The following is a 144,179-nucleotide window of genomic DNA, read 5'->3' as shown; positions in this document are numbered from 1 at the left end:
TTCCTATTGTTCCAATGCAAAGCACTTGGCTTCTCTTTAATGCTAATTCTTTCAGCCGTCATGCTCTCCTTGGTTCCAAATTTATAGGTTCTTCCTTTGTGACTAAGCCTCATAATTTTCATATCTTTAGGCTTTACTTTTTGCTCCTGATTCTCATTATAAATCTTGCCAAAAGCAGCCTGTGGTACCCATTTTTTCAGCCTGTAATTGAAATTTTCTCTACCAGATTAGTTACTCCATCACCTTTAATTCACCCTAACACAAAGTCTTAGGACATGGACAAAACATAGACAAATTATTTGCCAGAATGAAACATGGATGGCCTCTGGTCCAGTATTTAAACCAGTCCTTGTTTCCAACTGAAATTTCATGAGCCTGGCCTTTAGTGTTGGTATTCCTGTCAGCATTCTAGTTTTCTGAGCTTCCACCATTAAGCTCTTCTCACCTCATTCTAAGCCTTCTCTGGCCAGTATCTCAAGACCTTTCTAAATTCCTCCAATTAAACAGTTCCAAAGTTTTCTTCACCACTGGTCAGGTACAGTCATATAAACAACCCCACTCTCAGTGCCAGTTTTCTGTATTAGTCACATTGCTGAGCAAATACCCTAAACCTACAAGTTAAAAGAATATAGGCTTATTTTGGCTCACAGTTTTCAGAGGATTCCTTCTATGGTTGGCTCTAATGCAGAAATAACACAGCAGAAGGGGACAGGGGAAAAAAGCTGCTTTCCCTCACGGCATCCAGAAAGCAGAGAGAACAGAAAGGACCCAAGAACAAGAATACTCCTTCCAAGTCACACTCCCAGTGACCCAATTCCAGTAGACTCCACCTCCTAATAGCTCATTTAGCTCTGAAACTCATCAACAGATGAATCCACTGATGAGTATCCCCTGATCCAATCACCTTTCAAATACATGAGACCTTTGAAGAACAATTTAGTTCTAAAACATAACACCTATTCTGAGAAATAATGGAATATTTTGAGTTTCCTTGTGAGACCATTTTATTTTTTTAATGAGACCATGCCCCGAAACAAAAAACTGACATAATTTTACTTATTTTATAAACAGGATTTATTGATGAAAAATTCAGAAATTATACTATATGCCTGACACTTCTTTCAAGTTTTAAGTACAGGGCCGGGGATTTAGCTCAGTGGTTTCGCTGCCTGCTGCGCAAGTGCAAGGACCAGAGTTCGATCCCCGGTACCAAAAAAAAAAAAATATAGAGAGTTTAAATACAATAGCACTCAGAATTTACATGGTGTAGCAGTAGGACATGTCTAGTTGTATCTAAGCAAACAACATAGTCAATATTGATAGTCAAACAGTAGATAGTCACTCACATATCCCTGTTGGAGTTCTTTCTACAAATATCATAATGAGATCATTCACAATATTGAACTACTTTAATCATCACATATTATATTCAAAGAAGGAGAAATTAATTCATCAAATATATATTGCATGTCCAACATGTGACCTATATATTTTATATGCGTACATAAATGTATATGTACACATATATGTTATGTATTTCCGTTGATAGATACAGCAGTGAATAAGAAAGAGAAATATTTCTCCTGTAGTTTTAGTCTAGTATAAATGGAGAAATTAATAAATACACAAATAAATCATGTACTGCCTGTCAGAGAATATTGAGTGGTTTGAAAAAAGTATACAATGAAATGTGAAGGGGCAGGAAGTGCCAGGAATGGGAGAGAGTGGTTGATTGGGAAAGAATGTGAGGGAGGGTTCTGGGGCAGTAACTCAAACTTGGTAGTGGTATGACTGTTGATTTCAGAAATCTGGAGGAAGAGCACTCCCAAGGGCAGAGCAGAGCAAGGCCAAAGGCCTAAAGAAGACACTGTGCTTGCTGTGTTTGGGGGATTGTTAGGAAGTAAGTATGATAATAATTGGCTGAGTCAGTGTAAAGAACAGCATCAATGGAGCTGTGGGGAATGGAGAGGCCCCAACTTGGAATGAGGCCCCAATTTGTCCATACTGAAATCATCACAGGTCATCATATGGGCAGTGTTGGAAATAATGGCTGAGCTAGGAGTTAAACTCTGTAAGAAATGAATAGAGTAACCCAGAGCTTGGTAGATGAGAGCAACAAAATCCTTAAAGATTCTGATAACGTGACATTCAAAGGAAAGGATTTTTATGGGGGAGAGAGGGAATGTGATCTGAAATGAGCAGTTTCTGGCAGAGCGGAGAAGACTTGGATGGAGAGATCAGGAGAGAAAAAAAGCTAGGTCTAGTGAAAGAAGTGGGAAGCAAACAGTTCTCACTGATAGGGATGCAAAGTGAGAGTATCCTTAGAGGTACAACAAGATTCAGATAGGGCAGCAAATGAATGGAGGAAGTCAAAGTTAAAGGTAATGGTTTTTGTTGACAATGAACAGTGAACCAGTTAAAAATACTCCTAATCTCAAACCAAAGGACTTTCTTTTTTTTTTTTTTTTCTCAGTACTGGGGATCTAACTCAGGACCTCACGCTTGCCAGGCAGGTGGTAGAACCACTGAGCTAAATCTCTGGCCCTAATACTCAGTGATTTTTTGAATTCAAGAAGGATGTTTTGTGGTTTGACCTCCAAGGTTGTATATTTGAATCCCATGCAAAAAAAATCATTTATCATATGCATCCATATTTAGAGGTAGACACACAAATGATGTCAGGTTTTCATAACTCAGCTGAATGTAAAACACATTGAAGTTTGGCTTTGCTTCGATTATAGAAATAATTGTAAACATCCTTTTAAATTTAACTTTGCTTTTCAGAACAGAGGCTATGAGCATGCATAAAAGCAACAGTTTATCAAACTGCCTGAAGGGAAAGATGTAAAAATGCCAATCAAAAATATTTATCGGTGAGCACAGGGAATGGGGAAAGAATAAGAACCAAGATACATCATGTACAGGTACAAGCACTCAATGATAAATGTAAATGTATTGTTTATGTACAATGTACCAACAAAATAATTTAAGCAAAGAAACAAAAAACAAAAAACAAAAAAATGAAAATATTTATCTGGACAGGCCAAGAAATACTACTAAGAGGAATTTCCATAATTTCTACTCAATTTTCCTAAATTCCAGGAAGTTAAATTAGGAGAAATGGGGAAACTTTAAAACTACTTCATTTCTGGAACAGAAGAGACTTCTAGTCTGCTCACCTCACTTCAGGGAGAAATAAATCATTCATATTTGGAAAACCCCTAATTACCTAAGAATTACTCTTTAGTAAAATCATAGGCTATCAGGAAAATGAATATATATCTTGTTTTTCTCTCTCAGGATTTAGAGAATAATACATGGAGGTAAAAAAATCTACTCAAGAAGAATTAAGTATAAACAAACAAAAATGAACAGAGGCGGTTTTCATTTGAACCTCTCATTAGGCTTGCTTGATAGAAAATATTCTAACCCTGAGGAGTATGTAGTTAATATTTTTTGAGTCCATGATGAACAAATCTGTTTCCCCAAAGAAAAATTTCAACTTTCAAAAGTAGTACACATAAAAAATAGCATTCTTATGGTCTAGGGCCAACACCACTTTCAAATAAACAGCTTGCTAATACTTTAAAGCAGTTTGCATCTTTACTATAGTTACTCTTGAAATTACAAAAAAAGGTTATAGGGCAAATATATTAATACTTTGGAATATTTCTAATAAATATTTTTTATTGTTATCACTGTATTAAAATACCTTCCACAGAGAAGTGACTCTTTAAATCTCTCTCCTTTTTTTCTAAACTACCCCAAAATATCCTTTGACCTTCGACTATGTTTTTTTTAAATTTATATACAAATTGGTACATTTTAGGTATACAATACATTTACATTCATCATTGAGTGTTTGTACCTGAACATGATGTATCTTAGTTCTTATTTTTTCCCCATTACCTGTGCGCCCTTCACCCCCACCACCCTTCCCTATTTACATAGACCTTGTTTCTATTTTTTTTCTTTCACATAATTTTTCCTTTTCTTTCTTCCCTTCCCCCTTCCCCTCCCACCACCCCTCCACCTTTCCTGTTTCAAATTATCAATTATTCATTTTAATCATTTTGATCCTTATTTACACTTTCAGTTTCTCACACTAGAGATACTATTCGGTATTTACACATGTGTCCTATTTATTTCACTTAAGAGTATGGCCTCAATATGCATCCATTTAGCTATAAATGACTCTAGTTTCTCATTCTTTATGGGTGAGTAGTACTCCATTTTATTAAAAAAAAACACATCTTCTTTATTCAATTTCCAGTTGATGGGCACTTGGGCTGTTTCCAAACCTTAGCTATTACAAACTGTGCTGCTCTAAACATAGGTGCACATATATAGCTGCGGTATGATTCTTTTAATTCTTTGGGGAAGATACCCAGTAGGGGAATAGCTTGGTCAAATGGGACCTCTAGTCCTAGTTCTTTGAGGTATCTCCATACGGATTTCCCACCAGTCTACATTCCCACCAACAATAGAGAAGGGTTCCTTTCTCTCCACATCCCCGCCAGCATTTGTTATTGGTTGATTTCTTGATAGCAGCCATTCTTTGTGGAGTGAGGTGGAATCTCAGTGTTGTTTTCATCTGCATCTCTTGAATGACCAGTGATGTTGAACATTTTTTCATATATTTATTTGACTATGTTTATCTATATATTTTTTTCTCCATTGTCATTATTTTATCCTCTGACAGGGTGAAACTTCTCTTTCCATAAAAGTTTCGGTAATTTCTTGGCAAGCCCTAATCTTTTTAGATGAAGTGGGAGGAAATTGGACAGTGAAAACTCTACCTTTTATGCCTTAGTCCTGGCCAAATATGTTGCAGTGGAAGCTGAGTGGAAATGGGTGAGAAACAAATATTTTCTTCAGGATTTTCAAATTTAAAAATATATGCCAAAATATTTTTGCATCCAACATGTAAAATCAGAATTTTGTTGAAGTTTTTAGTTTAAATCTGCACACAAATGAAAACTCTTTGTGGCTCTTATAGTATACATGTATTAACTCCTTATCTACAGTCAGTGTTCTTTTTCTTTTGCTCTATGGATCTTGGGGATTTTCTGTCACCCCTGTGAAAGAGAGAAAGATACTCAGGAAGATTGTAACACTGAGCTTCATACGGGGTGGAGGAAAAGGGTAAACGACCATTTTCTAGAGAGTCCTTAAAGTGAAGCAGAACACAAATTCTCTAATTAGCGGAAGCAGACTCAAGGCAAAGCAGGCAGCCTTCTGTTTACCTCAGAACTAGAAGAGAGACCAGCTGGCTATGCCTCAAAGATAGCAAATGCTATTTATTGCTGTGTGAAAGAACCTTGCCAGTTTAAGTGTATGGGCGGGGAAGGGGGTGCGGGGAGAAATTTCTCATTGGCAATTTTTTCACCCTCTGAAGAAAATGCGTTTGCTATAGGAAACTGGAAGCCAACTTAACTGTAAAATGTCTCTTTCCTTCTTTTTCTAGAAGATGAACGTAATAGTACTTGGCCTACCAGCCTCTTGACTTTGTTGGAGGATCACAATGGATGATTTTTATGTATGCATTAGCATAAGTATAGAATTCTATTTACATTATGCAACTGTAAAAATAATTCTGTATGAATGATGATGATTATTATTGTCAATTTATAAACCTAGTTTTCTTGAATTATGATTAAAAGGAGAAGGGCTTGACTCCTGGATCATCATGGAGAATGTGGTACAAATTAGAAAATAATTGTATATTAAAAAGTCATTTGCAAATCACTTGGATGCAGCACCAGCTTTGAGAATTCTATGCTATTGTGTGCATATATATAATATATACATATATGTATTTTTAATTACCCAGTTTTGTTATTTGCATTTGTGACGAAAGAAGTAACATAAAAAATTAAAAACCAATGAGGTGTTCAAAATATGAAAAAAAGGAAAAAAAACTACTGATTCCATATGACAAAATATTTCAATCACATAAGTTATAGCATAGCAAAATGCAGGTTGAGAAATCATTAGTAACAAGCTTTTTTAGATGTAAAGGAATTAGAAAACAAAGAAAATCATCCTAACATAAATGAAGCATTTTTAGGATACACAAAAATTTTGTTTCTAAGAAAAGAATTTACTTTGTAAACCAAAAAGTGTTGGTGTTGGTGGATATCGCCAATAACTTTTCTATACCAGGCTTTCTCAGATGGATGAGATCTCAGTACTAGTTGCTCCTGAGATTTGGAGTGGGAAAAATCTTCACTGCACTTTGGAGATACAGAGGTCTCCTAGTCATTATAACAAAAACAATTGCCAAATTTTCCAACAGATGCCATCATCGATTGGCCCCTGGTGAACTGTATCCCACCTTTCCCGGGAGCCACTTCATTGTGCACACTATGATTCAGAGTCCCAAGGAAGTTAATCCATTCTCCAAAAGTAATTGTAAGGGAGACCTAGGAAATACTTTTCCATTTGGTTCTTTACCATGTCCTTATGCTGCCTCTCCTCCGAGTCCTCTTAAGGCTCAGTTGAAACAACTCTGGAAAGCTGCATCCAAATATCTAATGGAAATTATCTCTCTAGGGTGAAAATGAGGAGGAATGTCATTTTTCCATATTCTTGTGAATTCTTTGAATTGTTCACATTATGCACACCTAGGATTTACAATTTCTTCAAAAAAATATTTGTCTTTTCTTTCGCTATTTCTAAAACACTTTAGAGGAGACTACATTCTAATATTCTGTGAAGTATTTTTTAAATTAATTTTATTGGTACATTTAAGGTATACACTATAATGACATTCGTCATTGGAAATTTACACCTTTACATAATCTCTCTTGGTTCATTTTCTTTTTTTTTTACTGATAAATACTATGCAATGCTTTAATTAACTGTGGCAGATACAAAAGTCATGCATTAACAAATTATATATAAAAAAGTAACCACATTAATTTTTTTAGCTATTTAAATTAACAAAATGTAACAGTAGTGGTTTTTACTTTTTAAATGAGGTATTATTACACTGTAAACAAAACAGCATAAATAAATAAAAGTAATGTGCTATTCAGTGATAAATGGTTATAAATTTCAACTAAATAACAACAGACAACAAAAACTCTTCAGTTATTGATGGACTTTGTCATTTAAAATTTGGCTTGCTTGTTCCCCTGGCCTCCCTTCAACCCCTCCATCCCTCCCTATTTACAAAGACTTTGTTTCCATTTTTTCATTTTCTCATACTAATTCCATTCCCTTCTTTCCTTTCCCCTACTATTTTTCATTATTATAGATTGAAAAAAAAGTCATGTTAAATGCTGTTGAGGGTTATTACTGTTATATGATAGTAACTCACATATTCACTCTTCATTCCTTTTACAGAGTAAAAATTTTAAATAAGCAATTTTCTTTCTTCTAGTTTTCTCATTCTCACTGTTTCTTTATTTCTCTCCTTCCATCTTACCCTGTAATACTGATGAAGTATTTCCACTTTTCACATTTTGATGCACATATACTGGAAAATAGCAAAGTCACGGTAGGATAAAATAGATTGGATCATTGAAAACACAAATGGCAAAGTACATATTTTTCTAAGTCTGGTATTTACAAATGCGAACGTTTAATAAGGGCAGAAGGCTGACAAGATCAAGTCATTTCCAATATCAACAAATACAATATCTATTTTGAAAATTGATAGTTTCATTTTCCAACAGAAGACTGCCAATTTCCTGTACTAAATTAAAACTTTCCTCTTAAGTGGGGTACAGTCTACATTCTTTGAAACATTATTATTTTGTTTCAATATTTTTTTCATCCCATACCAATTCAGATGAGAATTAAATTGAAATAAAAAGAGATTCCTTGTACTACCAAGTCGCTTCCTCCCAGAGTGGACCGACTTTTCTCTTCCTCTTCCTTTGAGTCCACATTTGTTGGGATTTAGCATCCTGTTTGAATCTACTATTGTCACAGAAACATGTGTTCCTAATTGACCTTTTGTTTTTTAAGGGGAAAGATTGCCACCCACTGCGCGGCCCCACTGGTGGCTATTCCCAGAGCACTGTGCTTTCCAGCTTCAGCACCCCATCCTCAGGAAAGCAGCCTCTACCAGGCCTGTTGGCAGGGCCAGCAGAGGCCGGACACCAGCTGCACTAAGGCTGGAGCTTCATGAACCTTTTCCTATTAGGCCACATCCTGTCTGTCTGAAGAGTGAAGGAATTTTGGGGGGTCAAATAAAGAGCAGTCTTATGCAATATAACCCCTAGGGTTAATCTTTTGAAAATAACAGCAGGCAGGCCTCCTGAGGTGACCAGCAGGGAGTCAATCTCTTCAAAAGGACATGGATGAAAATATACTACATATTATAGGTTAGAACACTTAAAGGGAGGAAAATCCTAATGCTTATAAGTTCTGCAGACTAGAAATGGAGTTAGATCCAGAAAGCACTTTGGATCTAGATACTGAGAATCTAGACCAAATAACAGAAGCACTGCAGCAAGTAGGTCCTCAGTTTTTATGGTCACTTCAAATAATATTCTCTCTCTCCCTCTCTCCCTCTCTCCCTCTCTCCCTCTCTCCCTCTCTCCCTCTCTCCCTCTCTCCCTCTCTCTCTGCCTATGTAATGCAGGAGCCACTCCTATGAATGAGGGAGCCCTGCCTGGATATCTGTCTGTATACCTGACATCTCAACTTAAATATTAGGCTGGACACGGAACTCCTAATTTCCCCAGACTATTTTCTTCTCCATATCTTTTGCCATTTAAGGAAATGGAAGCCACATACACACAAAGTTGATTAGGCCCCAAATTTTGTGGCCTTAAAGACATTTACCCACCTGGCAGCGTCTTCACATCCTATTTGCTGCACAGAAACTACCAGGTTGTCTATGAAGCTAACCTCCAAAATACTTCTGGAAATACTTTTCTTCTTGGCTCCTTGCAGCCCCTCCCAGTCCAAACCATTGCCATCTCCCTCTGGTTTCACAGCAGAAGCCTCTGCTACCTCCCCCGCTCCCGTGTGTTTTGCTACCATCTTCCATTCTCCACACAGCAACCACAGTGTTCTTTTACAAACCCAAGCAGACTATTTCTTTACCAGCCTTCAGTGTCTTTCAAATATTCTCAGGATTAAACTCCACACTTTCATCATGCCCTATAAGCTCCTGCACTGTGTGAGCCCAACCTAGCTCTCTGCATTCCCTCATACCTTACTTTACTTGACCCAATGTACTCTTCATTCTCTTCTGGGAAACATCTCACACTATTTCCAGATCAGAGCTTTCTAGGTGTGCTGCTCTTCCACTTGAGCTATTCCTTTCCACATTCATTTGCAAGACATGTGACTTAGCTTAATTCAGGTCTATGCTCTAACAGCACCTGTTTGGAACAACGTTTTCTGACAACCTTCTTTCCAATAAAGACAAAATTAATTGCATCAACTGAAACATTAAAAACAATGAATTCATTCCCAGGTTCTGTTGTATCACCTAGCCCTGAGTTCTTTGTAATGTTATTGCAATCTAAGCTTTTCTTATTTATTATCTATTTATCGACTGCCTCATCCTGCTAAAAGTTAGGAACTTTGTGATTAAAATATTGCATGGCAACATAGTGGGAACATCAGGTTATCAGATAAATAAATACTTCTAAAACTCTAGTATCATAAGAAAACTCAGCTATTTTATCTCTGGGTTTGGCTGATGTCACCTTTATACAGTTTATTTTCCATTCTTACCTGCTAATCTCTCCATTTTTTCTAGAATTAAACCAATACAATTTAGAGTTAAGAAAAAGGGGGGAAAGTGGGTTAATCCATGGCAGCTAGTTTTGTGATCTAGAATTCTAGGTCATCATTCCCCAAAAGATTCTACTTAAGATTGGATTTGTTCCTTTAAAGACTTGGAAATGTTTTTTCCTCCCTGGTTTTGTGTAGAAGAGGGAATAAACATGCTCAGATGAAGTGCAAACTTCAGTGCATACAAGCATAGATTAGAGACCCACACTCTGAAAGCTTTCTCTGGGAAAATGCACACAAATCATCCAGAGTACACCATGAGTTTAGTTAGCTCCTGGGAGGGCTGGCCATAGAATCTTCACATTGATAATTCAGTGTATTTTTCATAGCTCCTTGAACTCAAAGAAATAAAATGTTATATTATTGTTATTACAATGTAAAATCATTACATCGTTAGCACTGAATAGTTCCATTTCAGCTATTGTTACGACACATTTTTACCAAAAAATCAAGAATCACTTTTATGCTTACATTTTTAATTCTTCTTCTATAACAAGTGATAGAAAACTTTCCATAATTGTATCTTGTTTTTTCACAATAAATTAAATAGCAACATATTTTCCTTTTTATCACTAGAGCAATACTTATGTCAATCAAACTAGTTTTGTTTTATTTATGTTTCTAAGAATATTTTTACACTCTACATTGTCCCAGGTATTTTCTCTTGTTCCTTTTTAATTTTAGTGATTCCCTAAAGCCTTTACATGTATAGGTTATTTGTTCATTCCTTTATATCACAATATAGATTAGTTGATTTTAAGAGTCATTAATCTAACCCATTTAGAAACCACAGATATGTTAATGGGATTCCTTCTGAGTGCCTCTTTCTAAGGGAATTCTCATTCTTGCTACTGAATTTTATTTATATATTAGCTATTGACTTTAACATCAGTTCTTTAAATTCCTAGCAGTTCCAAAGTGAAGTGTCAAAGTATATATGTGGCGGAAAGAAGAGCCAGGGACTAAAGCTACCTTCTATCCTAAAAGATCATCTTGGTCTGTTTACAATCTTGCAGGAATATTTAATACTATTCATTTTGAAGAAATCATTTTTTTACCCCTCAAAAGTTGGAAATTGTCAGCTGACCTATGACTTGTGAAGTTCTCGATAATCCAAGCCAAGGAATAGGCTGAGGCAGGCTAGCACACTTGTTATTACCCAAGCATATTGAATATAAAGTACTTTTTCACAATTCCCAGAGTTCTCAGGATTTGACCCCCAGGGCTCAGAATTGTGGAAGAAACTTATGTCCTCCCATGTGTGTGTTTGGGATCTCTCTGTATACATATAGATAGAAAATACTAATATATTATAGATAGAAAATACTATTTGACAGCTGGATTTAAAGTAGACCATGTTCATTGCTATTCAATTACAGTCAACAGAAACAAATATATATGTCCTTTACACTTTTTACTTCTTGTTTTCTTTTAATTATATTTTACCATAAATCTATCATTCTCCAGTGAGAATCTCCACTTCCTTCCCTCCAGCCCTGCCTTATCAAAGACCATACTCATCCTTCCAGACTTAATCTGAAAATTTATCACTCCCATGAATCCTCCTATGATTCCATAAATTGGAAATAATTGTTACTTCCTTTGTACCTCATGTCCTGTCCTTTGATTTAGTGCTAAAATCATGTCAGTTTACAGTTCCCAATAAGCAGTCCTGTGTCTTACATTTTAAAAATTCTTATTCCCACCCTTTTCTTTAGCATACAAATTTCTTACACTGAGGACATATTGATTAAATTACAGTTTTGAATTTGTTAGAAAAATGAAAGGGAAGATTCATAATTTTAGGGATTATCAACAACCCAGGCTATCTTAAGGAAAATGCAATTTATTAAATCCTATTTAGGACTGCGCTTACAAGCCATGCCACCAGAAACTGTCTCTAAGGTGATGTCAGAGAAGCGGTGCCATAAAGCTTCTTTTGTAACCCCCAGTGAACACTGACATATCTGTGTACTGGGAAAACTATAGATGCTGGAATTGGGACAGGCGTATGGAACTTCAGCCATTGCTTCTTCTGGAACTTGATTTAGTTCCAATCTCTACTGTACTCTTGCCAGTCCTGATTTTATGAATTAAAAACCTTTGAGTCAAAGTCTTGTGTTCTGCTAAAGAAATTTCTTAGCACAAGTTGTGTCCTAGCTGCAAGAGAGGCTGGAAAAATAAATGTTTTGTTTCCATGGAAGTCAGGCTCTGCCTCAACCAAGACTCACCAGGTGGAGAAGTGACTAAAATAAGATCCTTTGGAGGCTGCAGGTACAAAATAAATGTTATTTTATGTGTTTTTAGTCTATATTTCAAAATTTATATTCATTTATGTGTCTAAATCCTTGTTTTCTTAATTCTAAGGAAAGCAAATGTCTTTAATTCCTGTTTGTCTTAATATGTATGATTTGGTTATTTTTAGCCTTATCAAAGTCTTCTAACAAGTTTAGTGGAAATTCACTCCCAAATGCAATCAGTTACATAAATAAAAGTGTCTTCTTGTTAATTTATTTTATACATGCTTCTTTAACCAGATCTGTAGGATTTATTTGGTTAGTCCCTGTTTCTATCAAAATTGCTTACTATAAATTAATTAAAATAATAACTGGTATTCATGATATAGGCATAATCTTATTCATACTGCAAATCCCTTTCCTATACTTGTACTCTAGCTCAAAGTTTAAATCTGTTACTTCTTTTCCCGTGAAGTTTTTCAGGGATTTTGTCCTGATATAATCCTATCTGGACTTATTGTTTCATTACTGAAAATGTGCAATAGAAGCCTATTTATGTTACCCATTAGGCAGAAAAACCCTAAACTTTTTGTACTAATATAGCCTCTGTAATAAATCCATGCTCTTCTGTCATTTGAAGCGTACATAAAACCTTCTTTGGAAGCTTACATAAATATTCTGTGGGCCATGGTTTGCACATTGGTCCTCATAATTATAATCCTATACATTTCCTTTACTAAATGTAATGAGTTCATTATAATATATTATATAGAAACCTTGAATATAGTGGAATTAAATTTACTTTCATAAACATTTGTGAGATACAATATGAACCAAGCTATTCAGGGTGCTAGAAATAGAAGACAGATAAGACAAAGTGTCTACCTTCAAAAAAGTCATGAGAAAACAAGGGATAAATATAGTGAACAAAAATTGCAATGTTATGTGAAAAGGAAAAGACTGGAAGTTGGCTAAAGATGCAGTGATAACACAGTGAGGTAGGGAAAGACAGATGGCAAATACATACCTTTGAGTGGATGATGTTTGTCTGGGTTTTGAAAAGTGCATAGGAGTTTTCTAAGATTGAAAAGGAACAGAAAAGATGAGTTGTTCAGAAGAAATAACATGCACAAAAAGTCTAAGAGTTTTAAGCAGTAAAAAACTTAGGAGAATTTTAAGCAGCTTACTTAAAAAGCTGGGTGTGGCTGGACAAGAATGCATGAACAAAACAAGAAGGTTCTTGTATGCCTTCAAAGATATTTAGCTGTAATTTAGCTCTAATCCTGCAGGTGATGGAAAGCTGCTGGGGAATTTTTACTGGAAAAGTGACAAGATCAGACTTATACTTTGCATTAATAGAGAAATCCATCTTGACAGCAGGTGAAGGAAAGGATGTAGGAAGATAAGTTGGGAAGGGAGATGATCAGTTGAATAAGAAACTATTGCAGTATAACATTCAAGAGATAATAAAAACCTAGTAATGAACTGAAGACAGTTAATGAAGAATAGATATTGATTTGATTCTCAAGTTCCTTCCTGTGAGACTCTGTGCCTCCAACCAAGACAAGAAATGAAATATAAAAGTTCAATGATAAATGAGAACACATAACTTCTAGTGAGATATTTTACCTCAAATACCTAGTAGAAAGTAGGCTCTAGAGATTAGGCACTTTGCAGAAATATGTAAAGTATATCTACAAGTTGAAAGTTATTGGCATGTAATGTAGGTTGTAGGTTTCCTGAGGGAAAAGGCATGGTCTGAAAAAAACCTGAATTCAAGAGTTTTAATATTTCCAGCACATAAATCAGACATATAAGAAGAGAACCAAATGAAAATGTCATTGAAACCAAGAACATTGGAAAGATAATTTAAAAAACCATATGTACTAATGAGGTCAAGTCCTTTAGATTCAACTTGCAGAGCATTTATTATCTTTGCCAATGCTGCTTCTGTGATACTACATGATTGAATGAGGCAAGTAAATTTTTTTTTTCCCCAAAGTGCTAGCTAGAAAGTCTATTAGAGAAATTGATCAAAGGTAAAGATTAAGAATATGGCTATCTAAAAGGGAAGGTTCTGTATAAAATAAGAGCTCTAAAGGGAAATTAATAAAAATAAACTAAGATCTAGAGATGAGGCAAAAAGAAAAGATGGGGGTTTTAGATTCAGGCAAGATATGGGAAACTTCCCCTTTAGTGTCTTGAGAGGAAAGTAAAAAGATTCTTGTGGATAGTGGTACTATTTCAGTTGTTGAGTGTTCAGTCTTTTATTCCCGAATGGTTTACTTTTCTGTTTTAGGAGAAACAGAAAAGTGTGCAACTCATGGATTGGATGGAACTTTAAGTGCATAGTATAGATTTGAATTATCTATTAGGAAAAATTAGAAGGTTATCAAAGAGAAGTAGAGAATTCTTTTCAGATTAATTATAATTTTTTTCTGTCTCTATGTTTCCCTGTATCTTTGTATTACAAAAGCAATAGTGTACTTGTCCCTTGTTTATCATTTTATTTCCTTCTTTATTCTTTATTTTCTATTTTCCTCTCCAGACTGTTTGCAATTTTTAGGATTTCCTGTTTTCATTCTTCAAAATTCCTTGACAACTGATGTTTATCAAGGCCCTGAATCTGGACAAAGGAGAGTATCTGTGGTTGAGAATAGGCAGATTACAGATGTACACTTCCGATTTTGTTCTTACAATTTTTCTTCTACTACATCTGCATGGGCTGTCCCTACATTGATTACCCAATCCTCTGCTATTTTATCCCTTTTCTAAATTCCTTTTTAAAATACTACTTTAAGGTCAAGAGTGATAGAACATAAACTTTCAACTCTTTCCTTATGCATGGCTATCATAATGGGATTGTATTGGTTTCAGACAGATTTAGATGAGACAGCCATGCAACTGAGAGCAAGGACCCCATGCTGGCTTCCTTCACAATAGAAAAATGGCATGCAGAAATTCTGAGCCTCATTTGCAATTACCATTACTCCTAGGGAAAGACTTTCTTCCTCAATCAAATCATGTTTCTGAACTTCAGTCTGCTTAGACCCATCCAAACAAATCACTTGGATCCAGAAACTGGGCTTCACTCAGTTTGGCTCAGGCTTGAGTTTCTGAACATGTCACTGACTTGGTGAGGATAAAACTAAGGATGAGTGGTTGTGAGGGTGAAGGAAGTAGACCCTATGCAATGGACATGGGATATGGTGGATCCTGGGGAATGAATGAGATTTCTGCAGGCCTGCGCTAAGTGGTGTTTATGCTGTTTTCGGGAAAGAATCCACTTGCAGACAGAAGATCTAACTACAGTCAATGAATAGATGCAAAAGTGACAAATCCCATAGTATCCCACCATATTTAGACAGAATGGAATCAGAAAGCCATCCAAGAAATTCCCCTCTTACCCCTTGACACAGTAGAAGACATAGAAATGAACTTGAGCAGCACTGGAGAGGGAAAACTCCATCCCCTCCCTGATGCATTCTGAAGTGCTCCCAGTGAGGCACAGTGCCACTGGGCCCCTGAGCCTCCAGAAGTCCATTTGCAAAGCTCTGGATTTGCCCGTGGCCAGTGTGAGTGGCAGATTGTAGACAGTTAGGGCCCTCCAGCCTCCTCACTACAAGGAGCAGCGGCGTTTTAGTCAATTGGTTGGAACTAATGTAGCCACCAGCCAACCCACCCATGTTCCCAGCTATGACCATGGAGGAGCAGAGCTCAGCCTCCCACAAGCTCTAACAGGTCTCCTTTATCTAAGCTGAGGCAGAGGAGTACCCTGGTCTAATTTAGATGCAAATTTAAATACCATGACAAAGAAAACTATTAGACTAGGTATTTTCTTATTCTCTTTTTTAAAGCAGTATTTCTTTTTGAAAGAGCTGCCAAGGTATATGAGTGCATGCAAGAGCTTAAGAGTGTGAGTTTTTCTTTCACTTCTGTAGTATCTACCATGTCACGTGACACATGTTTTCCCACACGAAGTGTTATTTCACAGGGTTTGCTAAATGCGAGTCTTTGTGTCTTGTCTCATGTTCCATTTAAAATATTGACCTCTAATAATACCAGAGGCTCAGGCTCCTCAAGAATGAGCATTTATGTTACATCACCCCCCAAAAATCACTGCACCCACCTAGACGACAGCTACGATGGAGAGGGAGTTTAGCAGAGGCAGTGAAGGGAGGGAAATTCCCAAGATCACTGTGGCAACTGATGCTAGGATTTGTTTCACAGACTCTTAACCCACAGAAAGAGGGACCCAGGAGCACCATGGAGGAACTGTTGTCCAAATACACGTGGAGAGAAGATTTGGGGGATGTGAGGGGTAATCTTGGGCAGCTCGCAAGGCAGTGCTATAATAATTAAAGGCTTCAACTGCTGCCCTTCTGTGAACTGTCATGATGACTGCACTAAAGCCACACCCTACCAGGACTATGCCAGTGCTAACGAACCTCTGCCATAGAGCAGGCCAGACCACAGGTCATTTCTGTTCTATGCAGGTTCCTGTGATGGAGAATCTTTGTCTTGGGGCAGGGCTGGGATATTCTTCGATCTGTTCTTTAGCCAGAGGCACTCTCTACCATTTCTCCTTTCTCAGGCATCAGGCCCAATTCACCCACCCCATCCTTCTCTCTTTACTCTGTATCATTCACAGTTAAAGAATTATTTCACTTCTTATTCTGTCTTGCATCTTCTACCTGGCAGACTTGAACTGATGCAAAAAGCAAGTCTAAAATTTGTAGTAACCCATAGATCGAGTGGAAATTGTACTAATTTTGTAGGAAAGTTAAAAGCAATCTTATTCCAGTCTTATGATTTTGCATGGCTAATTCCTTAATCTCTCTCAAAATATGTCATAGAATAACCAGGTGCTATCCCACAGGCATGAACCTAAGCTCAGTAAGTAAATAGACTTAGTTACACAATGAATCCTTCAGTTAATAATCTTTCTGCAGAAAACAGTGCCACATGAAAAAAGATTTCATTCAGAAATCTTTTGCAGGCTTTTGGTGGGTAAAAGTTAGATTTAGGAAATTAAATTCTTAAGCAAAATCCTCCTTTAATTTCCCCTTAAACCAGCCTTTGTGTAGTTGTGCCAAGGCATAAACTTGAATATTTATATATTCACCAAAAATTGTCTCTCAAGTTTAAAAATTTCAACTCCTTAAAAAGAATATATTTAGATCTTTAAATTCAGCATTAGTCAAATTTTCTTGTCTTTTTTGAGTAATTTATTAAAATGGATATCAGGAGTCAGAGACATGAATATGATTTATATCTACTTGTTATTAATAAAACGTTTAAGACCTAGTTTAGGAAATTAATTTTCATTTAAATTATTGAACATTGCAACTGTTTGTAATGCTGAGACATTCAGAGTATACTTCTGATGAAACATTAAAGAGTTAATCATGGCATTTAAACTTGCTCCAGAGAAACCTGCAGTAAGAAAAATGAAACTTGATTGTAAACAGGGAATTTGAATCTTAATCCCGGTTCCACCACAAGCAAGCTATGCTCATTTTAGCAGGTTTACGCCTCTCTCTGATTTAGTTTTCTTATCTGTAAAATGTGAAGACACAGCTCACAGCAGTGATTTTTATACTGATGCCAAATTACTAACATCAACCTAACTGAGAGATTGTTATAAATGTAAAATTGGTGTGTACCCCAACTTTACTGAATCAGAAATTCTGATGGTGAAGCTGAACAATCTGTATATTAACAAGTGTTCTGGGGGACTCAAGTTCTCACTAAAATTTGAGACTCATTGGAGCAGATAATTTCCAATACCCACCCTGCATCCCAAATATTTTTATTTTATAGTGCCTTTCTCTGAAGTGTTTCTGTGGCACTGAATGTCCATTACATACTTCCTGTTAGAATTATTTTTGATATATCTTCTCCATCTTTGACTAGATGTTCCCCTTATAGAAGAGTATTTCATCTTACTTTATATCCTGGAAATGTTTAGCCTACAGCCACGAAAAGCTTTTCTAAGTGGAATTCTTCACCAATTTTAATCTTCACCAGGAAAAGTTAGTCAACAGTTATTTAACTAAAACTTAAGCTGGCCCCAGGGTATGAGTGAGAAAATAAAGGCAGGGAAAAGAGAGACATCACTGTAAAGTGAAGTTATGGAGCTTAAGCTCACATAGATAGCAGGTGTGGGGAAAACTGTTCAAAATTGATTAATTGCAGCAGCCATTCCCCCTGCAGAATCTTCAGCTTGAAAAGATCCTCCTTGGAAAAGGGTCTGCAATATGTTAGAAATGCTAAGTACAAGAATGTAAGGTGCAAGCATAGTATGCCCTGAGGCCTTGCATACAGAATGTAAAGACTGAGTAAAATGCTGCAATATCTGTCGAAGAGAATATGGGGAAGGCAGTGTTGCTTAAGCTTTTCAAGAAAGAATTCTGAAGAAGAGGACCACATTACAGAATATAAAGAGCTGAATGTATTGACTTTCAGAAAAATTACTTTAGTTAGGTGAATCGAAAGACAGAAGTAATTAGACATCCTGGTGATTCCGCATGACTGTGAGTGTATTCTATTGGTAAAATTGAAGTCAATGTAGCATTGTGTCCACAACCGATTGGACACCGTGATGACCCAGAGGCAAGAGGATAGTTGATGCTCTTATGTGAACTTGCTCCTTCTTGCTTAATGACTGTTCAAAGGGATTACACTTTTTAATGATTTATGGAAGAATAATGTGATTTTTTACAATGAAGTACTGAGTATAGTACGTTATCTTAACACTCAGTGCTGCGCATCCTCTTAACCCTTTCGAACACCTCAGTCATTTTTGAAGGCTGTAAGAAGTCTCTCCCCTGCTCTTCACCTCCGTGGTGAACGTGTCTTAGTTCTGCCTCCAATCTCGTCCCTTCCAGGATTTGATGCTTCCTCTTTCACACCCCTCAACCGGAGAGAAGAGCTGTCAGAAAGCAGCATTCGAGCTACAACTCTTCATCTACAGAGGAGAATTCGTCTTCCTTTCTGGTCATGATGCTCTAGCCTAGTGCAGAAGGAATGATCCCAACAACTATGTCCAGCAAGAGATTTTAGTGTTAGAGCTTTGCTCTTTGCAATCACTCCTCCATCCTCATCCATTCCGAGGCCCTAGAGTCCTCCGGAACGCGGAAGCAGATACTAGGAGACCTGGTGTTGCTGAAGTCTTCGCAGTCAAGGTTAATACAGGACGTGGGGCTTAATTCTCATGTCTTTTATTGTAAATAAATTTTCTTCTGCAAAGTGTAGCCTGAGACAGGTTTTTTTGGGGTTTTTTGTTTGTTTGTTTTAAATCTATATATCGTAAAGTGAAATAATGAAAATGATTACTTGAAAATATTGTACATTTCTTATAGATTTACATGCAACGATTATCCTTATTTACAATTTCCTCAGATAAAATGAAAGCATATTGGAAGTAAGATTTATAAAAATTTTCAGTAACTAATACCTCTCTCTCTCTCTCTCTCTCTCTCTCTGTTGCATAGGAAATTTTGAACCCAGTGACTCTGCACTGAGCTAGAGCTCAAGTCCTCGGTAACTTATTTCTTTATTTTATTTTATTTTATTTTTTTATTTTGTCAAAGGTCATGCTAGTTTGCAAAATTGTCCAGGTTGTGCTCTAACTTGCAATCATCCTACATCAACTTCCTGGCAAGCCAAGATAACAGACATGTTACACTGGTTTACAATGGACTTCACAAAACAGTTCCTTAGTGTCTTAAAAAAATAAATATATGATCCAGCAGTTCCATTTCTAGTTATTTATCTATGAGATATAATAATATATGTTCAAAAATATACATAGTAACTTTTTTCATAATAGCTAATCACTGGAAACAACCTAAATATCCAATATCAGGTGAATGTTATCCACAAAATATGGAACATCTTTACAATAGAATACTGCTAACCAATGAAAAGGAACAAACTACTAATAAGTTAAACAATATAACTGAACATCAAAAGCAACATACTGTGTGAAGAAAGCCAAACCCAATAGATCATATAGCATCTTATTCCATTTACTAGGAAATTCTAGACAAAATAAAATTAAAGACACAGAAAGTAGACTGGTGTATGATTGGATATGGGTACAGGAGTAGATATTGACTGCAAACAAACACATAAAAAAGTTTTGACAGAAGTTATTACAAAATTCAATGTTGGTGATGGCTGTACAAACATCAATTTATTGAGACATATCAAACTGTACTGTAAAATGATGACACTGATGCCAGGCAAAAATATGTCACAATAAGCTGCTAAAATATGGAAAGTAAAATGGACCTTACACATTAACTAGTTATGCCTTTATTTTCAAAATGAAAAAGATATTCAAGAATTTTAAGTCACTTGCTCAGTGACACAATCCTATTTTCAAAACATGCTGTAGAATGCAGTTCTAGTCTCAGTTAAGTGCTATTTCCAACAATGGTCAAGAACACCAGCTTCAGAATCAAGGATATCTGAAATTCAAATCTCAACCATAGAGTTAGGGGAAAGTTATTCACATAGTCCATTTTAAAAATTCTCTTCTTAAGTAACACAACAGTGACTTTACTGATAGGTTTTTAGTTATTAAATAATGATTATAAAGTCATGGGCAATTGTACAGAGGTAAATTAGTGATCACCAGTGCTATTAAAGTACCAGTCAGTATAGAGCTGCAACATATAGAGGTGGTAATAGTGATTTTGCTTTAAAATCATATCTAATAGAAAAAAACAGACTCACAAAAATTATGTTTACCTGTTTAATTTTTGGTGCTTGAAATTTTATTAAATATCTTGGAAATGAGAATGAGACCCTCCATCTAAAAAGTAATTATACAAGCATGAATCTATCTACTAATTCATCAATGATCTATTCAAGAAACATTTCTTGAATGTTGTGTGCTAGTCTATGTGCTAAGCACTGGCGATCTATACAGGAATAAAACATGATGAATTCTTTAAGTTTAGATTTTGAGTAAAAGTGTATGTGTGAATTCCTATGCTATCTATGAGAAATTTTTAAAATAACTTTTGCTTTGAATAGACAGTTTTTTAAAGATATAAAAGTGGCTAACACGTATAAAATCTATGGAGAAATGTAATTAAAAACTACAATGAGATAGTACTACATAACTATCTCGGTGGGTGTTACTTTAAAAAATTCCAAAAACACAATGCAAAAAACATTGGCAAGGATGTAAAGAAATTGGAATCCTTGTACACTGTGGATAGCCATGCCAATGATACAGCCATATGGCAAACGATATTTCTCAGAAAATTCAAAAGAAATTTATCATATATTTCAGCAATCTCATTTCTGAGCACTTATTCAAAGGAACTGAAATCAGGATTTTTAAGGGATATTATCACTAACCTGTTCATTGCAGCCCTATTCATGATAGCTGAGCTGTGGAAAGGAAGGTGCAGATAAGTGGATAAAGAAAATGTGGTATGCATGTATTATGAAATATTATTCTGCCTTAAAAATAAAGAAAACCTGCAATGCACAGCAATGTGGATAAACCCTGGGGTCATAACCTTGGGTTACACGACATAAACCAGTTACAGAAAGACAAATACTACGTGATTCCACTTATGTGAGTTATTTGATGTAATAAAATTCAAGGAACTAAAATGTAGGTTAGTGGTTGTCAGGGGTAGAAAGAGGAGAAATGGACTGCTGCTAATCAACAGCATAATAGTTAAGCAAGATGAATATGTTCTAGATATCTGCTATACAACGTGGTACCTACAGTCAACAATAATAGCTTACACACTTAAAAATTTGCTAAGTGAAGAAATGTTAGGTCTTCTCACCACAATCAAATAAGATGAATGAAGTAAAAAAAAAAGCCTTAGTACACATGATCCATGTAGCATATCTCTTGTCCATTTGTATTAAATTGTCTCATCCTAAATAGTGTTGACTGCAATATAATAATAACTGTAAAGTTAAATACTTCCTTGAGTGATGAGAAAATCTGTCTACATGGAATTGAAGTTTGCTCAACTCATTTAAAAGAAATCTTGTAACATGGTATCCATCTGAATAGACTGAAAAAGATGAGAACATAAGATTCCACATGAACAAAAATCAGAATCACAAAATGCTCTGTGCTCAGAACAGTTTAGATTTGGTAATCAAAACTCTCCCAGATGTTCCAGATAGCTCTGGGGCAATCATGTAAAAAATAAGGATATGAAGCAATGAGAAAAGTACATGTCCTGGGGATTGGTTCCTTTATAACAAAACTATCGAAATCACCCACGAACCGAAGACATTTACCATGTCTTAGAAAACCTGAAACTTAGTGCTTTGTTTCTAGAAATTCACAAAACTGCAGGCCTTTCCTATTAGCTTTTAATTTGTAATGTCAGATTGTCACTTGCCATAAATAGAGCTAAGAGAAATCAAAAGAGAAAACAATGTCAGAACACAGCAGTGATGCAAATTGGCAGCTAGGATAGCGATTATACCTGAAGTCATCGTGACAAATGTGGCAAAATGCAGGCATGTAAGTAAGGCTGTCTAAAAGAGCAAAATTTATTTTCACTTTAAAATAAACAGAATATTTTGCGGGTTTTGGCCATAAACATCAGGAACTAATTTCTTACATAAGCCATTTCTATTATCTTCTCCAAAATTGAGGTCATACACAAGGGAGATGGGGCGGGCTTTTTATTCCACACACGCCCTGGGCTGGCTGACTATAACATATAAGTAAATCTGTTACCCTATTAATTATACGGGCTGAAAATGATTCTTGTTCATATCCATCAGAGGCATATAACTTTATAATAAGTAAAAGTAGAGATTACTTTAAAATATTTTGGAGAATTTTGTAAAAAAAAAAAAAGAGCACAGTTGGGATAGAGTTGGCTGCCAGCTGTAGAGCTGTTTTTAATTAAAACTTTGTTCAACATGCTTACTACAGAGTTTTCTTATTTTCCTGTTATATAAAGATAGACTGATGCAGCAATTATTGAACCCTGGACACATTATAAAACTTTCTTCTGAGACCACTTAGCCAACAAAATCAGCTGTAATTCATTAGATAGTAACACTATCAGGAAGAACATTCCCTACATTTTCCCTTAGTAATAGGTCTTTGGTGGCTGGGAAACTTGAAAGCTCAAAATAAGGGGATAAAAAGCTTTCTCATTTTAAATTTTATAGGAATCTTTGTTATAAAATGATAGAAGACCAATGATGAGCTTATTAAAGAGAATATAAAATTTAAATAAATAAGGTTCCATTGACAACATTTTTAGTTATGGCTTTGTTATATGCCCAAGTGAAATTATTACTCAAACTTTGAACAAAAAGTGAGGTCAAGTTTCTCTACTAAGGAGCATCATGTAATTTTCACATATACTGTGTATGTTATAAAATTAGACAGAAATTAAGAAGAATTACCCAGAAATTAAACATTTCTTTCCCTGTCAAAATTAGCTTTGTATTTTATTGCAAAATTGTGCAAGAGATTTCATAAGTAGATATATACAATGTATCAGATTTCTATTATTTGGCCACAGTAGTTTCCAAAAAGAATATCTGCAATGGTGAAAGAAGAAATTTTAAGATTGTGTTCCACCAAGTTTTATATTGATGAAGTAATTACAATATGTGAATAATCTTCATAATATGACAAATATGTGAATAATCTTCATAATATGACAAAATCACAATTATATTTAGAAAATTCAACAACTCCACTTCGAAACTAATATAACTTCAAGACAAAAAATAATCAAAGACACAGAAGACTTGAACAACTTAAACTATAGTGATATAATTGCCATTTACAGAAAATCCCACCCAGCAACAGTTAAGTTGGATTTTTTTAAGAACTCACACAACATTCTCTAAGATACACTAAACTCTGAGACATGAAACAAACTTCAAAACTTGAAAATAATTTATCACATATAAAGCATATTCTCTAATCATAATGGAATTAAACTAAAATTAAAACAGACAAATGAACATAGATGCAAAAATCCTTAATAATATAATGGCAAACAGAATGCAGAAGATCATCAAGAAGATCATACACCCTGATCAAGTGGGATTCATCCCAGGGATCCAGGGATGGTTCAATATACGAAAACCAATCAATCTAATACACTATATCAATAGAGCCAAGGACAAAAACCATATGATTATCTCCATAGATGCAGAAAAACCATTTGACAAAATCCAACATGCATTTATGATAAAAACCCTACAAAAAATTGGAATAGATGGTCTCTACCTCAAACTGATAGAAGTCATCTATGAAAAACCAACAGCCAATATCATACTAAATGGTCAAAAACTGAAACCCTTCACCTAAAATCAGGAACAAGACAAGGATGTCCACTATCACCATTCTTGTTCAATACAGTTCTGGAAACATTAGCCACAGCAATTAGACAAGAGAAAGAAATAAAAGGAGTAAAGATAGGTAATGAAGAAGTCAAATTGTCATTATTTGCAGATGACATGATACTCTATATAGAAGACCCCAAGAACTCCACCAAAAGTCTTCTAGACTTAATAACCAAATTCAGTCAAGTAGCTGGTTACAAGGCCAACACACAAAAATCAATAGCTTTCCTCTACACCAATGACAGACTCACTGAGAGAGAAATAGGGAAAATAATTCCTTTCACAATAGCATCCAAAAAACTGAAATACCTAGAAATCAACCTAATGAAAGAAATCAAAGACCTCTTCTCTGAAAACTATGGCACTCTGAAAAGAGAGATTGAAGATGATATCAGAAAATGGACAGACAACCTCTGCTCTTGGGTAGGAAGGATTAATATAGTGAAAATGGCCATACTTCCAAAACTGCTATATAGATTTAATGCAATTCCAATTGAGATTCCAGCAGCATACTTCATGGACCTTGAGAAAACAACCCAAAAATTCATTTGGAACAAGAAGAGACCCAGAATAGCAAAAGCAATTCTATGTAACAGAGACATGGCAGGGGGTATCACAATCCCCAACCTGCAACTATACTACAAAGCTACTGTGATAAAAACAGCATGGTACTGGCAAAGAAACAGACCTGAGGACCAGTGCAACAGATTAGAAGATGCAGAAACAACGCCAGACACACTCAGCCATCTCATCTTCGACAAAGGAGCCAAACACCCTCACTGGAGGAAAGATAGCCTCTTTAATAAATGGTGCTGGAAAAATTGGGCTTCAACTTGCCAAAGATTAAAACTACACCTATATCTCTCACCATGCACTAAACTAAAATCAAAATGGATTAAAGCTCTAAATATGAAAATAGAAACTCCTAACCAGTTCGAACAGAGGTCAGGTAGAACCCTTGAAGACATCGGTGTAGGAAAAGATTTTGTGAACAAAACCTCAGTTGCCTGTGAACTAGCACAAACAATCAACAACTGGGATCTTTTCTTATTAAAAGGCTTCTGCACAGCAAGAGAAACCACCAGCAGTGTGAAGAGACAACCCACAATCTGGGAAAAAGTCTTCACCTGCTCTTCCTCAGACAAAGGTCTACTATCTCGAATCTATAAAGAACTTAAAAAGATCAGACCTCCCAAATTTAAAAACCCAGTCCAAAAATGGGCATCTGAAATGAACAGACATTTCTCAGACAAAGAAGTAGAAATAGCAAATAAATACATGAAAAAATGTTCAGTATCACTGGTCATTCGAGAGATGCAAATAAAAACAACACTGAGATTCCACTTCATTCCAGAAAGAATGGCTGCTATCATGAAATCAACCAATAACAAATGCTGGCGGGGCTGTGGGGAAAGAGGAACCCTGCTCCACTGCTGGTGGGAGTGTAGACTGGTGCAAGCACTGTGGACATCAGTATGGAGATACCTCAAAGAACTAGGACTAGAAGTCCCATTTGACCCTGCTATTCCACTGCTGGGGATCTTCCCCAAAGAATTAAAAGAATCATACCACAGTGATATATGTGCACCCATGTTCATAGCAACACAGTTTGTAATAGCTAAAACTTGGAAACAGCCCAAATGCCCATCAACTGGAGACTGCATAAAGAAAATGTGTGGGTTTTTTTATAAAATGGAGTACTACTCACCCATAAAAAATGAGAAATTAGAGACATTTATAGCTAAGTGGATGCACATTGAGGGAATACTCTTAAGTGAAATAAATAGGACACACATGTGTAAATACCAAATAGTTTCTCTGATGTGAGAAACTGAAAGTGTAAATAAGGACTAAAATGTATAATAGGTAATGTGAAATAGGAAGAAAAGGGGCAAAGGGGAAGGAAGTGGGAGGGCTAGGGGAAAGGATAGAAGGGAATGGGATTAGTATGAGAAAATGGAAAAATAGGAACAAAATCTTTGTAAATAGGGAGGACTGGAGTGGTTGAAGGGAGGGCTGGGCAAGGGTGAAAAATAAGAACCAAGAGAGACTATGTAAAGGTGCAAATTTCCAATTATGAATGTCATTATATTGTATCCCTAAAATGTGCCAATGATTAGAATGAATAATCGATAATGTAAAATAGGAAGAAAAGGTCCAAAGGGGTAGGAGTAGTGGGAGGGGCAGGGGAAAGGAAAGAAGGGAAAGGAAAAATGATGAGAAATGGAAAAAACGGAAATAATTTTTTTTAAATAGGGAAGGGTGGAGGGCATGAAGGGAGGGCTAGGAATGGGGAAAAAATAAGAACCAAGATGCATCATGTAAAGGTACAAGTTCCCAATGAGAAATGTAATTGTGTTGTATACCTACAATGTACCAATAAAAGAATTTAATTAAAAAAAAAACAGCAGGAAAATCTCTATACATTTAAATATTAAATGATGAACATAAATAATTCATGATTCAAAGAGGGAGTCTTGGAGGAAATAAAAATGTGTTGAAATGTATGGAAATAAAAGTACAGCACACTGAAATATGTGGAATACAAATCAAGCACTCTTGAGAGGGAAATTTAGAACACAAAAAGCTTATGTTTAAGAAAACAGACAAAATTACTCAAATCAATAACCTAACTTGTAAACTCAAACAATTAAAAAAGCAAGAGTGAAACATGCAAAGAAATGACAAAAAGTAGAACAATAGGGACAAGAACAGAAATTAAGGTAATTGAAAAACAGAAAATACTGGAGAAAAGCAATAAAATGAATACTAGTTCTTTGAAAAAATTATAAAATTAATAAACATTCAGCAGGAGTGATGGAAATAAAAATACAGGAGTTACAATGGACAAATTCTAGAAATGAAAAAATATCTAAGTATGATTCCTCCAGCCTTTCAAAAATAAGAAAGTTATATTGTGAATAGTTTATGCTTGCAAAATTAACATGGATTAAAGGGTCAGTTAATTGAAGTCTATAAACTATAAAAACTCAGTGAAAGTTTATAAGCCATTTGATTAGTCCTATATCTATTAAATGGAATCCTTATTTAAAAGGCTCCAAAAAGGAAAACTCTTTACACATAGATTCATTGGACAATTCTACCAAACTTTTGAGGAAGAAACAATACCAGTTTCACACAATCTCAGAAGAAGAAAAGAGAGAAAATTTCTCAATTCATTTTATAAATGCAAAATAACATTGATACCAAAACAAAGGATACAAAATGAGAAAATTGCACACTTTTATCTCCCATGAGTGCACAAAAGTCCCAAGCAAAATAAATCCACTAATGTATAAAATGAACTAAATAAGAGGGCCAAACAAGAATTATTTAAAGTTACAAAAGGTTGTTTCAAAATTCAAATATCAATCAGCACAATATACCATACAAGTAGGTTGAGGGAAAAATTGTATAGTTAAATCAACTGAAGCAAAATCATTTGAAAGAATCCAACACCCAGTCTAGATAAAAATTCTCAGGAAATTACGATCAGGGAAGAGTCACTTCATGTTGACAAACATCATTAACGGAAGAAAGCTGAAAGTCATCTTTTTAAAACCTAGAATGACAAGGATGCCTACTTTCAATTTCATTCAATGTTGTGCTACAGATCATAACCAGAGAAATCAAATAAGAAAAAGAAATAAAACATACCAAATTGTAAAATAAGTAGAATCATCACTGTTTGCTTGTGATATAATGTTGCATATAGAGAACCATAAGGGCTCTATTATAAAAACAAAACACTAAAGCTAAATAAAACTAGAAAAGTCGAAGGATACAAAATCAATATACAAAAATCAGTAGTAGTGGTATATGCCAATAGTGAATTATATGAAACAAGTATCAAGAAAACAATCCCATTGACAATAGCTACAAAAATCAAAATATGTTGAAATAAATGTAAACAATGCATTACAAGACCATGATCATGAAAATAACAAAAATGACAGAAATTGAAGAGAACACACATAGAAAAATATCATTTATCTTGTATTCATCTATTAGAAAGATTGATATTATTAAAATGTTCATAAAGCCTAAAATAATCTCTACACATTCAATATAATCTTTATCAAAATACCAAAGACATTTTTCAACAAACTAGAAAACACATCGCAAAATTTATATGGAGCCACAATAATCCCCAAATAAACCAAGGCCATCTTGAGTACCAGTAACAAAGTAGGAGGAATTGCACTGTCAGACTTTAAAATGTAAAGATATGGTAATGAAAACAGCATGATGTTGACATAAAAACACATATAGGTCAATGAATAGAACAGAATTCCTTGAAGTATGCTCTTGCATCTCTTGCCAACTGATTTTTGACAAATTTGTTAGTATACATTGGAGAAATGACTCAAAGTGGATTAGACTTAAATATTAAATTTGAAACTATGAGACCACTAGAAGATAATATAAAGAGAATGCTTCAGAACATTGGGCCGAGCAAAGATTTCTTTGGAGAAGACCCTGAAAGCACAAGAAACATAAACCATAAATAGACAAATGGGATTACTTCAAACTAAAAAGTTTCTGTAAACAATTCAGTCAACAGGAACAGACAACACACCAAATGGAAAAAAATATTTTCAAACCATACACCTGATAAGCCATCAATATATAGAGCATACATAAGAACCATTAAAAGTTCAACAGCAGAAAGCCAAATACCCCATTTGAAAATGGGTAATCAACTTTTATAGTCATTTCTCAAAAGGACAAATTTTGGACAAATTATCAGCAAGTAAAGGTATATGAAAAATATTCAACATCATTAATCATCAGGGAAATGCAAATTCAAATGACAATGGCATATTATTTTACTTCAGTTAGAATGGCTATTATAAAAAAGAAAATAAATGCTGGGGAGCAAGTAGAGAAAGAGAAACTTTTATATATTTTTGGGGGGGAATATAAATTAGTACAGCCATTATGAAAAATGGTATGGTTGTCCCTGTAAAAGCTAAACACAAAACTATCATGTGGCCAAGCTATCCCACTATTGGGTAGATACTCAAATGAAATAAAACCAGTGAGTTAAAGAGACATCTCCATTCATATGTTCATTGCGGCAATATTCACAACAGCCAAGATATAGAATGAATCTAGACTTTCGTAGACAGTGAATGGATAGAGGAAATGTTTTGCATATTCCATGTAGAAAGTTGATTTCAGAAAAGTTGAGAATAAAAGGATAGTTACCAGGGATTGGAGGTGACAGAGGGGAGGGACCAGTGGGGAAAGTTGAGTAATGATTACCAAGACACAGTTAGAAAGAAACAAGATGGTTTGAAGTGCTCTTGTAAAGTATAGAAATTAGCTAACAACAATGTACTGTGAATTTTTAAAAGCTAGGCGTTTGAAAGTGTTTATCATAAAGAAAAGATAAGTATTTGATAACATAGGTGTGTTTCATCTGATTTGAACACTATAGAATGTGTACATGTATAAAACATCACATATTTTTTTTCCCTTTAAGTTTATTGGTACATTTTAGGTATAAAATACAGTTACATTCATCATTGGGATCTTGTACCATTACATGACTATCTTGGTTCTTATTTTTTCCCCATTACCCTGCTCTTACTTCACCCCCTCCACCCTTCACTATTTGCAAAGACTTTGTTTCCATTTTTTTCCTTTGCTCATATTTTTTCTTTTCCCTTTTCTCCTTTCTCCTACCCCTCCCACTTCCCTTGCTCCTTTAGAACTTTCTTCCTGTTACACAATATAAATTATACATTTTTTAAATTACAATATCAATATGTAGGAGACATTACCACAGATTTTATAGAATTTAAAAGGATATAGAAAGCATATTGCAAAAATCTTTTTGAAATAAACTTGACAACTAAGAAGTACCTTGGAAGACAAATTAATGAAACTAACTCTGGAGGAAATATAAAATTTGAATAACACCTATAAAAGAAAGCATATTCCTAGCTTGAAAACCTACCTATATGACAACAGCAGGCTCATATACATTTTAACTGATAAATTATATCAAAAATTAAAGCAGAAAAAGGAAGGAAAACTTCTCCCCTCATTTTAGGAACTCAACATTGTGCTAATCCTAAAACTGGATAAAGATAATAGAAGAAAAAGTATGAGCATACATCGAAATTTGTTTAACAAAACAAACTATTAGAAGTCAGATCTGGCAGTATGTAGAAAGTGGTTTTATTATAGGGATGGCAGTGTTGGTTCAGCATTGGAAGATCCACCCTCAAAAGTCATCATTTTAACAGAAGAAAGGAAAAAGCCATATGATCCTGTCACTAGTTGGAGAAAAAGTATTGGACTAAATTCCACAGCTGTTCATGGTAAAAGCTATCAGGAGACTAGAAGTAGAACAGAAGCTTCTCAACAGATTAAAGACATGTACTCCATACTTCCAGTGAGAACACATTATATGAATGGAGAAGATACAATGCTTTCTCCTTAAGGTGGGGAACAAGGGCAGACATGCTTACTCTTTATCTGTCCATTAAACTTTGAAACCTAGGCCCAACCAAAATAGTCTGGCAATAAAATGATACAATTAGGATAGGATTGGCAAGTTAGAAGCAAAATCTTTCTATGTAGATGAAATGATCATCTACAGAGAAAATACTAAGAAATCTCCAGGAGCCTCTCGAACTTGTATTTGAATTTAGCAGGATGAGAAAACACAAGGTATGTATAAAAATTCAGGTCTATGTATACTTGGTATAAATGAAGAATTCGATAATGAAATTTAAAAGTTAGGTGGGAGTACAAAGGACCTAGAAAAGTTAAAAAACAAAAAACAGCAAACAGAAAGCAAACAAACAAAAAACAGTGTTGGAAGACATTTAGTAACTAATTTTAAGACTTCTTCTAAGACTACAGTAATAAAGGCAGTGTTGGTGTAAGGAAAGACATGTAGATCATTTGAAGAAAACAGAGAATCTAGAAATAGAACCACACATATATGGTCCAATGAGTTTTGAAAGATTATTTAACATTAGCATTTTATAGAATATAAACTCAATTCAAGAGCCAAGGAAGAGATAGTGTTTTCAGCAAATGGCACTAGAACACCTGGTATCCTTATATAAAAAATTAACCTCAACCCTTTATTTCCATACATGAAAATAACTTGAAAGGATCTGTGAACCTAAATATGAAAACCTAAAAGTATAAAACATTAAGAAGAAATTATAAGGGGAAATGTTTATGAATTTAGGGTAGACAAGAACTTGCTAGGATACAAAAAACATGATGTATGAAAGAAAAAAATTGATGAATGAGATTCCATCAAAATTTAGAACTTTAAATGACATCATTAAAATGAAAAGTAGTCCTTAAACAGACCATATTTACAAGGCATGTAACCTATGACCAGAATATATAAAGAACTCTTACAGCTCATTAATAGACAACCCAATCAAAAAGTAGACATAAGAAGATGATAAATAGCCAGTACAGCACAAAGAAAGGTGCATAACTCTAGAATCAGAAAAATACTAATCAGCACAATAACAAGATTGAATTATATACTCATTAGGGAGATGAAGTTAAAAGTTTTAAAAGCCTTGTCATGACTTTTTCTTTTTGTTGGATTCTCCCCCTTTTCATTTAATTTGTCATGCCAATGGATTCATTCTGCTGGGTTTCCTGGGGTTGTGATCCTCATTGTCTTTTCCTAGGGTATTGACTAAAATTTTTTGGAGTGCCAGTTTGGTATTCATGAAGTTCCTGAGGTGCTCTTTATCATGAAAGTATCTTATTTCTCCATCAATTTTGAAAGATAGTTTTACAGGGTACATCAATCTGAGTTGGAGCCTGTTTTCCTTTAGGGCTTGAAATACATCACTCCAAGCTCTTCTTGCCTTGAGGGTTTGCATTGAGAAGTCTGCTGTGATTCTGATGGGCTTTCCTTTGTATGTGATTTGTTTCTTTTCTCCCACTGCTCGTGGAATTTTGTTCTTCTGTTGGATTTCTGGAATCCTAACTATTATATAGCTATGTGTAGATTTTTTTTTTATTAAGGCTAGCTGGAGTCCTATATGCCTCACTTATCTGTATGTCAAGTTCTTTTCCCCTCCTTGAGAAGTTTTCTGCCATCACTTCTGTGAACAGTTTTTTAATGTCATCTGCACTCTCTCCTCTTTCTTCATTGACTCCAATCAGTCTTATGTTATTCTTCTTTGCATTGTCTAGCAGCTGCTGGATTGATTTCTCATGTTCCCTGACAATTTTAAAGCAATTTTTCTTTTCCTGATCACTAATTGCAATCTTATCTTCTATATCTGAAATTCTATCCTCACATTGGTTTATTCTGCTGCACAGACTTTCAATGGAGTTTTTAATCTCCTGAAAATCTGTTTGCATCTGTTTTATGGATTCCATTTGTTTCCTATGCTGGGATTCCATCATGTTCCTCAGCTCCTCTATTTTTTTATCTGTGTCCTCTCTAGATTTATTAATCATGTCTTGCACCATTAGCACAATCTTTCTGTTATCTGAGTAATTATTTCTGATTTCATTTTTCCCATATCCTCCTTTGTTGCCAGTTCAGAGAGTCCAGGTAGTTGAGTATCAGATTCTTCCATCTTGTTTCCCTTTGTGGTTGCTGTAGGTGATCTGGAAGTCTGTTTTTGAAGCTTGTTTATGTGTATTCTCATATCCACGGGGGGCAGGGGATCTTCTGGTGCCCGCGCTGCTCATCTTCTCTGCCCTAGGAGTGTGGGATGGCTGTGGGGGAGCCTCCTTCCGGGTGCTGGGACTGGCTCACCTTCTCTGACATATTTGTTAATATGTATACATTTTATGTTCCAATTGAAACAAATTTAATAAAAAGACAATATAGTTAGATCAAGTGAAACAAGAATTACTGAGAGAATCCAACACCGACTGAAAATAACATCTCTTGGCAAATTAGGATTAGAGAATAGTCACGATAAAAGGTAGCTAAATGAAGTCCTTGTTACTGACATTATGCATATAATGGTGAAACACTGAAAGGGAAAAGCGGGAAAAGTGATAGGAAGAAAGTATTTTTTAGGAAATATGTTAGGAAAGTGTTAAAGAAGTGTTCCCTTACTTCTTTCATTCAATGTATTACCATAAGTTCTAGCCACTACAATAGAAAATAAATACATAAAAACTAAAGCAATAGAAGAAAAGCCACACAGATTAGAATCTACGAAATAAGATTATCCCTGTTTGATAGGTATATAATAGTTAAGATTCCAGAAACTCAACAGAAGAACAAAATTCTACAAGCAGTGAGAGAAAAGAAACAAATCACATACAAAGGAAAGCCCATCAGAATCAGAAAGCCCGGCAGACTTCTCAGTGCAAACCCTCAAGGCAAGAAGAGCTTGGAGTGATGTATTTTGAGCCCTAAAGGAAAACAGCCCCCAACTCAGATTGATGTACCCTGCAAAACTATCTTTCAAAATTGATGGAGAAATAAGATACTTTCATGATAAAGAGCACCTCAGGGACTTCATGAATACCAAACCAGGACTCCACAGAATTTTAGACAATATCCTAGGAAAAGACAATGAGGATCACAACCCCAGGAAACCCAGAAGAATGAATTTGTTGGGCATGACAAATTGAATGCAAAAGGGGAGAATCCAACAAAAAGAAAAAGCCATGACAAGGCTTTTAAAACTTTTAACTTCATCTCCCTAATGAGTGTATAATTCAATCTTGTTATTGTACTGATTAGTATTTTTCTGATTCTAGAGTTGCACACCTTTCTTTGTGCTGTACTGGCTATTTATCATCTTCTTGTGTCTACTTTTTAATTGGGTTGTCTATTAATGAGCTGTAAGAGTTCTTTATATATTCTGGTCATAGGTTACATGCCTTGTAAATATGGTCTGTTTAAGGACTACTTTTCATTTTAATGATGTCATTTAAAGTTCTAAATTTTGATGGACTCTCATTCATCAATTTTTTTCTTTCATACATCATGTTTTTTGTATCCTAGCAAGTTCTTGCCTACCCTAAATTCATAAACATTTCCCCTTATAATTTCTTCTTAATGTTTTATACTTTTAGGCTTTCATATTTAGGTTCATAAATCCTTTCAAGTTATTTTCATGCATGGAATAAAAGGTTGAGGTTAATTTTTTATATATGGATACCAGGAGTTCTAGTGTCATTTGCTGAAAACACTATCATTTCTTCGGCTCTTGAATTGAGTTTATATTTTATAAGATGTTAATGTTAAATAATCTTTCATAACTCAGTGGACCATATATGTGTGGTTCTGTTTCTCAATTCTCTGTTTTATTCCAATGATCTATATGTCTTTCCTTACACCAACACTGCCTTTATTACTGGAGCTTTAGAAGAAGTCTTAAAATTGGGTACTAAACATCTTCCAACACTTTTTTTGTTTGTTTGTTTGTTTGTTTACTTTTCTAGGTCTTTTGTACTCCTGCCTAACTTTTAAATTTCAATATCCAATTCTTCATTTATAGCAAGTATACATAGACCTGAATTTTTATATATACCTTTTGTTTTCTAATCCTGCTAAATTCAAATATAAGTTCTAGGGCCTCCTAGAGATTTCTTAGTATTTTCTCTGTAGATGATCATTTCATTGCCAGACTATTTTGGTTTAGACCTTTATTTCAAAGTTTAATGGAAAGATGAAGAGTAGGCATATCTTCCCTTGTTCCCTACCTAGGGAAAAAGCATTGTATCTTCTCCATTCATATAAGGTGTTTTTGCTGGAAGCATGGAGTAGATGTCTTTAATCTGTTGAGAAGCTTCTGTTCTACTTCTAGTCTCCTGATAGCTTTTACCATGAACAGCTGTGGAATTTAGTCCAATACTTTTTCTCCAACTAGTGACAGGCTCATATGGCTTTTTCCTTTCTTCTGTTAAAATGATGACTTTTGAGGGTGGATCTTCCAATGCTGAACCAACACTGCCATCCCTATAATAAAACCATGTTCTACATACTGCCAGGTGTGACTTCTAATAGTTTGTTTTATTAAATAAATTTCTATCTATGTTCATACTTTCTTCTTCTATTATCTTTATCCAGTTTTAGGATTAGCACAATGTTGATTTCCTAAAATGAGGGGAGAAGTGTTCCTTCTTTTTTCTGCTTTAAATATGTGATATAATTAGTCAGTTAAAATGTATATGAGTCTGTTGTTATATACCTAGGTTTTCAAGCTAGGAATATACTTTCTTTAATAGGCGCTATTCAAGTTTTATTTTTCTTCCAAAGTTAGTTTCATTAATTTGTCTCTGAAGGTACTTCTTAGAAGTTGTCAAATTTATTTCAAAAAAGATTTTGTAGTATGCTTTCTATATCTTTTTAAATTCTGTTACATCTGTGGTAATGTCTCCTAGATCTTGATATTGTAATTTTAAAAATCTGTAATTGATATTGTATAATAGGAAGAAAAGGTCTAAAGGAGAAGGGGAAGTGGGAGGGGTAGGGGAAAGGAAAGAAGGGAAAAGAAAAAATATGAGAAAAGGATAAAAATGGAAACAAAGTCTTTGCAAATATGGAAGGGTGGAGGGGGTGAAGGGAGGGCAGGGGAAGGGGAAAAAAATAAGAACCAAGATACTCATGTAATGGTACAAGATCCCAATGATGAATGTAACTGTATTTTATACCTAAAATGTACCAATAAATTTAATGGGGAAAGAAAAAAATTATCCCTGTTTGTAGACTATCTGTTGTCTAGGAAGAAAATCCTAAAATATCTTTTTTTAAAAAGCTAATGAACCAGTTTTTAAAATGTAAGACTCACAAAATGGAAATTAATTAATATTATTTAAAATTATCCAAAATAAAATGAAACATATTCATGAGCTAGACAAATTGTAGACAGAATCTTCATGCTGAAGTTTATAAAGCAGAGTTTTAACAAATCAAAGATGACCTACATAGATGCAAATAGGAACTGTGTTCCTAAACTGTAGGATAGAAAATGTGAATTATTCCTGATTGATCTATATTTTTAAAGCAATTTCCAGCAGTTCTTCAGACATAATCAAGTATGTGATAAAATTTATATGGAAGCACATAGACCCAAGAGTAGCTAAAATAGTCTTAAAATAGAATAGCATGAAAGTAACTATCCTACCTGACATTAACTCTTACTATTTTTGTGAACAAGACAGTATATAATGGCATATAGTTACATGTACAAATCAATGGAAAGAGCAGAAAATCAGAAATAGATCCATGCAAATATCAGTTGATTTTTGACAAAGACTTAAAAGCAACTTGAGCAACTATATTACATGGACAAAACAAACAAAACACCCCTAATTTGAACCTCCAATTTTATTCAAAAATGAAATCTTAATAAATCATAGAAAAATGTAAAGAAAGAATCATTGATGAATTTGACCTCTTGGAAATTAAAACTTTTCTCTGTGGAAGGCTTTGTTATGATAAAATGTTAAACCAAAACTTGCATAAAGTGTTTACAAATCACACATCAGGTGAACAGCTAGCTACAGTTTCTAATGAATTCTTAAACCTCAACATCAGAAATAATGCAATTCAATTAGAAAATGGGCAGAAGACATTTCACTGATACAAATCAGCAAAGTAAGTGAAAAAATGTTCAATATCATTATGTATCAGAGAAACTCAAATTAAACCTACTGCAATATTTTCAGAATAGAAAAATAATTAAAAAGTTGTAACAACACCAAATATTGGTAATGAGGCAAAGACATTGAATCGCATATTGTGGCTGTAATGTAAAATGATACAGCTGCTTTGGAAACCAGTTTGCTTCTTATTAAACTAAACTCATGATTAAGCAAATGACTTATTTTTTTTGAGAAATAAACGGTAATATCCTTGAAGAGGAAAAATCTATCTAATGAGGGTCACAATAGTTTATTCGTAATAACTTGAACTAGAAAGAATCCAGATGTTTTCAATCCAGCAAATGGTTAAATAGTGCTTCTATGAAGCACTACTCATCAATAAAAAAGAACAAACTGTATCATTTATCCATATAACAACGGGGATGAATCTCAAGGGACTCATGATAAGAGAAAAAAACAATGAATATATATAAATATGTATCAGAATTTCATCTGTGTTATATTTTTAAAGTGACAAATTATTGAGATCGAAGATAGGTTAACAGATGCTATATATTATGGATGGGGAACAGGTAGAAGAAAACAGATATTATGAAAGTATAACCAGAATATACTTGTAGTGATAATTTTAACAACTGTGAGCAAGTTTACAGTTCTTTTAAAAGAATAAAATGCAACAAAAGTAAAAAGGGAGTTTTTAAATAAAATGAAGTTTTCACATCTTTTGACTGACAAGTAATAATTGTCAGACTCATAGGAACAATTTCTAAGATCACTGCTGAGGAAATAATCAAGATGATACATTCAGAGGACTTCCAATGAACATAAGGCAGTAAATGCCACTATAAACAAACATAAAATAAATACTTAACATGAAAAATTCTTTCTCTCAAGAAAAAAGCATTGGATGTAATGCTCAGATTTTCAGAAAATGTCAACCAATAATTCTTATTCTGGGAACTTTTCATGTGGTTATGCAAACTTTCAGTGCATGGCAATAGACTTCGTCATAAAAATCAGTCCATTTTTTGACCCCACAATTTCAGAAGACTAGGAAACATTTCAGGGTGTTTAAAAGAACTTCACAATGTGATTAAGGAATTGGAGAAAATAATTTTCTCTAGGTTAAAGTTACAGGATATAGCAGTCTGATTTGGAAAGTAGAATTGAGTTTAAATTTGCAGAAAGTAAGTTTTCTACCAAAAATAGGGTCTGGCTCCTGTCTGTACAGAGGATTTTCGAAGGTCACATAGGTTTACTTCTCTAAAAAAGTTTTAGCTCAGTAAGACTACTCTGTTGAATACATGATAACTTTGTTTACTTTTGAATTATTAAATAACATTGGTGTACCTATAAAAAAGAAGTTATGGCATCAGGTAGTTTGCATTTTACCCAAAGCTGCACAATGAGTGGTGGACTTTAGTTCTAATCAAGAATGGCTAACTTCAAGGTGCAAGTTATTAACAAATATGCCAGGTCAGAGATTGACAAACTATAACCCATGTGAAAAATCCAGGCTTAGCCAGATTTTGTATGACTCATAGGCTAAATTTTTTTTTTTTTTTACATTTTAACCATTTAAAAGTTAAACAAGTTAAAAGCTGTTTCATGACATATGAAATTTGTATAAATTTTAAATAGTTGCCTACCTGTAACTGAGATCGTATGGGCCACAACCTTTGAATGTTTTTTCTTACAGAAGTGTACTAATCCCTGCACAGGGTGCTGTCTATACTATGAAACTCTGTAATGATATTTCCAACCTTCTAATGTTCTGTTCTAGGAAGTAGAGGAATCTTGTCTGATGAATGACAAATTAAAATATAGGGTCCTGTATTAAAAACAGATCAATTTTGATATATTTTGAATATGGAAATGCAAATTGGACAGATTTTCAAAAAAATTCCAAACTGCTTTCTTTTTGTATTCAAAGCACTGGAAAATACACACAAAATGAGATGATAACCTGATATTTCTTAAACCACAGCACAATGGAAACAGCAACACATACTATATTTAGCAGAGGGTTTGAGAATAGGTAGATAGAATCGTAATTTCTCTATACTTTCTTTGTTCTTTCCTTCATTTCTGAAGTGCTGTGGAATCACCTCTGGTATGTTACTCTCTTCCCAGAGAGATCCTCTGTCTAGTGTCTATGTGACAAATTCTTTTCTATTACATATTGTGCAGGTTAACCAAACTAGTCTTTAAGAAGTGTTGCATTAGAAGAAATACTTAATCTTTGAAAAATTCTTGGGATTCAAACGATTATAAGGTAACACTTATCTACACAAATACCATCTCCTCTCCTCATTTCAGATTTGTTTTTCCATTCATAACAGAAAGCAAACAATGTCTAAACTAACTCTTTCACGCGGCCAATCTTAAATGGATAAACAACTCTGGAGGAGAATCAGATAAACATGGTAAGAGACATTGACCTTTTAAAAAAATAATATCCCACTCAATCAATTGAGCATTGTTTTGGTATTACTTTTGGCTTAAATAGGTTGGGAGGCAGAAATTTTTATATTTATTATATTTTTAGATATATCATCCATTTCATTCTGGCAAGAAAACATATGCCTAGGCCATGGCATAATAATGTTTATAGTGTGACAAATAAAAAGGGAGAATTATGAGAAAAGAAAAAAAATGGAAACAAAATCTATGTAAATAGGGAAGGGTGGAGGGGATGAAGGGTGCACAGGTAATGGGGGAAAAATAAGAACCAAGATACATCATGTATAGGTACAAGGACCTAATGATAAATATAAATGTATTGTATACCTAAAATGTACCAATAAAAAAATTTAAGAAAGGAAGAATGAATTCTGATTGGGTCAAGACTGGGAGAAATCATTGTATGATTCATTGGTAGTTTCGATAGACCATGCTAAGGAAAAACCAAAAAGTCCTTTTTTTTTATGACCAAGAGTGGATGTGTTGACCAGTTCAGAAAAAGTTCACATTGGCTTTGACCAAATATGTTTTCCATATACCACTGCCAGAATGGAGAGAAATAGAAGGCCAGAAATTAGTGAAAATTCTGATCTCACTTTGTTTTTGGACTTCCCTAGAGTAGAAATTACCAAAAATCATACTGGAGTGGCTAATGAATTTTCCCATTGTTTTTGCCAAGAGTGAAAAGTATTTCACATAGCTCTGTGCCTAGGCTAACAATTGACTCTAAAATTTGCAATTTTTTTTCAGGTTCTCAATCACTGACACACTTTTCCTTATTTGGTTTAAAGACTCAAATATTATAAAAAGTAATAAGAGAAACTTGTAATTGTAAAACTAAAATTTCATTTGTAAAGCAGTTAACAGGTATTCTTTTCCTCCAGAGGGAAATAATAACCTTAAAGCATACATGTGTTTGTATTCTAAAGGATATCTCTTCCTTTGTTTTAAGTAATATTTGATTTGCAATGAAATATATAAATGGCATTTTAAAAATCTTTGCCTTAACATAAGGCAAAGTTATATGCAAACCAGACAATCCACAGAAAACTAAGCTAAGAGATACTGAGGCATTTTTACATTGCTTAAATTTCTGGGTTTATTTTTTTATTTATAAATTGTCTCATTAATTTATTTACTCTTAATCATTTATAGTAGGTCATGTATTTCCATGATAGCACTATTTTGAACTGAATATCTATGAGAATTCATAAGATTCAGATTTTCTTCTGACCTTTAGTTTTCCTATCATTAATATAGGATGATTATATAGACATTCACTGGCAGATATGAGTATTAAGTAAATTATAAACTTCTGAGTATAATCTCAGGCCCAAAGTATGTCATCTATAATGATGATAATGGCTTTTTTGTTTTCATTTCTTGTTGTCATTAATTTTCTATTTCAACTATTTTATTGATCTTCAAAACTAACACAAATGATTATTTTGTGAGCTTATAATGTTACATTCTAATACATATTTGTATAATGTATCTTTTTAAAAATTTCTTTTATTTTTCCCCATTAAGTTTATTGGTACATTTTAGGTATAAAATACATTTCCATACATCATTGGGATCTTGTACCATTACATGAGTATCTTGCTTCTTATTTTTTTTCCCCTTCCCCTGCCCTCCCTTCACCCCCTCCACCCTTTGCTATTTGAAAAGCTTTTGTTTCCATTTTTTCCCTTTTTTCATATTTTTTCCTTTCCCTTCTTTCCTTTCCCCTACCCCTCCCACTTCCCCTTCTCCTTTAGATATTTACTTACTACACAATATCAATTATACATTTTTAAAATTAAAATATCAAGACCTAGGAGACATTACCACAGATTTTACAGAATTCAAAAGGATATAGAAAGCATATTTCAAAAATCTGTTTTGAAATAAATTTGACAACTAAAAAGTACCTTGGAAGACAAATTAATGAAACTAACTCTGGAGGAAATATAAAATTTGAATAACACCTATTAAAGAAAGTATATTCCTAGCTTGAAAACCTACCTATATGAGAACAATAGGCTTGTATACATTTTAACTGATAAATTATATCAAACATTTGAAGCAGAGAAAAAAAAGGATACTTCTCCCCATTTTAGGAAATCAACATTGTGCTAATCCTAAAACTGGATAAAGATAATAGAAGAAAAAAAATGAACATAGATAGAAATTTGTTTAACAAGACAAACTACTAGAAGTCAGATCTGGCAGTATGTAGAAAGTGGTTTTATTATATGGATGGCACTGTTGGTTCAGCATTGGAAGATCCACCCCCAAAAGTCATCATTTTAACAGAGGAAAGGAAAAAGCCATATGATCCTGTCACTAGTCGGAGAAAAAGTATTGGACTAAATTGCACAGCTGTTCATGGTAAAACTATCAGGAGACTAGAAGTAGAACAGAAGCTTCTCAACAGATTAAAGACATGTACTCCATACTTCCAGTGAGAACACATTATATGAATGGAGAAGATACAATGCTTTCTCCTTAAGGTGGGGAACAAGGGCAGATACACTTGCTCTTCATCTTTCCATTAAACTTTGAAACCTAAGGCCAAACCAAAATAGTGTGGCAATAAAATGACACAATTAGAATAAGATTGGCAAGGTAGAAGCAAAATCTTTGTATGTAGATGAAATGATCTTCTACAGAGAAAATACTAAGAAATCTCTAGGAGCCCCTAGAACTGATAATTGAATTTAGCAGGATTAGAAAACATAAGGTATGTATAAAAATTCAGGTCTGATTGGGTACTGAAATTTAAAAGTTACATAGGAGTACAAAGGACCTAGAAAATTAAAAAGAAAAAAAAAACAGTTTTGGAAGATGTTTAGTATCTAATTTTAAGACTTCTTCTAAAGCTACAATAGTCAAGACAGTGTCGGTGTAAGGAAAGACATATAGATCATTGGAATAAAATGGAGAATCTAGAAATAGAGCCACACATATATGGTCCAATGAGTTTTGAAAGATTATTTAACATTAACATTTTATAGAATATAAACTCAATTCAAGAGCCAAAAAAAAGAGTGTTTTCAGCAAACGGCACTAGAACACCTGATATCCTTATATAAAAAATTAACCTCAACCCTTTATTTTCATACATAAAAATAACTTGAAAGGATCTATGAATCTACATATGAAAGCCTAAAAGTATAAAATTTTAAGAAGAAATTATAAGGGAAAATGTTTATGAATTTAGGGTAGGCAAGAACTTCCTAGTATACAAAAGACATGATGTATGAAAGAAAAAAATTGATGAATGAGATTCCATCAAAATTTAGAACTTTAAATGACATCATTAAAATGAAAAGTAGTCCTTAAACAGACCATATTCACATTGCATATAACCTATGACCAGAATATATAAAGAACTCTTACAGCTCGTTAATAGACAACCCAATTAAAAAGTAGACATAAGAAGATGATAGCCAGTACAGCACAAGGAAAGGTGTGCAACTCTAGAATCAGAAAAATACTAATCAGTACAATAACAAGATTGAATTATACACTCATTAGGGAGATGAAGTTAAAGTTTTAAAAGCCTTGTCATGACTTTTTCTTTTTGTTGGATTCTCCCCCTTTGCGTTTACTTTGTCATGCCCAAGGGATTCATTCTGCTGGGCTTGCTGGGGTTGTGATCCTCATTGTCTTTTCCTAGGATATTGTCTAAAATTCTGTGGAGTCCTGGTTTGGTATTCATGAAGTTCCTGAGGTGCTCTTTATCATGAAAGTATCTTATTTCTCCATCAATTTTGAAAGATAGTTTTGCAGGGTACATCAATCTGGGTTGGAGGCTGTTTTCCTTTAGTGCTTGAAATACATCACTCCAAGCTCTTCTTGCCTTGAGGGTTTGCATTGAGAAGTCTGCTGTAATTCTGATGGGCTTTCCTTTGTATGTGATTTGTTTCTTTTCTCTCACTGCTTGTAGAATTTTGTTCTTCTGTTGGTTTTCTGGAATCCTAACTATTATATGCCTACGTGTAGAATTTTTTTGATCAACGCTAGCTGGAGTCCTATATGCCTCACTTATCTTTATGTCAAATTCTTTGCCCCTGCTTGTGATGTTTTCTGCCATCACTTCTGTGAACAGTTTTTTAATGTCATCTGCACTCTCTCCTCTTTCTTCATTAACTCCAATCAGTCTTATGTTATTCTTCTTTGCATTGTCTAGCAGCTGCTGGATTGATTTCTCATGTTCCCTGACAATTTTAAAGCAATTTTTCTTTTTCTGATCACTAATTGCAATCTTATCTTCTATATCTGAAATTCTATCCTCACATTGGTTCATTCTAATGCACAGACTTTCGATGGAGTTTTTAATCTCCTGAAAATCTGTTTGCATCTGTTTTATGGATTCCATTTGTTTCCTATGTTGGGATTCCATCATGTTTCTCAGATCCTCTATTTTTTTATCTGTGTGCTCTCTAGATTTATTAATCATGTCTTGTACTATAAGCCCAGTCTTTGCTGTTATCTGAGTAATTATTTCTGATTTCATTTTTCCCCGATCCTCTTTTGTTGCCAGTTCAGGGAGTCCAAGTGGCCGAGTATCAGATTGTTCCATCTTGTTTCCCTTTGGGGTTGCTGTAGGTGATCTGCATGTCTGTTTTTGAGGTTTGTTTACGTATCTTCTCATTTCCACGTGGAGAGGGTGCTTCTGGTGTCCGCACAGCTCACCTTCTCTGCCCTAGGAGCGTGGAATCTGTATAATGTATCTTTATGTTCTTTATTCATATACATGCAGGTCAAGACTCCAAGGTCCAAACAAACATCCATATTGTTGAGTAATACTTATTAAATACTTCTCACTTTCAAAATAGACTCATTAAATAGTTATTTGATTGATTATAAATATCAATTAAGGAATAATTGAAGAGCTAAGTTATTTGGTATCTATTTGATATTCACAGTTATAACTACGCTGTTTGCTGTATTATTTTGCTAAATGTTTCGCTTCAATTTCTCATTACATTCTGCCATACTCTTTGGAATTTACCTTAAAATTCCACGACTCACTCTTTACTCCTCAGGAATATCTGATCTAATAAATTAGTACTAAAATAATCTTGGTAGACAAAAATCTTAAGATTGATTTGTTGGTGATCAGGCTTGATATTTACTATCTGGTGGATCTTCAAGGCTGTCAGCAGAAAGTACAGTACATTAAAGATAATGTTTTGCTTGATTTACATTTTAGTGCATTATTCCAAGATAAGTGAATTCATTTTATTTTGTCAGTGCCAAATTAGAACATAATGATTTTCCCCCAAAATTTGACTAAGTGCCAGACTTTCTTCAGCATATGATAGATTTCCCCCTCCACATCTGATAGGCCTCTCTGAGTTATGATTCTCTGATGACATTTTTTCTTTAACAATGGATTCAGTTATTCCAGATATTGATTCTTCTAGCTTATAAGTGCAACAAAATCATTAAACTATCTTTGAAATAATAAAATTTTAATTTTAAGTAAATTGTCTATGCATATTTTTTGTGGAGCAGTTGAAGTTTTGTCAATTATAATCATCACTTTATTTTTTCATTTTAAAGTTTGTTCCAAAACATGCTTCCTTGCTCTAGATAATTTATCATGTGGAACCATGAATCCAGGCTGTGACTACAAATTTATTCATTCTTCTGAACTTTAAATTGACAGTGGAAAGCCTTCTGATACTATGAATTTTTTTTGTGTGTGTGTTTCACTTGCTTCTTCAATACTTTTTTTTTTTTGGTTCTAGGGATCAAACTCGGGACCTTGCTCTTGCGAGGCAGGTGCCTTCTTCAATACTTAAAAAAAAAATTACTTAGAAAAATAATCCTCATTGATCACTATAATTTTTCCTTATTTTGCCCTAGATCTTTCATGAGGGCTGATCTTTTTCTCCTAGTCACACAGGGTTAGCATTTTTCCTTTAACAATATTAATTTAGAGTACTATTGGGTTCAATATTTTGGGCACTGGTATTAAAAAGTCACCTATTTGTTGTTTGTTTATTAAGTAATTTGAAAGGTCTATGTCATTAGAGATATACAAATAATTTGGGCAATATCTTATACGAATCTATGGACTATAACCAATGAAAATTTAAGCTTTTCTCTTTTTTTCATAGAATCAGAAACTGTGCCAGTCTGAAGTTTCTTACTACTTGTTTTGTGTTTTCCTGTGGACTTAGAAGATTAATTCTTACCAGATTTTTAAAAGTAGGCTAAAACTTTTATATAACATTTTTGTCTCTGTATTCTGTTTTTAGCATTTCTTATAAATATTTAATCTTATTAATAAGAGATTACCAAATATTTCCTACTGAGCAGAGAAATATAAAATGCTATCTAGAAGCAGGAGTAACTATGTTTCTCTAAGAGAATTATAACAAACTGGTTATTATCAAAATGATAATCTTTCCTGCATTGCCTGGCCAAATTATTTATCATTAAATCTAGGATTGTTTTGTGTGTGAAATCAGATACTATTAGTAATTACCCAAAACATCTTGAATGAACCATGCCTGCCACTGACAGAGGAGGGCTGATGCTGAGCCTGAGCTGAGGAACATGGTATGTAGTTGCACTCTCTACCTTCACATAGGACAAATTAACAGGAGGTGATATTTTTTCTCTGCCAAGAAACCCGGGGCAATTAGCTTGAGCTAATGAGCTTGTATTATAATTTATAAGAATAATTATTCTATCCTTTCTCAACCAGAAAGAAGCATTTTGATTTTATCAATGAGTTCAGCAAACTGGCACATACTGAGTGCTCTACTTTATGTCATGTGATTCATTCTGTAAATTGAACAGGTAAATGTCATATAACATGAATCTATCTGTCTTCTAAATATCATCATCCATTTATTGTGGTATTGGGAATGGAATCCAGGGTCTTCACACTGTTACATCCCCAGCCCTTTTTTAGTATTTATTTTGAGGCGGGATTATACTAAGTTTTAAGTTGCCCAGGATGATCTTGAACTTGCCATCCTCTTGTCTCAGCTTCCCCCAGTGCCATAATTAAAACATGGCCCACGTTGCCTGGCTACAAGCCTCCCTTTAAGTGAAGTAAGTCTGAGTAGTTTGTCCTGCCCCAAATTGTTCTTTCTTTCTTTTTTGGAAAAATTGAGCTGCTTAAAAATAATACTGTGAGGATGAATGAAGAAAGAGAAAAGCAGCCAGAGAGAGAGCTAGAGAGGTGGGAGACTATTTTGCCTCAATCCAAAGTGGAGACAATGTTTTACTGTTTCTATGAGTAGTGCAGACCCCGAGTCATGGAGCTCTCAAGGAAGGGAACAGGAGACACATCACAGGAGGCTGCACACTGACACAGCTACTTTCAAGCCAATCAAATGTGCCTCTGCTTTGTCCAGAACACAGAAATGTAGAACTACTGAACAGCACGATGCGCCGAGACTTTTGACAGTGGCTGTTTCAGTGCTGACCCAGCCTGCGCAAAGGGTCCTTGAACCTTGCTTAATCTGAACAGGAAGAGGGGAAGAGTTAACAGGTGATTTCTTCTTCTTCCTTTTTTTTTGCCAGCTAGAAGAAATCATTCATTGTCAGGCTTACTTTGATTTTTCCCTATTTTCTTTGATCCTAATAATATTCTTTTTAAACAGTTTGGATTTTCCAATAAGAGAAAGTCAGAAAAGGAAGTCTGGGCCAGGGTACACTACACAAAATTATCTAAGGGCCTAAGAGGGTGAAGTGTCTGTCAGTCTTCTTTACATGGATATATTATGGAAAAACAAAACAGAGTAGCAAGTTCATATGTGACTCTTCCTTCGTCCTCATAAGCAAGTCTGGCCGAAGTATAGGGTTTCATCAGATACCATGTCATTTCTAAGGTTATCTGATCCAAAATTATCTAATGTTTGTGACTTTTAAATCCTTTTTCATGAAGAGAAAAAGCAAGGATGCTGGGGAGAGAAGGAGACCGAGAACACTTTGAAGTCCAGAAAAACAAAAGGAAACATACCAGTAACCTCTCTGACCCTCGCTGGTCCATCCCATTGATGTGGAGGCGTTGGCACTGGGAAGCCAGAGGAGTCTTCTTTTGCTTTCCCATGCCTAGAGCCCAAGTAGTGTTTCAACCTCATTTTCATGTTTAAACCTCTACTTAGCATAGTTTAGCATATGCTATTTTGGTTAAACCAAACCCCAATAATTTGTACTTACCCAGGGGTCAAAAACAACCTCATCTTCCAAAAATCAACAACAAAAAAAAGATAAACAAATGCAATAGATTGAATCTAAAGTTGAAGGTAGATGCTGGCATGGTAAGCTGGCATGACCCGCTGGTTGGTCTGTAGCTGGTTGCTACAAAATTTTAATATCTCCATCCTCTAGATAAACTCCTTAGGCATCAATAAAGAACAATAAAATAAAATAGTGTTTCTTTAAATGAATGCTATGTTTGAAGCTTTACCTCTTTAGTGCAGCAATATTTACAGTGAAATCCACTATTGGGTGTTTTCATCTCATTTGTTGAGTATTCATCAGCTACTCTGTTAAAAATATTCTAGTTTTTAAAGAAAAGTTTATGTGAGTTATGTTAGAAAGATGTTCTTGTATATTTATACTGATTTTCACTCCATGAATACAGTCTCATCTATTCTTATTTAGAGAAGAAATTTGAGAAAATCTTAGCTGGTTAACTATGTCTAATGGTGCAATTTTTGTAGCAAGGTATGACAGATTCTTTGTCCCATATTTCATTCAGATCCACAGAAAACATAGATTTGTACTACTGCTACACTGTATTAATAGAATTAGGTTAGGTATAATCCCTTTCCTCAAACAACTAATATTGGAATAATCGAGATCAGTGAGCACAAATATGTTGGGTATGGTTTTGTATATGCATGTCTTAGATTACAAGATTAATTCCATTCTACTCTTGGCCTATGTGGGGCAAATTGGATGAACTCAGGTAAGATGTTGTAGTAGGTAGTTTGCATACAAAATTTAGGGAACATCTACATAATGGTATATAATTTTATTGAAATGTAAAAAACAAGCAAGGAATGATTTCAGATTCAAAGCAGATATACTGAAAGTAATTAGAAGATTTTGTTAGTATTAAAGGGAAGTCAGCACTAAATCACAGAACAAAAGAAAAGAAAAAACAAAGGAAGAAAGAGGAAGAAGATGAAAGACTAGTGCAGAATCTAAAGATGAAAAGGATGGCAGAGTGAAGTCAAAGTGTAAAATAAGAACTCAAAAGGGAGGTTAAAAATATTTGTCATTATTAAATTTCTCAAGTCAAATACTTATAGTATATTACTGAAAACCTTAAAAGATATTTAAACTTAAAGAGACACATTTTTCAGATGAGGAAAGTGACCACAGAGTCTGAGATGTGAATGTTTTCATAGCAAGTCATAAGAAGGGAGGATTTCAAAGTGCAGATTTCACAACTCTCAATTACTTCTGAATTATTTTTATAGTTGAAGAACTGGAAAAGTAAAGTTGAACTTTCTGGAACTTTGAGCACAATATTGCACTGTAAAGCCATGAACTATTGAAAGTACAGAGCTTAACTAACTTTTAGTTAGAATAACAGGTAAATTTTCCAAAAGGTAACACTCATTCTGAAAGAATGATGCCAAAGGCCCATTTATAGACACCTCAGGCCAAACAATTTCCTCTTTGGCCAGATGAACACAGCTTTGCAGACAGCAGATGCCCATGTGGTATGGCCCAGAGCTTTTCGTACCTCTTCTATCACTGATCTTTCTCACTGGAATTTGAATGAACATAGAAAAATACAATCTTTCAAATTCCATGATTTTCCTCTCTAAGACAAGAAGCCAGGAACAAATTATTAGGTCATTTATTCAGCAAGCTTTTATTGGCTTTCCCTGACTATTTTAATATTTGTGTTAGCCTCCATCATATTTCTATTTCACTTTTAAGCCGATTTTTTAATCCTTCCCATTCCACCATTCCACCTTTCAGTCATTGAAATGCCCATTCTGATCAACTCTGTGACCAGCTAAGATTTTTCATATGCACTCTTGTTATAAACTAAAATGATAATAGCCAAAGTTATACTAAAAGTATAATAACCAAACCCTCCTTGACCTGGCTCTTATATTCTTCTGAAATCTAACTTCTTGTCAGGCTTTCTCTCTTATACTCTAATTTTTCCAATGTATTTGCAAATCCTCCAAAACTACAAAGCATGCTGTATCTACTCTTTGTCTCAATATTTTATCATAATATTTATTCTACAAATTCAACTCTTCTCAAGGGCAAAAGATGTGCGTTATTTTTCTGTATATTTTAGATCTGGGAACATAACTTTTGTGCCTCTATTACACCAATTATCAATTCTTTTCATTGAAAATTATAAATTTCTCTTATTAAAATTTTATTGTTAGAAGAGGATAGTGATATTCTTTTATGGCTGTGTTCTCAGAACTTAAAACAATAGCATGTACTTGGAAATGGTACAGTAACTCTTTGCTAAATATATTAATGGATGAGAGAACAATAGGCTGACTCCTTACAATTACCAAACCACACTTGCATCTCGATGTATTTTAAGATACTTTCCATCCATTTCTCTTCACTTTGTGAGATTCTCTTCATCTCAATGTTGACACATTGTGACTGGTGGATAGTAACTACCTAAAAAGCAGGTGTTGAATGAATTGATTAAAGTTTCCCCAAAGTCAGTCTCTTACTTCTTTCATATGTTATGTCTTAATCTTCATTGAGAAGTGACTTTTCCCTATTGTGAGTCCTCCAAGTAATTATTTCTGAGATTTGCTAGACAACATAGTGCATCTCCTCTATAACAGTTAGAAGTTTAATATTTTATTTTGTTCTTTTAAAATAAATACTGTATCTTCTTTCCTTAATAAGATTATAAGGTACTATTTTAAGTTAATCATGATAATGAACAATGTTTTCCTTCTTTGTTCTACACACTGTTAATAATTGTGTTATTTTAATGAAATAAAAAATGTTATGCTATGTGTCTTAGGTTGATGATAGTGGGCAGGACATGATAGGTGAGATTAAACTTGTTTTCATTAAGCTACAGAGTAAGTATTAAAGCCAAGATAAAGACATCAGTTGATACGAAGAAACATGCACGTAAAAATGCTGAGGTAATGTAAAACAGAATTTATTAGACAAGTGAAAAGAAGAAAATATGAGGTGTAAATCTGAAACATTCTCTTAAATCAGAATTATAGAAAAAATGTGAAAAGCAAAGTCTTTGAGGGTTTATGGAATAAAGATATCTATTATTGAGAGATATACTGGCAGAGAGATTTGCCTAATCAATGAAGTCCCATTTCAAGTTAGCAAACTCTGGGGTCAGGTAGAGATAAATGAGCATTTAAGAGAAGTTAAGAAAAAAAAATTCCTGGAATAGAGTCCTGCAAGCGGGAAGGGCACCAAGAGATAGAGAAGAGGAAAGGAAGGGGATGTAAAAAGAACCAAGATGTGTCATATATATGTACGGACTATGTACAAAGAAGCTATTCATTATATATTGCAAGCATGTACTAATAAAAAAGAGAGTCCTGAGCATTCTTCAATAACATTCTTCCATTTCAGTAGCCAAAATATTGTGGTGAGTCTTGAAAATCTGCAGAAATATCATCAATGCTATTACAAGCTTAATTCCTACATTTTAAGTGATTGCAAAGTCAGGATGTTGAGTGTGGCGTGGGAGTGTAACTTGTTAAAACAATATGAAAAAAATGGATATAAATAAATTTAGTACTTTAAACATTGCCTTTAATCTTTTGGAAATGGTTCCTTAGAATCAAGAATATGAAGCTATTATCTGGTCATTGAAATATAACAGAGACGATAGTCTGTCACACCACTTTGGATAAGTTCTTATAAATCAATCTACTCTAGGGATGTTCACATTTGAATTCACGCAAAATGTACACAAAATATCATAACAATGTCTCCTCATTTTATTGGATTCTGAAAAATAACCAAAGAAGGAAAAAGATGTAATAAAACTATGATAGCTTTGCTTGATTTTATTAGAGTTTTGAAAAGCTACCATGGATGAATGGCCACGATAACAACTCTTGTTTTAAGGATATTTGGTTCTTATATAGTGAGCTTGCTGCATGAAGATGTTAATTTCTACCCCTGATGGTGGAAGGAAAATGTATCTTTGCCAAATTGCTTTGGTTTGGGGGACACCCATTCCAATCCACATCTGCTTGAGTAACTATTTCTGTAAGATGGCAATGGAAACAATCTCATTTACTGACAATGTGCTTCAATTGTGAATATTCAGTGAAAGTTAAAAAAACCATCAAAGTTGGAAAGAATTCAGGCTGACATTATACAACTGTATGTACTTAGTATTATAAAGAGCCCACAAAAAATAAGTACTTGGAATCTATGAAAATTAATCAAGTCTTTGTAGTACAAAAGGCTAGGAGAAATCATGCCCACTGTCCTGTGACAATGTTCAGAAACACACCAAGTTTTTGAATCAAGTTCAAGAATAGCAGTCGGGAATTTTGTTCTGTGTCCCAGATGTGATGAAGTCCTTGGCTAAAAACAATGTGCAAGCAAAACATGAAGTCAAAAGTGTAGAAAGAAAAATTGAGAAAATCTACTTGTTTATTCCAAGAAAGTGTGTTTTACCTCAAAAACAGGAACTAAAGAAAACCAATAGCAAGTTGATTCCACCAAGCTTTGCTAATACAGGGAAAAATGAATGACCAAACTTAAAGTTGATGCTACATAGGAAAGATGGCTGCAAATACAAAGAACTTTCCTTTCATAAGATCCTTTTTCTTATATAGAATCTGTTATCCACACAATGCATATTATCTTCCAACCCATTTCTTCTTAGTATTGTTAATATTTGCCTTGTGCTTAATTTTTAAAATAAAATAAAGTTTACACGTGGATAAAAGTACAGTACACTTGAATCCTCCTACCCCTTTTCAAATTGTATCACTTATTTTTTTCCTCAAGGTACATTCATTATCATGAATTTGATAGGTGTCTTGCATGTTCCTTTACAATAGTTTTGCATACATATTTATGAATGTTGTATTATTAGTAGCGTTTTACACATTTTCTGCCATATCATTTTACTCAAATTATATTTTCATATGTACTATTTTTCTTTTATATTTCTTTTCGTATGTAGTATATTTCTTTTATAGTATATTTCTTTTATATTTCTTTATAGTATATTTTAGTGTATGAATAAAATGCATATTATTTATCCTTTTTCCACTAAGAATGTTTAAGTTATTTCCATATTTTCTGTATTGCAGAAAGCACTTCAGATATCCCAGCATATAACCTATGAAAATGTGCATGTGAAGTATTATTTTCCAAACACTTTGCTACAAATCTAATTTAATCTCACAAAGTCTTAAAGAAATGTTGCTTTAAAGATAACATCTTAAAATTAATCTATCAAAATTGTTAAGGAACATAACCAAGTCCACGCAAATGATAATGGGAAGCTGTGATTGTCATCTGCTACTAAGTGAAACATTGTGTATTTGTTTGCATGTATGTTTTCTGTCACCACCATTAGAATATAAATCCCACAAGGATAAAAGGCCCTGATTTGTCCATACCTTTTTTATAGTCCCTGCACATGCCTTAGAAGTAATCAGTCTTTGTTCAATGAATAAAAAAATGAACAAGCAAATGAGTGGATGAATAAACAATATTTCTCTTGTATGTTACAGAATGTAGGAAAGTGAAAGAATAACCTCTTCTGGAGTATCTTCCTAAATTAGTTTAAATTCTAGGGAGTTCTGTATCCAAAAGAGTCCAGGAGTGGTGTCTTAGGCTGAGTGTCTCATCAGACTGCTGTGTTTGCTCAGACTTGGAATTCCGTGATACTCACAATGCGTGAGCAACCTTCGCATCATTTTAGACGGCATACAGAAGGACTGTGGTTCTTCGGGAGAAATCTGGAAACTTCAAGTCATTAAACTTCCTTGACTTAGACTATTTCTGCTCAGTTTGTAAATTCTTGGGAAAAAAATAAGTTTAAAAAATTATAGCCATAGATTTTGAGACACATCATGCTCTTAAAAATAAATAATGAAAATAATATGAATTGCTAGTCCCTCAAACCACAAGAATAGTTCTGATTCTGAGAAAAAGCCAGTTTAGCAATCTTGTGTTCCTGGGAAATTTTTTTCCATTCCTTTATTCTCTGCCATGAACATTGGATATGGGGAAATTTGCTACTGTTATCACCACTCAGGACTGTTACAAACATTGGATCGGTTTCTTTCCGCATTTTATCCTACAAAATCACCATTCGGACATGAGTTGAGTAACTTTAATTTATGGAGAATGATTAGTGCTGATTACTAAATTTTCTAATTAAAATGTATAAAAAATAAAATGTATAAAGTAAACTTGTTTTTATCTTTATTCTAGCAATTGTTTAAAATGCTTCAAAACACTCCGTGACATTGTACACTTAGTTTAATTTGAGGCCTAATTTTCCTTGAGAAAAAAATAATCTTTATGTATCTTAGGACCATCCCAGTTGAAATATGTTCTATTAAGTTTTTGTAAAAGGTTGTATCAAATATGTAGAAATCACAATATGTATTCTAGAATTTACTTTTCAATGAATAAATCTTTTCTATCAATCTATTCTATTCCTCCCCAGAAATTGGACAAGATATTAACGTAGGGTCTTAATTAGTTAGTTTCCTTGGGTTACTATTTGACTAGGTTGAGCATAAAAGGAACCTGATATAGGATATTAAAAATCACACCTATTCATATTTTAGACTTCATAGAAAGAATACTTTCCTAATGTTACTGAAATTCTATCAATGTAAGAGAAAAAATATAAAACAAAAACCAATTTGTACAAAATTCTATAAAATGCTGATTTTTCTAGCATAGCTCCTTATTACTTATTGCCAAAACGATTGTGAGTGGGTGTTTTTAATTGAGAAGAATTTCATATTCTGTATGGTTTTTCCAAAATATGTAATACTTGGTTATCTCTATAATACAAACTTTAAAATCATACAAATGAGAAATGAACTTTCTTCTATTTTAAGCTTTCTACATGGATATATGAATTAAAAGACACAAGTTGAGAATGGTAAAATAAACTCCTTGAAACTACTACTGGGACCAGTACTCAGTCTAGTTTCATCTTATCTGGGCACAATGTTGATTCTGTGCATTCTCTGCATAAAAATTAATTGTTGGAATTTATGTTACAATAAAATGTTAGAATTAAATGTTAGAATAAATATCACTAAGTAAAAGGCAGGAAATCTGGGTCTGAGTCTTGCTCTGCCCTGGAGAGGCCATTAAAGCCTCTCTGTCAATTACTGACCTTGCTTAGTACATGAGGCATAGGAGACCAAATTTCTTTAAGGTCTTTTTTTTTTCACTTGTGTTCAACATGTGAAGTTGTAGCAGTAACCATATAATTTTTGTCAATGTAGTCAACTGAACACACCCTACATCTTTAGTAACCTTTCTTTTTCTAAATGAACACTTGGATAAAATCTACCTCAGCCACAAAGGCAAAATTATAACCAACTGTAGAAAGAAAATAGAATGCACAATGGAACACTTCTAGTCACAGTTATGCAATCATTATATTGGGGGCAACACTCAAACATTGCTGACTTATAAAAAAGAGGCACATGCTAGACTTAAGTTATATATTATAAATGAACCCAAGATCAATGGTAAACAAAACTGATAAAATCATAAATGGACTGCAAAAATCAAACACTCTGAAATAGGCTGATGGCATTTCAAAAACAGCCTGGACTTGTTAAGTTCGATTTATTTTCTTTTAAATTTTATTTTATTGGTACATTTTAGGTATACAACATAATGACATTCATCATTGGAAATTTGCACCTTTACATAATCTCTCCTGGTTCTTATTTTTCCCCCCTTCCTCTGCCTCCCTTTATCCCCTCCATGCCTCCCTATTTACAGATTTTGTTTCCATTTTTAAATTTAACCTCTGTCCCAGCCGGTTCAGCATTTCTGTTTTAATATTTAGATCTTTAATCCATTTCAATTTTAGTTGAGTTCATGGTGAGAGATATAGGTCTAGTTTTAGACTTTGGCAAATTGAAACCCAATTTCTCCAGCACCATTTATTAAAGAGGCTATCCTTCCTCCAGTGGGGGTGTTTGACTCCTTTGTTAAAGATGAAGTGGCTGAATATGTCTGGAGTTGTTTGTGCATCTTTTAATCTGTTGCATTGGTCCTGAGGTCTGTTTCTTTCCCAGTACCGTGCTGTTTTTATCACAGTAGCTTTGTAGTATAGTTTCAAGTTGGGGGTTGTAATACCCCCTGCCATGTCTCTGTTACCTAGAATTGCTTTTGCTATTCTGGGTCTCTTCTTGTTCCAAATGAATTTTTGAATTGTTTTCTCAAGGTCCATGAAGCATGCTGCTGGGATTTCAATTGGGATTGCACTGAATCTATATAGCAGTTTTGGAAGTATGGCCATTTTCACTATGTTGATCCTTCCTACACAGGAGCAAGGGATGTCTTTCCATTTTTCTGATATCATCTTCAATCTCTCTTTTCACAGTGCTACAGTCTTCAGTGAAGAGGTTTTTTATTTCTTTTTCAGGTTGATTCCTAGATATTTCAGTTTTTTGGATGCTATTGTGAAAGGAATTGTTTTCCCTATGCCTCTCTCAGTGAATCTGTTGTTTGTGTAACGGAAAACTATTGATTTTTGTGTGTTGACCTTGTATCCAGCTACTTTACATAATTTGGTTATTAAGTCTAGAAGACTTTTGGTGCAGTTCTTGGGGTCTTCTCTATAGAGTTTCATGTCATCTGCAAATATTGAGAATTTGACTTCATTTCCTACCTTTATTTTTTCTATTTCTTTCTCTTGTCTAATTGCTGTGGGTAATGTTTCTAAGAATATATTGAACAGGAGTGATGATAGTGGACATCCTTATCTTGTTCCTGATTTTAAGTGTGAAAGATTTCAATTTTTGGCCATTTAGTATGATATTGGCTGTTGGTTTTTCATAGATGACTTTTATCAGATTGAGGTAGAGACCATCTATTCCAATTTTTTGTAGGGTTTTTTTTTTATCATAAATGCATGTTGGCTTTTGTCAAATGTTTTTTCTGCATTTATTGAGACAATCATGTTTTTTTTTCCCTTGGCTCTATTGATATAGTGTATTACATTTATTGATTTTTCATACATTGAACCATCCCTGGGATGAATCCCACTTGGTTAGGTGTATGATCTTCTTGCTGATATTCTCCATTCTACTCGCCAGTATTTTACTGAGGATTTTTGCATCTATGTTCATTAATGAGATTGGCCTATAGTTCTCTTTTTCGGTTGAGTCTTTCTCTGCTTTGGGGATCAAGGTGATGCTTGCTTCCATGAATGAATTCAGGAGTATTGCTTCCCTTTCAATTTCACTGAAGAGTTTAAACAGTAGTGGCACTAGTCCCTCTCTAAATGTCTTGTAGAATTCAGTGGTGAAGCCATCAGGACCCGGGCTTTTCTTAGTTTGTAAATTTTTAATTACATTTTCAATATTATTGATTGACATTGGGTTGTTTAGAAGTTTTAGGTCTTCTTCTTTCGACTTTGTTAATTCATATGGATCTAGGAATCTGTACATTTCTTCTTTGTTTCCAACTTATTGGAGTATAGGTTTTCAAAGTAGGTATTGATGATCCTTTCAGTTTGCTGGGTCCATTGTAATTTCACCCTTTTCATTCCTAATTGCATGGATTTGGGTCTTTTTTTCCTTTTTCTGATAAGGTGGGCTAAGGGTTTGTCAATTTTCCTTATTCTTTTGAAAGACCAACTCTTGGCTTCATTGATTTTTTTTGTATCATTCTGTTGCATTGATTTCTGCTCCGATCCTTATAATTTTCTCCCTTGTATGAGCATTGGGTTTGTCCTGCTCTTGCTGTTCTAGAAGCTTGTGGTTCAGCATCAGGTTGTTTAATTGGGCTCACTCTGTTTTCCTAATATGAGTAGTCACTGCTATGAATTTCCCTCATAAGACTGCTTTCATTGGGTCCCATAGATTCTGATATGTTGTATTATCATTGTCATTTAATTGAAGGAACTGTCTGATTTCTTCTTTAATTTCCTCTGTGACCCATTGGTTATTCAGAAGTGTGTTGCTCAATTTCCATGTGTTTATGAAAATTTAGTGTTTTCTTTTGCTATTGATCTCCAATTTCATTGAGCTACGGTCTGATAATATAGAGGGGATAACTTAAATTTCTTTGCACTTACTTAAATATGTTCTATGAGCAAGTATGTGGTCTGTTTTGGAGAATGACCCATGTGCAGCTGAAAAGAATGTGTATTCTGATTTTGTGGGGCAGAACACTCTGTAAACATTTGCTATATTCATTTTTCAAGAGTTGATTGAGTTCTAGTGTTTTGTTGCTTATTTTTTGTCTAGTTGATCTATCTATTTGTGATGGTGGGGTATTGAGGTCCCCCACTGCTATTGTATTGGTGTTTATTTGATTTTTCATGTCTGGTAATATTTGTTTTATATAGTTGGGCACACTTGTGTTTGGTGCATAGATTTTTATGATTGTCATCTCTTCTTGGATTGTTCCCTTTTCAAGGATGTAGTGTCCTTCTTTGTCTCTCTTAATCAGTGTTGGTTTGAAATCCACTTGGTCTCCAAAGAGGATAGATATTCCTGCTTTTTTTCAGGTTCCTGTCATACGGAGTATTGTTTTCCACCCTTTAACTTTCAGTCTTTGAGTTTCATTTTGAATTAAGTGTGTTTCTTGTATGCAGCATATTGTTGGGTCTTGCTTCTTGACCCATTCTGTCAGTCTATTTCTTTTGATTCATGAATTGAGACCATTAACATTGATGGTTATAACTGATACATATTGACTTATCCTTGTCATGACTTTTTCATTTTGTTGGATTCTCCCCCTTTGCGAATAATTTCTTATCATGCTCAATGGATTAATTTTGCTGGGCTTCTTGGGGTTGTGATCCTCTTGTCTTTTCCTAGGATATTATCTAAAATTTTTTGGAGTGCTGGTTTGGCATTCATGAAGTTCCTAAGGTGCTCTTTGTCACAAAAGTATCTTATTTCTCAATTTTGAAAGATAGTTCTGCAGGATACATCAATCTGGGTTGGAAGTTGTTTTCCTTTAGGGCTTGGAATATGTCACTCCCAGCTCTTCTTGGCTTGAGTGTTTGCATTGAGAAGTCTGCTCTGATCCTGATGGTCGTTCCTTTGTATGTGATTTGTTTCTTTTCTCTCACTGCTTGTAGAACTTTGTTCTTCTGTTGGGTTTCTGGAATCTTAACAATTATATTCCTATGTGTAGATATTTTTTTTCATCAAGGCTAGTTGGAGTCCTTATATGCTTCACTTATCTGTATGTCAAATTTTTTTCTCTTGCTTGGGAAGTTTTCTGCCATTACTTTTGTGAACAGTTTTTTTATGTTGTCTGCACCCTCTCCTGTTTTTTCCTTGATCAGTCTTATGTTATTCTTCTTTGCATCATTGAGTAGCTGCTGGATGGATTTCTTGTGTTCCCTTACAATTTTAAAGTAATTTTTCTTTTCCTGGTCACTAATTGCAATCTTATCTTCTATATCTGAAATTCTATCCTCACATTGGCTCATTTTGGTGAATAGACTTTCAATGGAACTTTTAATCTCCTGGAAATGTTTGCATCTGTTTCATGGATTCCATTTGTTTCTTATGTTGGGATTCTATTATGTTCCTCAGCTCTTCTCTAGATTTATTAATTATGTCTTTCACTATGGGCACAATCTCTGCTGTTATCTGATAAATTATTTCTGATTTCATTTTTTCCAGATCCTCTTTTGTTGCCAGTTCAGGGTGTCCAGGTAGTTGAGTATCAGAATGTTCCATCTCTTTTCCCTTTGGGGTTGCTTTAGGTGATTGGAAGTCTGATTTTGAGACTTGTTTACATGTCTTCTCGTTTCAGTGGGGGTGGTGGTGCTGGTGGTGCCCATGTGACTCACCTCCTCTGTGCTAGGAGCAGTGGTACATGAAACCTTAAGCCTCCTCCTCTGTGCTGGGAACAGTGGTACTTTGGCCTGGAAGCCCCTCCTCTGCCTGTTGGATTTGTCTCATTAGAAGATCAAAATTTCTGAAATTTTTTAATGAAATAAGATTTGAAATAAATTAATAGCCAAAATTCATTACACATGCAGAATGTCTGCAAATATTGAGTCAGTAAGGTAGAATTGTCCCATGTCAAACTTGCTATCATTTGCTGGTCACTAATCTTGTTTTACCACAGATCATGTCTGTCTTGTGTGTGTATCCCCAATACCTAGCAGAGTATGTAACATAAAACAAAATTATGAGGGGGTGAATGAGTTTTGAATCAGTGTATACTCTGAATGAAATTTAAATACTATGAATTTTATCATGCCTTATGTTTATTTGGTTAAGACATTGATATGATTTGTATAGCTGTTAAAACACTTTCTGGATGCTGATAATAATATAGCTATCTCCATCTCTCTATCTACATATGGATACAAGCTTACATGCTTCCAACCATAATTTTGATAAATTAAATAAATCAAAAATCATGAGAAGAAGTAAAGAGAACAAATATGGCTGGGAACAAAATCTGTATACTAATAATCTGAAGAAATGAGATATAAGGGCCAGGGATTTAGCTCAGTGGTTCAGCCTCCTGCCTCAAAAGCGCAAGGTCCTGAGTTCGATCCCTGGTATCAAAAAAAAAAAAAAAAAGAAAGAAATGAGATATGTCTAAAGTGGAAATTGATCAAAGCTAAATAAACTTTCATCCATGTGCAGTTAGGAGAATTCTCTGATACAAAATAATGAAGCTACACCTTAACATTTTTTGAATATCAGTACCTTATTTTAGGTGATTTCTTTAAAAATAAGATAGTATGCAATAATTCCAAACTCTATGAAGAACGGTACTGTAGATAAAACTAAAGAAGCATCAGTCCACGCCTATACTGGTTAGTAAATGCTAGGTTTCATTCTTTCAGATCAGAATTCCTTTATTTTGAAGAATTTAAGTAGATTAACATATATTTATAATATTAAATAAAGTCACACATGAGAAATATTTGAAGAAAAAAGAAATGTTTAGCCTACAGATATGAAAACTTTATCAGGGGAGTATAAACAGTTTTAAAATGTATCAAAGGATGTCAGGAAGAATTTTCTCTCTTTTAATTTCCCTTTTTGTCTAATGTTAATTCTTCTTTTTCCAAGCCATGTCAAGACTTGCCTGGGCCTCGGGGCAGTCACTTATATGCCTTCTCATATAAGCACTTGATCTCCACTCCCCAATTCCATTAGCAGTTTAGCAGGTAGAGATATTTTTTCTAATGAAACTTATGATGATGTGAACAGAAATGACAATAGAACTTGTATTAATGATTGTCACATTTGATCTAACATCCACATTACATAAATATCATTAGCCTAAGATTTCTGAGAAATTGTCCACTGATTTGTAAAATAACATGTAATGAGGAGGTTATAGATCTGTAACTAGAAATTAAGTCTTAGTTCAGACATGTATGTTTTATAAGCAATTGAGTTCCCTGTGGCTTGAGGGGATAGAAGGAATGTGAGCTTAATGATTATGAGGAAATAATGTGAAGCAGAGTTCCTGCACTAGTTATTTATTTCTGTGTAGCAGATTACCCAAAATTTAGTGGAAAGATGTCATGCCACTCCAGTGTTGGCCTAAAGGTTAAGAAAGATGGGGGATTCTGCAAGTGTGCTCTAGGGAAAGGTACCTGATCTGTAAAGGGTTTGGAGAAATCTCCAACCAGGGGGAAGACAACTTTACTCCATAGACGCTGTGGTGGATAATCCTGATTATCAACCTGATTGGCTTAAGGGACTCCTAGGGGTACAGTAAGGCACACTTCTATGTGTGTCTGGATGGCCCGGGAAGCATGACCTTGGGGGTCATATCTGGTCCTCCATTCCTTCCTCATGGCTCTTTCCCTGTCTCTCTCCTTTCTGGCTCCCAGGAAGTGAGCAAATTTCCTACCTTGCAGCCAGCCAACCATAGACCGAAACCTCTGAAACCATGAGTTAAATAAACCTTTTTTATTACTTTTCCTCTTAAATTGTGTAGATCAGGCATTTTGTTCTGGTAACCAAAAGCCAACATGGAGACCATATAGGTGAGTCTAGTTAAATGAATACTCAATTAGAACTCCTTACTGAAAAGCAAGTGAACCTAGCTAGATTCATCTCCTTCAGAGACAAAAGACATCTTAGTAGCACAGCATTACAATTATGTATTATCTTGTTTTATGATGTCTTTTTAAAAAAATTATATTACTGAGGATTGAACACAGGATCTTCATACTGAACTCCGTCCCCATCCTTTTCTTTCTCTTCCCTTCTCTTCTCTTCTCTTCTCTTCTCTTCTCTTCTCTTCTCTTCTCTTCTCTTCTCTTCTCTTCTCTTCTCCTCTTCTCTTCTTTTTCTCTTCTCCTCTCTCTCTCTCTCACTTTCCTCCTCGTCGTCCTCTCTCTCTCTCTCTTTTTCTTTTTCTACAGGGTCTTACTAAGATTCCAAATTGCCCAGACTTGAACTTGCAATCCTCCTGCCTCAACCTTCTAGAGTGCTAGATTTCAGCTGTGTGCCACTATCCCTAGCCACTTTCTGTGCTGTCTCTTTCAGTAATATATTTCGTGTGCCTATTGCATGACACAAAACAGGCAATTATTATTAAAATAAATGATGAATGCATTATAGACTAAATAGATATGTATTATTAAAATAAATAATGAATGCATTATAGACTAAATATATGTGTAATGTAATGGTAAAGTATTATGAAATTGGATAATATTTTGTGCTTACTTGTTGCTTATTTGATTAATTTTACACATAATTTCTTTAAAATAAAATATGACTGGGAGAAATAAAATATATGAAGAATAAGAAGGATTTTGATTGATTAAAAAAGGGAAGATTTAAATAGAGGCCTGATCTAAGACAGTTAAAACTTTCTAAGTTGCAAAGCAAAGGCTGAAGGAATTTAGGTGACATATTTCTGAGAAGATGTCTCAGCCTGTGGAGAAAACAAAATTCGGTCATACAGCATGACCCAGGGAACATATGTAGCTAAGTCTAAAGAACACCAAGCTAAGCAGTTTAAAATCATGGTGTTTGAGACTCTAACCATTCTTCTTTCTTTCAACATATGGTAAGCAGATATAAATGAAAAAATTCTGGACAACAACATAAGATACCGAACATCTTCAAGAAAGGAACCTCTACAGAACAAAAGAGTGCAAAATAATCATTATTCATGAAAACAGTTTTCTATTTTCCAAGTAAGAGGATTTACTTGTAATTAATTTAGAAAACCAGTTTCTCATCAGAGAGAATTATTTTTGAAAAATACAAAAAACCTATTTCCTTTAAGTGGCATAAATTTGAATTCATTTAAAATTCTATTAAAGTAAAGATGATTTATTTGCTGCTGCTTTTAAAAAAATAACTGTAAGAGCATAATTTTCAGAGATTTATATTCTTCAAAAAAAGACATGTACCATTCTATGGTAAGATAAGTAAGCCTCATTACCTAGCAGGATCCTGCTGGAAAAATTTATGTTTCAACTGTAGTAGTTCACACCTAAGGGAATTACACATGTATTTGAGCTTTTACTCAAAAATATTTATGTACTTGGCACTTGGACAAATGTTCAAATTCTCAGAATTGACTACAAAGTATAAGCTTACATAATTGTTTAATTCAATTTGATATCTGTATTTTATCAACATGATTGGAAAAAGTCCAATATTGAATAGACTCAAAAATACATTTGGGTTGGCAGTAAAATTTTCTAATGAGAAACTTAATAGCCAGCATGGGAGAAAAAATAAAGATATTTAATTTTCCTTTTTGGGTTACTCTTCTACATAAGGATATGCCTGAATTAATGATTTGATACAATGTTAATGCAATGCAAGTACATTTACTCATTCATGTAATACATATATACTGAAATTATTCCAAATGCTAAGTCATGTTCTATGGATTCAAAACAAATCAGTGAACAAAATAGTAATTATTACCTCATAAAAGCTGTTAAATCAATGAAGAAGACAGAAAATGAATAATAGTGATCAAATTGTATTACTATACTATGTGAGAAAGTACTAAGTACTATGGAAATAAAGTTAGAACACAGTTAAGTATGGAGCTGGATAGATGAATAGGGTCCAGTGTTAAATAGACTGTCCATGCTTAGACTAGTAAAGAAATAACTCTGAATAAAGCCTTGAACAATGTAAGGGAAGAGTATGCCAGTTAAAGGGAATATTAATGCAAAGAGAAGGAAAATACACAACTTTTTTTTTTTTTTTTGGTACCTGGAATCGGGTCCTTGCTCTTGGGCAGCAGGCGGCAAAACCACTGAGCTAAATCCCCGGCCCCCACAACTTTTCTGAGCAACATTAAAAAGTAACTATGATGGGCCAGGGATTTAGCTCAGTGGTTCTAGTGCCTGCCTCACAAGCGCAAGGTCCCGAGTTTGATCCCCAGTTCCAAAAATGAAAAAAAGTAACTATGATAAGAGGGAAGTGAGGGGAAAATTGGTAGGAAATAAGTCAAAGAAATTATGTTGGTGCTGATGGTGGAAGGTGTTCTCAAAGTGTTCATAAGCCTTTTAAGAATTTTAGACTTAGGTTTTTTCATAAATGAAAATGAAAAGCCCTCTTAGGGTTTGGTGCAGAGGATTCACTGTTGTGCAGAGGATTCACTGCTGTGAATTAGATTTTAATACTCATAACCCATGTCCTATGATCATAGGTTAACTCTGACCTCCTCGAGCAGACAACCTTAAAGTCCTGCCTGGCTCAATTACTCTTAGTTTCTCCATTAGTTAGTTTATGATGCAGCTGTGCATATGAGTTGAGTGAGTTCTTTGGAACACATGGTCTTTATTTTCTCCCTATTTTCTATTGTCATTTAAATTAATCATAAAATAGAAATTTTGATAATCTAATAATTAAGATAGACAAAATACGGATTTTAAATGGTAAATTCTAAATCCCGTAAGTAGTACTAATTAATTTTATTATTCATTATATTCCTAGTGTCAGATATTATTCTATGACTCAGGGACTCATCATTAATGAAAATAAAAAAGAGATTTTTGCTTTTACTGTTAAAATTAAACAGTATAGGCAGCATACAATGTACATTTGAAAGCTAGTTCTTATGCACATAACTTGAATTTTTTTCAAAAAGATAAAGAATTATGTTTTAATATATCATTCTTTTGTCTATGCCATGAATCCAAATTCAAGATATTTTTCCAATCCAATTTTATGCCTTTGAAGAGGAAGATTATTCCTGTATCTGCCACATTTGTTTCTATTTTTCTCAATAATAGTAGTTCCAATTTTACTCTAGTTTCACCTTTCTGTTCAGAGCTCATGTGGCTGGAGAAAAGTTAATGGTGGTACTAAATACATTCCAGCTCAACCAATCCAATGAATAATACCTTGTCCCTGGCCTGCTGGGATGAGTATGTGACTCTACATGGCAGTTTAAGATAGTTTCTGAGAGAGTTTTCTTATCCTTCTAAGGTAACTCCTCAGAAACACGTTTTTCTCTTTCTCTCCAATATAAATGAAGTCTTGTGACCACTAGCAGATGACGACAGCCATCATGGGCCATCAAGTGTAAGTCTTGAGTTGAAATAGCACTAAGAAATGTGCCACGGGGACTTGCAAAGGAAATGAGTCCTCACTCGGATGCCTAGAGGAAGATATAGAATGGCTGGTAAGGAAGATTTTTCACGGGGACATGACATTTGAAGTGTGTTTTACAAATAAGTGAGGTAAATAAAGAGAAAGGCAGTTAGTCCAAGAAACGGGTTTAAGCAATGATAATACCATAGTATTCATTAATATTTATTAGTTGCTATCTGCCTGCTATGTTAAAATATTTTCAGATATTGTCTAATTTAATTTCTACAACTATTCCGTGAAAAACTTGGTATGAATGGGAAGATTGAAGCTAGTAAAAGTTTCACCACTTACCTAACTTCAAATATCAAACAACTATGGATCTGGGAACTCAGACAAATACTGTGACATTAGGGTTCACATTTGCTCCACCATATAGCTCTGGCTTACAAAATTTAGGATCTAAAGTAAATTTACTGTAAATTTTGGCTTTGTATCTGGAGCCAAGGATACGACAAAGTGGAAGTGAATTAAGGAAATCAAGTGTTCTTTTATTTATTATAAAAATATCATGCTCAAAAGTTTAAATTTCTGCTCTGAAAATTGAATTTCTTATGAATCTCATTACAAAATGAGATTTTAAGTGTTTCAGTTCTTGGATCTTACTAATCCATGTCTAACTGTTAGAAAACATCCATAATATTGAGATTAAATAATATCAACATGATTTGCGATTATTTCAGAAGTGTAGAAATTTATAAGACTGACAAATTTTATACATAGTTTACGACATACAAGCATACACAAAATATATTTACTTTATTACATATAGATAATAATGGTCTTAAAAGATCATATATAAAACATCCTTTCCACATATATTATCTATCAAAGAGATGATTAAGTCTGTAAAACAATCCAATTGAACATGCACATATCAAATGTTTTTTTCTTAATATATAAATATCCATTCCTATGCTATGAAGAGTAAATGAATTAATGATTATCTAATTGATTATTCATACTAATAAACTAAATTTTAGATTACTTTTCTTAAAACAACAACATATGTTTCAATAACTCTAATTCATTGCTTGTAGGAATGCAAAATATTACAACTTTGTAGGACCCTTTGGCTGACTTTTACAAAGCTAAACAGGCTCAATAAACAATCTAGTAGTTATTTACTAGCATTTACTCAAATGAATTGAAATTTTATGCCCCCAAAATATTGTACATATAAATCTGTATATGCATATAAAACTGTATATGCTAGTTACATTCATAAATGTCAAATTTTAAAAGCAGCCAAATCCCCTTCAGTAGAGTAATGCATAAGCAAAGTATGGCCCATACATACAAAGGAATATTTGCCAACAATAAAAAGAAAGCTATCAAACCAAAAATAGACACGGAGAAATACGTGTTGCTCAGAGAAGGAAACTAGTTTGAAATGACTATATACTATCTGATTCCAACTATATGACAGCCTGAAAAAGAAAATACTATAGACACAGTAAAAACATTAATGAATTCTGAAAGTAAGTAGAATGAAAGTAGGGTTCAATAGGTGATGTGATTTCTGTATTCAAAGGGCAATTTTCATATTTTGAAACTATCCTGTATGATATCATAATGGTGAATACATGACAATACATATTTGTTAAAATCCATGTTAATAGCAGAAGAAATTATGAGGGGAAAATAAAGTCTGCAATAACTTTCTGGGCAACTTTTTTGTAACCTGAAACTATTCATAGTACTTCATACTTCAATGCGCACAAATTTACATGCATACACATGTACGTGTTCATTTTACACACAAGCACATACACATCTCTCTCTATGTATACCTACAAAACGATTTCTGCATGAGTTTCAGCATTCCTCTCTCTGCTCTCTGTAAATCTCTCTCTCTCTCTCTCTCTCTCTCTCTCTCTCTCTCTCAGAGGAATATCATTCCTTATAGTTCTTTTGGATTATGTGGGAGGAAAAGAGTGCTGGTTTCTGAACAATTTCTAACTCATGAATTCTGTCTGCTTAAAAATTATAACATCTTTGTAATTTTTGTAACTTGGTGGGTCTTGTATATGAAGACGACAAATTTCAGCTGGAAAAAATCTGTTGTGAAAAATATTTCAAATGTCACATCACAACTGGGGCCTCTGCTTATCCCTAAAGCACAGCTGGACCATATTATTACATTGCTACTTTATTTACATTCCTTAACCATAAGGGTAAATTTCCACCCATATATTGTATCATTCTTTTTCTGTGATGAGAGCCAAATAATAAAGAACAAGTTATACTAAGAGCCTAACATCATTTTCTGTGATCAATCAAATTATTTGAAAGAATATTTTTTCTTTATAGACTTAAGCAATTGCAAAACCAATTATATCTAAAAAAAGAATTCATATGTATATCATATTTAATTTATACAATTAAAAATGAAAAAATGTAAATGACTTTGATTTAATATGCTTGTAAAATATATCTTTGAAGTATCTGTTTTTCTGTTTAGTGCTATGGTACTTCTTCAAAGTCTTAAAGACAGTCAATATGTCACTCCAAAGTCCTATATGTTCCTTGGTTTAAAGCACAGGAGGGTTGGTACTAACTAGTAATTATAGACAGAAAGGAGGAAGAGGATGAGGGGAAACGAAGAAGGGAAGGAGGAAAAGAAGAGAAGAGGGAGTTAAAAGTAGGTGAAAAGAAAAGAGAAGAGGAGAAAAGAGAAAAGAAATGAGTTTCCCAAATTTATTTAGAGAAAGGAGGGCCGGGGATTTAGCTCACTGGCACTGTGCCTGTCTCGCAAGCGCAAGGTCCTGAGTTCGATCCCTGGTACCAAAAATAAAAGAGAGAGAGAGGAGAGAAAGGAAAAAACAAAACAAAATAGTATTGTAATCCAGTACACATGTATATCTCCAAGTGCACCTTGACTTAGTACAATTGTTTTATGTTTCATATGTTCTTTGGCCTATTCTGGATTTCAATCTATATATATGATGCTTAACTTTATAAATTCTTATGAAATAAATGAATCTGCTGCTGGAAAAATGAAAGGGAGGTAGAAGGAGGGAAAGAGAGGAAATTAAAATGTGTCATGTATGTATACCAATTCCCTACAGTGAATATAATCCTTATGTACTGCAAATATGTACTAATAAAAGTCAAAAAATAAAGCAAAAAGAAATAAATAGATAAACCAAATTTACTATAATTTATTTTTATTTCTCATATCTGTTATCTAATTTCATCTCTACTAAAAGGCAAGTGTTAGTATCATAATAGAAGCATTCAAGCATGCTTACTCAGTGAGTTTAAAGATGCCCAGAGCCAGGGATTTAGCTCAGTGCCACTGCGCCTGCCTTGCAAGTGTGAGGTCCTGAGTTTGATGCCTGGTTCGGGGGAAAAAAAATGCTCTCTGAACTAGTGCTATCCTAGACACAAAACTCTGACTCAGTCTTCTGCTTTGTATTATAGTGAACAATGCGTAAGGGATAAGAATGTGTTTTCTATTTTATCGGATATCATTCCAGTATCTTATCACCTTGGAAATACTTCAGTGGAAATACTTCATGCAATTCAAAAGTACCAACCATTTCACGTGAGAGTCTCTAAATGAAGTTCACTGATATACAGAGGGACTATTGACGAATAACTTGTATAGTAAGTCCCCATCTTAATAATGAGTTCCATTCTGGGAGAATATTCATAAATCAGATTGGTTCATAAGTCCAACCAAGAGAATTTTATATACTTTTGATACAAATATACAATATAAAGCATAAAAAAGCAAACACATACCCAAATACAGTGAATTCCCACATGTACTACTGTGCACTGTCTCACTGTAAGTAAGCACACAGCACCACAACTGTGACCATGTCCAGCAGACACGTGAGCTATTTTCACAATTTGATTGCATCTATGAATGTTCATAATAGGAGGTCCATTGGTATCTGTGAAAGTTCACAACTTGAAAGTTCATAAGTCGGGAACTTACTGTATTTAACCAATTCACTTTTTCTATTCAGAGCTTTTTGTTAAGGACATAATAAAAAAGATTAAATACCACTTGTATCTGCAAAACTTCGTCTTTGGGAAAGACTGTGAAGAAGGAAATGTGGTAATGTTCTCACGGCGGTTGGTAGAGAAAATAACCTAATAGGATCACACTAGTAGGTCTACATCTTCTTGCCTTCACATCAAAGCATTCTCGGTAATGATTTTCCACTGCCAAGGCAGGCTGAGAAACTTTCCATTACAGGCAAGTTTCACGGACTTGTAACCTTGAGACCCTTCACTACAAAGAAAAATTCCAGATGCCTGATAGAGCCCTGGTATCCACAGCAATGGGTCTGGATGGAGGCCCCAGCCATATGCAGGCAGAACACAGAAAGCCTGGCCAGTTTTCACCATTCCTGCACGGGGAGATCGGCATCCTTTTCAGTTTAGTACGTTGAAGATGCTGTTTCTGCTTGAACCCTAACAAATACAAAGCAATAATAATAGCTGAGAATTATGATATGAGTATTACTGTAAGTCAGATATTGCATTAAAAATTAATAAGTTTCTCACAAATGCTTAAAATGATTGTTTGAGGCCGATGCACATCATTTGCAGGTCAATATTCTGAACTTTAGAGAAACTGACTTCCTTCAGGTTGTACATCTCATATAAACAAATTAGGCCTCAAACTTAAATTTCCCAAATCTAGAACTTAGTCTCTTAATTATAACATGACACTAAGTCAAATATAATCTTAATACCTCTTAGCAAATATCAAAGGAACCTACATACAAAAGTGTTTAGAAAAATTTGTAGTTGAAAAAATTAAATCAGAACTAGCTTTTCAAATTATTTTTCCAAAGGGTAAGAATTCCCCATTCTACTTGATTATTACAGCTAATGATGATGCAGCGGCATTCAAACTTCTTGTACTAACAGTGTATATTCTCACAGGTGGAAATTCTGGTTTTAACATCAGCTACATGGTAGTGCAAAGCCTATATAACTCTGCCCAACAACAAAAGAGCCAATGATACAGTGGCTGCTTTTCACCGCTTTTCTTCAAAAACACCAAGAACTGTGCAATCTAATCCCACTGGGGCCGGCTAATGTCATCCTGCATTTGATGTCCTGAGAAATATAGACCAATCTGTAAAAGTTATCACCAGCTGTAACAGAAAAACATGTGTCCTCACTTAATGTCAGTAGTTAGCTGGCCAAAGGCTCAATAATACCAGACACTAGCCTGTTCACATTTTTTAGGTGAAGTAAAATTTTATCCTAACCTCGCCTATTTAATATCACAGGAAATTAATACCTAGACATGTTATAGTCATACCAAGCACATCACTATTTCACCAAGGAGTTAACTGTGTAAGAATCATGGCTATAAAGTTGAATTTGTATAATTTATTATAGACTCCTGGCAGATTCATCCCCTTTATTTATGTTACCCTATATCGGGAATAGAAAAGAAACATTATCTCTGAGAGGTACAGGAATCCCTTTTACTTTAGTCCTCCTGTGTTCATGCTAAAAGACAAATGCTGTACTCACACTAAGTTCAGTCTTACCCGTCTCTCCCCCTCCCCTCCCCTCTGCCCTCCTCTCTTTATAGTGGTACTGGAGATTAAACCCACTGCCTTCACTTTGAACTACATCACCCACCCCCACCCCCACTTACTTTCAGGAATATTTTCTATTTTCAAAGTATTTAGGAATAGTTTAATTAGAAAAATAAAGGCAAAGGGATTACCTATCAGGTTCTAAAAGTACCCATGAATTAAATCACAACCCTCAAGCAAAACAAAATCTTAAATTACATTGCTAATAAGCTTTCTTATAGTAAAGAATAAAACCAAACTATGCTGAAGTACAAAAAATATGAAATTCTGAGTATGAAAATAGTTTATTGATTAGACATCTGATTTATTCAAGCAGTAGGTCTACTGAAGACAGCTGTGGAGTAGGAAAAAAAATTCCATCCAGCCCCTGCATCATTTCAAATTTCCTGGGGACAGTTTACGCATTCTGTTTTGAGCGAAAGTCTTACCAAGTCATTAAATTGTCCAAACTTGGTTGGAACTTTGGAACTTGAGTTCTTCCTGCCCCAGCCTCCCAGGGTGCTGTGATTATGGCCATGCACTGCCACTCTCAGCCTTCTTTGTGTTTCTCTCAGAAACAAAAATGGCTACAAGTATGAATAAATAGACCAGTAAATTAATGAGAAATCAATGCATTGATTAAGGCTAACATTATTGTGACTTACACATTGAGAGCTAATTACTTAAACAATTGCTGTATATAATTGGTTAAAATCCTCATTTATTTGATTCTCCTTTATTCACAAAAAAGGGAAAGAAATTCTCATTGTTGAATGTCTATGATAGGTGAGATATTGAAACATAAAATTATTTATACTTTAACATAATTGTAGCATGTTGATAAAGATAATTAAAAGCTAAGAATGAGGCCTTTGGTATCAGACATGTGTTTGAATTCCAACTGGAGACTACAAAGAACAGAGCTAGAATTTCTCTATAGAAAAAATGTTTACAAACTGGAACTCTTCTTGTATATCAAAGAAATATTGATGGTTCAAAAACGTCAACTTTATTGTCAATAAAACCCATATTAGAGGATGTACATGGCTTTGGTTATAGGCCGTGTGGTTTTGATAATGCTGTCTGTTCTTTATTTTCATTCTCATTCCCACCTCAGGCATTAGCATAGTCTTCCAAAGAGAATATGAGGTCTATTAAGGGAAGCCGCCTTCCCACATCACTAATGTGGAGCTCTAGGATAAAGAGAAAAGAGAATGAATACAAAAAAATTTCTCAATGCTTACAAGCTTAACATCATTTAATTCCATCTGGCAGAGCCCAATGTCAGACACTTGTTGAAAGCATGGTAGTTACTAGTGGTTCAAGGCACACTTGTTCTAATTTTCTATCCTGGAAACCGCATCTTCAACATATGATGTTATGTATCCAAGCATCAAAAAGGGAAAGAATCAAACCTGGGTCAAACTATATGACAGGCAAGAGAATGACTCCCCCAAAATAGTCATGTCCTGATCCCTGAACTTGTGAATACCTTTTATTAAATGACAAAGGGGAATCAAGGTAGTAGATTGAATTAAGGTTGGTAATTAGCTGACCTCAAAATAGGGAGTGCATCCTGCATTTTCCAGGTAGGCTTAGTGTAGTCACAAGGGCCCTAACATCCGGAAAGAGGGAGGTATAAGTGTTAGTGTCACAGTGATGTAAGAAAGAAAAGATCAGCTGCCTCGGATGTTGAAGGGGGAAATACATGATGCAGCAGACTATGAGTGAGTTGGAGTTACTAGGAAGGAGAAGAACTCAAGTTCTCCTTTTGAGTCTCCAGAAAGAAATATAGTCCTGCTTTCGCCAGAATCTCAGAACAGTGAGGGCATTTCAGATTTCTGTCCTTGAAGACAGTGAGATGGTAATTTGTGCTGCTCAAATTACTACTGCTCAAATACTACTACATTTAAGGAAATTTAATGAACTTAAGAAAATTGAAGAGGATTTCAGTAGCAATAGGAAACTAATGCAGACTGGGAAACAAAAATAAAAACAAAAACCCTTTGTCCTCAACACCTCACTGTCTTCCAGAACCGAATGGACAAGAAGCAAATCAAAGGCTGAGAGCTAAGGGATGAATTGCCAAGTAAGGTGGCAGAAACATCTGATGTTGTGTTGAAGTGGAAGGCAAGAGGGCTGTTTGGCGTGGATATACTTGGAGAAACACTGCATGGGGACTTTGGGAGAGAGGAGTTGAAAGCATAAACCCTCTTACTCTAGCAAATTGCCTATTTTTGGAGAAACTAAATAAAATGGCAAGAAAGAGCATTTCTATAGCAGTTTTTCATGAACACATTATGCTTTGTAGGCAATTTAAAACCACACTGTCATTCTGTGGTTCCGCCAGTAAAAATGAGTTACAAAAATGCAGATTATTGCACAGCAAAAGAACTCCAAAACAATGTATCATGTCTATTTAACTCTACCTTTTAATCTAACACTAAGCCAAAACATTTTGTGAAAAAAAAAGTTGAATACTAAGACTAACTTGTTCCATTTTAGAAACTAGTAAGAATGGCTATTAGTAGTTCAGTTAATTATGGCCTCTGGGACATAAGCTGCCCTTCTGCAACGAAGCTGCCTCATTTCTATTCCATTTAGTAGAAATCAGATATCTTATTTGTGATCTACCTGGAAAGATGTAGGGCCAACTAGATGATACAAAGTGGCATGGAGGGCCGGGGATTTAACTCAGTGGTTTCACTGCCTGCTGCACAAGCACAAGGACCCAAGTTCGATTCCCGGTACCAAAGTGCCATGGATTTCAGGTAGGATAGGATCAGGAAATTACTAATAGTTTAATTATTCACATTTTGGTTTGTATAGTATAAAAGTTCATATGCAGTACAAATTTTTCATTGCTACTTAAGAATCACTTTTTGGAAGATGTTCTCTACTTTGATCCAGAATCCTGTGTCTTCCAGACATATTTTATTTTGTAATGCCCTCACCCTTGGCCATTTCTGTCTGCCCTTAATTTCTGGAGCCTAGAATTTAGATAGAATTCAGAAAGGTATCTGTCTCATGGGCCCACTACCACCGCTTTCAGCCATGAAGTTCTGAGTCAGAAAAGGAAAGGTTTGATTTTCTTTCTCCACGACAGATTCCAGAGAAAGTAGCTTATGCACCACATCTGGGACACACTCTTCCGTGGAATGCAGATTCCCTGAAGTGAGTGCATATAACCAGTAATAAATATTTTCTTATGTTTTCATTTACCAAGTTGCTTGAAAAATTTTGAAGAATTATCCTGGAAAAGAACAAAAACAAACAAGCACATGCCGTATAAATAAAGTTGATATTAATAAACAAATGCTGTTTTTGCAAAGGTACGGCCATTTCTGAAGTGCTGAAATTTAAATATGTCCTGCTGCAACCAGGAAAGCCTCTCCATCAGCTATGTGGGGACTGTGAGGTTCTTCACAAGAGCACAGTGCTTTCCAACCTCTCATTTACACATCTCCTTTTATGTGAATGAAATCTTTATTCACAGCAGTAATTGGCCTTTTCTCTTAACTCATCACCAGCTCTAAGGCCAGCAAATCCTCTGTACCTGGTGTTGTCTAATATCAGAGAACACAACTCTAGCACCATTCTGAAATCTTGCAGGGATTTAAAAAACAAATCGAGAAATAAATGAGAAATGCTGAAAGCTATTTATTGCAGAACAAAATTTGTTTTTATTTAATAATGGAGCAATACCCCCAATTTTATCTTGTCTGTCCTACAAATCTCAGCTCTTTTTGGTGAGCCATAATTTGCCTTTATGAGCAAATCAGTGTTGGCTCAGTGCTTTGCACAGGGAGCTTTGGTGGGAAATGAGCAGATTTTCATTTTAAGTAGGTGAGTTAAAGAAAGAACCACCTTTAGGAAAGCTAAGGAGAGATTAGAGGTTGATTAGCTCTCACTCCCATTCCTGGGCATAATTGAGACAGTACCTAAACTGCCTCTAGTCAACAAAATATAGTGAATCACTTTGCTTTCACTTCTTTAAGACTTTAAAAGTTTCCCTTTTGAATTATTTTTTGCTATGTAGATTATTTATTACATGTCTCTCAGCCTATAATCCATTTTAAAGAATGTGTCACTATGAAGTGATTATGCAAATAGGAAAACATGAAAACACCACAGTAATTTCTCAGAGATAAGTGTTATTGGCCTTCTGGAAGCTTAGAGTATCATAAGAGCTATGAAATAACACCAAGAATCAATTCCTTTAGAGTAGTGTATCACTAGGAAAGAGTCTCTCCCTTTTGAGTCATTATATCACTAGATCACCATAACAATTTTGAGAAACAGTTGTTGTTTCTTAATTCTTCAGTGTAGATTCAAAGGCACAAAGCATGCACATCTTTTAAATTTATTTTTTTTGACAGGGTCTCACTATGTAGCTCAGGTTGACCTTGAACTCACTATGTAGCCCAGGCTAGCCTCAATCCTTCTACAGCAATCCTCCTGCTTCAGCCTCCCAAGTGGGATTACAGACATGCACCACCATACACGGCTGCATGCACATTTATAATATACAAATCATGTGGAGATTATAGTAATGATGGTTCCATGACATACTATTTAAAAGTAGAGTTGAGACATTACCAAGAGGTAAAGTGTGAAGTTCATACTCCTCCTGTTGTGTTTTGTTTACACTTCAGAGTCCCACAAAAATTTTAGGAAAATATTTAAAATTGGTAAACTTTATACAAAAGTCTAAGTTTTCAAGTCTGATATTCTAAAGTGGCATAAAATTATTAGTGCGAGTAATAGTTATCCTCTCAGGAAAAAGATGTGTCCTCTTTGGAAAAAGCACGGTTTCTCTAACTGACTCAATACAGGGCAGATATGTTTACATCAACAGAGTTCAACCAAGAAGATCCTGTCAGACTTACTTTATAAATTAGTATTTTCTTTGATTCACTGACTCAATATACATGTATCTGTGCATTATACTGAGATAGGTATCACACAAGTAAAAAGAGAGACAAAATTCTTGTACTAATGCAGATCTCTAGATCTGCATGGAGAGTTGGATGAGCTTCATGTAGTGTTCTGTCACACTTCCTTGTAAATGGCATGTGGTAATTTTGAAATGCAAGACTTCACCTAATACATGACAGCATTCAGGACTCTGCTGATGAGTTACAATGTTTCAAGTGCTGTGGCAGGCACGGGGTATATCTTATCTAAAAATGAATATCTCATAATAACTCTCTGAGGTGGCTGCTTTTGTTCTTTCCGATAGACGTGATTTTACAAACCAGTCTCAAGGAAGACAATTTACTCATAGTCTGTAACTTATGAAGTAATGAAGCTATGATGCAGATGCTCATCTGATTAATGCAAAATAATGTCTCTTGAAGTATCTTATTATATGCTTCAAACAGCAATCAGCTTTTGCTTCAACATTTTTCCAGGAATCCATCTTGCCCAAATTGCATGTTTATTGGGTCCATTTGCTATCTTTTAAATTATAGTGTATTTTTACTCTAAGTAACATGAATTGCTGTTTCTCCGGTCTTCTAAATAATTTTGCATTCCATTTTTCAGCCTTTTGAAATAAGATTTTTCTTTTTTTTGTTTTTAGTTTTCTGTTTTTAGTTACAAATCCAATGGCCAATATTATAGAGTTTTTTTTATAGCAGCAGCATTTTTCTTAATGTTGCCTACACCAGTGAAGAATTTACCTGAAAAATTTCTACTTCATCATAGAAACTTTCCTCTCTTAGCCATGTGAAACCAATAGATGAGTGTTTGGGATGTAAAGAAAATAAGTTAGGACACACATGAGATTATTTTGAATAATCTTGAGTGATTATGGAACATTACTCTCATTGATAATATTAACATGTCATATAGAATATGAAGCTGTCAACAGATTCTGCTTTGTATGCATGAATGTGAGAACAATTAAGCCTTAAAGAAATTAATTTCTAAAACAGTAAACTTAATTAAGTGTCTAGCAGGTCTGTTTATGGCCATTGGCAATTTATTTTGTTTATAGATGGAAATTCACATAAAATAAATTAATTACTTTCTGCCTGTTATGTTCTTTCTCCTAAGAATAAAATATGACTTTTGAATTTTAATCTTTATTCACACTATAAATCAAGGAATTTTGTATTTGTATGTCAACCCCCTAAATCAGGAGCTCGAGTAATATTTACAGTTATCTTCAGGGTATAATTCAATGCAAGTGAAAACATGCAGTAATGCATCACTACAAATACATAAATCATGTGCCTTCATAATTTATAGCTGTATTCTCCATGAAAATATTATGAAAAATGAATTTCTATTACAGAACAGCCAAGTTTACTCAATAATTACCCACAAAAAGCAATAAGGCTAGAAAAGGTAATCAAATGGTCATAAATTTGGCAAACATGGATCAACAATTTTAGTGGTAGAAAGTCATATTTAAAAATCTTTTAAACCATCAGTTCTTATGTTCCTCACTAAAAACTTGTTAAAGCTAGAAAAATGACAATTGTACATGTATATGAACAAATATATTCCCTCCTTCCTATGTTTTCATGCACGATAATTAAGGCCTGTCGTGGCCCTAAGATTGACATTCGTACTTTCTCAAATTTCAACTTAAAGCATTATCTCTAAATAATCTTGTATAGTCACAGAAATACATTGGTTAAATTTAAAGGAAACCATGACCATACCTCTAAAGATACAAATAGCTTCCAATTCTATTTTTGCATCTTTTAATTTTTAAAACATTAGCTTATGAATGAAATGGATAGTGATCTGTATCAAACTCTTATAGACTCTGATAATATGGATTTTATTTAGTGAATTTTAATAGTAGATATTTATGAATATGTAGATAGTTGTTAATTGATTAGTACCATAAGACCAAATCTTGATTTGTGTATTTATATATTTTTATTTAGCATCATTTAAGTAACCAAAGTGATAATGCTTTATCCTTATTCAAAAAAGACATAGCTAATGCATTGTCTTTTATGGGGTGAAATACATATTTTAAAAAACAAGCACAGTTGAATGCTAGAGTTTATATGAGTAAAGTCTGGTTCACAGAAAATTTATACTTAGGCGAATATTGAAATTTAAATGAATTTCACTAGCTGATTGAAGAGAAAAAAAAACAAAAGCCAGAGCTGGAAGTATGGAACAGTTTAAAGCCTTTGGGATCCTCCAGTTTTTATTTGAAACTTGGGTTTACATAAAGCATAAAAGAACAAATTAGGAGACAAGCAAAGAAACCTATGTAAGAAACTAACATTAATCTCATATTTTTTCTTTTAGTATTAAAAATAAGATAGCTATATGTGACTGCTTGAGATATGCTTTTAACTAAAATTAACTCTAATAGAACCTGAAATTCCGCAGTTACCCCAGACACAATACCCCATGCTCAATAGCCATGTGTCACCTATGGCTACCACTCAGGGCAGTGTGGCTATCATGCACATATAGCACTGCACAAGGTTTGATTGGACAGCACTGGACTATGAATAGGAATTTTAATGCAGAGATCAGAGAAGTAATGAAAAAGTGAATGAATCCAGTTTATGATATACATCTTAAAATAATAATGATCATTTTTCAGTCGACAAAATAATATGTGACTATTGGGTCAGTGTTAATTTGATCAATTGTTCAAGAGATTAAGTGAATTGGAATAATTGAACCAAATCAAAACCAAAGATTACCCTCTATTTTTGATCTTTATGTAGATTTTTAAATAACAAATACCATAATTAAGTTCTAAATTTGCATTTGTCATTATTGTAGCTTTACAGATGCTGGTTTAGAGTAAGGTAAATTGGAGGAAGAACAGAGTTTATTTCAGACATTCTGACAGAAAACCTCAATTAAGAGGCCACTGAGGGGAATAAAGGAGACAGTGTGATAAATATCACATGATTAATCTTTAGGCCATTGAGGCCAGAGTGGTAGGAAAGTAAAACAACAAATACTAAATATTTAGTTGAGAGAGTGGATATGTAGTCTGTTTTGCCAATTCCTGAGGTAAAAAATACATGAGAGAATATAAATGTTGGTGAACAATGATGGGTTGAGTTTTTGTCATACTTAGATTGAGATGTTTGTGGAATGTCCTAAAACAGATAATTCAATAAAAGAAAGTGGAGAAGATCATAGATCACAGGGCACTCTAGTACACACTTCACCACACTATGCCAAATCTAGTCACCCTCAGTTTTTCTAAATAGTTCTTTACAATATAAAGTTCACTGACCCTTGCTTTAGACAAGTGACTGGCGACGATGTAGTAAACCCACATTCCTCAAACAACTGTCAACTAAGCCCAGTCATTCACTTGATAAATTAGAAAATACTGGGAGGGAGATTTAGCTCAGTGGTTTCGCCGCCTGCTGCACAAGCGCAAGGACCCAAGTTCGATCCCCGGTACCAAAAAAAAAAAAAAAAAAAAAAGAAAATTAGAAAACATTTCTTGTTAAGAATAAAACATTTAGGGCTGGGAGTTTAGCTCAGTGGTTCTGCTGCTTGCCTTGCAAGCAGAAGATACTGAGTTCGAACCCCAGTACCAAAAAAATAAAATAAACAAAAACAAAAAAATCTACCAAAAAACCCAGAGTAAAACATTTAATCTGCTAGAAGACAAACTAGATAAAACTCTTGAAGCCATAAGCATAGGCAGGGAGTTTCTAAACAGAATTTAGGTTGCATAGGAAATAGTACCAAGAATAAACAAACGGAATCATCAAATTAAAATGCTTTGCATAGCAAAAGAAACAACCAGCAGAATAGACAACCTACAGAATAGGGGGAAAAAAGCCAGCTATTCCTAATATCTAGACCATACAAAGAAAATTTTAAAATTAGAATACTAACATCTAGAACATACAGAAAACTGAAAAATATTAAACCTCCCAAATAAAAAAACTTACTCAGAAAATGGGTAACTGAAATGGAGAGAAACTTATCAGAAGTACAAATGGTCAATAAAAACATGAAGAAATTTTTGGCATCCCTGGCCATTAGAGAAGTGCAAATTGAAACAACACTGACATTTCATTTTACTTGAGAAAAAATGGCCATTGTCAAGAAATCAAACAATAATAAACACCAATGAAGCTATGGAGAAAAAACAAGAACACTTCTATGTTGTTGGAAGTTCTTCAAAAAGTTATATAGAATGGGGCCAGGGATTTAGCTCAGTGGTTCTGCCGCTTGTCTGGCAAGCATAAGGACCCGAGTTTGATTCCCGGTCCCAAAAAGAAAAAAAAAAAAGTTATATAGAATTAATGTGGTCTGGAAATCTCACTTCTCAATATTCATCTAAAATAACTGGAATTAGGATCCTGGGAGATATTTGCACTCTCATGTTCATTGCTGGAACATCCACAAGAGCAAAGACATGAAAAACATCTAAATGTTCCCTGAAAGATGAGTAGATGACGAAAAGATGGGATACACATAGCATAGAATATTATTCAGCATTTAGAAAGAAGAAAATTTTATGCACCAACAGGGATGAACCTGTTGTGATATAAGCTATGTGATATAAGCTATTCATAGGAGGACAAATAAAGTAGAATTCTGCTACTTGAGGTTTCAAATTCTTACAAACAAAGTAGAATGGTGATTTCTAGGAGTTTGGGGGAGACAGAATTGGGTAATTACTGTAAAAACAGGTACAAGTTTCATGAAGATGATTAATTTCTAGAGGTCTGACAAAAAACATCCTGCTTACGTTCAACAATACTGTAGTATATGCATAAAATTTGTTAAAGAGGGGTCTACTTCATGTTACATGTTCATATAAGAACAATGGAAAGGTGAAAAACAACTAAAGCAATAGAATCTCAGAAGCTACAAATAAAAAATTGACCTACTTACCAGAATTTAGATATTTCTCCTTTCCAAAACAACATATAAAGAGCTTAGAATTCATTCCTATAATTATGATATGAAAAACTGATCTGTATGCCAGTGAACTTTCTTACAATCAGGTATAAAACTACTTTTTTCTGGGCAAAATATTCCAGTACATTCTGGCTAGACAGGAGAATTTGGAGTTTCAGTTGACATTTTCTTAGCTGGAATACAAGTCACCACACCTATAAATTGGAAGAAACACTTAAATGTAATTTTTTTTGAATTTGTGGAGACCAAATTTCTTGCAAGAAATGTGAAACTCTCCTGGCTTCTACTTTGCTAGTTGAAGATACAAGGAAGTTGCTGTCATAACTTTGGAATGGTGAGAGGATGAGAAGTCATTGGGTAATAAGTCCACAGTGTTCTCTGGAACAAAATCCACACTCCAGGGGGGAAAACTTTACCAGTGTCATATCCTCACTGAGGGAGGTGGTTTTAAACTACTTCATATCCTGTACTCTTTCTGTTTTACCAAAGCAGATGGGAAAGTATAACAGAAAATACACACTTGAGAAGGTCACACCCCAGGTATGAATGCTTGTTAAAAGACAAAGACTTCATTGTAAGTTCATGAAATACTTTCTCTCTCCCATTCCTTATTATCACATAATAAGGCTCCAATAAATTAATGGAAATTGTAGGTGTATTCACTGGAATAAATTGATGCCCTCTGAAGAAGGAGTACATAGGAATACTCAAAGCCAAGAAGGGAAACAAAACTAGGACATCGGAGGAATTTGAAACTTTTGTCATCTAAAACCATATCAGATATAGATAGAGTCCAATTCTTAAGCAAAGTAACATAAATCTTCACAATAATATCCTATTTACTTCACTTCTCATGTCTCAATAAAACATGCCTAGTTTTTACAAAATATGTGAAATTATGCCAAACAAGCAAGAAAAGTCTCCCAAGGAGACAAAATAGGTATCAGAAACAGATTCAGATATGGAGCAGATGTTGGAATTATCAGACTGGTATTAAAAACATAAAAATCTATGATAGTATGTTATAGAAATTAATGGGGAATGTTTTAAGAACAGATAGAAAATGTAAGTCATAGGAAAGAAACTGAGAAAGAACCCAACGGAAATTCTTGGAAACACAGTGTTAACAAAAATGAAGAATGCAAGTGACAAGCTGACCGCTTGGTATAGTTGAAGAAAGAATCACTGAGCATGAAGATGGGTCAGCAGAAACTTCCTGATCTGACATTCAAGGAGGAAAAAATAGAAAGGTAAAAATTCAAAAGATTAAAAATTACAGAACATCTTTCAAAAGTGCAATTTGTACATAGTTAGAATACCAGAAAAAGAAGTAACAATGACTGAGAACCTTCTAAATTAATCATGTTCCCTAGCTGTGGATCCAGGAATCTCAGAGAATAAATGGCAGGGTTAATGCCAAAACCAAAGCTAGGCACATCATGTTGAACCTTAGAATCCATTTCTGTCCTCAGAAAAGAAAGATTTAAAAAAATCTTTTTAAAAACCCAGAGGATGAAATGCACCTACCTTTAGAGGAACAAGCATGTAGTGAGCTTCTTGGTACAAATCACGCAGGAAGAGGAAAGTTGGATGAATGTGACTGGTGAAAGAAAGAGACAAAAATTAAAACAAAAAAGAGTCAACATTTCCATACTCACCAAAATTATCCTTAAATATGAATGAAAGATAAAGGCTTTCCCAAACAAACAAAAACTTAAGGAATTCATTGCCCACACACCTACATACAAAAACTGTTCATTTTCTTGGGATAGCAAGAAAAAGATTTAAGACAAAAACATGGATTTACCTACAGGAAAAGAAATTCATCAAATTATGTAACTATTTTATGTTTCTTATTTCTATTTGATCTTCTGGAAAGTAATAATGAGAACAAGTCATTGTAATTGTTGGTAAATGAAATAGATGTAAATAATGTCATAAGAAGGAGGAATTGGAAGTGATATAATGTATCTGCAATACAAATGATGTGAGATAATGTTTGCAAATGAAAATTAGGTTTGTTAAAAATATATGTTGAAAAATCTAAGGAAATCACTGCATTTTTAAAAAATCTATATTCTAAAACAGGAGATAAAATAAAGTCACATAATGTGCTCATGTAAAGCCAAAGAAAGTCGAAAGAGGGTAAAAGGGAAAGAATACATGGAACACATAGAACAAAGGGGCAAGCGTTTTAGAAATTAATCCAGCTATACCAATACTAATTTTCAATGTGAGTGGTCAAAACACCACATAAAACACAGGCATTTCCAGAAGGGATAAAAGAAAAAACTTCATGTTGTCTAAAAGAAAACAACTTTAAAAATAAAATCTCAGATTTATTGAGTAAAGTGATTGAGAAAGATATACCATACTAACACTAATCAAAAGAAAACTAATGCAGCTTTATTAATATCAAAATAACATACTCCAGAAAAAATTATAATGGAAAAACACAGGTACTACATCAGAGTATAGGAGTTAATTTTAATTTCTACTAAATTGACTCTACCTAACAAGAGAGTGTCAAAAATTATGAAACAAAAGCTTATGAAATTGAAAAGATAACAAGACAAACTCACTACATAGTTGAAATCTTCCACATCTCTTTTAGTAACTACTGAAACGTTAGGCAGAAAATCAGATAGTATTTATATTTAATATAACCAGCAATTGACTTGATCTTATTGACATTTATGAAATACTATAGCCAACAACAGAATATATATTCTCTTGAAGCTCACTTACATGGAACAGTTAGCATGGTTGAAACCATTATGAGACATAAAATATGCTTTAACAAACTTAAAAAGAATACAAAATATGTTCTTAGAGTAAATAGAAATAAAACAGAAATCAAACAGAAAGATGGTGAGTAAATACTTCAAATTAGACAACACTATTCTAAATAAGTTTTCAATCAAAGAAGACCTCACAAGGGAACATATTTTAAATATTAAAGTAAATGAAAATGAAAATGCAATGTATCAAAATCTGTGGAATGCCGTGAAAGCAATAATAAGATAGAAATAAATAATATTAAATGCATATATGTAGAGAAGAAAGATTCAAAATCAAAAGCCAGCCTCAATTTCAGTTTAGGAAACCATTTTTGACTGTTTATGGGTAATATTTTTAAATTGATACATCTAATTTTGTATATTCTTATAAATATTTTACTTTAGAGCTATTTGTAAATGTGAGAAATTGGGATAAAAAGTATTTTTTCATATGTTGTACTGTGAAATGACTTGAGAACTATTACATCTTCAAAGACTTTTTCTTAGTTTTAGGATGATGTGAACATAAACTCTCAATATTATTATGGTTTTTAAAAGGAAATGTGAGGAAGAATCAGCCACTTTTTTCTCATTGTTCAAGTGGTAATGTCTCTGAAACTTCCTGTATCATATTATAGTTTATCAAATTTAGTAACAAAATACTTAGTACAGTATATTTTTGTATTTGTATTCTATTAACAGCATATGAATAGTATTATATAAATCTGATAGCCAAATCAATGATTTAAGTACATTACTAATAAAATGTAAAATATTTAAGACCTTATAAATTTTTGCTGCACCCGTTTTTTAAAGATTTCAATTATTTAGCAAACAATTATTGAGCAACTATGCATCTACAAGGCCAGATGTCAGGGAGACACAGTTGGAAAAGCTTGGCTCTTGCCTTTGACCAATTCATATTCAGTAAGACAAATAACCACGAAGACATTCTGAAAGTAATAGAAAATACTGTGAACTTTATTAATATGAAAATTTGCTTTGATCTTTTCCATATAATAAGATAGGAAATTCTTGTAGTGGATATTGTGAGTCATTGTTCTGTTCTTGTCTTCAGTACTGGGAGACTTAATTCTCCAGTTACTGAATTTCTCACAATTCACAACTTTGTCTTTTGGGGTAAGCACACACTCTGTCACGTTGCCGGGGCTTAGGAGTGCAGCTGTCTTTGTATTCAAGTCAGCTCTAAGGTTCTTCCAGCTCTGGAGCTTCTATTAGGAATGGCTGGGGCTGTAAGTACCAGCAACATAGTTGATCTGTCTGCTTTCCTCTCTCCCTTATAGTATTGTTTCTGAAAGTTTTTCCCCATCAACTTCCTACAAGAAAGCTTTGTCTCATGGTCTGATTTTTGGCGAACTTAACATCTGCTTGATTATATGTACACATAAGAATCCGAAGTGTCAAAAAAGAAAGTGTTAAATCGGGCATTCTAGGACTGCAATAAGGCACCAAATAAGAGAATCTATCAAGGAAGATCTAACGAGCAATTTAGAGTCCAAGTCCATCAGAATGACGCAGACACTGTTGTTTAAGAAGATAATTTCACCTGGCACAGTGGTTGTGAATAATCACTTTGGTAGATATAGTAGGTATAACATAGAGGGCATAAGATTAGTGTAGCCTTTAAATTGCTATTATTGGAATAATATAATTTGAATAATCTCATTGGTGTGGGGAACTAAGGATGTGTCTTCTTTAATTACAATAAACTACAGTGGTGCCTTAGTTCACGAACTTCATTTGTTCCATGATTCTGGGGAAGATGGTCATGGATATGTTCATCACCCAACGTGGAGTTCACAAAAGGAGCAAAATTTTTGCCAAATCTGTTTGTGAATGGAACTGTTCAGGAACAGAAGCATTTGCAAACTCAGGTGTTACTGTAAAGAGGGTTAAACTTGAAATTTCCACATACACATTCATGTATGCCTGAAACCTGTTATGAGTTAATTATCTCCACCATTAAGTTAAATATAAAAACTTGAAATTCGGTTTTACAAACGTTGGTTGGAGGGTTGTTAAATAATTATCAAAAAAAAAATAAGATGTATACTATTGTTAGAAAGCAGTGTGATTTGAGGTGATTTGTGGATAATTAATTTTATTTTTATGGCTATCAGAAAACGTAACTGCTCTACAGTGATGTGGTTATATAGTCTTTGTTTTTATTTAGCACAGTAATCATGAAATAAATAACAAAGACGCTAAAAAGTTATGCAGTTGGTAATCAAGTTATTGGATTTTGAACTTCATTGACATGGGAGAAATGGTGATTGAAATGACACAGTTTGGGAAAGCCTTGAGGTATGGAAAGAGAAGCGGGGAGACTAAAAAAGTTTAGACAGATGAAGTTTTGTAATTCAATATGCTGGTCCTCGGGGTCTTTCATGGGGCTATGAAGAGAGAAAATATGGATAATAAATCCTATAATCTTGAACATGACTAGGAAATCTAAAGACCTGACTTGTCCACAATAACTGTGACATAGTTGGGAACAACTGTTTATTTCAGTGGGAACTCAGACTTGGATGGAACTTGGAGCTATTCCAATGTAACAGGCCTTTGCCAATAAATACAGTCTTCTAGGTGTTGAAGAGGATGTAACTTGGAAAAATCAGATGCCTTGTGGTTTGCTGAATCTTAGGTTCCACAGGACACATTTGCAACAACAATTTACCTACATTCACCATGTGTCATGCTTGCCTGAGGCAGAGATGAGTCAATGAACCAAGGGACAGTGTCCCTGGTGTAGATGAGCATGCATTCCGGTAACAACTTTTAAGATGAGTTAGTATGAAGTAAGTTTAGGGTGAGCTGAATTATGATTATTTGAAGAATGAGAATGAAAATAACTTCATTTCTCTCAAAGCAACTTTACATATGATTTTTTTTGCATAATGTTTAAATTATTTTTGTTTTGTTGTTCAGAATTAAACTTTAAGTAGTTGGTTTTTACCTTAAATATATTCAATTTTTAAAAGAATTTTTTAAAAAACTTTGCAGATATTATTCTTTCAGGAAGATGTAAATAAAACTTTAGTGTTTTCACAAAATAACTAGCTTGTATAGACAATATTTCTAGTAAGATAAAGATGAACGCTTTTAGTTGCTCAGGCCAAGTTAGTTTAACTGTATCTTAAAGTCAAAATATAACCATCTCCTTCCCAGACCCGCTGTGACAAGATGGTCCATCACTGGACTTGTGTTCTCAGTATTGAGTACAGAACTTGGAATATTTACCTGGTAATGAGAAGTCAGTACCTTCACTCCAAATGCATCAGATGGTATTAAAATTATATTCATAATGGATATTTTGTAAACAAACGTGGTGGCATTAAAACTTTCTGGATGGGTTTTTTTAAACTGAAAACCTGCACATTGTACCTGTTATATTTCTTTTGGGAACTTATTTTAATAAAGAACCTAAAGCATTTCCAAATTATACCTTAGACATAGTCATAGCAAACTCTTGGCCCACCAAGCAAGGTGTATTGACAGAGACCTTGTGAAGTGGCATAGTGCTGGCTTCTCCATTGGTTCTGGTAGTTTCTTTACGTTCCCCTCTGTTGGAGACAGAAAGTATAAAGAAGTTATGAGAGGCAGGGTGTGAAAGGAAATGGGGAGTTTTTTAATTGGTATAGAGTTTGTTTTTGAGATGATGAAAAAGTTTTGGGAATGGATAGTTGTGATGTTGCATGACGTTATAAATGTACTTAATCCCACTGATATGCACATTTCAAATGCAAAGGGGTAAAATTTATGCTATATGTATTTTTATCACAGTGAAAGAATTAAAAAGTGCAAAAAGAAAACTCTGGAAATCACCAGATTTGCAATGGCCTCATTAAATATTTGTTAATGCAAAGTTGGGGCGATTGCATTTTAATTGCCAGCTGGCAGCCAGCAAGATTTGCAGCCACACAGAATGAAAAACAAAAACTCTCCACAGTATTTCCTCTAATCTCCCAGCAGCTTTTACTGTGTGATTTCACTCTCCTCAGACAAGCACATAATGTTCTTATCTTTCAGAGGGTACACAAATCACCTATTTGGGAGTGTTTTGATAGTAGAAGCTGCTATGGTCTTGGCCTGTGGTAAGACTTAATTAAGCACTCTGTTTCTTGTTGGATTTTGTATTATCTTAGTCCATGAGTAACACTGGGGAAGCTATTGAAGCTGGCCTCTGGGAAGGAAGATGTTTCATGAGAAGCCAATCTTTTGATGAAGATAGCTCCAAAGAGATTTAAAACTGAAAAACCAAATGTGATGGTGCCCTAATTGTTTTTTTGTTGTTGCTGTTTTGCCCACATGCTCAGAATTATAAAGTTAGTGTGCATGATGATGATTTAACCTCTTTATGAGTGCTAAGCTCAGCCATCCTTTTGTTAAAAATGGACATATATATTATTTCCAAGTGGTAATATTTCCTGTTATTTGAAGTGGATTTATTCAAGATACAGGATTGTTTACCAAGATGAAAAACACTCATACGATTCAAATGGAAAGCATGTTTTACTTTGTTGTTATGTTAATACATGAGGTATTACAAAATATGGTGAATGTTTTAATTTTCAAAAGATTATTAAAATAAAAGATACATTGGTATTACTCTCCTTAAAAATATACCCCCATTGCTTTGAATACACTTATCCCATTGTTTTTGGCACGGGAAATTTTTCTTTTACTAGAGTAAGTTTTAAAGTATATCATCACTCCTTGTATATCTGCACCAAAAATTTATCTCATGAATTAGTAAAGAAATAACTTCAATGAGGCAAATTACAAGGAACGAATTATTACCATCGAAGGGACAATTTAAATCATATATTTCACAAGAAGGTATGACTATCTCAAAAAATTAATAAAATAAGTTATTATTTTACAGTACTGACACAAGAATAAAACTTTTCATTCATTTGCCTCTTTAAGTGGGAGGTTGTACTCTGTGGTGAAGCATGTACTTTTTCTAGGATACAGGGCAAATTGAAAGGAGAATATTTACAGACCAAATAGCTGCTCTACAGTAAATACACAGTGCACAGACATGACCTCCATTTGAATTTTCTAAACCAAACAGGACATAACTTTCAAGCTAATGTACTAGTAAAAAGCAAGAAGTAAAATATAATCTCTTAAAATCCTTGATCCATTTTAAAATTTTGATTGTTTGATGTAAACCAACAGAACTTCCTTTATGACAGTTTCTGTTCTCCACATTTTACATAAAGTGACTCATTTCTTATTCATGACAAGTAACTTCTATCATTATGGAGAGGCTGCTGAAGGTCACAAAGATAATCCGTGGCAGAGCTGAGAATCAAAACGAAGTAATTTAGCCCCAGGATCTTCAAGCTCAATCATTACATGATGCTGCCTTTCTGAAAAGCTAGTTCAGAGAAGAAATTTTGTTGAAAGAAATGACAAACACAGGGTCTACTTTGCTTTTTGTAATTCAAGAATGGCATGTTATGGCAAGTCAGCTAAACTTCAGAGAGGCAGAAGTAAATTTTCCAGGTAATGTCTGGCTCTTATCTTTCTTTTTTTGTAGTAGTTTCCAGTCATTCCAATACTCGTAGATCCAAAACTATTCTCATCTGTGAAATCCCAGTGTTTCTACCAATACTCAGAAGGAGAAGGCTTCATTTAGGACAAGGTCTTTTCCCCTATGAGAATTGAGCCAATCAGGTGAATAGTCTATGCCAATCCTTCCTTCCATCTTTCATTCTATAACTCAGATTGCATGATTTCTCTGTTACTCACACTAGGATTACCATCAAAACTCTGTTATTTTAGTATTCTAAAAGTTAAATGAATATAGAACAGTTACTGACTTATGATGTTTCCATGCTTCAAGAGCTTTAGTAAACTCAAGAATTTGAGTTTATTGTTCTTTTACAAATAACATTCTTGGTGATACATAAGCAAAGTAGTCCACCTTTTTCTCGCCATCAATTCAAGACAGAATCAGTTGGTTGGAGTGGTATAGAAAATAGTGTCTATCTAGACAACATGGTTTCCTCACTCATAAACTCTGTGTTTGCAAATAATCGATTATGAAAATTGATTCTGTGCACACATCACCAGTAGGTATATTATGAGCCTTACTTGAGATAAAACATTTAAAGAATGTACCACAAAGCCTGGCATGAAATAGGCACTTCAAACTTTTATCTTCACACATCAGTGTCCCAAGCAGTGGTCCAATCTCTGCTATGCCTATTTTCTTGTTACTGAGACATTAAGAAATAGCACATTTTCTTCTGTATCTTTGACATATTTTTGAAGCCTTTTGTCATACATGTGTCTGTAGAAGCCTGCTTTTAATACACTGAAAATAAAGCAATAGCCTCACAAATAGTTTCCTTTACAATAGTTTTACAACCACTAAATACACTTGCTAGATTTTGTTTGCTAAAATCAAGCATTTTTCATGTTATTACCTCATTCGAGCACCTTTGATGACATCCAGTGTTAGCAAATATCTGGTGTACATTAGTCACCAAATGCACATTGGGTGAAGAAATAGGTGAGTGCCCTCCAGGAGATTTTCAAGTCCTTCCATAGTTAGACTTAACCCACTTTTATTTCCCTATCTCTTTTTAGTTATTTCCATGAACACTGAACATTCATTGTTTTGTGCAACTTCCGTATGTTAGATACTATGACAATTGTTGAATATTCAAAGATGATAAAGGGACACACAAAAGAAAGCATTTACTTAAGCAACACTGATTTATTTATATTTTGCTTGTCCATTCCCAAGGTTTAGTTGGTGCAGTTTTTGTGAGCCTAAAATGCCATTTCTTCCCTTTCATTCCATGCACATTCCTTTTATCCTTCAGGATTCAATTCAAATTGTGCATTGTCCTCCATAAACACTAACCAGTCTCTGTAAAGTGATCTCTTCCTCATTTCTCCTCTGCCTTGCTAAGGCAATTATTGTTAATTAAATCATTCTTTGGCTAGAAATTGTGCATTGTGAATTTCCTGGTACCATAATTCTAAACGCTATCCTATATATATATATGTAGTTTATTCCCTACTCATGTGATGTAAATCTCTGAAGCCAGGCCCTTCATAGTACACTTTATGTCCTTCCTGCCAGCCACAAGGCTTAATATCAATACTTTTTCCTATAATGGTTCTTCAGTCAATATCTTCTAAGTGATTGATGAATAGGTAGCAGGAATTTTTTTGTATATAATAAAGACACATGTGCCGTACATACATGACTAGAAGTCAATAATTAATTTTGGTCTATTGTAAATGTACAAACTGAGGATCAATATTAAGGAAATAATGACTCTTTTGATCTCAACTGATGAAAAGGATATTCTTGAGCACTCATGAAAAATGTCATGGAATTAGGAAATGTAATTATAGTTTGCAGAGAAAGAGAGGTTCATATCTCTGCCTTTTCCCTATACTGATTCATTACAAATCCTAGTCCCATTCTTTGTTTCCATTTCTATGTCATTGGTCAGAGTACAGAGTCTTAAACTCCATTTCACAAATGGGTTTCAACAGGACTTGGAGTCCAATGAAGTATGAGGCATAAAAAGAACTAGCCTATTATTTAACAATAAAAAGTGGAGGCTGAACCTCTGGCTTATCTACGTTCAAAGTCACAGTTCTGCCAACTCTGCTATAGCTTAATGATGTAAGGCAGAAAAAGTTATTAGACTGTAGTAGGGATGTAGTCTGCTTTTTGCATTAGTGTGTCCTAGACAACATTTTTAACAGCACAACTCGCAAAAGCAATAGCAGTTTATGTGTCACTGGAGATACATGAGAAGCAGCTCAAAAATGCACGTATTAACTTTTCTTAGACCTTCACACAGGTCAATGAAGGAGATAACATTATAGCTATCCACATTTCATACCTCAGAGGCTGTGGAAGAGGGGGAGGTAAGAGGCACTGAACACAGTGATGATGACTCTGTGTGTGGAAAGGGGAAGAGAGCCAAGGTAAAACTTTCCTACACTAAATTTGATTTCAAGCCATCCAGCATTCAAAGCTTCCCTAAATTCCACCACAGGCTTCTTTCTTGGCTGAGGAAGAAATCCAGCTAGGATGGTAAATATACAGCCAGAGAATTCACTCCAATCCCTGACAACTTTGAAGAGTCAGTCTAAGAATAAACAAGTCACGTCAGGTCTGTGAAGATAATCACTTGTTTCCAGACCTCTTAGGAAATCAAAGACTATCGGGAGGCTTTTCTAAGATCTGGCATTCTTCACATCCTTAATGCACAGGTACAATTTTTAAGTTGCTTGTGTGTGAGGCAGATCAGAAGGAATGACTAGTCTTGAAATGAACTTTGGCAACATGCAGAATACAGCTGCCCTGTTAGCTAGTGTGCTCTCCATAGAAAGAACCACATAAGTGGTTTTAGCAGCAGGTATGGTACATGCTCTGAATTGGAATGTTTCACATAACTAAATGGCAGCCAAAGTTTCAGGGAATCTAACCCTCAAAGATTCCAAAGCCAGGATGAGTGCAAGCCATCCCAGCACAAGCACAGATTCTGTCCTCAAAATTGTTCCATTCTGTCAGTGTGTAAGAGACCCGGATTCTTAGAATGGTACCAAGACCTCTTTGTGACTTAAGTGCATGTGACTTTGGTGCAACTTAGCTACTCCTATGTCAGGATGTATGCATAACTCAATATCTGATTCAAGATACACAGATTTTAAATTAGCTGATATTCAGTAAAATATTTGGGATTTTGAAAGATGTGGTTCCCAAACTAAAAAACAAAACAACTTCATAATAAATGGAAATATTTATTTTTCCTGGATAAATACAAAAAAAAAATCTTTATGATTTGGTTACAGTTTTGAAAATAATCTGCAAAGACAAAGTACCCAACAGTTTTGATAGTTAATTTTGTATATATTAAGAGTTTAGTCTTTCTTAAGATGCCATATAGTATGCAAACTGCATTAAATGTTAGAAAACCTGGGTATTAGTTTCTGCTTTGGCTCTCACCAGCTCTCTGAACTTAAGTAGGTCATTGGGTTTAAATTTTCACATCTATAAAACAGAAGCAATAAATATTATTTCCCTTACCTAACTCAAGGATTATTGTGAAATACATCAGAAAATTTACATTTTGAACACTGTATCTTTAAGGGCCATGCTATGAGTTAAATGCTTCAAGTGTATTACTCCTTTCATCTTTGTCCCAGTACTAATGAATTCAGTAATAATTTCTTCCCATCTTAAAGATATGAAAACTGAGGTTCAGAAAGGTTAAGCAAGTTGCCTAAATTCATAGAACTAAACACCATACAAACAAGCCAAGATATGAACATTAACCAAAGTGCTTTTATAAGATTCAAATAATCTATATAGCAAGGTAAGTTGTCTCTTTCCTCTTCTTATCTTGTCTTTCTTCTACTTTTTCTTTAATAACCCTTTACCTCTCTTTTCTCTTTCCGACTTTTAAAATTAGATATCACATATTTCTATAATTCATCATCGTATACTTTAGCAGGTTTGGGTTTTGATAAGGAAATTAAGACAATGTTCACGTTATTGTTCATATCCAATATTTGACTGTCCTTAACAATTCATTGAGCATTTCTTGATAATTTAGGATATATTGTGATTCAGTTGAGTGCAGGAACTCTAGAAATTTGAATGTGACTTTTTACCTTGGAGTAAGACATGCACGTAAATGAGTCTAATATGAGAAAGAAACAATTGCATGTCATGAAAAAGATAAATATCGTGCAAAGAAAGCTCTGGGGTGGAAACTAATTAAACCCAGGTGAGAGGATTATGGCTTCCTCATGAATGTCCACAAAAATGGGTGCTGGCTTTTTTTAAAACTATGAGAATAACTGAGTGTGTGGTTATGAAATATGAAGGAGAGGGAATAAAGGGGATAAGGCAGTAAAGCTTGAAGCTGGGCTTGGGAAATATGCCACCCCCCTTTGGATATCCCAATTAATTCCTTCAAGTTTCATCAAGGCAAAAGCTATTTACTGTAGAAGTACATACTTAGATGACTAGAGGAGGGAAGGAAGGTGGAGGATAGGAGGGGTGTTGGCTCATATTTCACAGACGTTGATTGCAGGTTTCCAACTGGTAACAGCCTGGAGCCTAGGGCATAAAGATACAAGTCAAAACATAGACGCTTAGCATAGAAACAGCTAACAGCACCCAGCAAGGGAATTATAAAACCTAAAAAAATCCTCACAGTGGCTAAATAAATATCTTTCCTTGAATTTGCACTTTTTCCCCCCACTTACTGAAATTTGGAAAGAGGCAAAGAATATATTGCTTTCTCAAAGTTCTGGGTTATGTAAAAGTATAATCTGTGAGAACTAAATTTTTCATATGTGTACTAATTTACATTTACCAGCTTCTACTATTTATGTGTTTTATTTTAAAAACAACGTCAACAAGAGATGAAAAGAAAGATTTTACACTATGAATAACGAAAATAATAAATAACATACTTTTCATATAAAACCCTGGCTTTTCCCCAGGAAACTGTGGAAGTGCATTGGAAATCCATAGAAACCTCTATAGCATAGTACTTGAACTTGCAAAAACATTCTGAGACAAGTAAGAATCTGAATGAGGAAGTTCACATAAGGCTACTCATTTATTTTTACAGAACACTTTTGAAACAACAAGGTTAATTTTGTTCCATTTTCCAGACTTCCCACCCTGACAGCAAGGAAAATCATCACTTCAGAGGTAGAATTAAGTTTATTATAATAAAACTAGAAAATGTAGATAGTGGAATGGTGTTGGGGGTGGGGAAACAATCTCTTTAGTTAAAATATTTTAGGAAAAGAACCATGAATAGAACAAATTTCAAGACAAGTTGCGGCACTACACTGCAAAAGCATCTTAGAATCTTAAGCAGATGCAAAAGGAATAAAACAAATGCGGAGGAAAAAGGGCAGATAAAGTTTCTGGCTACAATACAAGAGACATATCATTACCATATGATCTAATGTGGGTGTCAGCTGGATTGTGTTCATTGAGGGAAACCTTATTTTTTAACTGTGCTATGGAGTAGAAGCAGGAGGTTTTCAACCTAGTGACAGTTACAGAGCAGAATCAACCCCTCCTTTTTCCACACCTGCAAATTCTTTTGCTTGGGCTGAATATTTAGTGTAATTACATCTCAGCTTTGAGGGGTCCTGTGGCAAATACCCGGATTAAAAGGTATGGTTTTCAATAATTGTCATGAACTGTACTACAGACTAATGAGACCTCGTTGAAGTGGAGAGCAAAAGGAAATATTTGGTGAGAAAAAGAAAAGAACAAAATCCTGCTAAACTTTTGATAATCTTTATGCAACATTTTAAACAAATATTCCTTAGAAACAGAAGTAAACTATTTGGTAAATTGATTGAATGCATTGCTTTGGGTCTTTCTCTTCTGTTCTTGCAAAGATGCTTATTAAAAAAACTGTAACCTAACACCATGATTCTCTATATTGATGTTTTTGTATTTGTACTAATGAAATGTTTAGCTCTTTATGAAGTGTTAACAGAAAAGTATTCTAAACTAATACAGTATTCATAGTTAGATTGTATGTTTAAGGATTTATTTCCATCCTGAATTCTTGTATACTTTATTAACCTTTAAAACTTCAAAGACGTGCACTCTACTGATCAGCTCTAGAGATCTAATGTATATTTCCATAACCACAGCAATAAATAAACATTATTACCAGAGAGGTGAAAGTAAATATTGAAAATATGTATTATATTAAAGTTAAAAGATATTTCAACAGTTGCATAATTCCTTGAATATGAAGACGTTTCCTTATCAGTTTTTTAATACAAGTGAAATTTTATTATAAGGTACATTCACTATGAAATGAGGTTGTGGGTTAATTTTTGTTCTAACTTTAAAACAGGGTAACCTGATGACCGCTGTCTAAGTGGGCTCCCAGTCATGTAAATGCCTGTGGCTTTTTCTTCCTCTTGCTTCTTTTACCAGGAAAAAAAGCCAAATGCTTTTTATAGTAGCCCTTACTTATGGATAACTGCTGCTTTTATTATTTATATCATTACTGGAGTTTTGAATTCCCCTAGTGCTGGAGGATTTTAATTTGACTTTGCATTTATAGTTTTGCTTATCCCTTGAGGATTAAATTTTAGCTTTGAAAGTCATAGCAAAGGTATAAATGACACTACACAAACGTTAATCTGAATGATATAGTTAATTAAATGGGAAGAAACAATTTTGGGAGCTGGAAGATCATGCTTTTGATAAAACATTGATAAACCATGGCAACTAACATTACTGGAATCTAACATTACATACATTTTGAGGATACTTAAAACAATTTCAATGAAATGTAAAAAGAATATCATCTCAGTAACAGTCTCCTTGTTTTGTAGAGGGAATTTCTGTTTTCTCTTTCTTTTTTTGCGATTTTCCAAAGAGGGAAGGAGTTGACTGAAGAAATCCTAAATAACAACAGCTCACCCTGATTGCTTTAAGATGCTGGGTCTTCAAGTAACATGACACAAATGTAAAAGAAGTTATTTCACGCAAGTATTCACAAAAGCGTATTTTTCTTTAGGACATTCAGAGTAAAAATGTATGCACACACACACACAGATACAAGCTAATGTAATATAAAAATAAGTAATTAAAATTGCAAGCTGACTAAGTGTATACAACTTCTTTCAAAAACATTGTGCAGAGAGTTTGCACCATTTACCAAGAGTAAACAAGTAAAAATGATGATACTGTTCCTCTGAGCACGTCCTTATTTGGGTTGGTAGTGAAACAACCAGGCATTCTGTACTCTGCAGAAAGGATTATAGAGCAGCATCTGCATTAACTTTTGTTGCTATTTATTAAATCTGCAATTACTTTGCTTCATCTTTTTTCTAAAACTGTAAGGCATTAAATATGCAAGGCTAGCAAGCTTGTGGTAGACCATAAACATTGCATTGTAATGTGAAACAGATAGAAAACTTTCCTCTAGATCACCCCAAGCAAATACCCTGCCAAAACAACAGTCTCCTCTTAAACAAAAAGTAACTGTGGAGAAATGGGCTCCTAGAGAAAACTTAGCACTGAACTTAGAAGAACCACGTGAATACTAATTTTTATGATTACTTTTAAGTGCAAGCCAGTCTATATTGCATATAGTGCCTTAAACATACTTCACTACTAAGTACAAAGTAAGAACAAAGGTATAATTGAAAACATTTGCTTTTTCTGTAGTGACACGAACTTTTATAAGATACACTCAGTTTATCCATGAAAGACTTTCTTTTCTTTTTTGCTTTTTTGATTTGCTACCATTAGATAATATGACTCAAAATAATTATTTAATTCTAATTATGAATTTCCAGCTTTAATACAGATACTTCTCCATAATTGTTCAATTCAAAGTAGAGATGATGCAATTTGTCTTGGGAACATTAAAAGACTCTCAATGGGATTATTAAATATTTCTTCTAAGACTCTCAATGGGATTATTAAATATTTTTTCTCAAAAATAGACTTCCTGTTCTCTATCAGCGACAGTACTTTTTATTATTCAGCTTTATTATTCATAGTCATTTAGTTCACATCAGCCAATTTAACAACATAGCGCTTGTTGAATGAATGAATTTCTCAAACCTTACTCTTGATCTATTTTGTGTTTTATAAATCCATATTAGTGGAGAGCAGATAACATATACATTATAATTATACATTATAATTAGAATTTTCCATATGAATTTATTGACTCACTGAAAAGAACAACTGTGGAATGGTTGCCAATAGATTTATTTTTAAATTTGAGATTTGCTTATAGCAAATTGAGGTTTTCAATTTGATAATCTTCTTATATTAGAAATTTAGAATCAAAAGAGAAATAATATTGTATTTTCAAAGTGAAACTGGTGGCTTGAAACATATGGAATAAATTTCACTGTTAATAAACTGATGGTCAATTGAGTCATTTGTGTGTAAAATATTGTGAAAGGGCTGAGTACAGAACAAGGAATAATAAGACACACCCTGAAGGAATACATGGTCTAATGGAGGGGGCGGAGGACAGACCACGCATGCAGAACAAATTACAATATAATGTGATAAGTTCTTTAAAAGAGGTAAGAGCAAAGTGCTTTGAGAGCACAGAAGAGGCAGAAAGCAGCATGCTGGCTGGATGAGCCAGGGAAACCAGAAGGAAAATCTGTTATCTCATCTAATCTTATCATTATCCTTACAAGGTAGGTGTTCTAAAATGGCAAGTGGCTTTGAGTGTCAGGGTAGAGGAGTGATCTGGTAATAGATGAGAAATGGAGAGAAATGTGTTTAGAGCTATTAGTTGACATCACATTATGAGTGGACTTACATACAGCACAGAGAATGTGGACATTGTTGGTGAGCCATGGAAATTCAACAAAATGTTTTCAAAAGAAATTAACAGAATGAAAGAAAATCTTTTAGAAGATCACTCAGGCAGTAGAATGGAAGGTGACTTGGAAGGAAGGAAGCATTCCAGGTAGAATTGAGAAGGCTTTTGTAATAGTTCAGGGAACGACAGGAAGGCCTAGGCCAAGGCAGATACTAAGATGGAGAAATGAGCTTTGCTTCTAGAGATGCTTTTGAAACAGGAATTGGAGATGCTTTTGTGTAGATGTAACTTTGCCTGTGCAAAGGCTTATGTTGAGTGAGCATTAAAAAATTCAAAGTAATTTCTTGTCATCGAAATAATGTGCATATGATTTGATCATAAACTATATCTTCTTCATGTAAGCCCCAAATTCAAACAGGTGCAAATAATATTTAAATTTCTCTTCCTAAGTAAATAGCTGTCAAGTGAGACTATAGTTACCTTGTCACCTTTCAAGTGCGTCGTTAATGCTCTCTATTTCTCAAAACCAGTACTACTATTCTACCTTGCTCTGTGCTTGCTTACTAGGGGGTAATGATGTAAGAAATAACATTTTGACTAAACAGCACTACTCTTCCTAAACTTTTCATTTGTTTCCTAGATTCCCAGGCTGTGAAAATATATGAGCTGTATCATGAAGGCAACTATCATCTTTTTCCTGCTTGCACAAGTTTCTTGGGCAGGACCATTTCAACAGAGAGGCTTATTTGACTTTATGCTAGAAGATGAAGCTTCTGGGATGGGCCCGGACGACCATGATTCTGATGTTCCTGAACTGCCACCCATGGGCCCTGTGTGTCCATTCCGCTGTCAGTGCCATTTTCGAGTTGTTCAGTGTTCTGATCTGGGTAAGTGGGGGGTAGGCTTTGTCTGCCTACCTTGTGTGTCTTTTTCATGCAACTGGCATCTCTAACAGTTTCATGTTTTTCATTTTGAATCTTTGCATCTACACAGTTGAGGGACAGTGCCACCTAATGAGGAGTAAATGAAGGGGAAGATAGAAAGAGAAGTAACTCTTACTTTAGGACACATTTTCTTCTTTCTTTACCTTTTTAAAGTCAAGCTGCCATCATTTTGGAATCTTGGAAAAGTCACTTTTTAAAAAATCTTAGCTTCATGATGCTCTCTTCTGGAAAAAAAGAAGGAAAAAAATAATGTCTTATGTTCTATAATTCCAAAGTAGTACTTTATTTTAACTGTATGTTTTGTTTTCATGAAATCTTAGCTAGTAAGAGAATCTAGACAATCTTTCTTCTCTCAACTCCAGATAAAAGAGTTTGAACATTACTAAACTAAAGTATGCATTACTAAAGTATGCAGAGTTGTCAGAAATAAGGTAAATTTCACAACAAAAACTTATCTTCCAAGTACCAAGATACTCCCTCAATCTCTGGGTATTTGTTTTACCATTACCTTTGGCATTTTGTAATCATGCAGTTTATATTCTTTAAAAAGTTTGAAAGGAAATATTCATAAATAAAGTCTAGTGTAAATATTCCATATAATCTTGGACATATATCATTACCCTAACACCCTAAAGACAGTCTGGTTTATCCTCTTTTAAAAAAAATTTGGCCTGGAAACTCTGAGAGCAACACACTTAAGAGATAAATCTCTTTGAAGGCCCAGTGGACGGGCCAGAGGGGAATGAACTTAGTTTACAAGGCAGCTGATTCACATTCCTCCTTTCTTTTGACATATTTTCTTGTGAAAAGAAAAAAAACGGAGAGCGAAAAGAAATTCTCATCTGATAAGTCTGCCATGTGCATATCCTTATGGAAGAAGTCCAATAAAGTATCAAGGCATTTCTTTCAGAACCCCTGTATCTTCCCAGGAAATCCCTGCTAACAATATTTTGCAGAGAACATTTGCTATTATCTTTTCCAGTGAGAATAAACTACATAAAAGAAGGTAGATAAACATAAAACTTGCTCGATAATAACAACTGAAAACATTTAATTTCTTCAATGGTGACATGTGATGCCTAGCCATAAAACTGTAATAGAATGTATATTAAATACCTTTCAAAATTTCACCTTTCATAATTACACAGGATTCGTTGATTCGTTCAATATACAGACGATTGACCACCAGAAGTCAATTTCTGAACACTTGGAGTAGAGATGAAGAAGATCATAGGGTCCCTGTTCTTGTGACTCTCACACTCTAGTGGTGGTGACTATTCCTTTTTAAATTGTATATTCAGTATGTTAGAGATTGGAATACTATAAACTTCTCCAGAAACTTTTGAAGTATCTAGATATAACCTGTATTATGGACTTGGGCAATAAGATAATGTGGGTGAAAAAAACCTTAAGAGTCACGGTTTGATGGAAGAACTAGTGAAATATATTTGTGATATCACTACCGTGCAATGACCAATTTCCCCAAAAATGTGATACAGGTGAAATTTCAATTTACCTCTGAGAACAATGTTGGAAGGATTCATTATTACTCCCAGCACATGTAATATCAAAAACGGAAGGGTTATTACTTTTGAAGAGGAGTTGGTCAGTTTACAGAGGTTTTATTTTCCTTTAAATATAGTTTCACTTTGTTTCCATGACAAATAGTTCATAAAGCTTGACTCTGATGAAAGCCATGGTCTAGTTTTCTAATTGTTTATCATAAAAAGGGCCCAAGCCTATTGTGAAGTAAACAGAAAAGTGTGGTCATGGGACACATCATATTCATTGAGCTGGGGGTCTCACAATACACTTTTTGTTGCTGTTAATGGTTTGTTTTGTTTTCAATGTCAAAGTTAAATTTTCTACATGTTATATTTCTTTTCTATGTGTTCAAAATATACATCATTTCTTTGGTACACACATACCTACTGACTAATATATGTTAAGGATATAGCTAAGATTGTAATGATGATTTGTTTTTTGAGACCACATTTCATCCAGATAAGTTCCAATGAGCAATAATGTCTCAAACAAGGTAATTTTAACAATTCAGACACAAATATTTAAATATATGACACAATTTTTAATGATATATTTTAAGACAGAAAATTTCTTAAAATGGTGAGAAATTCTTTTATCTTCAAAGAAACAAAATAGCTTTATTCAGCCTTTCAACAACTAACTTTTGGTCACAGTAAGGTCTTGTGCAGTTTTTAAAGCCTGGACTTCTTTATTTGAGGAACACTCCTTGTCAGCCTTAGAGATCTCATGACACGAGGATAACCTGGCTCAGTGCCGCTCAGTACATTCCTGGGTTATATCCTGATTAAGTGAGTACAAAATGAAAGAAAACTAGAAAGAAAGCAAGGGAAAAAGAATGAGCAACTTCGCTCATAATAAAGTCAAGTTTATTCATTTTGTCTGATCTGAACAAGAAGCCTAAATTATTGTAATAAAGAAAAAAATGCAATGCAGTTTGAGATGCAAAATGTTAAGTATTATCCAATAAGTGGCTAATGTTGTAATGTTGTTTTCAGGATTGTCCTTGCCAGGGAATTTTTTTTTTTTTTTTTTTTTTTGTCCTGCTGAGGATCAAACCAGGGCCTCTTCATGGTGGGCCAGCACTGAAATAATAAGTTACACCCCTCACTCTCTTGCCAGAGCTTTTAGTGAGCAGAGAGGGGCCAAGATGTTGAACAAAAGTCCTTTGTCATCTTGTAATCTAAACAATGTTTAATACAAGCAAATATTTTTGTTACAATGCTTGTCTATTTTTTTTTTTTCCATGAAGAGGATTTCTGGTAAAATTTCACATCAAAATTTTAAACAGTTCTTTCAAAGCTAGGAAGCACATACTTTGAAATAGAAATTGTTTAACTAATTCATGGGAAAATTGAAGGCCGTCTGGAAGATTTATTGATTCATTTAATCCCTGGTTGTAATTCATCAGAGTAGCATTGTAATATGCTTTTCCAGAGCATGGAAAGCTGAGGGAGGAAAATGAATTCTCCATATAGTGGCCAAATTGTTTTGCAGTTTGCTGCAATTTAGCTTATAATTTGAACCAGCAGTTTATGAGACTCATATCATCTTTCTTTTTCTATCCTTTTCAGACATAAAATAACTCACTACCATTACACTTATAAAAAGAACAATAAAAGAAAGCAAATATTAGCAAATACAAATATCAGTAAATGACCTTAAGTTAAGAAACCCAAAGTATAGCTTATCCTTTTAAAATTTATTTTAACCATTCATAAAAATATAAATATTATATGCTGAGTGTGGTGGCACACACCTATAATCCCGGCAGTTGGGAGTCTGTAGAAAGAGGATTGCTGAGAGGTGGAGGCCAGCCTGGGCTACATAATGAGTTCAAGGCCAAGCTGAACTTCATAGTGAGATCCTGTCTCAAAAAACAATAATGACCACAAAAATTACACATATTAATGCGGTACCATATTATGTTTCAAATGGAGTATAAGTTAAACATACCATCCCCTCAAATAGTTATTTGTTCTTTATGATAAAAACATTCAAAATCCTTTCTTTTAGGTTTTCAAAGTGTTCAGTACATAATTATTATCTATACTTACCTACTTCTTAGTCCTATCTAACTGTAGCTTGGTACTCATTGATCAACCTCTCTCCTTCACTCCCTTCCCTTCATGTGGCACTTTTCCTTCTGTGCATGGCTTAATTCACTCACCGTAATTATCTCCAGTTCCATCCACCTTGTTGCAAATGATAGAATTTCCTTCTTTTTATGGCTGAATAGTATTCCACTGTGTTATATGTGCCAATTTTCCTTTATACGCTCATCAATTAATGGACAGTACAAGTGGGATTAAGCCATTTCAAAAAGATTCTGCAGGGACAAGAAAACAATAGAGTGAGGAGACAAACCATGGAATAAGAGAATGTGTTTTTGAACAATAAATCTGAGAGAGGTTGAAATACAGAACATATAAGGCATTTCACATATTCAACAGCAAAATACCCAAAACAAACAAATCAACCTGATTAAAAATGGGCAGTAGAGCTAACCAGACATTTCTGCAGTCAAATGCTCTACCACTGACTATACCTCCAAACCAGACATTAATGAAAAGAAGATATACAAATGGCCCACAGACACATGAAAAGAGGCTGAACATCATTAATCATCTGGGAAGTACAAATCATAGCCACAGTGATGTATTTATCACCTTACTGTATTAAGAAGGGCTGTTGTTGAGAAGACAAAATATAATTACGGCTGGTGAAGATCTGGAGAAATGGGACTACTTGCACACTACTGGTGAGAATGTAAAATTAGGCAGCTATTATGGATAACAGTATGGAGGCACCTCAAAAATTAAAAAGAAATAGAATTACTGTAGGGTCCAGCAAACTCACGGCTAGATATATATACAGTGAAAATGAAATCAGTATGTCAAAGAGACATCTGCATGTTCACATTCATTGAACCAGTATTCACAAAAGCTAAGATATGGAAACAACCCAAAGGTCCATCAACTAATGAATGTGACTCATTCTTCTCAAATCATTCATAAATATTCAGATCCTGATATTGATATTGACTCTACGCTCTGTTTTATATGTTGATACCTTAAAGGAAGGTAACTTCTTCTATTATGTACTCTTTGGTCCATCCACACATTTTTGGATTAAGTGTCAATAGAGAGCATAATTTGATAATGCCTTTCATCTTATTGTTGAAATGAAAATTTTCTCTGAAAAGTCAAATAAGCATAAACATTGCCTTTTTATATTTTCCAAAATTAAAGTGATAATAAGTGATGCAGTTCTTCTGATCATTTTTTGAAAGAATTGAAATATTTTTAAAATTACTTACTAGTTTAAAAAGCTTGGGCCATACACTTAAACACCTCTAAACTCAGATCTACCTTCCCATTTTCTAGCTATATCTTTGACATTTTTAATTTACTTTCCTTACTTGGTAAGTGGGACTATTCCTTGCTTCATTGAGAAGACAAAATGCATGTTAACTGTTTATCATAATAACTTTTAGAGTCAGTTTACAATTTCAGATGAATTCAGCCCAGAACTTGAGGCTTTTTTCTATTATATCCTCTTTTATTTAAAATTTAGAATCTTTCATAAGTATATTGCATGTTGAGCTGGACACAACGTAGCACCATCTCTCTCCTCTTTCCTAAAGAGATACACATAATCTCCAAACATGAATAAATAAGAATCCAAACATTGTACAATTATTAAGCAATTCAGTGTTCTCCAAACTTATGTTCCTTTGAATAAAATTGGTTTGATTTGAGTTGAGTATAATGACTCATTTGGCTATTTCATAATTGCAAATGATTCAAAATCTACATAACCCTGTAGAAATGGTACTGGAAGATGAAATGCATTTAATTTTATCATCTAAAAACATTACAGATAATTAGTTCTTCCTGAAATGTACCTCTTAATGCAAAGGATATTTTCATTTAAAAAAAAATCAGGAAAGAAAGCACAATTCTTTAAATTGCATAAAGTCAATTTCTTTTTAAAAATTACTGCTTGAGCTAGTGGGCATTTTGACAGTGTTTATCACTTGTGACATATCAAACCACTGCTTTTTGTTTGTCTGGGGAAACTTATATCAGAGGCAACAGACCCATTACACCTCTACCCTGAAATCAGTCCAGAAAATAAACCAGGGCTACTTTGCAGAGGGGTGGACAGTGCTAGATGCTCAGCTACCTTCACAGTTTAGGTCAAACTCTATAGCAGCAGGGACATGGGTTGTCAGTTATTCAGTTTTAGATGCATCAAATGGATTTTTTCAAAACATGCTACAAGTCAGAGGCTGGGCGGAGAGCATGCCTCATGGGTTTACCCACATTGTCATTGGGCAGAGTCTGGACAGTCTTCGAATAAAGTAAGATATGTGCTCAGATGATGAGTTATGTATGCTCCACTTCTGACTGAAGCAGTCAAAGATGGAGTCAATGAAGGGCAGAGAAAGTGTCTGTCTCTTTGAGCTGACCAAGAACTGACATCTCCCTGCTCTCTTTCTTGGCCACGGGAGGGAGACGGAGGCAGCTGTGTGGGATCAAGGCACTTTGTGAGCGTGCAGCTGGGATGCTTTCTCCTTTGGAAGAACATCCTGGCTCTAGGGGACAGGATGGAATTGGATTAGCTGGAATAGTAATTCCCTGGGTAAAAGAGGAAAGCCTTTCATTTTAACTATTTTTCTTCAAGGAATAGCAAGAAGATTACATATTTCCTCGGGAAAATAATAATAAATAAAATAAGCCAGTTGGTGATCCATTCTCTAGCAACTGCACTGTAATAGTCAAGATTTAACGACCCCAGATTTAGTCTGTAAACTGCTTTGAGATAATTTCTGGGATTTCTACTTCTTTCTTCAATTTTACTTTAACCTATATTTGACTGGATTATTCAGTAGTAATCAATTACACATACATGAGCAGAGTTATGTAACATCTTTTAATTAGCTCTTTTTTAAAAATTTGGTCCTGGGGGTTGAATCCAGAGATTGTACATTGAGCTACATCCTTAGCAATTTTAAATTTTATTTCATGAGAAAGAGTCTCACTAAATCATTAAGCGGCCTGTGCTGGCCTCAAACTTGCTATTCTCCTGTCTCAATCTCCTCCCAGAGTCCTGGAGTACAAGAATGCGCCAGAACATCCAACTTTGATTACTTTTCTATATTGTACTTGTTTACCTTATCTCTTCCAGAATGGAAGTGAAATAATAATTCGTCTTTGTATACCTTCTACTCAGTCAAATGCCTTATACTAGGTGGGCTCTTAAAAATCAAATATTTATTCAATGAATAAGTGAGCCTGGGTATGATTCTGTGCATGGATGCATATATTTTTGATGCTGCTGACATAGAAACAACACGGGGAAACATGGCTGATGGGGAATTAGAAGTCATACAGCTACCATGATCCTGATTCTCCCCTTGGAAGGTAACAAAAACTAGGAAATGTAAACCTTCCTTGAGTTTGTTTGTAATAGAAGGAAATTGGGAACTTTTCTCTTAACCCATATCTGACTGATATTACAGGGTAATTTTCATTTTCAAGAGGGAAACCATACCTTCCTGGGGCAAGAAAATTTTGTTTGAAGCTAAGGATGCTAAATGTCCTTTTGGTGATCTGTCGAAAAATAACATAAGTACATTACCATTGTGCTAGTTCTTAAGTTGAAGACAGTATTACAAAAAATAAGTTGTTGGACATCAGCAAGAATAAATCTTAGAGTTGAGCCCCTGCCACATGGCAGGAAAAAAAAGGCAGGATGTCTCAGGGCAACCTGGTCTTTGTCTAACATCATGTACATCAGAGTCCTGACATTTACAAGCAGAGCAATGCTATTTGTCAGTGGGACAGCCAGAAAGGGAGGGAGGATTACCTGTCTTCCTAGCCTTGATTCAGAAATGATTTTCTGAGACTATGTTAAGTAGAGGGTTTTTTTTTTTAAACAAATAGTCGTATTTTAAAGAAGGTAAAGCACCTTTTGGTTGATTTGGTAGAGCAGATAAGTAATTCTGGCTACCCTGGGAAATTATGTTTTAATGGAAAAGTTACAGCACTATAAAAGGCTGTTTATTGAAAGATTAAATCAAGAAATCCTTCTATTCCCATTACCATTGTTGAATAAATATTAACTCAACACATGGCAGCTTAAAGAATTAGTTTTATTTTGCTTACATATTGAAGTACCAGAAATTTAGGAAAGGCTCAGAAGAGCTTTCTCCTTTGGAGTCTCATGGATTTGTAATTAGATATTTGTTGAGACTAGTGTCAAGGGCGAGCTAGGGTGGGCTCAGGTGACCTTTGCAGATGTGGTCTGAGTGGACACATATTTCTTCCATGACTCTGGTGTCCCGAGAGGAAGCATTGCTGAAGAACCAGACAGCAGCTACACTGCCTTTTCTGACTGCAAATGCCATGAAGTTTCATTCTACTATATTTTACTGGCTCACAGAAGCAGCAGAAGTATCCACCCCAGATTAGAAGAGAAGGGAGGGGAATCAACCCCCAACTCTTGAAGGGCTGGGATGAATTCTTATAGTAGAAGAGCATGAAAAGCTGGAAGTGTAGTTTTTTTTTCCATCTTTGGATAATATAATTATCTATGCATTTACTTAGATTTTAAAATATGTTCTAATAAGTACTATGAGCATAAACTATAGATTGTATGCAGAATGCCTACAGATATTACATGTCAGTACAAAGGCTGTTGTTTTAAAAAATACACATTTCTTAAGAGGTTAGATGAATTATAAGTTCATTTTATAGTTAGTTAAGTCTGCTTAAGATAATAAAAGTGCTAAGTCACATCTTGACTTTGTTTACATTATGGAACATCTTCTTTAAAGAAAATTTTGCCTAGGTGGTTGACATATTAATTTTAAAATGGTTTATGCCTTTTGCATTTTGTTTTATGGATTACATAAAACTCCACATTTTCAATAGAAAACATTAGGCTAGCTTATGTAGAGCTAAGACAAGCATATATAACTAAAGACAGTATTTGTTAAATTTATTTGAACAGTTAAAAAAGAACTTTCTGTACAATAACTGTTTGCCTAGAATACCACCTAGTTTTATACTCTTTGAAGATTAGTTTTAGTTCAAATATTTTTCAATCATCAAAAGTAATCTCAATCTCATGAACCTCAATTTACATCTGATTCATTATTTTCAGGTGATGATCTAGAAGGCGAGGGATGCTAACTAGAAGTCCGGTCATATCTGGTTAATAGTGGAGTTAATAGTAACCAGGTCATTCTAAAGATTACTCTAAGGATGAATAAACAAAGAATAATATTTTATAGATTTGCAAAAACTGTTTTATGTGTCACTATTATATAGGGCTATTTTGACTAAGTACAGCTTTTTGGAGGCCTTTGAACTTGTTGGGAAGAATATGCTAATTAAACTGAAGATTTCTTATCGAAAGGTGGAGCACTGTGGACACTTTCTCTGGAGGCCTTGTATTTCAGGAAACAAAGATGAAGGCAATGCCAGGAAATGAATGACATGCACACACACACACACACAAATAACAATAATCGACCCGGGGTGGAGATCTTTAGATGAAATATCTTTGTTTGTCATACATGAAAACAACTTTCAGACTTCAGGATAATAGCATTATGGTGGTTCATGGTTTGGAGAAGAGATTTACTGACAACACTCAGCAGCATAATTAGTGCTGCATACTTTCTTTTCCTGACTGACAATAATCCATGGGTAGTAGTAACTGAGATCCTCCTTTGCAATACAGCAGATGATTACTTTGTAGTAGAACTTATTAGTTCTTACAAAAATTCTGTAAAAGACATAAGAAAACTAAGGCACAAAGAACTTAAGCAACTGCTTTATGAAATCAAGGATTAAGAGGAGGAAACAGGATTTTCACTGACATAATAAACTAATAAAAAGTAGTTATGAAAAACTGCAAATTCTACAGCACAGAGCTTTGACAAGTATCAGTTAATGTCCTGATTTTCCTATATGTCTCCTTCTGCGTTTCTTCTTCCATATCATTTTGGAACAAATTCCAGTTAACACTAACAACCATGTGTAAGTGTATTTTCTGAAGAAATAAAATTCTTCAATAAAGCAATGATTAGTTCAAACTTTAGTAGTAATTTCTTAGTATTAGTCACTTAATGTACACATTGCTAGTTTATTTTACATCGTGTTTATGTGAATTGGGATCCAAATGGAGTATATATCCTTGCTTTTTTGGCAGGGGTGAGGGTCTAGGAATTGAGCTTTGTGCATACTAAGCACACACTCTGCACCCTTAGCCTATGTTGCATTTTTAAGAAATAGATCTTCAGTTTGTTTCAGACTGTAGTTTCACTAACACTTAATTTTCTTTTGCAATTTATTTGTTGAAGAAATTGAGACTTTTGATGGAGCTTTCTCTTTAGTGAACTCTAGCATGCTCTTTTGACTTGGTTATTTATGTGTTTGTTTTTGTCAATACAAATCCATGAACAAAAATTGTTCTTTTTTCATCCAGAGGCATATATATATATACATATGATCCCACCCTCAGTTAAATATGGATCATGAAAATAAATTATAACGCTGAATCTGTCACCATATAGGACAGATAAAGCAGTCTTATTCAGCCACATATGTGATGAAAGGTGCTTCAAAAATACGTCAAAGATAAAGAAGAAAGTGAGAGTAATTTCAGATCCCCATAATGGGGATGGCATATATGATGGTAGAACTCATTTGAAAATTTAGAATTAGAAAACATTATGAACTCAGTAGTCAGCTTTATCCTAATACAGTAATACCTTGGTTCATGAAAGCTTCTCTTCACAAACAATTTTGTTTCCAAACAGAAGCATTTGGCAAAACTTTGTTTCTGTTGGAGAACTCTATATTGGGTGAGGAACACAAATGTGGCCGTCTTTCCTAGAGTGTGGAACGAATTAAGTTGGTGAATCAAGATACCACTGAACTCTGAGAGAGGAATAACTCCAATAAAAGCAGAGTGTATAGAGATTTTATTTCAATACATGGCAGAAATGATCTCAAAGCTATGCTGTGAACTTTCCACCATAAAACAGCAGGGTAGCCTCATTTTAATCAGTCGGAAAGATAAATCTGAATGCAAGGGAGCCAGAAAAGAACAGGTGGAAAACAATCTTTTGTCTCTGCCTATCCAGAAACTGTAGAAACAAACCCTAAAATACAAGACAGTATATCCTAAGTATATAAGTCTTAAATCCATAATGACTTCTGAGGTGTCAAAGATGAATATTTATAGAGGAGGGGGATGTTGGTCAAATTTTAAGGGATTGTTAGGGTGGAAGTAGGAAAAAAAGGCAATGGATTTTCCATAAAACATCCACGTATGAAGAATGATGAGTGGCTAAGAATGAGCACAGTATGTTCAAAGGATAGCAGTAGATAAACATTTTTAAAAATGCATACAGCAGTCACACATATAAATGGTGCACCAGGTGTTTCTGAGGACTCAGGCCAGCTTGGTTCTTGATCTACTTTAGCCGTCAGGCACCCTGTATTATCCATTTAATTTCTTTGGATTTCTGCTCCATTATCTGGAAGAAAGATTAGCTTTGGTTTCCTGATTTCAGGAAAATATAAGTATTTTGAATGTTGAACTAATTAGTTTAAAAAATTTCAAAACCAAGCCTAGCGAAATACAACTTGCTATCTACTGTCATAATTATTTATTGAAGAAGGTATATTAAAAGTAGAAAAGAAAGCAAAGGCAGACAGTGGTTCAGAAAAATCTTGCTTTATAGTAAAAACCAAAACAAATTGTCCTTATATTTTTCTTATTTACATGTAGTCTGATAAAAATATTTTTATGGCATCTGTAGGATTTGGGAACCATAGATACTTAAGAGTCCTTCTCTTTGTGATATTCTAAGAACTCGTATCTGGGGTAATTTGCTCATAGTCCTCTTCCTGTATTATTTCAACACATTAGTTAATAGCCTAATGTTTTGTCCAGTCTTTCAGTATGTAGAAGGTTATTGGGTCTGATGTCCAAATAGTTCTTGTTGGAAATACAGTTAAGTGCAAGAGAAAGCAAAATCATGTTTGAAACTGGAAGAGTTATCTTCTAGCCACATTTTATCTCTTCTAACTAGATGAGCTTGTTTGCGTCACTAAACTTTTTCTAAATGTCATCTAGAAAAAGGGAATCATCACATTGCATTACCTGTCACAATGAATTGTTGTGAAGTTGAATAAAATAACATTTTTAATTTATAAAGTAATCTCTAAGGTCATTGAAATTATTAATAATAAAGCATCAATATGTTAAATCTCACAAAGGGGCATGGATTGATTACTAACTCAGAGAAAGTTATATGATTATAATTTTAATCATTAAAATATTTCTCCAAGACCTGAACTGCAAAAATCATAATATGGAAGATTGTATTTTTATAATAAATTTTCAGAAATAAAATATATATTTATCATTATTCTTAAGTAGTTTCTTTTCTTACAAGATTCTAGGATGAAAACATAACTTAAATTGTTACCTGCCCAGACAAATTCTTTTCCTCCACATCTGAAATGTTCTTTGCAGTTTAGTTTTCAGAAAATGTTAATAGAGTCTCTAGAATTCAAATTCTCCAACGTATAAAAATAAGTCTGCATGGATATGAAGACTTTGACCACACACACACACACACACACACACACAGCCCAAGAAGAAATAATGAGATATGGGCAGTAAGTGTACTCCAAATGAAAGGAAATGTGTCTTTTTTGAGTTGGATAACATTAATTATCAAAGATTTGGCAGAAGTACACTCCCTCTAATTGCATGAAATTAGTAAATTGACATTTCTGAAAATGGCAGTGATTATGGTTGCATAATGCCGTTAAATATCCTCCTACAAGGTAGCTGTTCTGGAAGTTTACTGTTTATTGCTGGAAACTCTTCACTCCTGTATTTCTATGGGAACTGTTTCCATAGTGAGTTCTATATTTACGGAGCATTTTGATGTTAGTTCATAATCACCTGCTTTTTGACACTGAAATTTAAGAAGATAGTGGCCACTAATTTAGGAACAAGATATTTTTCCCACTGTCAGCAGAATAATGATATTGCAAATGAAAAGATATTTGGAGAAAACTCAGAAGTAAGTAATTTTAGATAAAGTATAGGTAATTTTCATGAAAGAAATGAAGATGATTGAAATATGCCTACCATGGACAGTTTATGAGCGTATTCTTTAAAGACACAAAATGAGGATGATTACTTCTCAACGCAGTAGTTATAGTACACTGCTGTAGATGTTTTTAAGGGAAACCTTAGATTAAATTATGTTTTCTTTGAGATAGGAGTAGTAATTTTTGATTTGCTTTTGCCATATTCCCACATCTAATAAATTGATTGTTCCTAGGTGTAATGTAACAAAGGACTATCGAACAAATGAAAAAAAGATCTCTAATTTCAGATATAATAAAAATTTCAGATACAATAAAAATATATTTAAGATTTAGGCTATGCAATGTTACAGTATAGAAATTACCACAGTAATTTAATAGAATATTATATTTTCACTTAATATACCACATGAATAAGAGTAAAGCCAAAGGAAGACAAAAGGTCTCATTTAACATGATTCTCTATTAATATTCATAATGATTTATTCATAGCAAGACCATTTTTGAATAAAACCTGTTTAGTGATTAATGAAATGTTTTATAGCGCCACAAGCACTTTGCTTATTCATTGCTCATATTTATGAACTAAAAGCAATAACTCTATTAGACATAAATCTTACATTCAAAAGTAAAGTTACATATAAAATTAATTTTAGAGAAGTTATGTCTACCAATTTATTGTTGTAAAATATCAATTAAAATTGATATTGTTCTGGTATTCCAATTAAACCTGAAAGAAGTGGTCTCTCAAAGTCTGGATAAATTTTCAAGTTATTGTCACACAATTTGGTTATATCATTATGTGTACATCATTTATAGATTTATCAAAAGGGAGCTTCATAACTGATAATTTAGTTACGGTACTTCTCTATTGATAAGGTATTTATGTAGAAATGCATAGATTTATACATCACTCAAACTGACTCAAAAACAATGAAGCGAAACAGTGTATACTGAAAGACCTGAGCTATGTATTACAGAAAATACAAATTTTGTATATAGATGATGATTTTCATAGGGAGAGTACCATATTCAGTTAATGATTAGAAACAAAAATTATCATTTGACTTCCTTGCAAAAGGATAAAGCAAGCCTATAAAACTGAAATGGATATAGTTCTTAGAAGAAAAAATGTTACTGGTAACAGTCACTCTAATACTGACTTCCTTGTGATTCCATTCTTTGGAGTACAGTAGCCATTCATCCCTTTTCATTGACTGTACACTCCTTTTATGTTTATGTTAGGTCTGAACAAAGTGCCCACTGATCTTCCGCCAGACACAACACTGCTGGACCTGCAAAACAACAAAATAACTGAAATCAAAGATGGGGACTTTAAGAACCTGAACAACCTTCATGTAAGAACCATTTTATCTTTTAGTGACAGTAATATATGACTCAATGTATTTTTCAGAGCAAAAAGTAGAGAAAGGCAAAAGTACTCATGGTAATAAATTAATGCATATGTGTTTAGTGAAATATCTCAGTGATGGTGAATGAGCAAAGCATCATTTGAATTAACCAGCAAAGTATTATCCAGTGTTCCTGCACATAACCCACTTTTAGCATTTTCTCTAAAAAACTTTATATCTAAATCATTTCTCATGTCATGGTGAACAAATAAATATATGTCCCTTTTTAGGTTGTACTTCAATAGTGGAAAAATATAAAATAGATAGATACTGGCATTATTTTATTTTTTTGCTCCTTTCATTTATTTTCTAAGAGAAGTGTCAATGGTTTCTAAATTCTCAAACATTGGCACCAAGAAATAATCATCCACATTTTATATATGCACATATTCTTGGAAATGTACTTTTGATTATATGTGTTTTTTACTTTGATTTCCACTTACTAGATTATGATATCCAGTCAACTGGTGAGAATTCTGTCAGAAAAGAGATGTCATTCAAATGGGTTTTGTGGAGGAAATTTTATAGAAGGGATTCTTTGCTTGGGGTATGGAAATTAACAAAGCATTATGAAGAATCTTGATCCACAAGACCTGAAGGCTTGAAGGAACTCAGGAATCACAGAGTTATTGAAGAGCAGAGTAGCTGTTGTCCTGACTCTTATTTCTTGCTAACATCTCCTCTGGCTAAACCTGCTTAGAGGTCAGAGAGGGGCACTGGGTTGATGCAGTCCCTAAAGGTCAGTTTCCCAGGACATAAAGAAGACCCTAAAAGGATAAAGCAAAAATGCAGTCTTAGGGAAAAGTTTTCAATTCGCAACAATCGCGGCTCAGATAAATCTTATTGGCTACGATACTGCCTCTGCGCAAAGCTAAGAAGAATACAGTCTTCTGGAGAATTATCAGCCTACAGAAATAGGGTTAAGCCTTCTCAGGCACCTTTCTGTAAAAGTAAAGGCAATGTCTGCTCACATGGGTCACCAAAATCATTATGTGAGATAAGTATGTGGTAGTTTCCCCTCAAAATACCAGTGCATACATACTACAAACAAGCCAGGTTTGAATGTCTAAGATATCCTATGAAAATTTCACAGTGTCTGTATTCCACTGTGGGAACACTCTTGAACTGTTGGCTGCAGTCCTTGGGATGACAACGTTAAGAATCACACTAAAGAGCATCCAGAGAGATGGTCCTGGGAAGGAGGAGGCTGGAAATCATATAGGCACACAGATTGAGACCCAGATATCTAAACTGAATGTAAAAGAACCATTCATGACACATTCAGAAGGACATGTTGAAGAGAAAAAATTGAGTTTATTTTCTTCAGTCATAAGATAATAGAACTAGCTCTCCTACCAAGCAGAAATTTTAGGAAAAGATTTCCATTCAATGTTAAAATTGCAATTTAAAAACATAGAATTTTTAGAGAACAGGATTACCTAGTGATTAGCCCATGTGTGGAGACGGATTCACAGTTTCTTTTAATGAGTTTCATAGAAATTCCTTTTTTTTTTTTAGGTTAGGAGCATAAAGGTTGTAAATTTTAATTTCACACCCATTTACTTCTTCTAGGAGATGTAGTAAGAATAAACAACGTATTGTTATATGCATTAGAATAAGAAATACAGATATAAGGGACTTCATAAAATATAAAAAAGAATAATTTGGCCAAGATATAGTTGATATAATGAAGATAAAATTTAGATATTAGCTTTCTGACTGCTCAAATGAGAAAAGCAATATTAACTAATTAGAAAAAGATAAAAAACAAAAAACAAACAAACAAAAAAAACATATACCAGATTTTTTAAATGGAGCAACTATTTCTTCCTTAAGACTTTAAGATTCTACATGGAATCACTAAAAGAAAATCAAACACATAATAAAGAATCCATGGTCGATTTGTTGATACATCCAACAATATAAACCATATGATATAATTAGAAAGTGTCAAAAGTTCAAAGTAAGAGAAAAATTAGACATCATTTTATGTCAGTTTACCAGGTAGTGTTTTGAAAGTATATGTGATAAAAATGTTCTAGATTAGCAGAGAAAGAAAAGGCAGAAAAAAGAAAAGAGGGGTTTCTGTGAAAGAAGAAAGCAAAGGCAGAAGAAAAGTAAGCATCAGACAACAAAAAATACAAGCTGACTCAAGGAAAGGTACGGGCTCCAAAACATTGCCTGAGCGAGAGAAGCTAAAGCAGGACGAGGGGGCCACTGCACTGCGACTGCACGACAGGAAGCTGGGGGTCCCCTCACCTCCTCTGTTTGCTTCCTAAGGCTGCACAGGCGATGAGCTGATAGTGAAACCAGAGAGGTTTGCCACTGACTATCTAAACTATCACTGGAATACTTTAAACAGGTGACAATAAAGACGGACTATTATTAATTTTAGTAAATATTTTGCTAAGCTTCTTTTTATTTGCACAAATTTACCCTAAAGCTACTTTTATAAGGAAGGAAAATTCTCTCACAACAATCTCAGCTTCCTGTATACTTTAAGTACTCTCTAAATACTCTTTTAGAACTTCTGTATCCTTAAATGAGACACAGCTGGTTTCTGTACCGTTCCCTTTAAATCCAGTGTTGGTACTAATGTGCTCTTTCTTTGTCCAAGTCCCCTTTCTGTGTGTGTTCCTGGGCCGTCCTCTTCATGATTCCTTTGTTTCCACTTCAAAGTGACCATTGGAAGAAGAGTTTATTAGAGCTTCTGACCAGGCAGAGGATGTAAAATAACTATTTTCATCCTACTCTTCCATTTGTGATCATTTCCATCCTTGCTATTATGCAAATAAACACCATGATTTCAGCTAGGAAAGCTGCACTTGAGTGAGAAAGAAGGAGAAATGAAAATTTAGTAAGGATTAAAATAGATTTAACAGCAAAAATAAGATTTCTTTATTCTCCAAATTTGTACTAATTTACAATGTCTTGGTTGTATGTGAGTAGTTGCTTATGAGTAGATTTAAATTTATAATGAATAGGAAAAATATATCATTGTTTATAATACAATTGAAAATGAAGTATGATAATGCTAACATTCAGTATTTTTTCTTTTCAATTAAAGCTTAATAAATCTAGTTAGGAAGAATTTTTAAATTAAAAATTAACAAAAATTGCCAACAACTGAATAATAGCAAATACTTGTTCAGCAGTTTCTGTATACTAGGCACTGTTCTTAGTTCCTCAGATACATGAATCTGTTTGATCCTTAGAATTAGTATTATTTTTATGCTGTACAGAGACTCAATATCTCCTTTAGACAGACAAAGAAATGTAGGAACAGAGAGGTTAGATGGTGATAATCACACAGGAGCTAAGAGCCAGACTTTGAATGTAGCAACTCAGGACTAGAAATTTGTACTAATAATTGCCTATAAATATGTGACTAAAAAAAAGGAAAAAAACGTAGAATAATACCTGGTGTAGTGTAAACCCCACATAAGAGGCTTTGGAGAAAAATGTACATGTTAAAAGTAAGAGTTCAACATCTATCAAAAAAAAAACAACCTCAAACAGATTTTTCAGTTTCATGTATTTAAGTTTCATATATTTAATACATTAATATTAATGTTTCATATATTTAAGAATATCATATATTTAAGTGTATCAAGCTTTCACAGTTTTGCTCCAGAAATAGCAAATGGGAATCTCTTTTGCATTTTTCATTAATCTTTTTCCATTTTGTATTTGTGGCAAACTTCTGGATGCAAGTCACTTTTCAGTGTTCTGGCTCTTTTTTTTAGTAATTTCTAGCAATTTCTAGTAATTTTTTGTAATTTCTCTAATGTTTTGGCTTGTTAATATCAATTTTCTTAAGCCCCAATTTTTAAAAAAATTTTCTGTAATATTTATTAGAATCTCTTAGAATTTAGATTAATCCAACAATGCATTGTTTAGGGTTTGTTTAATGATTGCTACTCAAAATAAGAAGTTTTAATGCATTAAATGGACTACATGAGAATATATGTGGATTAATCATTCATTACCTTCAGAAAATATTGTATTTATGAATCTGAAAATCCTCATATTCTATGAATTCAATTCCATTTCTCCCCCCTACATTATCATGTATTTAAAAATGTAGACTAAAATTGAAAACAAAATTTTCTTAACCCTTGATAAAAGTATATAAAGTTCCTTAAAGATGGCTGATAAAATAGCTGAAAATAAAACAATGTGTTTTTTAGAACATATGGATCATTGGAATGGAATAAAGAAGTTCACAATTGCATTCAGCAAAGTCTATAGCAACAACAATCATTAAAGCCAATTTCTTATATTAGGGAATACACAAACAAAAATTTAAAAAGTACTAAAAATATTGACATGTTTGTCACATAAAACTTTTCATTATAAAAAAAGGCAGATAAAAGCCAGAAGAAAATATAGTACATTTCTTTGTGTCATACTAACTACATTCTGTGGACTAGATATTAAAATATATTAAAATTTAATAAAATGAGAAGTATTCTGAGCCTGGTGGTATATTCCCATAATCACAGCACTTGGGAGGCTGAGGCAGGAAGATCATGAGTTTAAGGCCAGCTTAACCTACTTAATGAACCCATTTTTCAACCCTGTGTCAGAGACAGAACAGAGAGAGTGAGAGAGAGAGAGATTTGTTATTGAGTAATTTCTCCTCAAAAAAGGAAATAAATTGTAAGAAAACAAAGAAAATTAGTTTCATCTTTCAATTGACAAAGACATCCAAAGTGAAGCAATGAGCTAGTACACAGTTAAAATAAACCACATAGTTATAGAAAAGACAACTTTCTGTGGGGCTACATTTTAGTCTCCTGTATTGCTGGTGACAGGGTACCATACCACTGCCCATTTCTGTCAAGGAATCTGTGACAGTCATCAATGCAGATGGGCCTTTAGGATGAAGAGCGAACTGGAAAATGAGTAAGTGTGACACTGATTGTTTGTAAGTATCTTGATCATTATAGTTATGCAATCTTTGGGAGTATTAATCTTTTTAAAGTATATACACATACCAGATGTGTAAAGTAAATGAATTACATCTGCTTACTTCTTTTTTAGTTCTTGGAATTTTCCAGATGTTTTTCTGTTGGTTCCATGAATAGAATGAATTCATACTTGTGCACTCTCTCCCGCTACATATATGTGCATATCTGTATGTGCACATTTATGAAGATGCATTCAGAAAATTTTAGATTTCTCAAAGAAAATTTTTCTTTGCTTATTTGCTGCCTACAGGCGTTAATCCTTGTCAACAACAAAATTAGCAAAATCAGCCCTGGAGCATTTGCACCTTTGGTGAAACTGGAAAGACTTTACCTGTCCAAAAATCATCTGAAGGAATTGCCAGAAAAAATGCCCAAAACTCTTAAGGAGCTTCGCGTCCATGAGAACGAGATCACCAAAGTGCGAAAATCTGTCTTCAATGGATTGAATCAGATGATTGTCGTAGGTACATATATTCTTATTACTTGACAAGGCCAAGACTCAAGGTTCAACTTCAGATATTTCAAGTAAGCTTTAGCTGCGGGAATGTGAACAAGCTGAAGTTGGTGTACCCGGACCCTGCATGAAATGCAGAAACAGGGCCAGGAGATATGGGCGATTCAATCTGTGTCTTACAAGGATATTTTTATTCCTTAACCTTGAGGATCCAAGAACATGGAGAAGGCTGGAAGACTGAAGTTATCCTACCATATGACCCATAAGAAGGGTAGATTTAAGGAGAGCTTAATTAATTGTTCACAGTTGGGATATGTGTATGTGTGTGTGTTCTGAAAACACATAAACCATTTGCTTAAAAAATGTATTACAAAGTTTTGTTATATGTGTGGTAAAAATATAATTTTATATTTGACTTAAAAAATGCTATACTCAAATTTTTAAATATAATTTTCAAGTATTTTAGGAGAGTAGTGGCATAGATATGATTTACAAGCACTTGCTTTTTAATTTATTTTTAATTTGTAGTGGGAATTGAACCCAGGGCCTTAATTCTGAGCTACATCCCCAGTCATACTTTTTATTTTGAAACTACAGCATTTGCTGTAGTGCTAAGTGTTTCTCTGCAATCCTTAAATAATACCACTTTTCATAAATCTTTTTTTTTTTTAATTTTTCTAATTTTTGTTTGTTTGTTGCAGTTCTGAGGACCATGCTTTTCAATTTCTTGCATTTTTCTGTCAAGATATTCCTGATGCAAAATTCTTTCTAGAACCCTTGTTGAAATGGACACTGTTCTGATTTGTAATTTCCTAAGCTCTTCTCTAAAACCTTTGCCCTTATTGCATTTGTAGAACTGGGAACCAACCCACTGAAGAGCTCTGGAATTGAAAATGGAGCCTTTCAGGGGATGAAGAGGCTCTCCTATATCCGCATCGCTGACACCAATATAACCGCCATCCCTCAAGGTGATAGAACTTTCTGCAAAACATTTTGAAAATACTAAGTTCAAAGGTTTTGACATTTAAAAAATAAGTGGTTGTTGAATTTTAAATTATGACTTAAGAGCCCTGTCTTATTTCTAGTAAATCCTCCAGACCCGGAAGTATTTGGATTGAGCCTGGATAATCATCAGGCTATCTAGGTTCACTGGAAAGATCAACAGAGCCCTTGTGAATTTCCTTCTAAGGTGTAGCTTTATGCACAGTGATTTTATAGTAAGGATCATATCACAAAGAAAAAAGTATAGCTATTTTTAAAAGATTATTTTGGTTCACTGTAAAGGACAAAAAAATAAATGGAAGTGCTTCTGAAACTCTGCCAATTTTTCTGTCAAATTTCCTTTCCCTTAAAGAATTCTTTTCCATTTTAGAACATTTCAGTCATTTGTTTGAATAAGGAGATCCACTTGCTCCTATTTAATAGTGACAGTTGTGGATTTTAAGGATATAGATTTTGAAGTCAATTGTGCTTGAGTTCAAGTTGTTAATAATGAGATCCAAGGACCTTCTTCCTCAATTTTGTGATCAGTAATGTGAAAATAATATCCACCTCACTGAGTTGTTTTAAAATTAGCTAATGAGTAGAATATCTGACATGTAGATAGTAGGGATTAATATTTCTTCCTATTATTCATTAAAATGTGTTGAACATGCACTAGACTTAGACAATGTACTGAACTCTTGACAGAAAATGAATGGGGATGCCACCTACTGTTGGGAGCAAGGCTAGAAGGGTAGGCAGCAGTCACTACCCAGTCACGGTGCTGATAGTTGCCCAAGAGAGGCACCTAAGACAGTCTTTGTGAGTCACAAAAGGTCCTAGCCACAGAAAAATACCTCTATCTTGAACATTTTCTCTGCTTCATGTTTTTAGTCTCACAAAAGCTCCTGTATATTCTCAGGTTTTCTCCTGAGTCTGTCCCTTCCTCAGCTCAGACTCCTGGTTCTTGGATTGGATACTAGATGCATGTACTTATTCACAGGAAACATCTGTTTTTCTTTACTGTGATATTCCAGAAACATCAGCCCCTGAGAGAGCCTATTCCATAGAATGCTTTCTTACTGCCCCTAACCTTTATCACTGCCTGTGGGTATGGAGCATTCTTTTGTTCCTGTAAAAATAAATACAAGGATGGGCAGATTATAATTGGATTGATAGATTGATAGAAGTTGATTTATATTTTGAAAAGCATTTTCATAATGTCTTCATTTTGTTGTATATAACAAATAATCTTTTAAATATTTTAATTACATTTTACATATTATAATGTACTTATATAGTCATATTATATATTATGTATATACTATATATTTAATAAATATGTATTATTTTACATATATATTAATATATATTCCCTCCATAGCCACAGATTCAAACAAACATGGATCAAAAATGTTTAAAATAAACGGGATCTGTATTGAATATGGAGTCCTTCTCTAACTAGTACAGTTTAACTACTTTCTCTATACCATTCCTTTGTATCAGATATTCCAAATGATCTCAAGGTAATTAAAAATATATGAGAATGCATGTGAGGGATATGAAACTGCTGTGCCCTTTTATATAACAGACCTGATCATTGACACATTTTGGGATTTGTGGGGGGCTAAACCCATCCTTCATAGATTCTGAAGGGCAAGACTATAAATCTGCCCACACACATCCTCAAAATACATCCTCAAAATATCCCTCAGGTAAACATTTTATTGCTGAGCAATCTTTTTCTTTAGTTTTCTCATGTGTTCTTCATATCCAGGACACTCTTTTCTCATTATGTCTGGCTTATTTTTTATTTACTACCTCTTAAGAACATAGACACTGGAGTAACTACAACTTATTAAACACTTTGTGCAAAGTATCATATAAAATACTTTTCATAGCTTCAAAACACCCCTTTATAGTAGTATCATCCTCCTAAAAAATGATAAAAATGATGCTTAATGAGGTGAACCAAATTATGACATAAGTCTTAGGAAGTAGGACCTGGCAGAGCTGAGATTGTGCATGGCTAAGGTCGGACCTTGTTTAAGGCCCTTCTTCCTGTGTATATTTTTGCTTATCGAGTAAATGAGTAACTCTGAAGCTGGCACTCTGCACATAACCTTCCTCCTGGTCACATTCTCTTCCTTCACCCCTGGGGATGGAAAGGAAATAATACAGTGTAGAGACTACAAATCACAGTTTTGAATTACAGCAACTTGTTGAAATGTGTAACTCAGTCATTCGGTTGTTCTTTGACTTTAGACTAAGTATTTACATCTTTAAACCATCAGTTTTGTTTACTATAAAATGGAGGCAAATAACACCTATGTTCCAGAATTACTGAGAGGATCATTAGATGTAAGTAAGGATCATATTATATACACACTGCCTATATTAAGGTAATCCTCGTGTATTTTGTCTCTAAAAAAGGAAGAGGAGAGGAAAAAATACATAAAGGTAACTAGAGAATAGTTTCTTTAGCCAAATACTAGAGTGGGTTAGGATAATGAAGCTATTAATAAATTTGCCTTTCTTGATGCCACTGGATCGAGAAAGTATTATTCCATAGTCAAAGTTTCTCTTAGTTGTAAGTTCACTTTTGAGAAACTGACACTTCAAAAAGGGAGACACTTAGAAACTAGTAAATACTGATAACTGCAGTGATAATTGGTATATTAGAGGTGGTGCCTTTAAATTTTATTTCCATGATAATAGGGAAGAATGTACATGCAATATACTCTATAGCTATGCTTCACAATAGGAGTATTTAAAAATCCATGTTCATTTATTATAAGGAGAATACAATGGTTCAAATGATTTATTCCCCACATGGTTTTGGTTTTCTAATATTTATTCAAAAGAAAAAATACAATTGTTATTTCATTTCTTTCAGTTAAAAACATGGGAATTAGTAGAATTGATTACCAAAAGAGCTAAGATTGTTTTGTACACAGTACACATTTAATAAATAGAAATTTATTTTTTAACATTTTATACCAAAACATACCATAGAGAGTTACAAAATTTTTATTTAAAAATAAACAAATTTTTCCAGTAGAATTAGCATAATTCAGTGAGATATAATGAATACTTCACACCAAATGTGACCTTTGTTTTTCAATTCTGTATTTTATAGATAAATAAATAAAACTTTCTGCCAATCAGATTTTAGTTATACACATATTTGACTATTTTCTTTGTAGTTGTTGCTATTCTTTAAAGTGGAACAGTGCGCTATTTGAAAAGCTATATAAAAACATAATACATCCTCAGAGAGGAGAAAGAAATGAAAATAAAATGTTTGTCTTTTGTAGTTATTTTACTAAATCATTGGAAATCACAGCTATCCAAGAAGTGCTATCCAGAGTGTTAGTGGGTATTGTATTTAAAACTATTTCCCCAGGTGCTGTACATATGGCTAATCAATCACTTGATTATAGGCCAAGGACTCATATAAAGTAATAGTATTGTTTTAATAGGTCCAACTAAGCTTGAGATCTTCCTACAGCCACGTAACTGATTTGTTTGATTTTTTTGAAAAAGCTGCTTAGTTTAAGGCCAGCATAATGTACCAGTGTTAGTTATCCATGATTCTCACTAATGAAATGCCTATTTGAGTTTGCATATTGGTTTTAACTTATATACTAATTATTTTATTGCATTTAAGTGCTCATTTTCTATCATTTTATAGCATGCATCTTTTATCAGGGCAGTATTAGCACATTAACAACAGTGGAAATTAATGATGAGATGAAGTTTTACCACTGCTAGGATAAAAATCTGTTACATTGTGAAAACAGTTCATGGTTTACTTTTAAATGGATATATTACTATAAAAGAGACAACGATTCTTTGAAACTCTGTCTTTGAGAAAATTGATGGCATATGTTCTCATAAATTCTTGCCATATTCTGTTGATATAATGTTTATTTGTTAATCCAGCATCTTGTATTTCCATATTCCAGGTCTCCCTTCTACCCTTACCGAATTACATCTTGATGGAAATAAAATCAGCAAGGTTGATGCATCTAGCCTGAAAGGATTGAATAATTTGGCTAAGTAATGATATTCTGTTATTAATTTCTGTCAGAACAGTAGCTAGGTATATTAGCACCTACATGCTCACAGTTAGAAACATGATTTTCTTTATTTTTAGCATCCATTATTGTTTATAACAACTCCAAGCGTCAATTTATCTAATGATTTTTTGAAAAGAAAAGTCAGTGAAAGAGCATAGCTGCTATAAGCACTAAGATAACCCTCATATATCATGACTACCATATAGTTTTTAGAACTGAAGTACAAGGGGTTTGATCAAATCAGATTTTAGTTTAATATGTCAATTCAATATAATCAGTTTAATAATATCAGTTTTTAGTTTAATATGATTTTAGTTTAATATGTCAATTCAATATAATCAGTTTAGTAATATCAGTTTAGTTTAGTAATATCAAACAGACCATTGGGAAAATTATACCACAGTGTCTCAAAAATTTGAAAATACTTTAAAATGATGACTACAGGAATATAAAAACATTGGCCATCCCACAAATTACCATTAGAAAAAAAATAGATAAAAAGGGGCTGGAGATATAGCTCAGTGGTCCTGCACCTTCCTAGCCAATGCAGGTCCTGAGTTTGATTTCTGGCACCAAGAAAAAAAAAGATAACAATTTACCGTTAGAATAAATGTGAAGAAATTCTCAAACTGCTTCTTCTCTGAAGGGTTTAAAATAAAACATGTCCACATTTATTGTAACCTAAAATATAAGAAGGCTTTTTGTGATCCTTCTTTTTTAGAAATGATCACTGGTATCTGCTTTCTGGTCTAACAACAATCTCTCTGTATTTGGGGTCTGGTTAAGTGAGGAATAGAGCAGAATGACTGCAAAATTTTCCAGTTCAAAGAACACTCTGTTCTTGATTGTGTGTATTTTGCTGCATGTTATTACACCAAATGCTCCTACTCTGTGATGATACCAAGCTGACTTTCTCCTGTTTTTATCTGTAAATTTTGTGGAATATAAATAAACATAAAGTATATCCTGTGTATTTGAGAAATAGTAACACCGAAGGGCTGTATATGGTGTACTTTTCCCAGCTCAGTGGCTGCTCCGCAGTGACCTAGTGAACAGCAAAGGCTAACGAGGAGCATATGCAGGTGACTATAGCTGCAATATGTCACTCTTGAGTCTCATATGATAAGAAACGCTTCTTGTAGAGCTATTTTAACAACTGTCTTTAATGAGAAATGCACTCTTCACGGTAGTATGTTAAGAAAACTGAAGAACAGATGAAGCAGCCACTGATGTCAGAACATTGTTTCAGGGCAACTATTCCAATTCACTTTTTCTTTTTGTTTTTTTTTTGGTACCGGGGATCGAACCCTGGCCCTCGCACTTGCATAGCAGGCGTCGAAACCACTGAGCTAAATCCCCAGGCCTCCAATTCACTTTTATAAAGACATTGGGAGAAAATAGTGTATGCACCACTTCAGAAATATAAAACATAATGTTTATATGTTCCATAAATATATATATGCAAAGGCCATGGTTTCTTAGCTATGTGGCCACTGCCCATTTCAATGCCCAAAGTAATTTCACAAATATATTATGTTCCCCAAAACTTTTTTGATTCAATTTGTAAGTGGATTAAAATGAACAATTTCCTTTTATAGTGCATTAGAAATGTTATATTTTAGTAAGTGTACCAGACCCAAATAGAATACTGTGATTTAGAGTGCTGTGATGTATAGGAGACACCATTCTGAAATAGAAAATTAAACACCAGAGCATGGCATGAATGTTCAAGATTGAGGCTAAAATAAAAAGTTCTGAGTCAAGAAGCCAGATTAATACTCAATAGTTAAAATAATCCAGTTGTGCTGTTTATGCCATAAAAGCAACAAATATTATTCTCCCTTATTTCAAATCAATTATTTTCATAATAAAACTAATAAAAATTTGCTTAAATCAGCATTTAAATTCCAAGAAGGCTCAAAAATCAGAATTAGCTGAAGCCTAGGAGAAACTATACTACAGAAAGCATCCAAATCTCTTCTTTAGCATTTGAAAGAACCCCATAAACTCCTCCACTTTCCCTCCTTTGAGCTCTTCTGTCTCTTTTTCATTATTTTATTACCTCGTATCTGTTACTCCTTTCTGCCTTTTGGATTGAAATCCCTCTGTTCTTGATTGTTTCATCCCTAGAATGTTGACTAGACAAATCATGAATGAAAGTCAACTTCGCCTGGCCCTGGAAGCAGCAAGACCCCCCAGATGTTATGCATTTAAGTTAAAAAATATGGAACAAAAGTTTGCGTTGATTAAACTTGAAGGCCCTGTGTCAGTGATGGGAAAGGGACAAGAGATAAAGAACCAAATTAGAGGTCTGAGTCAGAAACAGTTGCTGACGTAGGCATGTTCTGAGAGTGACTGTTAGATCGTCACCAAGGAACTCTATAAAACTAATGCAATAGACTACTTTTGTTAACCTTTCTAAAAAGTAGGTTTACTGACTTCATCGAATACTACAACTTTTATTTTGTATGAATAAGTTGATGAGTACACAATTGCTGCGTTTCCAAAGTAGCTAAAATGACACTGCTACTTTTTTTTTTAGTTCTGTCTCAGATTAATTTACTATATTCCTTACACATAAAGATCAGTTCAGAAGCGATTGACTGAGCATGCCAAATACTACGTTAATAGTGGAAGTACCACGTGGGAGGCACTATTCCAAAGGAGTGAAATACAAGTACAAAGCCTTACATTTTGCAAGGGGTGAATATAGGATGCTATGGAGCATTTACTAGAGTTGTTCATCCTGTCTTCTTCCATCAGGAGAATCTCAAAGAACTTGGTGCTCAGTTGAGACTTTAAGAATCAAAAGGCTCTGCTTGGGCTCAGAGATATTGGGGACAGTTCTCTAAGATAGAATAGTATGTGTGAAAACAAGAAATGTCTCTTTCTATCCACTTGCTTAATCACACAAAGTCTATCAAAAAGGCTTCGGTGTGTGGTAGAGGCCTTCATTTCTGCTTGCTCTTGCAGGTTGGGACTGAGTTTTAACAGCATCTCTGTTGTTGAAAATGGTTCTCTGGCCAACACTCCTCACCTGAGGGAGCTTCACTTGAACAACAACAAGCTTGTCAAGGTCCCTGGTGGGCTACCGGAGCACAAGTACATCCAGGTAATGCAACAACATTACTTGTTGTGAGAAATATTTAGAGAGTAGACACTCCCTACCAGGATGCGAGGGGGCAAGAGGCTGTGTTTGGAAGAAGTTTTTGCAGTGTTAAGTCACACAAGCTGCTATAACAATATAGCAAAAAGTGGGTGGCCTAAGCAGGTCTAGAAATCTGAGATCAAGGTGCCAGTCTGGTCAAGTTCTGATGCCCACTGTCTTCCAGGATGTAGCATCATGTAGCTTGTATGCTACCAGCATCGTATTTTGACTTCACCTAGCACAGAGTTAGCTAGCTCTGTAGCTTTTCCTTAGAAAAGCATGAATATCATTCTAGGAGGTTCCTCCCTCATAATCTATTTGCCTCCAAGGGTCCCACCTCCTAATACCAGCGTACTGGGTTTAGAGACCCAGTATATATGTTTTGAGAAAGTTGCAACTGTAACCTATTGTTCAGAAATAATTTGTACTATTTCTACATAAATTTATCCTGGTTTTATGAAATAATAAATTATTAACTTTTAAAATCAGTAGTGTATTGTTTGCTAATAAAAACCTTTATGAGGCAGAGTTGTTACAAGTCATAGATCAGAGTAAAAAATACCTGTTGCAGAAAATGATGTCATTTGTGATGGACTGCTATAGAATAAGATACTAGTTTTCACTTTTAACCCCAACAGATATCAGATAAATCAAAAGAGAATGTTCAGCTGTCAGTATGGCTGAATTAGTATAAATTATCACACTATAAGAATTAATAAGAATAGGAAGATAGTGGCCAGTGGACCACTGTAGTAATGATGGTTTGCAGCCTGAATTGTACAAATGAAACAAATGATTATTAGTTGAAATTGTAATAATAATTTCCAGTTAAATAATAAAAGACTACCACTGTTACTTTGAGCAATCGTTATTCAAATGATTCCTCTTAAAAATTAATAGCATATGGGCCTGGGATTTAGCTCAGTGGTTTTGCCACCTGTCTTAGAAGTGCAGGGACCTGAGTTCAATCCCCGGTACCAAAAAAAAAAATTAATAGCATAATTTCATAGATCATATGTATGTTTTTATATTATCAAACTTTCAGCTTTTTGAAAGGAATATTTAAAATTTGTTTCAGAAATTTATATATTTCTATAAATGTGATTAAGAAAGAACATATTGACAAGTTTTTATAGATAAAACCATTTTATAAAATTTTCATTTTGGTAATCTAGTATCTAAATTTTCCTTGAGTTTCAACACAGGTTTATCTTTTATTGTGCTGTCAACAATGTAGTAAATACTAATTTTTTGTTGTTGTTGAGTTGTGTGAAAATTTTTCAGTTAAATTCACTTAGCACAATTTACAATAACTAGATTTTCAAGAATCTTAAAATATTTTCTTGGACGCTGGTTTTGTTTTAGTGGGGGCTTTGGTGATTGTGGTGGAATAACGTAATGTAGTTTTAAAATTCATGTTTAGAAGATTTAATAAGACCAGATATTGCTTTTACTAGCCAGGTTTTTGTTGCTGTTGAATTTTTGTTTCTCTTTGTTTTGAATTTTATATCCTTGAATGATAATTTTCACCTCCTTGATTCTGTTTCTCAGATATCAGTTGGCACACATATGAAGGTCATAGAATCACTTTAATGAGTTCATAAGGAGCATTAAAGATGAGCTCCATATTTGGCAGACTTTATGTAGAAATGGTATGGTTGAAGGGCATAGGTGGAGAAAACTGCTCGTATGGTAAGAAGCAGAGAGATAGAGGTAAAGAGAGCAAAAGGAAGACACTGTGTACCCTTGGGGGTCATACCCCTAGTAACCTACCTCTTCAGACCAGACCCTACTTCCTAAGAACTCAGCTACATGGCCCCAGTGATTCAATCACCTTCCAGAAACCCTGCTCATAGGCTCATGAAGCCTTGGGGAACATTCTTGATCTAAACAATAACAGAACCTATTAAATATAAGTAAATTTCATGGGTATTGGCATAGTACCACATATTTTAAAATGTCTTATGGTTGCTTTTTGATTTCTAATTGTTGAACTATTCCTGATTTTTACCTTTCCTCCTTTAGGATTGTAAGTATGTAACCTACTACCTTCTCAAAGATTTTTAGTAAAAATGATATTGTCATTCAACAAACACCACAGTCTTGCTTGATTTTTATTTTCTCCACATATCCCTCTTAAATCATTATCAGTCAATTCTCAATCTCATCCCCAGCCACAAGGAATCATTAGTTGAGTTTGTCATATTTATTTGTGTTCTGGGATCATATTTGGGTGGAATCTCAAAATATTTAACTTCTAGATATTTTATAATATTTACTTCTATATTTATGTTTACATCTAGTTTTGGGTTAATTTTAGTATAGGATGTAAGAATCTAATGCATTTTTGCATACACATGATCAGTTGTCCAAAGACATTTGTTACAAAAACTATTCTTTAAATAATTGTTTTGCTCTTTTGTTGAAAATCCCTTAGACATAAAAGTGAGTGTTTATTTCTATATTTTCAATTCGATTACACTTATCTGTATCTATCCTTATACAGATATTATACCTTTTGATTATTATAGCTTGTATTGATTTTTAAACATTTCTTAACTTCACTTTTTATTAGTATATGTCATACATATCAATCACATTCATCATAGGGAATTTGTACCTACCCATAATATATCTTTATTCTTTTTTCCACATTCCCCTCCTCTCTTTTCAACTCTTCTTCCTCTATTTACACCAGCTTTTTTCCATTTTTTCTTTCATTCTTCTTTTTTTCCTTTTCCCTTCTTCTGAGAAGCATAATTTTAAGTGAAACAAATCAGACACACAAGTTTAAATATTGCACTTCTTTCTTCTCTTGTGTGAGAAACCCAAAGGGTAAATAAGGAGCATAATGGGCATAGAAACTAGGAACAAAGAAGAACTTATTTATATGGAAGGGGAACAGGTTGTATTGATTTTTGAAATTAGGAAGTTTAGGTTCTCCAATTCTGTTCTATTTAAAAATTGTTTCGACTCTTCTGATTCATTTGCATGTTTGAAGTTTAAGACGACATTGTAAATTTCTGAAAACAGGTTCTTCCAGGACTTTAGAAGGGATTGTGTTAAATGCTTAGATGAATAATATTATTTCTAAATTCAGAAACAAGAAATATTTATTTATGCATCTTTAATCATTTTCAACAATCTTTTTTCTTCATTTTTGAATAAAAGTGTTGCAGTTTATTTAAATTCATATCAAAGTTTTTCATTCAATTTTGTTTTGCGCAAACTGATACTAATTTTAGTTTTTGTTGTCATATATAGAAATACAACTGATGTTGCTCATATATTAATGCTCTGTCCTAGTAGTATGCTGAACTTGTTTTTACTTCTATTAACCTTTGTGTATTTGTTTGGATATTCTATAGTTAAGTTTATGTCATTTGAGAAATAAAACTGTTTTAATTATTTTTTAATCTGGATTCAAGTTTTTATATTTTTTTCATTTTGGTCTTCACCCATTGATTATACTCTTCAGTGAACTGTTCAATACAAGGGATGAACTCAGACAACTTTGTCTTACTTCCTAATTTAGAAGGGGATATTTACTTTTTACCATTAATTATGATGTCAGGTATTTCTGTGCAGGCTTTTATTAAACTGAGGAAACTCCCTCCTATTACTATTTTATTAGAAATTTTTATCATGAATATTGTTTAATTTTATTTATAGCTTTTTTTGTTTCTATAATCATGTGATCTTTTTTCTTTTATTCTTTTAACATGGTTTATTGTATTGATTGATTTTCAAATGTTAATCAGTTTAACATCCTTGGTATAAATGATGTTTTGTCAGAGCATATTTTTTTGTTGTATAGTTTCTTTTTTTTTTTTTTTTGGTACCGGGGATCGAACTCAGGTCCTTGCGCTTGCGTAGCAGTCAGCGAAATTGTATAATTTCTTAATGCAGCATTTTATAAAACTTTTTAAAATTTATGAGCAAAGAGGTATTTGATTATAGTTTTACTTTGTTTTGGTCTGGCTTTGGTATTAGAAAATATTGACGTCAGGGTGAATTGAGAACCTGCTGAACTCTGTCACACTGACTACTGCTTGCCTTATGCATCTATAGCTTCTTCTCTGACTTTCAATATTCACCATTAATTCTGACAAAACATATTTTACTCTTCTTTCTAATTACTCCTAGGATATAGAGGATACTAACTGATAATACAATTTTTCAAAACTTAAGAATTGCAAAAAATTCTCACAAATATTGTTTTAATTTTAATATCACTCATTTCTGTTTTTTTCATTTCTATTTTAAATATTTTCATTAATAAGGCATTTTTTACTAATATATAGATATGGATTTTCTGGTAGGTAGAGCAATATTTTAAGGCAATTTTTGAAAAATTTTAATTCTAATGCAATTTTTTTACAAGTTTGATATCTAGTAATCCTAAGAAAATCTAAAAGAGGTAAACATTAATTTAAGGATGATCAGAAAAAGAAATTTCAGAAAAGGAAATTTTAACAAATTATAGGTCAATATTCTTAGAGTAAAATTTAAAACTGAATAAGTTTTGATTAAAACTTTCTAAGTATTTTTATCAAATGCTGTGATAATTAAATTTTGTTGGAGTTTGTCATTCTTTATTTTAATTCTAATACTGTATGCTCTTTTTTCATTACACAGTTCCTTATTCTACATAAATTTATTAAAAGCTAGGATTTTTGCACTGAAAACATAATATTCCACATAATCTGATATGGTTCATGTAGACCCACTATATAAACAATATTTAGTCAATAAACAGATATTTAGTGAGCATCTAGTTTGTTCTAGTTAGCTCCTAGATATACAGCCTTAAAGAAACAAGACAGGCTCTTGGCTCATGGGGCCATAGATCCCCACATGATTTTAGAAGAAAATAGACAAAATTAAATAAACACATAATATGTGACATGGTGACAATTACCATGAAAACAATAAAGACATGTAATTGGGATAGAGAATTTTAGATTGTAATGATCAGGGAAGACCTCTCTGGTAATAGGACAGCAGTTACCAAAAGCAGCATGCCTTGCAGATATATTGGAGGAGATTATTCCATGTGGAGGAAGGCCAGGTTTCACATCCTCCAGACTGACCTTGTTGGTGTATTTGAAGAAAAGCAAGTAATGGGATGGTTGGATGGAACAGTACAGTGAGGTGGATTCAGAGCAGAATGTCAGAGCATGTAGAATTTGTAGGCAATGGTGAGAACTTGATATTTGTGCTTGATAAAGACAACCACTGGAACACCAAGGCAGAAAAGACATAATATCACTTACTTTTTGAAAGAACTGCTCTGGGAGGTCAATTAAAACAATAAGATTTAGAAAGTCAGAGGCAGAAGTAGGAAGACCAGTCAGGGCTACCTTAATAATAGAGAAAGTAAAAACCAGAAGCTTGGATGATGCTGTAGGAGTAAGAATGAAGATACCAGCTGGATTATGTGCACATTTTGAAGGTTAACCTAGCAGGATTTGATGATCTTGTAGAGAATGTAAGAGAAGATTCAGGTATAATGACAAGGTCTATCATCTGAGTACATGAAATGATTGCCATACAATTTACAAGGATGACAATGACTAAAGAAGTTTGGAAAAGAAGAGTAAGATCAAAGGTTTGGTTTGAGAAGTGTTAAAATATTCCAAATGAAGAATTTCAAAGACTAAAAAGAATATTTACTCAAAATCTGTCAATATATTTAGGGGAAAATAATCATTCTCCATTATTTCATGTCGCAGGTCGTCTACCTTCATAACAACAATATCTCTACAGTTGGAACAAATGATTTTTGCCCACCTGGATTCAACACCAAAAAGGCTTCTTATTCAGGTGTGAGTCTCTTCAGCAACCCAGTCCAGTACTGGGAGATCCAGCCATCCACCTTCAGATGTATCTATGTGCCTTCTGCCGTTCAGCTCGGAAACTACAAGTAACTCCAAGAAAGCCCTTATTTTTGTAACCTGGCAAAATCCTGTTAATGTCATTGCTAAAATAAATAAATAAATAAATAAATAAATAAATAAATAAATAAGAGAATGAATACTAGGTACTGAAAACTTAACTCTATTGTGGGTGTTTTTCCCACATGACTTATTATACATAGAGCTAAATATGTGGTTCAAGTAATTGCCTACAATAAAAAACTATTTTGCCTGCCATCTTCAGAATCATTTGTTGAAGGCTGCTGTTAATGTTAATTGAGTTACTATCCGTATCTTTATTTCACCAAATGTAAAACTTGGAGAAATTATATTTACATGTCAAAATTTACTAAAGCTTTTTTCTTTTAATTTTTAAAAGGAACAAAATAAAAGAGTATCCTTTTTTTCTGTAATTCATAGGGCAATTAGTTCCTTTGATGTAAAGTTAAATGCTCTGTATTAATCTCCATTATTATTGGTAAAACCTTATTTGAATATGTGAAATCAGTAAGGCTATGTAAAAATTTTGCTAATGTCTTTATTTTGAAAATTAAAATGCATTCAAATGCATTTTTGAAATTAAAAATGCACTCAAAATTGATATTGCATAAAAGTTTAATTGTAAATATTCCCTAAATTCAGCTTTCTGAAAAGAGTTAACAATAGCATATATCTTCAGGTAATCAGCCATTTCTTTTCTTGTTTTTGATATTTGAGGATGATTTTTTTCCATTATCTACATGCAATGTTAGGTTATAAAACACAAAACTACTATTTCTGATTAGTTACTAATTTACTAAAGAAAATGTATAATTATTATTAGTATAGTCATGCTACTTGCCTGAGCATTTCTACAATTACTAGATGTATTAGAAACATTAATTGTTTTATGAATTTAAAAACCCTTTGCCTTAGGGTTTGGAAGCATCTATCAAAACAAATAGCCTGGGGGATGGGCTGATTTAGAATTCTGAGTAATACATTTATACTTAGAAGCAAAAATTTAAAAACAGGGCTTTTTATACAAATGTGAATGTTTTATGATTGTAAATTCTAGAAAAATAAATCTAAACATTACAGTTTGCTAAACTGTGAGCAAAAATAAACCTTTTCTTTTTTTAAGTTGAATATCTCAGGTATCAGTGTTATACTGATGGAAACCTGACTAACACAGATAGCCATGCTATTCCCAAACTTCTCAGGGAGGATGCATCATTGCTTCCAGTAGTGCTGTGTATCTCCAGGATTTCCTAGCTGTATGGGAGGATGTCTCAAATCTCTGCTTCCATCTACACATGACTTTCTTCTCTCGTGTGTCTGTGTCTCCACTCTTCTGCTCAAAGGACAATAGCTATGCTGCATTTGGATTCACTTTTATTTAATATGAGCCCTCGCTAACTTGATTACATCTGCAAAGACCTATTTCCAAATGAAGTCACATTCACAGGTTCTAGGAATTACATCTTGAACATCTTTTTGGGGAGATCCAAATCAAATTTTCAAATGAATCACTAACATCCATTTTTTTCTTTATAAACATATTTATTTCTGTTTTAATGTTGTTAAAACTTTCGTTAGATTATATGTGATTTACATAAATAATAACATGGATCTGACATTGAATGTTGCTATGTCATTCTTATCACACAAATCAAATATAAAATGGGTCTCTGCTTTCCTTCTAGTCCATTCATTTCACGGAATCATTCCCACTGTCCTTTTAATTTTTTTTTCTTTCTCTCTTTTCCATAATGCCATGACAACAAAGTCCTTTATTCCCAGGTTTTATTGCTGCTGCAGATGTAGAATATCATCATCTTCATGCAAATGAAGAAATGCCTAATCCCTCAAGTAAACTAAGAACATCTTATTTAGCCATTTCTCATTCACCCAGTGTTCTAGCCAGTCCTGGTCCAAGTCAGTCCCTGCACAGACACAGAACTCCTTAGAAAACCTTTATCCTTCAACTCTAATATCCCACAGTGCAGGAATGATAGGTTGCTGAGTTCTTGTTGCAGTAAGATTAAGAAAAGAAAAACACTAAACTTATTAAAATCACATACCATTGTAAACAACCTTCCAAGTAAAACAAGCTTCCAATGAAGTTCAATAATCTTGAAGAAAAAGAAAAGTCATAATCCCCCATGTAAGACACCAGAAAAAGACTGGGCAAGATGCCCTCTGAGGATACAATCCCCAGAAATGTGTTAGGCATTAAGGATCAGGAGACTCTCTCCCCAGGACACTTCAATAAACTGTGAGGGTCCTGTTTACACTTTCAGGTCACCAGCAGTAACCATGGGACTACAAATCAGTTTAAAAATGCACTCAAAATATTTAAACAATTCAACAACTTCTCCTGGGTTAATGGGTCTAACAGTATATATTATTTCCTTCATTCCACAAATACTTATTGATGGTATTGATGATCTAGTAATGAATAGACACAATAATGAATATTTTCTTTTCCTTATGCTCCTCAGAGCTAAGCAGGAAACATTCCAAGGCATGACATTCCTTCACGTGAAGGACAGAGAAAATTAAGATAAGACTGAGGAATAAGGAATGAGACAAAGTGAACTTGATATTTTAGATAAAATGGTTAAAGAAGAATCTTTCCAATAGAAAGGACATTTGAACAGAGACACAGGGATAGAAAGGAGCAAGTCAAGTCAAGAAAAGTTGCACTAACAGCAGAGAGAGAAAATCTGAGGGCAATAAAATAAGCAAGGAGAAACAAGGTTTATGTGAGTTCAGAGAAGTAATAAGAGCAAATCTGATAATGCTTCTTAGGCAGTTCGAAATCATAGCTTTTACTCTGAGCAAGATGAAAGGTCTTGATAAAGTCTTAGATGACTGTGCTCTGGCTGCCTAGACTGTAGAGGGATAGCATCGGCTAAGCAAGGGTATTTATGTTGCTATTGAAATATGCAAGCAAGAGATGATGGTGACTTTGACTTGGAATACAGGGGTGTTGAGAAGGCATCAGTGTACAGATTTGTTTGAAGATAGAAAGAACATGATGGCTGAGCCTTCAGAAGGGACAAGAGAAAGAAATAATAGAAACAGAGATGACTCCAAAAATGTTGGGCTTAGCCAGCAGAAGGATGAAATCATCATGTGTTAAGATGGGAAAGACTGAGGAAGACAAGATGGGAAATGTAGACATTGAAAACCTGGTTTCTGATCTGTTTATTTTGAGATACATATTCACTTCCAGATAGAGTTATCAAGGAGAACTCAGGTGTAGGACCTTAGTGTTTCACTGGGGCTTGGCCTGTAGATATCAATGCTGGACATGACAGAATAGAGTTTGTGGATCTTCTTTGTCAGCACAACTCGACTTTATCCAAACTAAGCAATCCTACTGTACATGTTAGTAATACATTTTACAGTGCTGATTCTAGGGTTTTGCAATGTTCTTGTGGTTTCTAAGATAAATAAACTTAGTATATGTTTCCCTCTGGATGCCTTTGCTATGGTTGTGTCAGCATTTTCAAAACAGTCCTCTCTTGAACAATATCAAGAAACAAAAGTCTCTTGAGAAAGAATTTTACTTTTTTAAAAAACATCTTTTTGCTATGATTTTAAAATTGTATGAAAATACTCGAGTTTCTGTTTCTCTCAAGAGTTCACATTAACAAAAACATTGCTTGGCACCTGCCTTGAATGGGGGTTGATAACTTCCTAGTGGCAGTTAAAAGAAACATCTCTAAGTACTAAAGAAAGCATATTCCTGAAAATCCAGGTGGTCTCAATGGCACTGAATAAGCACATTTGTCTAGAAAACTATGGAAATACATGCAGCTATGGCAATTTTACATGGGAACAGAGCAGTGTGTTTTCAGACAATACTTTAATAATTTACATTGATGATTAGTAGTGGGTTTTTTTGTTGTTTTTAAAATTTTTTTTTGGTACCAGGGATTGAACTCGGGACCCTGAGCTTGTGAGACAGGTCCCAGAACCACTGAGCTAAATCCCTGGCCCATGTTTTTTTTTTTTTTTTTAATGATGATTAGTAGTAAAGAACCCATATGATTACTTGATCTTGTATTGGCATAAACATTTTCTCAAAATAATTTATTTTCCCTCCTCTTTTCAAAAAACTAGGCATATGCATGTACGCATATGGATTATCCACCTGTATTGCTTCTTGGTCTTTTGCCTAAGATCAAGTGAGACTATACATCTGCAATTTTAATAAGCTCATAGAAGAGAAACTAAAATCTTATTTAATTTCACCATTCATTCATTTATTCTATTAATTCCCACATTTGAAGACTTTTATTATGACTATTGTAAGTCTGGAAAAATAAAAGCAAAATACATATTTTCTTCTGTCTAGTGAAGAACTTTGGAATATAAAAGAGATTATTTCAATAAGTTTAAATATAGACATTATGCATAGTTTCACAAAGCCTGACAGAAGGCACACTTAAAAATACTACTTTCACAAAATACAAGACATATAATATATATAATATTTAATTATCACATAAATATAATAGTTTTCAAAAGTATTTTAAAAGAGGTCAAAGTTCTTATAAAGAGAGAGTGAGAGACATTCCCTCCGTGGAGAGAGAGGCATCAACATGGTTCACTTCTATGATATGATTTTTGTTTGTTTGTTTGTTTGTTTGTTTGTTTGTTTTTGGTACTGGGGATCGAACTCAGGTCCTTGAGCTTGCAAGGCAAGCGACAGATCCATTGGGCTAAATCCCCAGCCCTATGATATGATTTTTGCATTCCTAGTGATGTAGAGCAACATCTTTCCAAGAGTTCGGACAGCTTTGTTGACTAGATTGCCATGAGCACATGGAATCTGCCAGAGAATAGTGACTAGGTTTCGAGTGAAATTGAACAACCTCAACTGATCATTGCCAATAAAGTTCAGTTGGAAATTCTGAAGGAATGAAAAAGAATCACAAAACTTAATCCAAAATTCTTTGTTCAGTTTGAAAAAGTATCACATTTTTTCCATCTTCACATTTTGAGCTAAACTACCAGTTTGGCCTCACTACCACCAAAAAGATGGCTGAGGCCATTGCCCAGGCCATGACGGCCTATGGCTGTGTCAACTGGACCAATGAGAAGTTTCCCTTCACTGACTGCCACGATAAGATGATTATCTGGTGGGAAGAGGGGAAGATGACACTCAAGAAGGTGGAATCCGCCAAGGCCATTCTCTAGAGCAGCAAGGTCCCTGTGCATCAGAAAGGCAAATCCTCCACCAAGATTGACCAGACTCCTGTTATCCTAACCCACAACAAGGACATGTGCCCCTTGGTTGAGGGAAATCACACCATCTTGGAGCACTGGCAAGACCCCCAAGACAGGATGTTCAAATTTGAGCTGACTCATCCTCTGGAAACGGACAGCAAAATCACCAAACAGGAGGTTGAAGACTTTTTCCGGAAGGCTTCTGATCATAGTTCGGAAGTGACTGAGGAATTCTTGGTCAAGAAGGCAGGGTCCAGGAAGAGACCTGCCCCTTCCAGTGATGGAGAGGATACCAAGCCTGAGGAAAGAGTTCGCCCTGTTAGGTGGAAACAGCTCTTTCTTTGAGCCAGACACACCCTCTGTCTCAGGGAGAGCCATAGCTAAAGATACACTAGGGTATCTCTAAAGACTCAAAGTATAGACAAGTCTCTCAGTATGTGTTTTACTTCTGGTACTTTGAGTTGTTGTGAAAGTTTTCTTCTCCTCTATAACATTTAGTGTTTTTATTTTAGTGTAATATAAGTAAATATTAAAAAAGAAAAGAAGCAAGCTCTAAAATGACCCTGAGAGGAAATGAAAATCAAAAATATTCCATATCTATTCATTATTAAAAACTACAATGTTAAACAAATTTCCTGTGGCTGTCTTGATTTCAGGAAAAACATCTGGAACACTATAACAAATACCAGGCCACCTAGAAATCACAGGATAAAACTTTTGCTGAGGTTCAGTAATGATAAACAAAGCTTAGAGAACCAGATGTTTCTGGATCCTGTTATTTTGACTAAGATTATCTTCTTAGTCTGGATTGATAGGTGGAATTTTAGAAGTTATTCCTTCCTAGCTGCACTGACTTTCCTTGATAAATACATCAGAGTTCCATTTTCCTAAAGTGAGAGCTAATAGAGTTATTGGAGAAAATTGTAGCTGGAAGTGGGCCATGGGACTTAGCTCATGCTTAAAAGCTGCTGTCATATTCACAGAAACTACATTTCCTTCAGAAACTACACTAGTCTTTCTCTGAAAGAGTGATCTTAGGCCCTCATTGACAAGTGGGAAATCAGGGGATGATGCAAAAAACTGTTTTTGTAGGCTATTAGTGCATTTTAACTTTTGTTTCATTTTACAATTTATTTTTAATAAAAGCATAAAAACATAAAATTTGTACATATCAGTGGAATACCGTGTGATGTTTTAACACTTGTATACTTTGCATCATATTTAAATCGAGTTAAGGATATCTATCTTCTCAAATATTTATCACATTTCTTTATGGTTAAAAAAATTGAAAATCTCTTCTAGATTTTTGAAATATATAGTACATAATTATTATCTATAGTCACCTACTGTAGAATAGCACATCAAAACTTTTTAGTCCTAACTCTACCCATTGATCAATCTCTCTTCATCCCTCCCACAACCCTTCTCTTCCCAGCTTCTAGCAAATGCTATTCTGTTCTCAATTTATATGGGATTAGTTTTTACATTCCACATACACATGTGATTATGCTGTATTGTCTTCATATCTGTTTATTTCCCTATAGCATAATGATCTCCTTGCATTTATTTACATATACAGAATGGAATATTATTCAGTAATAAAAATGAGTGGAATCCTGTCATTTGTGACAATAAGGATGGAATTGGTCTTTTTCTGCTCTTGAAAAAGCCAACCAATACCAGATTTATATTCATTTGGGGAATTCTAAAGTAAGAATAATAACAATAATAATAGCAACATTACCTTGCATTTTTAGGGGACAGCTTTTAGTTTACAAGTATATTCATGAATGTAATCTCATTGAGTTTGAGTTTTATAAGTAGCAGTACAATAAGGTTATATTCTAAGAGAAAAGATCAAAGATAATTTAAAAGGGGTTTGGTAAATATATGAATGGTGGTACAAGACTAGACATCAGTCTCATCTGTTAGCCAGTGGGAAAGGAGTTGAGAAGCTGACAGAGTTGAGGAAGAAAAAGTTTTTTTTTAAACTGGCTCCACATTTTTAGCAACATCCTTTCTATCTCCCCACTGTTTTCTCTCTTTGATATTTCCGTTGATGTTGATAGATGCTATTCCCTACCATGCACAAAGTGTCAATGCCTAGCCACCATAAAAGAGCACCTTGAGCTCAACCCTGAGGATGGGGCTGGGCAACGTAGCCAGTGCAGGCCCTCTCAGAGCCCGGGGAAGATAGCCCTCATGATCTAAGCATGGTGCACAAGGCCTGTGGGAAAGCCTGGAAAAGCCTGTAGGCCCAGCTTCTCCAGAGCCAGTGTGAGCAGCCATTGAGAGGAAATGACTGTGTACAAACTTGACCTGAGTGAGACTGTGTTGGCATCTACAAATCTGCAGTGTTAGGCACATCGCTTTATAACTTTATGCTCATGATGAGAAATGATGATAAAGGCTTACCACATAAGTTATTTGGGACAATTATCAGATGCGAGTAAATAGTGATAGAATTATTTTCTCCTACAATAAAGTAATAGCAAGAATGGTTGCTCTTAGCATTTATGTTAAAGATTGGTAAGAATGTTCTGGATAATACATTAAAAAGGGAAAGAAAATAAAAATATGAAGAAGGGAAAGAAAAATGTGAAACTGAGTTCATTTAAAAATGATAAGAATATGCATTGAAAGTCTTGAAACTAATAAAAGTACTTGCTGTAACTAATACATGAATTTAACAAGGTCACATTATTTACCAGTAGCAAAGAACTGAAAGACAACTTTTTAAGAGTATCGCTTCAATGTGCATCCACTTAGCTATAAATGTCTCTAATTTCTCAGTTTTTATGGCTGAGTAGTACTCCATTTTATAAAAAAAAACAACAACATTTTCTTTATCCAGTCTCCAGTTGATAGGTATTTGGGCTGTTTCCAAGTTTTAGCTATCACAAACTGTGCTACAATGAACATGGGCGCACATATATCACTGTGGTATGATTCTTTTAATTCTTTGGGGAAGATCCCCAGCAGTGGACTAGCAGGGTCAAATGGGATTTCCAGTCCTAGTTCTTTGAGATATCTCCATACTGATTTCCACAGTGGTTGCACCAGTTTACACTCCCACCAGCAGTGGAGTAGGGTTCCTCTTTCCCCGCAGCCCCACCAGCATTTGTTATTGGTTGATTTCTTGATAGCAGCCATTCTTTTTGGAGTGAAATGGAATCTCAGCGTGGTTTTCATTTGCATCTCTTGAATGACCAGTGATATTGAACATTGTTTATGTATTTATTTGTTATTTCTACTTCTTTGTCTGAGAAATGTCTGTTCATTTCAGATGCCCATTTTTGGATTGGGTCTTTAAATTTGGGAGGTCTGATCTTTTTAAGTTCTTTATAGATTCGAGATGGTAGACCTTTGTCTGAGGAAGAGCAGGTGAAGATTTTTTCCCACATTGTGGGTTGTCTATTCACCCTGCTTGTGGTTTCTCTTGCTGTACAGAAGCTTTTTAATAAGAAGAGATCCCACTTGTTGATTGTTTGTGCTAGTTCACGGCCAACTGAAGTTTTGTTCATAAAATCTTTTCCTACACCAATGTCTTCAAGACTTCTACCTAACCTCTGTTCCAACTGGTTCAGAGTTTCTATTTTAATATTTAGATCTTTAATCCATTTTGATTTTAGTTTAGTGCATGGTGAGAGATATAGGTCTAGTTTCAATCTTGGGCAAGTTGAAGCCAATTATTCCAGCACCATTTATTAAAGAGGCTATCTTTCCTCCAGTGAGGGTGTTTGGCTCCTTTATCGAAGATGAGATGACTGAGTGTGTCTGGCGTTGTTCCTGCATCTTCTAATCTGTTCCACTGGTCCTCAGATCTGTTTCTATGCCAGTACCATGCTGTGTTTATCACAGTAGATTTGTAGTATAGTTGCAGGTTGGGGATTGTGATACCCCCTGCCATGTCTCTGTTACATAGAATTGCTTTTGCTATTCTGGGTCTCTTCTTGCTCCAAATGAACTTTTGGATTGTTTTCTCAAGGTCTATGAAGTATGTTGCTGGGATCTCAATTGGAATTGCATTGAATCTACATAGTAGTTTTGGAAGTATGACCATTTTCACTATATTAATCCTTCCTACCCAGGAGCAGGGGATGTCTGTCCATTTTCTGATACATCTTCAATCTCTCTTTTCAGAGTGCCATAGTTTTCAGAGAAGAGGTCTTTGATTTCTTTTGTTAGGTTGATTCCTAGGTATTTCAGGTTTTTGGATGCTACTCTGAAAGGAATTGCTTGCCCTATTTCTCTCTCAGTGAGTCTGTCATTCTTGTAGAGGAAAGCCATTGATTTTTGTGTGTTGACCTTGTAACCAGCTACTTGACTGAATTCGGTTATTAAGTCTAGAAGACTTTTGCTGGAGTTCTTGAGGTCTTCTATATAGAGTATCATGTCATCTGCAAATAATGACAATTTGACTTCCTCATTACTTATCTTTATTCCTTTTATTTCTTTCTCTTGTCTAATTCCTGTGGCTAATGTTTCCAGAACTATACTGAACAAGAGTGGTGATAGTGGACATCCTTGTCTTGTTCCTGATTTTAGTGTGAAGGATTTCAGTTTTTGACCATTTAGTATGATATTGGCTGTTGGTTTTTCATAGATGGCTTCTATCAGTTTGAGGTAGAGACCATCTATTCCAATTATTTGTAGGGTTTTTATCATAAATGCATGTTGGATTTCGTCAAATGCCTTTTCTGTATCTATGGAAATAATCATATGGTTTTTGTCCTTGCCTTTATTGATATAGTGTATTACATTGATTGATTTTTGTATATTGAACCATCCCTGCATCCCTGGGATGAATCCCACTTGATCAGGGTGTATGATCTTCTTGATGACCTGGATTCTGTTTGCCAGTATCTTATTAAGGATTTTTGCATCTATGTTCATTAGTGAGATTGGCCTATAGTTTTCTTTTTCAGTTGAGTCTTTCTCTGCTTTGGGGATCAAGGTGATGCTTGCTTCCAGGAATGAATTTGGGAGTACTGCTTCCCTTTCAATTTCATTGAAGAGTTTAAACAGTAGTGGCAGCAGTTCCTCCCTAAATGTCTTGTAGAATTCAGCAGTGAAGCCATCAGGGCCCAGGCTTTTCTTAGTTGATAAGTTTTTAATTACATTTTCAATTTCATTTGTTGATATTGGATTGTTCAGTTTTTAGGTCTTCTTCATTCAACTTTGGTAATTCATATGTATCTAGGAATCTGTCCATTTCTTCTGTGTTGTCCATCTTATTGGCATATAGGTTCTGGAAGTAGATATTGATGATCCTCTGTATTTCTGCTGAGTCTGTTGTAATTTCACCCTTTTCATTCCTAATTGCATGGATTCGGCCTTTTCTTTCCTTTTTATGACAAGGTTGGCTAAAGTTTTGTCAATTTTGTTGATTCTTTTGAAGAACCAACTCTTGGCTTCATTGATTTTTTGTATCGTTCTCTTAGTCTCCATTGCATTGATATCTCCTCTGATCTTTATAATTTCCTCCCTTGTATGAGCTATGGGGTTGTCCTGCTCTTCTTTTTCTAGAAGCTTGAGGTTCAGCATCAGGTTGTTTAATTGGGCTCATTCTGTTTTCCTAATATGCATATTCACTGCTATGAATTTCCCTCATAAGACTGCTTTCATTGTGTCCCATAGATTCCGATATGTTGTATTGTCGTTGTCATTTAATTGAAGGAACTGTCTGATTTCTTCTTTCATTTCCTCTGTGACCCATTGGTTATGCAGAAGTGTGTTGTTCAATTTGTACATGTTTATGAAATTTTTTGAGTTTCTTTTGCTATGGATCTCCAATTTCATCACACTATGGTCTGATAATATACAAGGGATAACTTCAATTCCTTTGCACTTACTTAAACATGTTCTATCTGTGAGTATGTGGTCTAGTTTTGAGAATGACCCATGTGCAGCTGAGAAGAATGTGTATTCTGATTTTGTGGGTTGGAAGACTCTGTAAACATCTGTTAAGTTCATTTGTTCAAGAGTTCGATTGAGTTCTACTATTTCATTACTTATTTTTCATTTTTTATTTTTTTGGTACCGGGGATTGAACTCATGTCCTTAGCTTGCGAGGCAGGTGATGGAACCACTGAGCTAAATCCCTGGCCCACATTACTTATTTTTTGTCTAGTTGATCTATCTATTTTGTGACTGTGGGGTGTTGAGGTCCCCCACTACAATTGTATTAGTGCATATATGACTTTTCATGTCCGTTAGTATTTGATTTTTATAGTCCGGTGTACTAGTGCTTGGTGCATAGATATTTATGATTGTCATCTCTTCCTCTTGGATTCTTCCCTTTACAAGGTTGTAGTGTCCTTCGTCTCTCTTAGTCAGTGTTGGTTTGAAATCTACTTGATCTCCAAAGAGGATAGCTACTGCTGCTTTTTTTTCAGGTTCCTGTCACATGGAGTATTGTTTTCCACCCTTTAACTTTCAGTCTATGAGTTTCATTTTGAATTAAGTGTGTTTCTTGTATGCAGAATATTGTTGGATTTTGCTTCTTGACCCATTCTGCCAGTCTATTTCTTTTGATTGGTGAATTGAGACCATTAACTTTGATGGTTATAACTGAAATGTATTGA

The 144,179-nt window shown here is 34.2% G+C and overlaps 1 protein-coding gene, 1 long non-coding RNA gene and 1 pseudogene across 7 annotated transcripts; 1 reads left to right on the top strand and 2 right to left on the bottom strand.

Annotated features, from left to right (window-relative positions):
• Positions 1-65,566: 65,566 nt before the first annotated feature.
• Positions 65,567-80,887, bottom strand: LOC110349208 (uncharacterized). 2 transcript variants are annotated; one of them, XR_002395028.2, is made up of 4 exons: positions 80,596-80,887; positions 71,847-71,927; positions 71,184-71,321; positions 65,567-69,607 (listed from the first exon to the last, which is right to left on the bottom strand). It is a non-coding gene; the product is annotated as an uncharacterized LOC110349208 (long non-coding RNA). The 2 variants fall into 2 exon arrangements; XR_002395027.2 differs by lacking the exon at positions 71,847-71,927 and having other exon boundaries at positions 65,575-69,607.
• A 10,641-nt stretch (positions 80,888-91,528) lies between these two features.
• Positions 91,529-132,606, top strand: Dcn (decorin). 5 transcript variants are annotated; one of them, XM_087192591.1, is made up of 8 exons: positions 91,529-91,679; positions 98,406-98,652; positions 112,647-112,759; positions 118,037-118,250; positions 119,095-119,208; positions 123,190-123,283; positions 126,277-126,415; positions 132,187-132,606. In XM_087192591.1, exons 2-8 carry the CDS (start codon positions 98,427-98,429, stop codon positions 132,379-132,381), a joined length of 1,095 nt encoding a protein of 364 aa, XP_087048717.1. In that variant the 5' UTR covers positions 91,529-91,679; positions 98,406-98,426; the 3' UTR covers positions 132,382-132,606. The 5 variants fall into 5 exon arrangements, with proteins under 5 accessions (XP_087048717.1, XP_087048713.1, XP_087048714.1 ...); XM_087192587.1 differs by lacking the exon at positions 91,529-91,679 and adding an exon at positions 94,117-94,137; XM_087192588.1 differs by lacking the exon at positions 91,529-91,679 and adding an exon at positions 94,260-94,614.
• LOC147823567 (U4 spliceosomal RNA) lies at positions 113,578-113,686 on the bottom strand (annotated as a pseudogene).
• Positions 132,607-144,179: the final 11,573 nt, after the last annotated feature.

The sequence above is a fragment of the Heterocephalus glaber genome, unplaced genomic scaffold (assembly GCF_053883595.1).
Source record: "Heterocephalus glaber isolate CG9 unplaced genomic scaffold, H.glaber_assembly_v1.0 deba00001572, whole genome shotgun sequence".
Lineage (NCBI taxonomy): Eukaryota > Metazoa > Chordata > Mammalia > Rodentia > Bathyergidae > Heterocephalus > Heterocephalus glaber.
Note: the sequence above shows the minus strand (reverse complement) of the source record. Positions and strands in the feature narration are given on the sequence as shown.

Bases quoted from the DNA above. Each gene is read 5' to 3' on its own strand.
- Dcn (XM_087192591.1), top strand. From the start codon at position 98,427: ATGAGCTGTATCATGAAGGCAACTATCATCTTTTTCCTGCTTGCACAA. The intron at 112,760-118,036 runs GTAAGAACCATT...TGCTGCCTACAG, and splicing joins AGAACCTGAACAACCTTCAT to GCGTTAATCCTTGTCAACAA. The intron at 118,251-119,094 runs GTACATATATTC...TTGCATTTGTAG, and splicing joins GAATCAGATGATTGTCGTAG to AACTGGGAACCAACCCACTG.